The 116,089-nt window shown below is 39.3% G+C and overlaps 2 long non-coding RNA genes across 3 annotated transcripts in view; both read right to left on the bottom strand.

Annotated features, from left to right (window-relative positions):
• Positions 1 to 16,437: 16,437 nt before the first annotated feature.
• Positions 16,438 to 72,819, bottom strand: LOC102033800. The gene is made up of 4 exons (XR_265467.2): positions 72,734 to 72,819; positions 71,816 to 71,941; positions 36,067 to 36,313; positions 16,438 to 16,498 (listed from the first exon to the last, which is right to left on the bottom strand). It is a non-coding gene; the product is annotated as an uncharacterized LOC102033800 (long non-coding RNA).
• Positions 72,820 to 99,981: 27,162 nt separating this feature from the next.
• The window catches only part of LOC115948660, a 64,924-nt gene continuing 48,816 nt past the window's right edge, over positions 99,982 to 116,089 (bottom strand). Inside the window, exons 2-5 of one of the 2 annotated variants that reach the window (XR_004082453.1) lie at positions 108,364 to 108,507; positions 104,821 to 104,973; positions 103,674 to 103,881; positions 99,982 to 103,179 (exon numbers count right to left, since the gene is read on the bottom strand). This is a non-coding gene — a long non-coding RNA (uncharacterized LOC115948660). The remainder of the gene's footprint in view (positions 103,180 to 103,673; positions 103,882 to 104,820; positions 104,974 to 108,363; positions 108,508 to 116,089) is intronic. The other variant, XR_004082454.1, reaches the window with a different exon arrangement.

Raw genomic sequence — 116,089 nt, 5'->3', positions numbered from 1 at the left:
TTCCTGAAGCTTGTTTGAAACAAACAGTGAGCTAAGAAGGGCTGCTTCCCCCACCAGGATAAAACCAAAGGGCTGAAAAGCACAGTCAAATCCAGCAACTGCCCTTTCAATCAGTCCCCTGGTACTCTGTGTAAAATTACATCCTGACCTATTTCTGCAGTTGATGCAATTCTGGTATGTTTGATTAAGGTGGCTACTGACAAGATGTGTAAACATACACAATGTGAGCTAATTTTTATGATATAACATTTTTACAGTTACAGGCAGCAACAAAATTTCTAGTGTGGGGTTTTTTATCAGAACCTTGGGGCTAAAATAGATTTTTATGATGTTAAATTAATCTTTAACAAACATCACTATTTATGCAGCCTCTTGCTGTAGCAATAAAACCCATTCCTTTTTAAAAAGGGGAATAAAAATAGTGATAATTCTGATTCCTGGATGTGCCTATTTTCTTGCAACTGAAAAGTCCTTTGATGTCATCATATTCTGCAATGATTTCTGTGTTTTTCTATAACATTTTTCTCCCTACACATGTGGATTTTATATCCTCTTCATGTTGGTATAGCATGAAGTCTTATGTGGAATTTAGAGGATCTGAACTAAATGTAGCTAAAAGGAACTTTTGGATGAACTGCCTGGGATTTGTTCAGATCTGTTAAAGTAATGGGGGAAAGCACAAAAGGATAAAGAAAGAAAGGCCTTAATCTTTGTTCCATGAGTGATAAAGCAGCATCACATGGGTGAAAATTGGCCTGACCTTCACCCACATGATGCTGCTTCTGCCTCAGCCACTCTTTCTTTGCTCTGATTAAGTGAAGATAGCCTCTTTCTCTGCAAGGAAAAGTCAAAGAACAAAAAGAAAAAAAATTCTGTCTTAACTATAAAAGGTTTATTTTTTTAATCACAGTTGGGCTCATACAAGCCAGTTTCTAATCTTATTTTTTTAAGTCAAAAAAGTGCCTTTTTAGAATTTCTTTGGCTCGGTTTCTTTAGCCCCCCCTTCAAACCTCAGGGCCTAGATCTTAACTTGCTTCCCTTGGATGTGCTTTGTTGCTCATCTCCACTTTTACATGATAGCTGTTTGACTTAAATGGGTTGTGCGCCAAAGGATTGCCCCTTGGGGAATGGAAAAACTGGAGGGAGGGAGAGGAAAAGCAGTACTCAGCTGGTTTAAATGGCACGTACAGTATATCTATTGGCAGGGTATTGCCAATGCTCCAAGGAAACTTTCAGTGCTCAGCTTTTACCACTGAATGCCAGACCCTAAGAGATGATTTTATGTATCAGGTTATCCATGTTCGCACAGACTAAAAAATTTACTGCAACACTGTTGTCAAGCAGCTCCTGTGACTAATATTTTTAACAGCAGGATATTTAAAATTTGACAAGGATATAATAATTCCTTGTCCAGATAGTCAACATGCTTGGAGAGCTGCTAATGTCTTCAAAGGTTTCAAGAGGGCACACTGAAATTAATCTCTTTTGCAATGTGTGCTACATAAATATTTTTGTTACGCTATTGCAACAGGATCAAAATGAATTTTTAATTGGATGTTAATCTATTAAACAACACTTAAATTCATGATCATGTAGGTGTATGTAAGTTTGAATGTATCTGGATGAGATCCAGTGAATTATTGGCTGAGTCCACGGGCTAGATTCAATTTGCACTGGTCATTTTTTCCCTCGGGAGCTAAGAATATATGATGCTGTGCAACATAATGGAATGTCACTGTAATGTGCAATGTCTGTTATTGTATTACATATCTGAGGTAGGGAATGAGGAAAGACCTCCCCAGCTTACCTACAGCAGGCATCAGACTCTGCAAACACTCTCTATATTACTGAGACATGTTATAGTATGAAATAGCAAATTACTTAATAAATTCATAGTAGTTTCTAAAATTGAAATCAGACATGCCAATACAAGCATGCTCTGAGTAAGTCTAATGTGACTACTACTGATTAATTAGTGTTGGAAACAAAAAACAGCAACTCGCTCTGTTTAGAAATTTTGCAGCAGCTACGATTTATGAGTACATTCTTAGAATAATGCTGATTCTAATTTTAATATGTGAATACACTGACTCAAACAACAACTCTTCTTCTTTGGCAGTGGTTTCAGAAGCATCAGCATGAGCCCTTTTCTGGCCTGGACAGACACTGTCTATATGCCCTCACATGCACAGCTGAATCAATTATTTTTTAGTGATATAACTGAAATTCACAAGACCGAGATTTTGAGTGTGTAGTAGTTCTGGTCACACCATCTAAGAATATGTTTCCATTTGTTTTCCCAAGTAAATTGCACCATTGTGCCCACAAAGTGTCACACAAAATGTTGTGGCTGTAAATATGTTCAGCAACAGTTAGTATTTGGATGCTGATTCAAAGCCCATTGAAGTCAATGAAAAGACTCCCATTGATTTCAGTGTGCTTTGGCTCCATCATTTGATTCTTTGTTCAGAACTTCTAATGATTATTTAGTGGAAGAGGCAATACTGTGAGCTTTGGGTGCTGCAGTACTCTCGCTAAAAATAAAATAATAAGGAAAAAATATTTTGGGGGGAAAAATTATAATTTGTATAGCAAATTTAAGTTTGCTATTTAACACATCTAATCATCAACACATACACATTTCTGAACATTTATGGGGATTCATAAATTCTTCCATGGTACATAGAAACACACACACTCCTTCCATATTCATACAAATCATACTAAGAATTCAAGATATAAACCTCTAGGTACTGATACACAGGAGAGTCCAGTGATATCCAGGGTGTCTGCAGCACCCACTGGCAAACTTATCAGAGAGTCTGCAGTGTCCTGTTTTCTTCTGAATTGGCACTAGGAGGCTGGTGACATCCCTAGGTTTGCCAGATGGCATCAGGGTCCTGGTTTGAGGCAACTGAAGGCAACCCTTAGCCCCAGCAGTTAATTACCAACAACAGATTATCAAGGTTCCATGTACTTTCTCCATAATCATTTTACAGAATTGTTTTTAAGCTCAGACAAACCAGCTGGTTTTAATTTTGTGGCTTGAATCATTATTTCATTAACAAGGGGACAGCATTCATGATGACATAGAAAATATTGACGCAATAGGCTAAATTTAAAAAGATGGAACATACTGAAAACCACATTAAAAAACAAGAACGTGTTTTTATTTAAACCACTAAAAATACTTTAAAATATATTTTTGGTTGAATTATCTGGTTCTTTTAGTGTTTTTCAGTGCTAAGAGGCTGCTTTCATACACCCATGAAAGCTCACATTGTGCATATATGGTACCACTCTCATCAGTAAGGAGGCAAAGTAATTTGGTAAATTCACCTGCTAGTTAGTAGCTATTGACAGGACTAATCTGAAGCCTTCCTCACCATCAGAAGATAATGAGGTCCTGTACTTTTTAAATTTAAAATAATCTGAGCCAGCCATTGTATTTTACTGAAAATGCACGTTTCTACATATTAAATTGCTCTACATACAGCTTGTTTTGTATGACTTTTTCAGTTCATGGCAGCTGCCTTAAACAAGTTTGAAAGGCTCCATTATGGTCCTTTGGGTCAAAAATGGCTTTTTTTAAAGTGCCAAAGTACTTAGTTACAGTGAATTGGTAACACAATATCCACACCATAATATGCATATTGTGCATGACAAAAGGCGGATAATTTGTAATCCCCATTTAAAATAAAAGCATAAATACCTACTGTATTCAGCAAATCTGAAATATTCTACCAGCACATATTTAAAAGAAACTCAATGTGTTCATGTGAAAGACAACAATAGTCTGTACTTTTTTTGTGCAGCTTCCTGAAAATTTATAGCTCTTTATAAACTTTTTGGGCTTTTCTCACTTCATTATTAACATGGTTTCACTATTGAAATGTATTTTAGGAAGTCAACAAATTAAAATCTATATGCAAATAACAGCAATGAAGGCAGGAGATATTAAGGGGGATCCCGCAGTGCAACAGAAGTTCAGATCAGAATGGTGTCTCATCCCTCTTGGAGGGCCCATTTCAGGCTCTGCCACTCACACCAGGGCTGTGCCAGTGACTGCTCTAGCTGCACTTTACATCCACAGTCCTCTTGTCCTTCATACAGTCCTTACTTGTCACAGATTTACTCTGCCTGGTGCTTCTCACAGATTTTTATTGATACCATGTATAAACACCATCCTTCCTCCTGTTACATTTGTTTAGTGATCCACATGCAGTATACATAACACAGGGACCTGCATTCATTTGCAAAGCCTGAAGATATTGTTCATTATGTTTTATGTGCCAGAATAGATAAAAATTATTCCCAGAAGAGTGCATATTTAAACTGGGAAAGAAAGATGATTGACATCTACCATAAGTACTTTTGTCAAAGCTTTGGCGTGTTATCAGTTTGCAAAGCTATTCTAATGAACAGTGTCCATACTCACCAGATGTGCTATCAAGGATATGCCAGATACTTGCAAAATTCTGCTGCAGCCTTAATGCCAAATGTGTATGACACAAACAAGTCAGGCTACAAGTTCTGCTAGATAAATTTGATTGGATAAAGAGTTGAGCCTAAAGGGTCAAAGAATGTAAATAATTCTAGACAGGAGCCTACCCTCCTGGCTAATTTCACTAAATGTGGATTATTATCTCTGCTCAAACACTAAATTGCCTTGGATAAATTTGCAACTTTAATACTGATGCAGACAGAAGTAGAAAATGTTTAATTAAAATAAGGCTTTATATCTGTAGCTCAGAAATTAAAAAAACTACAGTATTTAATATTCCTGTTTGTTTATCCTTTTATTCCCAAGTGCCCACTGCTAGCTCACAAACATTATTGTTTACATAGGGTTCAAGAACAAGAACTAAAACAAAGTCTGTGACAAACACATGAGGGAGGATTTAATTCTTTCAGGCTTTCAAGACACCACGAGCTTGGCAGAGGTTTCCAGCAATGCCTTTTAGTCCCAGTTCTGAAACAAGTACATACAGAGAGCTTTCCAAATTCCCAGCACATGGCAGGTCTGTGCTTGGGCTGGATTCACATCTGCTCTGACTACCTGAAGTCTGCACAGCCATAGAAGATATTGGTGAAAGGGATCTTGATTTCTCCTGTGACTCTTTCAAGTATTCCCTAGCCACTCATCATTCAGATATGCATTTATGAATTTCGAACATTTTAAGTAGAAAATACCAAATGAATTATTTTAATTAAGTCATTAATATAAAATATTTTGTTAAAGTTTAATTCTTTTGGGAGCTGTTGGGACTGATAGGAACAGAACATCAGACTTTTGTTTGGCTTTGTTCCAGGAAGAAGGTAACTCATATTTGTGGATTCAGGTAAGAGCTGTTACACAAACTGGGGATATTTTTATTTAATTTCCTTGAGAATCTACTGTAAAATTCTGAAAAATTTCACTAGATTATCATCACTTTCTTATCAACCTACCACAAATCATCCAAACACAGAATTTAGGTAACTACTTGAACAATCTTGAAAATTGGCCCAAGAAAGTATATGTTTATTTACTGATATTTATTTGCAATGATTCCTCCACACTGTCCCTTGCAAGGTGAAGCTAAAAATCATGAGTTTTGTAATGGAGACTGTACATCTGCCAAAATACTAATTAAAAAGTTTCCTTACTCCTTCTCTGAACTTAGGAAAATTCCCACTGCCATGGGATATGAGCTCCCATGCTGTAGATGTCTAAAAGCACTAGTTGTGTTTGTACTAAAATATGCACTTTCAATGGTTTCAGGAGTGCCCAGATGCCCCCAGCTATGGGGAAGAGTTAATATTTGGCCAGCGTCTTCCCACTTGTCCTTGCCATGGGAGGGAGATGCTCCCTCATGGCCTGGAGGCTCAGTGACAGCACTTCCACCAGCTTCCCTCTAGTTCTCTCTCAGAGTTACTGTGCATTCATACCGAATAATACTTTCAGAGTGTAAGTGAATAAAACACCCCAAGTCTATTAGGATGTGTGTCAAAATTACAAACGCAGAGGTTGGTATATATGCATGCTAATCATTTCTAGTTATGCATGAAGTTAATTTACAAAAGAAGATTTACATTATTTTAATGGCATTCTCTACAAATAATATTCAATTATTTCAGTTTGGTTTTGATGTCTTTTTATGTTTTGCTTGTTTGGAGATATGTATTAATTTGCTTTATCAATAATATGAAAAATTAATGGAGCTCTTATTAAGGTTAAAAGCACCTCAGAGAAGTCATCACTTGGCAGCTCTGTTTTATTACTACGATTACAACAAAGTTGTGTTGCTATCACTTGGCAAAATAGCTATTCCCTTTTCCCTGGTGGGTTTCAGGTGCTTTTCTGCTTTTGCTCCTGGAAAGGAGCATTTGGATGCACTTACAGAGCAGCACAGAGGAATGGCATCCATATGTCCCCTGTGCCTAGCATACCTGGGAAATCCCAGCCTCTTCCTCATCCCCTGGGCACACAGGCACTCCAACTCTGCCAGCTCCTGCAGCTCTGCTTCCCCAGCATGACCCTGCCAGGCATCCACCTCCTACATCTCTCCTTCCATGGAGACACCACCAACCCTGGCTCTCCTTGGCCCTATCTCTTCCTGAGCTCAGCTGGGCTCAGCTCTCTGGCCTGAAACAATGGCATAAATCTCACCATTTTTCCTGTACAAGGCCTAACCCTTCCAATTTCTTGAAGGTGATTTTCCTGTTGATATCTGAAGACAAATGGCAGGATAATACCCATTTGAAATATAAGTGGACAGCAGCATCAGATCAGAAGGGTAGTGAGAAGAGAATGAAAGGAAAATGATGACAGGGCACTATTTGTTAAGTGCTGATCCAGTGAAGAGGGTCTTTCTCTGGTTAATGCAATTTAGTGATAATTCTTTGGAAAGGAGAAGGGACTCTTTCACAGCTGTATCAACAATAGTCACTCTTAAAAAAAAAAACCAGCAGCTGACTTGACATGTCAAGCATCACATATTTGGCTATGAAAGCAAAGCATAAGCCATGCTGGCCAATTGCACAGACTTGGAATGATGCCACTGAAAAGCTGGTGTGTAAACTGATGCTACCTTATTTCTTGAATTCTAAGAGGGCTTGCTGAGATTTAACAACAATGCAGAACTACCACATTCCTCATAGATATTTCTTTTCTTGTTACATGAGATCCATGCATGAAGTGAAAAAGAGCAAGTGAACATCAGGTTTACATCACCACTGATATGTGAATGATTGATCACCCATTAAATCATATACAGAGCCAGTAACAGCACACGGGGTAGTGTTAAAGCAAAATGTTTGATATTCTGTACTCTAATTAAACATGGAAATAATATGATGCAGTCTGTATTGTAAATGTTATTGCAGATTATAGACCTAGAGGAGAGGTGTTATGCCACCTTTATAGCCTCCAGTTCCTGAAGACTGTGACTTAGAGGTGCCTCAGGGCTGCCCTAAATTACACCAGTTGGTAATGACTCCCAAAGGGCTGCTATGCATCCAGTGGTTGCTGGAGTGTAAAGTACTTTGGCTATGCCAGCAGCCCATCATTTCACAATGGAGGCTGAGAGCAGCTGGCATAGTGCTTGGAGGAAATCCCCAAGTAGTGGTTTAAGACATTTTTCTAACACTTTTTGTCATGAGAGTGATAAAAAATAAAGGCCAGATTTCACAAACACACAGGGGTTTTTTCATTTTTATTTAAGCATCTGTAGTTGTGGTTTGATAAACTGGGAGACGATGGTTTCTATAGGATTTCAGAACAGGTATCAACCTAATATTGCTTCAACCTGGCAGCATTCCAGATCTCTGTTCTGGCCCCCATTCCCTGCCCGTACAGTGTAGCACCACCAGCTGTCAAAGGCATATTCCTGATTTACATCTGTGTTAGCAAGAGTAGCTGGATTTCCCCTTGTATATGCAAGTTTTTCAGTTCAGGCCCATATTCCAGCCTTTGCTGGAGCTGCCAAAGACAGCAGTTTGCATGTACAGAAGATCCTTTGAGTATGCATCTCTGTAGCTCCTTCAAAAGCTGTGCCAATTCAGGCAGAGAAGTGATGGGCGCAGCTTTTTCTGTACAGTGTGTGGGTTGGGACAACCATTCTTACACAAATATCTCAAAAGGTCAGCTATGAAATTATTACTCAATACTGGCAGTTTGGGGAGTTGAAATTTCATCTTTAGGATGTTAAGTGAACATCCTGAAGACAGTAACTGTCTGCTGGCAGCAGAAACTCATGACTCCCAAACTAAGCTAATGCAGTCCAAAATTCAACTGACAGTGTTTTCAAACCTCTGAGGCAAAAAGCCACCACTTATGATCTTACCAACTGTTCTATGAAACACCAGGGAAAATAAAGTAATTTACAGAGATATACACAGCACAGAAAAGTATCAACCCTCTGGGAAGCTACCCAGGGAGAGGGAATTACCAGTTCTGAACTAAAGATAACTTTAAAAAAGTCCATAAGCCCAAATAACATCAAGGAGAAAAATGATCTTATGAAATGTCCCTGGATGTGAACTCATAAAGGACTGACTTTCAACTTCAGTGGAGAAAGGTGAGTGTGCATGCAAGGACTGTGCTGTAACCTTCCTAAAAGGAAGCAAAACATACCATCCCTTTCTCTTCCACCAAGTCTCTCTTTGAGCTAGTGCTGGCTGGCAGGTCTGTACAGGGTGGCAAAAGGTCAAAAGGAGGATGGATGAAAGAAATTAATACTGCATTTTCTCTGTTCCCTACATGTGCATCCTCTGTGCAAGGAGGACATGGTCTAAAACATCTGTCCTCTTCCTGGAAGGTTCAGAAAGCTGTGAGAAAATTTCTTTAGTGCTCTGTACATATTCACAGATAGACACATGATTTCCCAAAAGAAATTGAGGAAAGTGGATCAGAAAATCATAGAATGAATCATACTATAATGATCAGAAAGGGGGATCATCTAGCCCATCGTTTTGCCTGAAGGCAGGATTGATTTCAGTTAAGTAAATTCTGATAGTCTCCTGTCATTCTATTTGTTTAATTATTAAATGATTTTTAATATAAGTAGTACCTGTTAGTATCCTCTAAGCAAACCATTCAGTGTTTAGCTACTCTTTCTGCAACCTGAATGATATAATCATAATAAAATTAATATAGGCCTAATACCAGGGGTCTGCCACAGTCTATATATGCTTCATTCTTTTACTAGATCTTTTCTGGAGCTTGGAAAGCAGCCTAACTAAACTTAAATGGCTTGTACCCTATATATCAAAGGGTCTTGGCCAAAGTTTCTGTTCACTTTGATAGTATAAACTTGGATTAAACCCTTGTAAGGCCAACATTTTCCTCCACATTTCCAACAAAGCTGGAATACAGCACCTGAGTACAGGAAACTCTTTTGCTGTGATGTAAAACCTACAGATTTTTTTGTCCTGTGTACTTTCAGAATTTGTTCTTGAAGGCAAAAAGGCTGGGATGGACAAATACATAATGAAATGGAGCTAAAGCAGGAACAATAACGAACAAATGCCATTATTTTTACCTTGGTCCTTGGGGTAGCTAAGGTAGAGGCTAAGGTAGAGATACAGAAAGTCAGTTACAGTGATGCACTTCACTTAGCATGGGTTCATGCAGTGCAAAGAGCTTAATGTCTGCAGCTGAGCTGGGCCTAATGGGCAGCAGTTGTTATCTGTGGAAATGGAGTCTGTGAGAGGCAGCCTGGCTACTGTACCTGTCTGTGATGGTCAGTGGGATTTTCAACATGCTCGTGACCTTTTCTTACTTATTTTCCTTAATTTTCATCAAAAAAAAGCCATCATCTGACTGCTCATCCCAACCCCAAATTTTGCAGTCTGAGCCCATTGGTGAAGGTTTAGTGAGGAGAAAAAGGGAGAAATGGGGGAGTCTGCAAAATAAATCTGGGGCTGGGGACAGAGGGGAGCTGCTGCAAGACCCATGTACCTGACCAGCACCTGCATATTTTATAATCTTTTCATGTAGCTTTTATACATCAATGTATGCACATGTACAGGTAGTTCTTTGTACACTTATTTCTCTCCCTAATAACCAGAAACTGTTGTGAATCTTCTAACAGGCTAGCAGAGACCTTTGCATGCTGCCTTACAGCACACAGACTGAAAACCCTTTCCCACTCTCCCTGTGTCACAGCAGCCCCACAGGTACTGAGGAGCTCCTGCAGCCCAATCCAGATGAGAATAACCCCACCAGCGCACCACCAACCACTCTGTGTCCTGCCAGTTTGCAGATTGGTTTGTAGTTGATATCCACCAGTAACTTCATGGCCCTTTTAGGACACCAAGCACCGGAAAGAAGATCTTGTTCTCACCAGAATTAGGGACTCCCAGGCCTCTGTCCTACCTGAGAAGGCTTTAAAGTAGGAAAGAAGGTTCCCTGTATTTTCTTGCCCTATAAAGAAAACAGGAGTATAAACTTACCTCTATGGAGGCAAGGAGTTTTAAGAATTTATCTCTTGAAACAAGCATTCAACTTAGAAAAAAGAACAGTGAAACCCATCATGTTAATCACCATAAACTTGCAATTTCTTAAGGAAAACACTTATTTACCTGATATAAATTGATCCAGTTTAATACGAATCTCATTTATTATTTATGTGCCTTATAAAGATCCTAACACATGAGGAAGCTGAGTAACTAAGTAAGGAAGTTCACACAGCAAAAACTTATTACCTGTTATTGCTATTCCTTGGCTGTTTTGATGTTTGCATGCTGTGTATGTTTACACAAAAAGTCAGACTCTCCAACATGATAATGTGAATTTAACAGAAATGTTGCTGGCTTTATTTTTATTGTACAGCAAAACACTGCTCTGCAAGATTTAAGTATGGATAGTATAGTAAGAATGAGGTCACAAATACCAATACTCCATGGAGTAGAAATACAGAAACAGAACAGAAATACAGTGACCTCGTAGCTCTGTTTTTCTAGATCCTGACAAAGCTTTGATAAAGTGTGAAAAGAAACACAGTTTTATTTCAGACCATGTAGAATCGAGGCATTGTTTACTCGCCCCCCACCCTTTTTTATGTTAATTGTGTGTTTCTTATCAAACAAGATCTGCTTCCATCTTATTTAGGTCACCATTTGACATTCCAATTGCATGGGTATCTTTGCATAAACACAGAGTATTTTTCAGTGAAGCTTAGCTCTATTTAGCAGATGGAAGTGGATTCTAAACGTTGAAGTTCTACCAACAAAACTCAGAAGAACAGCAATTTAATGCAGCCAAGTTCCTACACCGGGCTGAATCCTGGCATAGGACAGCAGGAGCAGAATCCAGGAGGCAAATCTGGAGTCTTGGGGTGACAGAGAACCCTTTGTGAACAGCACAAGCACACAGATTTTAATTGGATTGGTAGTTTCCTCCGGGAAGGAAGATCTGTGCTTGAGATTGCTCATTTGTGGGAGGAGGTGAAGGGAGGTGGAGCAGACACATGACACAGCATTTTGGGGGTATTGTGGGAAAAAGCCTTTGCCAGTCCTAGCAAAGGAAAGATGCTGCTTGTTTTCCCGAGTGTCCTGCAAAAAGGCTACTTGACAAGTACAATGATTTTTGACAAATTGTCAAAATCTTTGGGGTGGCTCGGATCCTGTCAGAGCATTTTTCTCTCACCTCACACAAAGCTTTTCAACTCCTCCTATTTTAACAATCCTAACAACAAAAAATCATCAGATATTCTTTTGCTATTTTAAATGGCTATTGTTTCACTGTATTTAATCATTAAGGAACCAGAAGGGACGCATTTCATTGAAAAATGTTCGTTTGACCCTCTGTAAACAGCAACTTGAAGCATTTTAACAGGCTCTTCAAACTGTTTGGGCAGAAATAAAGAAGCATCTGGTTTGAAGCACAGTTTCATATTGTATTGTTTATGTTGATAGCTTAAGTTCTTTGCTGTGCATTGTTATTTATGACAATTGAATGTAGAACATTTTTGATTCAACAAAGTGCTTTCATTCTACAGCATGGGAGTAAGGCAATCAAAGCTGAGGTGACTTGACTGATTTCATTTAGAAGGTGGATTCCAGCAGGCTATTAGTGTTGGAGAAGGGAGGGGGAAGGAAAGGATGGAGCAGGTAACCAGGGGATACAAATTAAAAAGGGTGAGAAGTCTGGGAAAGAATTCTGCTGACGGTATGGACTATATGAGAAATTTCCACGAGTCACTAAAGCCATGGGAAGAAATTGCAAGAATCTGTCCAAACAAAAAGGCAAGAATTCTATATAGACGTGTCTTTTCTTTTTTTTTTCCCCTTTTTTTTAAACTGGAAAACTTACAAGAAGATATCAACGCTTCAATCCTCTTGTCCCTTAAGCCAATAAAACACACAAAAATACATACCTTTAAAAAAAAATTTCATTGTGTTTTCTGCAATATTTCAGAGTTAAGCAGCAAACAAAATGATGCATATTACAAATGTAAAATGAGTCAAATGCCAAAGTAACAGTGAAAATAAATACCCAAAAATAACATGGAGTTATACCAGTTGTAGCAGAACTGTCCCATGTCAAAGATAGTTCCTAAAAAGGCTTTTCAGGACAGTGTTTTCACCAGACATTACATATATCTTAAATATATGTATATAAATTTAATAATATAGATTTATCAAAAATATGTAAACTCTCAAGTATTAAATATATAAATAAATTAATTCATAAAACCTTAATGTTAATATTCAGTAAATGTAAAAAATGGAACAATTTGCTTTAAGAGCAAATTTTATGATTATTAAAGACATGTTAAAAGCCTCTATTTGCTTAGAAGGGAGTGCAGTAAAAGTACTCAAGCTCTAAGGAAATGTTTTCTAAATATTCCAGGGAGGCTTTAAGGGACAGGAACAGGTTTAGGATCTCTAATAAGCATTGCACATTTCCAAAGCAGCCAAGGAAGGCATTTATGATTCTGACTTTTCTGTTTAATTTATTCTGTCCCATGTTTCTGTTTACTGCACAAAGTGCTGGTTGTGAAGCCAGAGCAGCTCAGTTAATTTGATTTCAGAGCTATTTCCCATAGATCATCCACTAGGACAGAGCTCCTGTAACAGCAAGCAGAAGCCTGACTAGCCCTAGTGCTTCCTCCCAACCTATATATTATTTTCTTAAAGACTTATTAGACTTTCTCTTTTCAGCCGTGTATTCCAGCAGTATTCCAGTCAAAGGAGTATAATGCAATTAACTATTTTTTTTCTGTTGTAATGGTAGCATCCTCAACTTGTGGTTTGACAGAGCTTTTTAGTCAGGGTGAATTAAGCACTGTATGCCTCCTTTGCCTGTTCTCCCCTTAAGACTTTGGCTCTCTGCTATTTAGTTCCCTCTCAGGCTGTTTTCCTTTCATTTGCCTTATTAGTAGGTAGGTCAGTAGCTGATGCCACCTACTGTGGGCATCCAAAGGCTTTTCTTTTGTTTCCTTTTTTTCCCAAAAGCTTGAGAAGTTGCCACTTTCTTTAGTAGTGATTCACAAAAGATATTAAAAAATAATTTAAATCTCTTGTTAGGAAAAAGATACTGCACCTTCCTTTACAGCTATGTACACACCTTTCTTTAAAGCATGTGTAGTCCCAGTGCGTCATCTGAATGCCTTAAGCTGGCAAAGGTAAGTAAAAATCCAAATGGGTTACTGATATATGACATATTAATTAACATTTTTTCCATTTCCAGGGACCTTTTCATCTATAATAGTCTGGTGATTTTTTTTTTCTTACCTTCCTCTACTGAGAAACCCCTGGAAGCTGGGGAAGGTCAGACCTTGGCTGTGTTGTTAAGACAGAGGGACAAATTGGCATCCATATATCAGATCTGCGCTGCCTCCCTTGAGTATTTTTCCAGGAATCTGAACAAATGCAGAAAATAATGTTGTACTCTGGGTCATGCTTAGCTGTAGAGGAGTGTGAGGCAGGGTGTACATGTGCGTGTGTACATATCTGGAACAAATAAACTGTTTAAAGAAAAAGCCATTAGTATAGAGGGGAAAATAAAAAAGAGGTTTGTACAAAACATGTTCTTAAATACTGGAATGATCAGACAGGTCCTGCATGTGTCTTTTTACTCTTCAGTCTAAGGTAACTAAGAATTTTCTGATACTCTACCATTCTTGTCTTTAATGCTCTGCTGTCATTATATCTGTCCCTTTCAGTCAATCATTGGCTTTGAGAGTGGTCCCACTAATGCCCTTTCTCTATATTACATCCTTTTTCCTACTGGCTACTATCTTATAACATCCTCTGAGCTCAAATTTGAAGGCCTCTTCCCCTGGCTTTCTTCTACTCATGGGCACACTATGCAGCTATTACTCTGTACAGGATCACTCTTATCCTGTTTTAAGTTTGGAATTATTGCCCCATAATAATTGCCCTGTGCAATATTCCTTCATCATGCAAGATGTTTCTTTGCTTCTATTGCAGCCCCTGTTTTGTCTATTTCTATATCTAGTTTTTGCCAGCTGCCATTGCTCCAGTGCAATTGATAAAGGCATAGAGTATAATGAATAGCCTGTTGCAGATTTAAGAGCATATTTTGGGACATACCTCACATATTTATATTCTCTCCTAAAAAGAGCTTGCTGACTCCAAAGAGTTAGCAGTACTAAATCTGTACTGATGTCCTAAACTCTGAAGTTCATGGACAAGTTTCTGAGCTTAAATCACTGATGCAAAATGTGAGGTTGGCGGTCTCCAGATGACAATTTCAATAAATTTGTTAGTGAGAATAACTCCTTGAATTGAATTTACTGATACTGGAATGACAAGGAGCGCCACACCTAATTCATTAGGTTGAATTTGTGAATGACTGTGGTGATTTCCAGTCTGTACAATCATGTTCCCTCCTCATTTTGCAAGTCTTCTTGCACTTCAAGCCCTGGAAGACAGCTGCACAATTCAGTATAGATGCCCAGTGGTGTGTGGCCTCTGGAAGGCTTTTACAGTCATAACCATCTGCTCTGTATGTCAAACATACCTAGGCAAGCAGGTCCTCTGCTCCATGACCAAACTACTGTCAGGAATTGTTTATGCAGCAAAACCAGGCCTAAAGCACAAACTACTGCTCAGAAAAAAATAAGTGTGCACACTGAAATCTATATTAGTAGACAAAAACTACAAAAACTATGTTGTGTGCAGAGAAATTGCAAAGGAGCAATGAATAGCCCTGTAGTACAACACAAATCAATTCCTGTAATAGCTTGTTTGCAAAGCTCCATTCACCCTGCTGCATTCTCTCCTTCCCCTTCCAAACTGAAGCTGCATTCAGAATACCCATGCAGAATGACCACAGCTGCTACTACATCAGTGCAAACAAAATTGCCCCAGCCTGCTCACAAACGTGCAAGATCCACTTGGTTATGTGTGTCTGAACATAAGAGTAGCCATAAGCATATATGCAATCAAATCAGTTGAAACGTATTGCAATACATCCCCTGTCCTGACTGGTTTCCTCTCTATAAATATCATATAGGTAGATAGGTAGGTAGGTAGGTAGGTAGGTAGGTAGGTAGGTAGGTAGGTAGGTAGGTAGATAGATAGATAGATAGATAGATAGATAGATAGATAGATAGATAATCTCCCCATTTCATACCTCTCATTTTCTGCATCCTAAAATTTTATTCCACTTCATAATCTCGTTTTATAGCATATACAATGTTCTCATCTTTTTGAACACTTCAGGAGGCTCCTTTTTCTCTAAGCATATCTCGTCTCTCAGTTACTCACAAACATAACAATTCAGATTTCTCTGTTGCTTCCTTACTTGTAACTTTAATGTTTCTGTTTGAAATGAAACCAAGAATAAAAACACTCCTAACAGTGAATTAACTTGGACATGTAGATGTTCTCTCATGATGCTTTCGCTCTGGGGACTGTATTTGTTAAACATTTTCCTCTCACTCCATTTTGTACAAATTTTGCTAAGTTTTAAATTTTCTAAAATTATTACATTTCATTTACTAAGGAACAGAACAGTCATATTTTCAAAAGCATTTATGCAATAAAATTACATCTTCAGCTGATTCTGAATTTTCCATGAGGCACTTCTTTCTGCTTTTGGAAACATTGTAGTGTGGCTTCCAGGAAAAAACTTAAGTATCTAAATTGTTGTTGTTGGTTGGAAGTGAGGATCCAAAATTCTCATTTAGAGATCTTTACTTGCAAATTCTGAGCACCAGCAGCCATTTTATAATTTTCATTGTGGTATTCTTGTAAACGAGGCTAATGGTGCTCATCATGAAGATAGAGCTGGGACCAAACTAAAATGCAGAGAATAGAAAAATTGTACTCCTGATTCACTGTGAAAGTTGAGTTGCTGATAAAGAAATTCAGCTGGCAATGCAGAGTTCTGTTCCAGTTTATTCGCAGGAAAACCAAAGGCTACTATCCTGTTTCTACCAGTACAACAATAATTTGGACAGTAGGTGTTTTTTCATTTCTTGGGTTTGGAATCTTGACAGCTGCTGTTGCCAGATCCTGCCTTCTTGCATCGCCTTTGACACTGGAAAAAAATAACAACCGCAGCATGTTTAATTTTACTGTCTTAGAAGGAGAAAAAGTCACTTAAAATTACTTTTGGATTTTCATTAATAAGCTTAATAATCTCTTAAGAAGTCTTTGGCAAAGCAACCAGTAAAGAATGAAGGGATTACAAACTTTAGGTTTTAATGAGGATTGGTTGTTTGGGGTGTTTCTTGTTCTGCCACAATCTATCTACAGAAGAATGTGTATTAAGATTTCAGTGCCTAGAATCACAAAATCAAAGTATGGTATTTGCATTACTCGTGTAGGATTTGAATTGGACTAGTCAGATGAATGGTTTTAAATGTGCACATTTGATTTTGTTGGCCATTTTTCCCTTTGTTTTTTAGGCAGCACAGATTTTAAGGAAGGAATTCAGTGGCCAGCTGCCCAAATTAAAGAATAGTGAAAAGATCAAAGTAGTGCATATTGCTACTGTGGTAGTTATTAGCATTTGTGATACCTTATTCTCATGACAGAACAGAAAGTGGCATAACATCAATCTTGTTTTGTTACAAAAAATAATAAAAAGGGGAACTGGTACAAGTACAGCTGTTTTCATTATAATCTCAAGAAAGTAATGTCAGAGTCCTCTTCAGAGGCTGTAATGAAAGGACCTTTGAAGAGCTGGGGTATTCTTCTGTTAGTCACAAAGGTACTGTACGCAGTAATTCCTTTTCTTAAGAAATGGCTGTTCCGTTAGACCAACAGGAACTGATCACGAGGGTCCCACTATTGCTGAGATGGGGTCATGTAGAGTGGAAATATGAGCTCTATAACCCTTGACCCCTTTCCCTCTTTATTTCGATTCCTTTAACAATGCATGGTTGGCAGACAAAAACAATGGAAAGTTCCAATCTCTTTTGTTTGGCTTGGGAAAAACTCAAGCCAGCTCAGTTTTGTTTTTACCTAAAAGTATGTCTGGGTTTCAATTAAAAGGAGCTACTTTAAGTTTGCTAGTCTGTGAAACTTGAAAAAAGCCATTGTTGCCCATCCATGATCTAAGCAACAATGAGATACAGATTCTCACAGTGTGTCAAAGTAAAACTACATCTCAGTTCTAACTGCAAAGGCCAAGAAAGGATGGGGTGCTAGCAAGCTGCATTTTTGAACTACACACACATTCATGTCTACTTATTAAATCATTATTTTTAAAACAGGACATAGTATATTAGAAAGTCTATGTCAAGGAAATACTGGCAAAAGGAGGGACCACAAAGAGTACAGTTGCAAGAACTGGTACAACTTGAGAGTTTAGCAGGTGAAGCCCTCAACCAACTGTCCCTTATAGAAATGGCATAGGTTTTATTGCAGAAGGACTGAGAAGTCAAAAGTAGTTGATTCAGGACTAGAAAAACAGACATTGGATTTATATTATAATCTAAGATTAATAACACCTATTTCTAATCTGCTCAGAGTTTTATGAACAAATGCATTCTTTTATAGGTCTAGATTCATGAAGAGGTGGCTCTTTAACTTCATATTTTCTCTTGTTTTTATACGACAACTCCGTGTCTCCTTGATATCATACCTAGGTGCATGAAACAGTGATTTCTTTTACAAACACCTCCTCAGGGTCAGCTGGTAAATTGATCCATCCTAACTCACTGCTAAAGAGCATTTGAAAGAGCCTGGCATGATGAAGCAACATTCAGCTGTAAGAAGTTTCCAGTGAAAATTTATAGTAAATACACACATTGCAAATCACCTGCAGAGAACTGTATTAGCTGACACAAATTTGTCCAGCACAAATTTGTCCAACACAGTGGGTATGATGAAATAAAGGAAGAGCACAATTGAAGTCCTTATCCTATTAAAACATCCATGATTTTTATAAAGTCAGCAGTTTATCTGTGCTCCATTTTGGTATTTACAGTTTACAGCTTTGGGTGAGTTCCCAGGTATATGATCTATGAAAGTAGATCTCTTCCTGGTCTCCCTGCCAGTGGAGGCACTGGGAGACTTTAAAATTTTCTTACATGAAAGTTTACTTTTGCTTTGTATCATTCTTCAACCCTAAAACTAAGAATAATTGCTTGATGAACTTGATGAACTTTTGCAGTTCAGAAGCAGTTCTTAAGATTAAGTTTGCAATATCGTACTGTGTCCTTGGTTCCACTGATAGAAAAGAATTTGTAAGATGCAGCTCTGAGGAAAAAGTCACTAAAAAAGAAAGTTTCAGGGTGAATTACTGTACCCATCCTCAGTACAATTTTGTTATTGGAGTAACAATTATTTAATTTAAATCCAATTATACAGAAATGTTTACATTTGGGATTACTAAATTTGGGATTTCTATGAGTCGTTTCAGTTTCAAGCTCAGCCTGACAAGATAATAATATTATGGCTAGACTTAATCCAGCTAAAAAGAGTTTCCTAGATTCCTTCTGAATAACACAAAACATATAACTTGTTGGTTATTGCCAACCACTTGACCAGGTGCAGGAAAGAAAGAAATGTTGTTTTTAAAAATAGAGCTAAATAAAAAAGAAGATCAAGTGGTCCACCTTCCACCTTGTCATTCCAGTATCAGTGGTGCTGAAAGGAAAACAGTTGTTACTTTATCCACACAAAACTGAGGTACAGAAGCTAAAGGTACCCAATTAGGGAATTTCTTCAGGCACACACATGTTTCTTGTCCAGAAGAGTATCATCTAGGAAGTAAATTCCTATATAATGCACAATTCTAAATATTATCATACTGTTGACACCCAGTAGTTTGATCAAAGCCCACACACTATTACCTTGTTGCTTGAAATAGAAGTTATTTCTTTTTTCTTTCTCTTTCTTTCACTTTTTTCTTTTTTTTTTTTTAATTCAGAATTTATGGAGGCTATGGACCAAATTTTGCTCCTAGATGTGTGCATGGCTTCCACATCTTTTGTGAAATCTCTGGATAGAAATCTGTAGGCAAAATTTAGCCTGGTGCATGGTACTGATTCATCCTGTATTACTCTAATGTTCAAAATCTTAAAGAATATTTGGATATAATATATGAAAGGGAAGACAATATCTGGAAAAGGACGGAGAACAATTATTCTCTGTTTCAAGGGTGAATTGCCTTAAGTGAGCAGAAATCAGTCACAGGAGGCTGCTTCCTTCACTTATTTTTCTAACTGCTCTAGGCAAATAAAGATTAAGCCATTCTTTTATCAGGAAAGCCCTCTCCCCAGCATAAAGACATAATCAATCTAAATTGAAGGAAACTAAGAGATGCACAGAGGGTTTGTTGGGCAAGTTTAGGCCATATAATGACAGAAAAGTGTAGGGTAATTTTGATTTATATTTTGCTCCAATGTATTCATCAGAAATTGAGGTCTAAGATAAACACCTGAAATATTTTATGATAATTTACTGAATAGTTGATAAAGGAGACTTTCATGTCATCTGAATAAATTTTCTATAGAGAGTCGTTTTAAAACATGGGTAGCTAAAGTACAAGCTCAGCTTTGTTTCTCATACAAAGTCAAATCAAGATGGATAAAAATAATTTACCCTACATTGAACCACTGCAACCCTTAATCAAATTTAATCCTGTTTCCTTCTTTTGAAAATCGCAACCAAGTTGTGCTTCAGAGTGAAGCCAAACAGTTCCGGTACCCTGGGTTGTCAGGAAAGATTAAAAAGGCTAAATCTTATTTTCATACAAGTCTATACAAGTTCATGATTTCGATAATAAGCATGCTTTATGCACAACAATATCAGATATTTTCTGCAAAACCAAAACTCAACTTATAAGCTATTTCCAAACCCAACTCAAAATAACATTCATCCCAGTTTTCTCACAATAGAAATGACAAAAATAAAACCTTTTTCTGAACTCAAGAAAAAGTGTGATTTTCCTCAACCTCTGATGATCAGAATAAAAGCGAACAAAGGTTCAAACTACCCATATTCTGAGTTTTAAAAAAGAAAATGTGGCTTTTCTGCCCCTCTCCTGGTACTTTTTTTGGTTAGAAAAGTTTTTGTTGAATCCTAGTTTTGTGTATTTCTGAAACTGGGACATAGAACCAAGAATGCTCCTTGGTGAAAGATTTTATTTCTTCAAAAGTCCTATTAGTTCTGCCAGAACAGTTCATATTTACAGGAAGGAGAGATAGCAACAGGGATGGTGAACAGCACGAAAGCCACTGCAGCAGATAATTCATCAGTTAAGTAGCAATAAATGTAAGTGCCCATGAATTTTACTTTTGTGTAAAGTCACACCTTCATTGTGTTATCTCTTCAATGATGTACCTTTCAGCTTCCCAAAGGAAAGGATAGCATAGATTTTGTAGCACTGATTAACTTCTGAGTTGAATACAGATTTTAATAACAGCTGAGTAAAATAGAGGGACCAAAGAAACACCAAGGAGCATTACTCAGTGCAAATTTCTCTGTTCTACTAACAAAAGGACAGCTTCCACCATAACTTTTTCTTGGAGCCAGGAAAAGCTCTTTGGAGCAGCAGTGTGCTTCCAGGAAAAAGACTGATAGGGCTGGAGAGCCTCCATGGATATTTCCCCAAATACCAAATGCACCAGGGATTAGAGCCCCTGTTCCTGCCTCGCTGCAGAGAAGATGGGGATGGATTTCAGAAGTTGTGCTGGCTACAGAAGTTGCACTGATGGATTTACAGCCCCACCACAGCAGCTGCCTTGTCTGGAGGTGAGGCACACACCACAACTTCTCCTTCTATGTCTTCCCTTTGTAGTCCCAGATTAACTTTTTTTTTTTCATGAAAACATAATATTTTGCAGCAGTCATTGAGCTCAATGCAGAAGACGCAGCCTTTTGAATAAACCACAGAATCTCAAACACTGACAAATTCACCACGTCACCAATATTTAATTGGACTATTCAATTTTTTTGACTCAGCTCTGATGCTGAACTAAATTTCCACAATAAATATTGAATTGTTCCAGTTGTTGGTATCAGTATTAAAATCATAACTGCATTTAATTATTCCTGCATGTACCTTTACTGTGTGCTGTAAGTTTACTTCTAATGCCAATCCAAGATGAAGTCAACTGATCCTGCATTTTTTGCAGTGATGAGAGATTTTAGTGCAGATTTTCTTTTGTGAAAAGTACTGTGAATTTAAGCATTAACAAAATATTCAAACAAGAAGAAATCAGTGAACTGAAACACTGCTAAGGGTAAGCTAATTTTTGAAAAAGACTGTCATTCAGCATATTTATTAGCATGGTGGTGTCTTTTGAAATCAGTTATTGTATTTCATTCCCACAACAGATGAAGATGGTAAATCCGTTCAATTGCAGATGAGAACTCAGAGCCTACAGGAAGCTGATTTGTTTGTCAGCATCCAGGAACTTACAGCATGAAGCACATCTCTCCCCACCATCTTCTGTCATGGGGAAAGGAATACAGGGATGTGTGTGTGTGTCACTTTGCTAGCCTGAAAAATGCCCTTCACTTCTGGGTGTCTTCCACTTTGCTTGTGTCAATTTCAAATTTCAAACATTTAAAGATAATTTGATGATATGCAAAACTGTGACATATCAGAGACAACTCATTCTTGCTCATTGAAGGCAGGAAATTCACTTCTCTCAGGTTTCAAAACTCAGGGAGAAAATCAGCTAGGAAAAGAGGTTGCCACCCTAGGATGAAGGCATATGGCACATTTATTTTTTACCTAATTGTCCACCATGTTGTCCCATAACTGTGGAAGAAGGGGAACTCCTTTTCAAATCATGCTCTTAAGCCCAAAGTAAGCTCCCCCAACACTGTATAAGGAGTACAGGAATGTGCTACTTACACTGTCTTGGTGGATTTCAGGAAAAGATCTGTTGAGGGGAAAATGAAAAGATAGAGGGCATTTGGAAATGAGGGCACTTACACCTTTGTTTCACTCTTAAGAAATGGAAAGGTAGTGGAAGGAACACTAAGTGCTAGTCATCTTTGACACTCTCATTATTAGGAGGTTTTTAAATTTTGTTCTTGTGGCTCATATTCAACCTGACAAGTCATGTAGCGATTAAAAATTGGAATGCTGCAACAACAGTGTTAGAATTAGGATCAGTGACTGGTTTAACTCTCCCTGACAAGGAAAGCCTGGCAAATGACTCGGTTCCAGCCAGTAGGGAATCTTCAGCCTCACTGCGCACTACCAATGCATCCTGACATGTCTTGCCAAGACAGCCAACATGGGCCTAGCAGATGCCCTCGGAAAGTTTTCTCTTCTTGCCTTTCTTGGTCCTATGCTGTTCACCATTGGACTCTGAACTAAATGTTAGGATGTGCTTAATGGGGGCTAGATGCATTTTCTAGAACTTGCAAAAAGCCTGGAGGTAAGGAATTGGGCTTATGGAAGAGCTTTTTCTTCCTCAGCCTTCTGGAAAAATAGAATTCTTGCAATGACTCAACCAGAAGCGTGGGAGGATTCAGAGCCCAGATTCAGAGCCATTGAAGTTTCTAGAAGGAATTACTGTGGAGCAATTACATGATCACAGAGGACTGAAGCTTCCTGGGCTCTGCCATGGGTCCTACAGAATTAGAAAGCCTCAGTGATATATTCAGATAATGATTTTGGCTCCCCTGGTATCTCTCTCTCTCTTTCTCTCTAATAACGTGCTGCCCTTTCTGCTGTATAGTTGCAGGACAGATGTCTTTGACTGATGTGTTTAAGACATGGGTGGCTTAATAGCTATGTTGTAATAATGACTGATTTTTGGTGTCCTGGGAGAACATCTTTCTTGGCACTTCAGATATAAAAAACAAGTGACATTTTGAAATAAACAAGGTCTACAGGTGGTAGAATTAGCACTCAATCTGTCATCCTGCATGCAAGGTAGAGCCACAGCCACCAGAGGACACAAAACAGAAAATATTGAGGTAAGCAGACTAAAATTAGGAGTTTACTATGAAGAAACTAAAATGCAAACCTTACTCTTCTTTTCTTCAAAGTTGTCGCAGTAACTGGGTGTTGTGGGCACATGCATTAAATGGTATTTCCTGGGCAGAAGGGCAAGGATGGGAGCAGAGTTTGAGGAGCCACAGCGGAGATCTTGCATTCCCCAGGCAAAATGAGGCTGGATTCCTTGGCAGTTCTCTTGGGGGCAGTTTATTCACTTCCTTCATTTTCTTCACCTCACACAAAGGTTGCAAGGGTTGGGTCTTGCCTTGAGATTTGTATCCTTTCTGTGTCCCTTGGGAATGGATTTCTTTCCTTCCATGCCAGAAGCTGAGATTGGTGGTGAGACTTTAGCCAAATGTAACACCAGAAATACCCATGACTCTGCTGGCTAGAATATCTAAAAGTAAGTAAATAACCACTTTACTGAGGAAAAATACATGAGTGTTTTGAGGGGTTTTTTTAATCCATGTTTCTGGTTAGCAAAATTTATTTCAAGATGAGAAAATCCAAAATTTTAGTGAAGGACTTCAGTCCATACTCAGTCAAACTCATGAACCATTCCAGTGTAGACTTTATATATGCAATTGCAGGTACAATCTGTCTCTGATAAAATATTTTTGTGTGATGGCAGAAGAGATACTAATCAGCACTTGATTAGTATTCATTGTATACATATATGTATTCAGGAAATTAAAAGGCATTTTCAGACAATAAGAGAGCATACAGCACAAAAGGCATACCCAAATAAACTGAAGCAAGAAGTGGTCAAGGCAATCTATTGAATTCAGAGTTAGCAAAAGACCAGGCACTTCACTTTTTCATTCAGACAAGAGGATTAAGAAAAACTGAGCTGACAGAATCTTGTGATCCTCCCCACTTTGGGTGCATGTTTTCTAATTAATATGGAATTTGATCAATTATCAAAAGGCACTGGCTGATAGAGATGTGCCATTCATCTTCTGTTCAATCCTACATGTGCCTTGGAAGCAAGAGAAGTGTTTTCAGGTTCTGCACTAATTTAGACATTAAAATTGTCATTAGGTTTTTTTTTTATTTTTATTATTATTATTTTCACATTTAAGGCCATCATTATAAGTATTTTAAATGAGCCAAACCAAGCTTGGTTTCGACAGGACTCTCCTGTCCTCCACCAAGATCATGCAAAATAGCACACACATAAACATATGCAGAGAATTACATGTAGGGAGATAGAGATATATGACATTACATAGTTATCTTTAAGTATCCTGGCATTTGCAAAGGCTAATCATTTCATAGACCTATTTGCAGAATCAGCTACTTCTCTGTGAAGTCGCAATAATCATTAAAGTAAATGAAGAAATTTCCACTTCTCTTTCAGCAGGGAACAGAAATCCTGTACCCAACACCAGCTCCCACTGGACCCAGTGGGACTCTCAGGAGGAGCTACCCACCCCCAGGAGGGTGCTGGGCACACCCTGCCCTGCTCCTGCCACACTTCCCACACATGGCAGGCGCTCTTTGTGAACACAGCTGAAATTGGATTGCTGAGTAAGGAGCACAGGGCAAAGAAAACATTTACACCTTGCATGTGTTTACGGTAGTCTACTAGATCAAGGGTCATCTTTTTTTTCAAAAGACGTGAAGAATTGGATGTGGAAAGACACAGGGGAGCGCTGCAAGGATAACTGTAAGAGACAGAGACAAATTAGTGAGCCAAAGTCTGGAAAATGGGTGCTGCTGAGGCGAATTAAGAGGAAAAATGTCAAACCATAAAGATGTAAACGAATGCTGAAGGTTTATAGAGATATTTTTGGCCAAAATTTTAAACAGTAACTGGGGAGACCATAACACTCACTGTCACACTAACATGAGAGAACAAGAGCATGTGAGATGGCTGGTTGAGATGGTGTTCTGTTGTCCTAATCCCTCTCAGGCTGGTTACAGACCCAGTTAAGAAAGTCTGAGCTCATACAAATCAACAGCTCAGATGGCAAAGGCCAGCCCTAATGCAGTAGGAAAGCAGACTGGGAAAAGCCACTGTTAATTTGCTGCCTTCAGTGACAGGAATCTGCTGGTTCCCACCAGCCAGGCCCCAGAAACTCAGCCTGCTGAAAAAGTAGGTGAGCAAAACAACCATCACATTGAAAACTGAGGAGAGACACAGCCAGAAATGAAGCAGATGGATGCTCAGAAAGCTCCACACAAGCTGAATTCAAAATACAACAGCTATCTTCTTCCTGTCATGTCATGTATTGCCTGGAAATGCCCTTCAAGCAAAAATTTGATGAAAGAGAGAAACAATAGAAGGTTTGAGTGAAAATTTTGTCTTTTTTTGTTTATTTGTATTTACTTAATTAAAGACTATAGCTAACAAAAAGTGCTGTTGCAAGAGACAGTATGTGCAAAACCCCAAGTCAAGACCTTAGTGGACAAATAGGTCTGACAAAGGCAACAGGATTCAGATTATCCAGGCTCAGAACAAAACAGAGGAATCTGCCTTGCTGGTTTGCAGTAAGAAGGCTACAGTAAATGACATTTTCCCATATTTAGCCAGAAACCTACTCACTTTGTGTTTCCATATTCAACTTCCACTTAAAAAACTCTCTGAAAATCTTAAAAGTCTAGTCCTGTGCAAAGATCTCAAAGCTGCTAAAAGTGATTGTCCACCCCGGTAGGGTGCTAGGGAGTTTTTCTAGAGCTGTAGCTCAAATTATTCATGTGATTAATAAAGATGGTTCACAGCCATACTGTTCAATATAGGTTCCTACCTAGGACCACCCTGCTGCAGAGGGTCTTTTACAATGTAAGGTGAAAAACAACAAGTAAATGCCAGATTTCTTTTTTTTGGGTGCCAAAGACCATGCTGGGATCATTACAGTGCTGTTTTCCGTTGCCAGTGTACAGTTATTTGGGATTGTTTTTAGTGTTTGTCCCATCTCCATGGGTGAGCAAGGGCAAGCGTAATCTTGTTTGTTTGCAAAATACAGTGAGTTTATACTCAGCTGTTTTCCAGAGTTTATTCTGTGTGGACAGAGTAGGAATGAGAGGAACAGGAGCCATCTCTTTCTGTCCTTTTAATTTAATTTCTTTTGTTAAGAAAATACTTTTGTCATCAATGAATTTCAGTGGGGATTTACCACCAGGCACAGTAGTTGAATTGTGGTGGGTGAAATTCTGACTGTCTTGATATCAAACTAGAATTACAAATAGCATGTAATAGTTTTATCTAAATTGGAAGAAAGGATTATAAAATTCCTTTAGCAATAACTAGGGGCTTACGCTTTTTAAATTTCAAATATCCGTTTGAATCTCCAGAATTAATGGGAGCATGTTGGAAAGAAATCTCAAATTAGATTACATTGTTTATTTTTGGATAACTCAAAAATTATTTTTCTATCTCACATTCACCAATAAAGAAAGAGTTAAATATAACTTTGGAAGGTATTTTAGTCATAACAGTAATCTCTTTCTATATCAGTGGGTCAATAGTTCAGTAAAAGAAGGAACTATAACTTGAATAGACACTAATTAAAAGAATCAATTCTTATCCTACTACATATGTCCAGTCATATTAACACATTTCTAGATTTCTTACTCAGTGGACTAGTCAAGATTAAAGGATTTGCTAATATGGATGAACTGAGTATGCTTCCAAACTGACTGAGCAGATTTGTGAACAAATTAGTTCATTTAAAATTGACAGTGAAAGATTGATTTTGCACAGAATGAGTTACCTAAGGTATTCATCATTTCCTCTGCTTCCATGCACAAGACAGAGATCTGCTTCTTTTTCTTTCTGATTGTAATAGGACTGCTTACTGAGCACCTTTATTTTACAGCCATGATTGCAGCCTGTCATTCTTTTAATTTAGACATATTTTAGCCTCCACAGACCTTCAGAAATAACTTCCTTAAAAGCCTCAGTCTAATGACTCATTACATGAGTTGCTCAATTCATCCACAGTACTTTAAATTATAATGCAAGGGGAAAAATTGCTAATTACACAGAAAAAGATCCAATTACTCCTGAGACCATTTGATTCATTATTCAGATTGTTTTGGGGGTGGGGGCAGGAGGAAGGGTGTCTCTAAACATGGGGTTATGTATCAATGTATTGTGAATGGCTCTTAGATGTCAGATTTGCCATCAGTTATCATCATTCAGAGGTATCCAACATCACTGTATTTTCCCCTCCCAATCAAAATAGACTTTCCAGACAGTGATTCATGCATATGTGCCAGTATGCAGTTCCTCATCTTTGGCCATTAAATGCCATTAGAAGAAAGTTATAACCAATCCTTTCTTAATAGTGCTACATGCCATGTCATTCACAGAGCTGCCAGGGGGACATATGTGACCACAAATTCAACAGGACATGACCCACAAGTCACAAATCTCTGGAGAGAAGAGTTCCTCCACTGATGAAATGCTGGCGCTTGATTTTCTGCCAGTCCAGACAGTCTGTTTGTGATTTGCTCATGGCCAGGTCCCCCCCATGGTTCAGTGTGATGTTTACTGTTGTATAGAAGTTGAAATCAAATGGAATAACAAAGTTATCAGTGTTGTCCTCTTCAGAGCCAAAATTACTGAGACTTAAATTGTTTCAGCTACCACCATAAACCCCTTTGGACTCTACAGAGTTAGATCACATTCAGTCCAAACTTGTGTTTTGCTTATGGGACATTCAGGGCTCCCTTACCAGGACTGCAATCTCCTCAAATCTGGCTCATGTTTAAAGCAGAAGAGAATTGAAATCGGCTAACTACATTCTGCTCCCTGTCTAACAGTCCTAGTTACTAGACAATAAAATATTTTTTATGTATGTGTGCTTTTAGTTTAGTTTGCCCAGATGTGAAATGAGATCAAATTTTGATCCAAAGAAGAACATTTGAATGTCATTGTCAGGTGTTTTCATGCCAAAATTAACAATACAAATGAAAGTTATTGTAATGTAGAAAATTTTATAAAATCCTACTCTTTTATCCCACTGCAGACTATTGTTTGCAGCTGTACTAATGTGAGATGGAACAATTTTAGAGCTCTCAAAAATTACCATTTTTTTCAAAAACTTACAGTCTGTTTAGTCATAGTTCCAGTTTTCTACAGACTTTACTAACTGATTCAGCACTGCTATTGTTCCCTGAAACACGTGTTCTTCCATAACAATTAGTCTTTTGCAGTATATCCATTTTAGTCATCATTAAACCCATCTTGCCTACAATGTGTGAGCCAAGCATTCCCATTTTTTGCAAGGTGTCACTTTCTAGTCCACACTTTCATTTTGTGTCTAACTGTAATCAGCTCATTTTTTTCTCTTCCATGCATGCTTCTTACTTACTTAATTTCCTTTTATTTTACCTAAACACTTCAATACTAATTGCTATTTCTGATTGCAATACAGCTCTCCCTCCATTTTCTAAAATTTTGCAGAACTTCGCCTGACAAGAATGTTATGTTACTTATGATGAATTATGCAAGAGCAATAAAATGCAAAATATGTAAATGGCACACGATTGTTATCTCGCTATTAAAGTGAGACAGTAACAGAATTTGTAATGTCTATTAACAGGTTGTTCACATTTTTAATGCAGCAGAGGATGAGAGAAAAAAAATTCTCTGGACTTTGTTCTGCAGTTGCAGGTGAGAGCAAGACATAATGAAGACACTTTCTCCACCTTCAGTGATTTGTCTTTCACAGTTCAATTCTGCCATTTCACAAGCTTGCTGGCTCTAGGGTTATGTGTCCTGGCAAATTGTTGTCTGTCACCTGTTAATGAATTTCCTCACTTACCTGATTGACAAATTCCCTGCCTTGGCCATTGATTTGTGCAGACACACATGAATGTCTGATGAATTCAATCAAAGGCTCAACACTTTGGAGTAGTTTATCCTGTAGATGTTTATCTTTAGTGCATTTTGAGAAGTAATCCGTAGCTGTTGCCAAATATTGGTACGTGTCAGGGTCAGCAGTGAGAAAACAACTATCCCCATTAATTTGTGCTATCTGTACAGTTCCTGCCCTGATGACCCTGCCATGGTGCTCCACTGGATCTCATTGTCTACCCGCAGCCAATCTGACAGCTAACGGGCAAGTTTTGCAGGAGGGTCTCCTGTTTGCTGGATTTAGCAGGACCAGTGAGAGTCTCCCCAGGCTACACAGTAGTCCACAGTCGCAACAACTGAAGCAGAGGGAGCCCATCCTCGTGTCCATCCCAGCAAGGGAAAGCCATGGGTTTTGACCAGCCAGGGGTTTGTAGCTGCCCCTGAGTGGAGAGGGGCAGCAGTGGTGATGGGCACAAGTACTTCTGTGCCAGTCTGACACGGAGGCAGGTCCCCCTCATCTTGCCTGACAGACTGCTCAGCCAGACTGAGCAGAGCTTAGTATAGGTTTCAGCTCTAAGATGAAAGTCAGTGCTCAGGAGCTGAGTCACAGGATGGGAGAGGATGGGAGAAACAGGAGAATAATTTAGCAATCCTGAGTCTCTCATGTGCCATGCTTATTTTCCAAATTGTATCCAGTTTCTGTGTTAAGAAAGGGATCTTGATTCAAAAGCCAAGCATTTCTGCATCTGCATGAAACTGAATTTTTATATCATCTTTCATTCAGGATGGTAAACATCAGTATGAAGATGTAAATCTGTGGGACTAGCACCAGTTCAAACCAATTTAAATACTAGTCAATGCCGTTCCTGAACTATCAAATATGAAAAAATGTAAGTAAGCCCTTCTAGCTCATTTTGTTGCTTGGGAAGCCAGACTTCACACACAGCAATGGTGATTCCTGCTAAAATAGCATTCCTTTTGGCATGCCATTTACTTTGAATTACTCTGCCTAGACAGTAACTCCTGGATTCCTTTGGGACCCTCATAGTAATCACTTTTTTAGGTGAGCTCAGTCAAGCATTGTTGTAGCCTGGGTCAGGTCTGCCTCTGCACTGAGACAGCAGCTTTAGCAGGTCATGAGCTCAGAACTGGGCAGATTTCATCCAGTCATAGCAAAGTCATATGGTGAGAAGCTTGAGTAACAAAGTTATATCCCAGTAATACAGCACTGGCATTAGCCAGGATTTGCCTTTCTGTAACTATATCAAGCTCAAAATTAGAAACAATGTCACCTCAAAAGAGTCACCATTTTCCTCTTCTCCAGCCCGAATCCTTTCCATTCCCCTTTTTCCAGGTCAGCATCATGAAGAATTTCTGCTCTCTTCAGGAGCAGGGCCTGCAGCTTTCACATTTAAAAAGCTTCTCACTTCCATCGAAGAGATGGAGCAGGTTCTTACCTAAGCCTGCTGCTGACAGATTTACTAGGTCTGAGAGGGAGCAGAAGAGGCTGTTAGAATAAAAAAATCAAGCCAGATTTTCTGATCTGATCAGACAGGAGGAAGAAACCCAGGAACCTTAGCTTATTTGTTTGTTTGTTTTCTATTTAGAGTGATATTTATTTTTTATTCTCATAAAGCTAAAGGATTAATAGTGGGAATATTAACTGAAGCCAAGCATAGTGTGAGAGCAGATGCTTTGCAAGCCTTTCCATACAGCCTTGCCAATCCTTCACAGAGCAGCTCTGGGTTACCACACTTTTCTCCATTTTTGTGCCTCTTCTAAGCAGCCAGTGCTAGCCAGAAGGAATTGAATGATGGCTTTGTGATTTAAGGGAGTAATCAGAAATACTAAAACAAAGATTATTGGGCATATTTTTTTTCATCAACACAGGCAAGAATAAAAATTGTTTATTATGTGTGTGTGTGACTAGGCTATAAAATGCACACAGTAAGAATATGAATAAGGATAATTTCAGGTTTTGATGATTTTTCAGAACTTCAGAATTCTCTTAGGCCTAAAGTGGGAAAAATTTTAAGGAGCGAGGATTTCAGAAGAGTTTATAAGCTAAAGTCTGTGTTTTGAGTTATGCTTACAAACAAACGGGTAGCCAGTGTATTTTAAGACCATTTTTCCTCTTTGCAAAGGACCCCACAAGACAAATGCATGCTGATTAGCACACCCTGAAATAATATGCTGTAGCTGTACTAATTGCTACTAATTCCCATACTGGAATGGGACCGAGTACAGGAATACAAGCCTGTAAATTGGGTCCCACAATATCCAAAGGAGATCAAGGCCTAGAAAAAGGCACCAAAACCGGTGAAGGGACTTGAAGGCAGGTCCTGTAGGGGGTTGCTGAGGCCACTGAGTTGGTCTAGTTTGGGGAAGGCTGAGAGGTGACCTCATTGCTCTCTACAGCTTCCTGAGCAGGGGAAGTCAAGAGGGAGGTTCTTCCTGTGCCCAATGGACACCAATGGGTGTGCCAAAGCACTGAAACCCATGGCACCATCTGCATCTCCTGTTTCTTATGGCTGATTCTCCTGACTCCACATGGTATGGGCAGGGCAAGCTCTGCAGTGACCCTCACCTTCCCTTGGGCTTGCCCCTGCCATCCAGGTGAAAATGCCTGGCAGCCTCAGGCATCTCCAAGTGCTGGTGGTTCTCCTCATTTCCCAGAGCCTCCTGCCCCTCTGGCCTTGGTTCTTGGTGGCCAGGCAGTGGACACAGCTGCTGGGCCCCCCTGTAAATTCATCCCTATGTTCAGGCTGAGCATTTAAGGTCATTTATACTCCAGATATTCATGAAGTTGTGGGGATGCCAAAAGTGCAAGAAAGGGTTTGCTTCTCTTTATGCAAACTTTGCAGAGATGTAGAGAGCAGACAAGATTTCCTCACCATTTCTTGCAGTCACAAACAGCAGATCCTGCCCTTAGGTCTTGTGTTGTCCCATGGATTTCATGTCCATCATGGAAGAGTGAGGCATTAGAGGTATGATCTGGAGAGTGCCAGAAGGGGGAAGTGGCTATACAGATATTTCTGCAGACAATTTTTGCATACTCTCATTTTGTGCTACCCAGAAATTATTAGCCAGTTGATACTTTTCGTTTAATTTTAGGAAAAACATTGTCCCTTTTAAACATAAAAATATACAGTACTATTTTCTTCATACAATGCACTTGACTGACAAAGCACAGGTTGTTCCAGCTGGAGTTTCTGCTTTCATTTTTAAATTTAAGTTACATTAAAGTTTAAAAAAAAAACTGTACAATATAAATCTGCTTGATATTGTTGCTCATAAGTAGCAAATGATGCCAAAACCATGTGAGCTGTACAACAGGAATAAAACCACTGAAATGGATTTACGTAAATCTCAGAGTCAAATTATTGCACTATAAATATGCAATGCACATATTGTTGTGTTCATTTTTTTTCTTCAGTGAGGTTTTTCCATGTCAAGAAATCTCATCTAAAAATTTGGCTCAGTCCTGATCCTTTAAAATTCCAGTAGCTCTTATACATTAGCATTTTCATACTTCCTATTTATCACTATGCTTAGAATTGTTGCAGTATGATAGAAAGAATTATTTTTTGAAGACATAAGTAAGCCTGTTATCCACATGAATAAGGAAGATAATACGGTGAATCTCTCTGAAATGCACAGCCTTAGTGTACAATCAGTGTATTTCTTTCATGTTTATTCCTTTGTCACATATTCATTTGTGAGGGTTCCACAACATGTTCAGTACATGTCATGAAATGGTTTACCACAAGTTTATCCTTTCCGTGCATTTTATTTCACTGGTAGGGCAATCATTGTGCATTGGCAGATTTTTATGCATCTAATAACTTCATTCTCTAATCAAAAATTTATTTAATTGGATTTCAGACTGGTTTCACATAGGATTTGGATAAATGGAAAATAGGTTGCAACCTATGTGTCCCTTAGCAGGAATTCATGTAAGTTACTTCAATTGACATTTAACACACAATTACTGCTGTGCAATTTATCTGTTTGAGTGTTGCTTTTGACAACAGGACCAGTTTAGAGTATTCATGTCCCTGTTACTGGAGTATGCAGACAGTAGGCTATAAAGGCACTGGACTACCTCCCTCAACAAAGCTAAGCAAAACTGAACCTTAATAATCTTATTTAATCATCTGGTGGTCCTTGAATCTTCTAAGTCAAAGATGTTTACCCCTTGGAGTTATGGATGGTCTCTCTCAGGAGATCAATTTAACTCCTGTTTTACCAGAAAATACAAACACCAGAAGCCATCTTCAATGACATTCACAGAATTCTACCATCTCCTGTTAGTGCTTGGGCTGCAGAGTGGCCTTTTTCTGTTTCCCCTTTGCATGTCCCTTCCTCTGCAGCATATCTGTGCAGAGATTTTAAAAACTGCATCTATTTCATTTGGGTTATTTGCTGTTACTTTTTATTTATTTTTTAATGAAGCTTTTATGAAATTCTATATTGTACATTTTTCTGTCTATTGCAATTCCAAGTGCATTTATTATTAAACTTGAATAACATACTAATGAAAAAATACAAGAATTCAGCTGCAGGGTACTTTGTGTTTGGGGTATTCAACTTGCATGGTTATCCTTAGATTCAACAACACATGCTCACACCCACATGCACACTTGTACGCACAGACACAACACCCACTCCACTATACCAGAACATAATTTTTAAATTTGCCATTTTAGCAATACATTTCTAAATTGTTTTAGTATACCTCTCAGCTTCCCCTGGATACTTTATAAGTCAAGATTTAGCCATAAAGGTGATTTGCTAACATTAAAATCCTGTGAAAGTGAAGAGCTTTTCCCACTCTGGTGTTGCTCAAAAGTAACTAAGGACAGAATTTAGCCTCATGTGTCAAAGAAGGATTAGGCCTTCCGTGGTTTTGGTTTTGATTAAAATCATCATTGTTTAGCTGTACAATATATTTATGAAGAAAAAACATGAAAGAAAAGAATATATTTTGAACATTAGGAAATTGAGGCAAATAAAAAGGTTAAAGAAAACTATTTCATAAAATGGCATGTAAACATGTGGAATACGTTACCAAAGACAAGAGAGGTAACTTAGAACATATGTTTATGAATCAGTATGTTCAAAAGAGAACAAGATGAGTTTCTACACAAAGAGAGAATAGAGTGTGAGGAATGCAGGAAATTAGAGATGGGGGGTAGGGGGAGGAAGCAGAAAGGTTGATTTTATGAGGATTAGTAGCTTTTAAGAGAGCAAGGCTGTGAGCAGGTGGAGTTCCCACCCTAGTCTGAATGACAAATGCAAAGCTTGTACTTCAAACTCATATCCTTTTCCAAAGGGGTGAACGGGGCGGGGAGAAGAGTCTTCAGCAGCAGTTGAAAACTAACAGCTAAATATAAAGTTAAAATCTAAATATAAACTCCAGGTTGAGATCTTTAATACTCCTAGAGTTTTACTGTCAGCATTGCTATCCCAGAATATTTTTGCTTCTTTTGAATGGGGTGCTTCTGTCCTTACTGTTTGATAAAATTTAGTCACAATCAAAAAGCAGAACTGACTCAATGGCTTCAGGGACAATAAAGACCTGGTAATCGACGATGTTGGCTTCCTACTATGCCCTTTCTGCAGGAAAGTGAAAAGTAAGGCAGTCACTTTAAGTGTCCTCTTTTCTGCACAATCCTTTCAGTTCCCTGTCCAAAAGAGCTGTTCTATACACCCAGAGGAACACCTGGGTGTACATTTGGGGGCACATCATGTCTTGGGATCATCTTAGAGTTCAGACAGAATATTATGTTAGAAGCCATAAATCCAAAGCTGACCTATATGCAGTCCAGAACACAAAAAAGATGCCTCTGAAAATCTTCTTCTTGCCCTGATCATCTGGTTAAGTTTTGCTTCTCAGAACTCTTTTCTAGAAAGGCCTACACAAGGACGCTGACTGCACCCCTGGCAGGCCAGTCTGCTTCCCAGAAGTTGCAGGTTCTGTGAGAAGGATCTGTTTTTCTTGATGAACATGATATTAGCAACCGCTATAGGTAGGAAGAGTGACCGAGTGTTCCTCTGCATTTGGGATGTGCATCTGCATCCTTTTACCCCCTTCTTTAGAAGTTCTATATGCTTTAATATTTTTCCATAATAAAGCCATTGTTTTTCTCTCTGATTGATTGTCTAGTCAAAATGCAATAAATGGGTATGTTTGTATTGCTGGCAACTTCATATCTATGTGTTTCTTTGCTGGCATACATCCTAGATCAGTTTTGACTTGATTAAAACTTTTACCATTTCCTTTAAAGAGAAAACTTATGTTAAAGTGGGGAGGTTTTAATAAACCAATGTCAGACCTTTTTATTCACTTCACATCTTCTATGAAAAGAAAGGACATTTTTTCCACAGCATTGATGCAAAATAAAGATTTTAAATTTCCTTGTGAAAAAAAAGAAAGTAAAAAAATATGCAGAAAGCAAATTCATGGAGGGTAGGTTCATAATCAGGCAAATCTCTGGGTGAGTGACGTTCGCAGTATGTGTTCACTATCCCCTATTCAGGCAGCAGCCCAATATGGCATGTGAACATGTACATGGACTGACAGAAACACCAAAATACCATGCCGAGGATCACTAGGAAATTCTGCACTGTTGAGGAGTGATGCTGTTGAAAGGCATCGCCCTGTCTGCTCCTACACCAGGCTTAGCCTCTTTCGACATCAATGACAGCAGAGGGGTTTCTCTGCAGATGGGGGAGGCCACACTCCCTCCCTCCCTCCATCCTTCCACCACTGTGGTTGCTGTTTGCTCCCCTTCATCTGCCTGGGCTGTATCAAGCCTCATAATAATGTCCTTGTACCTGTTAGTGACATCTAGGGGAAAAGCTCCCAGGTAGGCTTACTTACACTGTTTACTGTCCTCTCTTCACTGTAAATTGTGTGTGATGAAGTAGCATTGCCTTTATGCCTCCATTTTGTTGCAGGAGGTGGGATGCTCTACGAGTGGATGCTTTTGTTCAGTGGTGGTTTCCTGTGCTGTTAAGTGGCAGCAGATGGTCGCCCCGCAGTGAGATGAGCCCTGGCCATGGTCCTACTGGCAGGGGCAAGAGCACTCAGCTGTCCCTTGCATCCGAACTGGTTTTATCAGGAAAAGCTGGAGAACAAGATAAAGAATCAGATTTCACTAAAGGCTCCCCCATCCCCCCGCAGCATCTGTCAGGGCCTGCTGGCTAAAGCTCCACCACCCTGGGAGGCTTCAGACTCCAAGGGAGAGGGTGTGCTGGGCTGTGCCACACTCACTCCTGCTCCCAACAATATGGTTCTTGCCTTATGTTGCATTACTATGGATGCACAGTTTCCATGAAAGGGTTTTATTTTTTCTTGGCCACCTGTCCTTGCAGGTCTCCCTTCGCTTTCCCTGAAGTGATATTTCAGACCTATCTGTTACAATTTCATTTCTGACTTTCTGCAATTCGCACTTTTCTTTCTCTGACTCTCACGTTAGATTTATTCTATACCAAGGGTTCTCTTACATGAACATTAACAATGGTTGAGTTCAAGTTTGCTCTGTGCTGCTCTTCTGAGTACATACTTTTATTCCCTGGGCTTATGTCCATTCTTTTATAGCATTCAATGTTAAAGGTTTTCTTATCCTTGTCCCACACTTGGTTTCTGACAGCCTTATTCTGGGCACTGTGTTGACACAACAAATTCCTTCCTCTGGCAGTCATATTCCTGATAACATTAGATCTAGAGCTTGCCATCTGACTGTGAGCTCAGCTCTTCCTGCTACACAATGCACTCCAGCAGGACATTGTGCAATACAAAACACAATTTCCATGGCATTCTCCCAAGATGTGCTGCTGGTTTTCTCTTTGGCTTACAATGTAAAGCCCAAGCAAGTTTCCCTACCAGAAATATCACTAAATTGATCACTACTATATCATTATTGCAAAGTGATCAGTCAGAGTGACAGATGGCTAATTGGTAAGTGCAAGTGGTGCCCCCAACTGTTCCCTGGAAGAGTCTTCTTAGTAACCCCCTCCAACATCAAGAAAGATTGGATCCCCAAGGTGGGAGTGAGTGTAAGTTTAGAGGGGTACATAATCTATTAAATCACAGCATTTCATGGCTTTCTTTACTGTGTCTCAGTCACCAATGTTTCCATCAGCATCATTCAGAGCTGAGTGGCCAGTGAAGCTGGCTGGCACCATCCCCTCCTTGTGCCAGGTAAACCCTTGTACCCCCCATTTGTGCACAAACCACTCCCCCAGCCCCAGCATGTGCACTGGGAACACAGGCAAGTAAATACACTCCTGTTGCAAACTGAGACCTGACATTTTTGATGACAGCTTTTAACACAGCTCTTTGAATTTCATTTCCTGAGAAGGTTTCAGCCAGTAGAGCTGAGCTATTCATGCAAAACATATGCAAAAATGAGGCAAGCCCAGCAGATGAAATCACTTCTCAGAACATGAACAAACTTTGGCGGAAAATGTTTGCTATTTTTCCCATGATAATTGAAAATTTGTGCCTGAAAAACCAGTATCTGCTTCTGAGCATGGACAGCCAAAGTGCAGGTCAAAATGATGACTGGAAGAGGCTTTGCCCACCTCTCAAATTGAATTTTTTTTGTGTGTGTGTTCAAAAAAGCAAGTCAAAGCTGTTATGCCTGTTCTTCTGGATGATATGCTCATTTTATTGGGACGTTATTTGCACCCCACTGTTTTCTGCAGCGGAAGTATTGAGATAAACCAAAAAAAATGTTGGTTTTAAATATTTCTGTCCAAGTTCAGTCCATCAAACTTGAAAGTAATGGCATGTTCCTGTGATAGTTCATCATTTTTACTTGATGCTATTATGCAGATTTTCTTTGTTGGAAGAGATGGCTGGTTTTGGTACTGGGCTGTTAAAGGTTTTCTCACAGTTGTATGTTCACTCATTAATTTGTACAGTCTAAAGAAGGATACATTGCTTTAATAGTGTGGAGGGAAATGGCACAGCAAGGTTTTTGTCCAAAATATTCTTTCCTGGGTAAATGCTGTCCTAGAACTATTGCACCTTCCCTAAAAGTAGTTCTAATTTAAAGAGGAAGGAGTGACATAAATCTAGAGAAACTTCTTGGTCTGCACTGCAATTACATTTGCATAAAGTTGCTGAGAACAAAAGTTGGCCCATTCTCTTCACACAGTTTTTCTATCCTGTCACTTCAGTGTTGTCATTTTATTGGTTTCCAAACGTGTATAGAAAACAGCTAAAATCTTCCAGTAAAGTTTCAGCTTTGCAGACATGTCATTCATCACCTGAGAGTGTTTCTCTAATCACAATGATCAACATCTGCTGCCTTTGCACTGCAGATATTTCCATTTTGCCACAAAAATAATTTTCATTTATAGAGAGCAAATTAAATGCATATATAAATAAATATAATAAATAATGCATCTATTATTTCAGTTTCCAATCAATTCTGCTTAATTTTTTTTTCTCAAGAAGTGATTGAACTGAATCACATCATTTTGATATAAGCCTACACTTTAGATGCATCCAGTAACTGTGGTATCAACTACATGGAAAGGTCAGCTCCAAACACCAGAGTCAAGGTCACACCAACCTCCATGACTGAGGTGCCTTAAATTTGGCAGAACTCAGGAGCAATCTGACTTTTAATTTAAGCTCGGGGTAATCTATATTAGACACCCATCCCCAGCTCTGAAGATTAAATATGTAGTTTTAAAATGTTTAAGACTGGATGGGGCAGAGGAATGTGAGTCTTGGAATCAGAAAGATGGAAATTGTATTCCCCATCCCACAATATTTGGTGCAAATATTTTCAGGCACCAAATTTTAGCAGTTCACAATATTTTCTCATAGAAAATTTTCTTAAGGAAAAAGTAAAGGAAGAGAGAACTTTTTTCCCTCAAAGCCTAAATTACTTGTAGAGAGATATGATTTGAAGGAAAACTCAGTAAAGTTTCTCTTATCCTACACCCCTAAAAGAGAGAAGCAGAGTCTACCATAAAACAGAGAAGCAGGAAAATAACTGTCAGACATTCTTTCAAAAGGCTCTTCAAAGGTTTTATAGACAGATGGATGAATAGACCTCTCTATATATCTCTAGCCAGATTCAGATCAGTGCTTGTGGCAGTAGGTAGATGCACCTAACTCAGAAGAACTATTTCGGGTTATTTACTTTGAGCAAAGAATCCCCACCAGTGAACCGTAGATAGTAAATTAGTCATTTCAGCTGCGTTTACTGGCTCATCGGCAGCATACAAACCATAAAATTTGACTTGGGAAAACTAATACTTCTTCATCCCAAGGTGAATACACTGTGCTAATTACAACTCCAGTTTTCCACCAACCATAAGCTTTTTTAGATTAATTGTTTCAGTGCAGTAAAGATTGCTGACTGTGGCCTTTAACAAGGGTGTGGGGACACTCGAATGCCTTGAGCACTATGCAACTTTCTCATCACTCAGATGCTATTGTAATAGCAGAAATCTCCCTGCTGCTGCTCTTTGCAGACAGTTCTTCCACATCCATGTGGGAGAATGTTCTCATCAGCGAAGGAGAAATCCTTCCTTCCCATCTGTTTTTGTCAGTGAGTTGATCAGCAATAACTCATCTTCCCAGCACACTCCTCTCTCCCCTTCTTCCCCAGTGTGCTTCTGGGAAGGTTGTCCCATGTCGTGACATGAAGGAGGCTGTGAAAAATACTAACATTCAACAAGACTGTGGCTTACATGGCTGTGGTCTAGATGAGGTTCTGATAAACTCTCGATGAAATACCCTGCTGTAGCGTCAAATTGTTGTGGTGTGTCCACAGTATTTCTGTTCTAGGACATCTGTATTAAAACCTGCAGCGAGTGCCTGACAATCTTCAGTCTTTCCTTCAGATTGTTCCTGAATTAATTTCAAGTACAGTGATTGTTGTATGGTAGGAAAGCACATCTCTTTAATCAATATAAAGATTGAACTGTTTTACTCAGCAGTCTGTCTTCTGCATTTGGGCAGAAAAATGTGGACATGCTCCTCCTAAACAATACCTACGCATGCCATGCTGGGGTGCTGACAGATGGACATTCTGTATTTACCAACTCCCCCCTGTGGTTTCTTTGCTGTTGGATGTGACATTCTTCAGATGTCTGTTTTATGAATGTCAAAGACCACATGGCTATTTTGCAGAGTGGAATTGTTTAAGCAAAATCTTGGCCTTGGTCCCTTTTTAGTTTTTATTTCCTAAGTTCTGCTACTGAGACCAGAGCAGGTCTTTCCAAAAACGAACATTCCCTGTCAGTGTGACACCTTTTAATTCCAATAATGAATAAACCTTATTGTTTGCTCTGTTCCATACTTAATGTTTTCACCTGATCTAGTTTCTTAGCAGCAGTGCCACAACAGGAGCAGTATAGGATCTTACTTGATTTATCAAACTAATGAGTTAGTTTTATTGTAAGTGATTAAATGTGTTTTACTTTTTAAAGCACAGGAACTGAAAAGAAATGCATTGTTACAATCTGAAAATAACTAGAAAGATAAGTTCATTAACTTGCCTACACTTGTGCATCATAAAAACCTTGTTAAAAATTACTCCCTAGCCTGCTGTATTAGCTTCTTTATGAGGTAATTTCTCCATACAGTAATAAGATTTTTCTTTTACTCTCCAGTGCATATTAAACCCACTAATCTTCTTTTATAAACTATAGTTTCAGCCACTTTCTCAATTTACTCACTTTAAAGATATTCTCCTATTAATATTAAAGGTAGCAAGCACAGATACGAACTTTGCAAAACAGTCTTTCAGATTTATGGCACAATCATACCACTGCATTGCAATGGCACAAAAGGGACAAAGCAGTAACTGTCAAGTATGTCTCATGACAAACCAAACAATGTTTGTCCCCACAGAATTATTTTCCCATCACATTTATTATGCGAATGAACTATGGGCGTGTTTTCCCCTCTGTGAGCATAAATACAAAGTCTGAATATTCAGTTCTCTGAGGTCTGCACAATTTGCATGGATGTGGTGGATTAAAGACCTGCTCCACCGGGGTGTTGCTGCAGTTTTACACCAGTATCCACGCCTCTGATTTAGAATGGATGCAGTCAGAGTCTTGCCAGAAAGGAACAGGTTCTAGGTCACCAGTTCTGTTTCCAATAAAGCAGTGACCAAATTTCCCTTGAGCCACAGTGAAGTTGTTCAATTGGTTTAGTATGGGCTTGAAAATGAAAAATACAAATGGGCTATAAATTAACCTTTGCTTTTTCTCAGCTATAAAATAAGAGAAGACTTAAAATTCCAATAAATTATCTCTGTGCTGAGTACCAGTAATTTATTATTGTCCTGATTATTGTTAGCATTTTTATTATAATTTGAAGTGTGGCCATCTCTTGTTATGGCTTAGGAAACCCTGGGATCAGAAGCTGTGCAATTGTTGAGCAACCAGTCAATCCATACAGTACTTAAGAACCATCTTAAATTCAATCCTGTGTCCTGCCAAGTGTAAGGGTCAGCTTATCCATACTTCTTTTTCTTCTTTTTAACATTATCCAACCTATTTTGGTGTTCTAAGAGAGGCTCCTGAGACACTGGTGCAATTTCAATTATCATCTCAAATATCAGAATTGTTTCAAGATAGAGGGTTAGGTAGAGTACAGGCTATGCTGCGCATCTGACACTCTAGGATAACCTGCAAGCACAGGCTTTTAATACTGGCATAATTCCAGTCATTAAGAGACACCTAACAATTAAACCATATGAAATCATATTAGAAAAAGATGTGACGAAGGTGATGCTCTTTCAGATAAGACCAAGAAACCTGTTCTTCATGAGAGCTGCACCACTCACAAAGCCCCTCAGCACCAGGGAACTCAAGCAAGGAGCCTCCCATTAGTTATAGGGCATATCCATTATGAAATGAGTCAGTGTAAGTGGTAACAAAGTGGGATGGAAATCTATAACCCTGTCTTTTTCTGAGCAGATTGGTGCTGTAGCAGTGCATGCATCTACAAATAGATATGAAGGCTCTTGCTGAGTTCTGTGGAGAAGCTGGTGGAAAACCAAGGGATATACAGGAGTTTTGTGCTCCCATTAGTGGGAAGATACAGATATTTTTGGTCTTACACAAATACGCAAATTTTGATTGCTGTAATTTCTGAGGTTAGAAAATTACATTTGGCTAACCAGATTTATATTTCTTCATAGCGTCATGCTGTAAATTTGAAGTCAAGATATCACAGAAATTCAGAGCTGTAATATGCACCAAATATGCTTTTAATTCATTAACATCAACATCCCACCAAGTTCAGTGTAATCACTGCTTTGAGTCAGAGCTGACTGAAGAGTTATGGTATAATAGCACAAGAGTAAGAATAAAGCCTCTTGTCAGTGTAATGTTTATATAACATCTCTAGTATTTTGGAAGGGAAGAATGTCTCTGTGAAGTCCTGCCCTTTCCCAGAAAAAACTTCCATGGATAATCTTACACATTGAAAAAGTCGCTGGACTAATCCACAACATATTTATTCAAAGTTCTCCTCTGGCAAAATTCACACAAATTACATCATCATAACAAGGCTGCTCTCTCTGAAAACAGAAGTGTATTTACAATTTTAGAGGACAATAGGTCTACTGAACACTACTGGAGAATTTTTTAGTGCAAAGTTTTATTTCTATTCTTTAGATTTTAAAATCCACCCTAGTAATTTGTTCATGCATTCAGTGTTGACTTGTTATAGAAAAACACACATGCAATCAGACTGGTGCAATTTGATACCTTACAGCTAAAAAATTGAAAAAAGTACTTGTTGAAAACCATTGTTTAAAGATGTTCCCATGACAGGAGGGCAGGGAGAGAATGAACACAAGCTTATGAAATGAACATTCAAGTGTTTGCAAAAATGGAGAGCACATGTATTCATTATTTGATACTTTCTGAAAAAATATTGCCTGCATTTAATTTCCAGTAATCTGTCATTTTTGATTACACACAACCAGACATGGGCACCTTCCTTGTTTTGAAGAATTACTCTTTAAGGAAGGGATGTAATTTCAGAAAAATTTACAAACATTTTTCATAACACTCGTTACGTCACACTTCAGTAAAAATTTACAAACTCAAATGCATATTTAGTTCCAAAAGTTATTTGATGTGTTTTTATTATTGATATGTTTGTATATTAATAAAGCCATACCATGTGTCTAGACCTGAGAAATGCATGTGGTCAAAAAAAGGTTTCATTTGATTTTTTCTATCACTTCTCAGAATATAATTTTTCAACATTTCTTGAGTGACATAAGAAGTATTATGCCTTATCAATGGCTGTACCACCTTGCAAATGCCTAGAAGAGAAAAAGAGTCACAATTAAAATTTTATTTTTCAAGAGACTAAATAGATCTAATTTTTGCAATCACTGAAGACACAATAGAAAGAAATTCGATGAATTTGAGTCTCCAAAACTAAAGATAATTGCAAAGAGCTCTCTTAACTAATCTGTCTTTTAGTCATGAAAGAAGATATTTTATGATAGTGGCAGGGAGATAATCCCACAGTGATATGAACAAGAAAAATGTAATTTTCACATGTGTATGGTCAAGACTGGCAATAATATTCCTTAAGGAAAATTTTGCCAAAGTACAAATTTTGCAGGGCTTAGGTTGAATTATTAACCTTAGTTCTTTCTTATTTTGGGGGAGAAATAGCCTTGAATTAGTACCAAATCTAAAACTTGGTGCAGTTTTCACAGAAGCACTATTAAAAAAAGGAAAAGACTCATGCTGCTTCAGAGAGCTTTCTCTTGCACCTTTTCCATTCCACACAAAGACCTGGAGCAGTTCTGATGTAAGTAACATACGGCTAATTTGCTGTATTTATGTCACATTGATATGATACTGACAGTATTCACACAATGGAGCCATTATCTGTTAAGACATATGTCTTCCTGGTGTCTGGGTATGTGCAAGGGTCAGAGGAGAACCTGGGCTTTTACAGACAGTTTGAGAAATCCAGGATCTTAGGAAAGTGGAGAGGTATAATAGGCAGAATTATCTCTGCCCACTCAGAGGTCATGAGCATGATTTTCAGACATTTAGCCTCATTTAGACCCAAAGATAATGTGAGATGCAAGTGCTCAGTTTTATTTCCATGCATGGGTGAATCTATAGTGTTTGCTGATGTAGGCAAGATTGAAGGAGCTCTGCTTTGGCCCCTTCCACTCAAATGGGTATAAATCATGGTTAAATCTCTTTTCCTACCAGTGAAATTGAATCCAAACCTGCAGTCAGGTATAAGACAAAGACCAGGAATTTAGGAACAGAGATGCATAAACTACATGGGGGTCAGCAAAACACCGCACCTGAATGGAGCCCTTGTCAAGAAGAGGTGTATTGCATAGCAGAGTTTAAATTGCTGTCCTTACTTCCTTCATTTCCATATTCAAAGCTGCTCTTCTCTGCTGAGACACAGCACACTCACAAAGTAACCCAGCAGACTAACACTGCGTCTCAGGGACCTGTAAGAAGTTAGCTGAGTTACATTAATGGGTGATAAGCTTTCCTGACCTAAAGCACAGATGTTACTCTCTTTCATACATTTTATATCCTATGTGGACATCTTTTTAAAGGACCAAACAGTTCCCAACAGAATATTTGTACCAAACCTTTTAAGGTTCATTCACATTTATTTTCTTTTTATATTTTTCCACCCTTAAAGGTCATTTCACAAAAGAGATCAAAAGGAACCTTTTCCATTCCTCCTCTGCAGGTGGCCAGCAGCAGATTAACTACTAACAGAGACTTCAATATATAAATCTGAATGACTTGTTTTACATAGCAATGCAATGCTACTGTCATATGTTGTGTTTGCGTACATTAAAGTGTCTCCCCTAATTTCCTTCCTAAAATGATCCCTCACTGTTCTTTCTCCAGAATAATTGCTTGCAAGAAATCATCTGTTTTGATATTTATAAAAAGGTACCTTGAAGCTGAGTAAGTAACTCATTTTACCAAAGAAACAGAATGCCTGCTAATAAGGTCTTGTAAAAGCAAAATGTGCATCAAAAGCCTTTGTCCCAGATAGGAGTTAGTTCCTGTAATCTTGTTTCTCCACAACTCTTCCCAAACCAAAACTGAGCCTGAAATTGTAATAAGGCAGATTCAAATGTGCTTTCCATGAGTTCTTGAAGCAGGAGTGTTCAAAACAAACAAAACCTTATTCATCTGTCAAACAAAAAAGTGCTAAATTCAGTTAGTGGAAAATTCAGAACGTTCCTTTAAAATATCTTTTTATTCTGTTGTATGCTATTAAAAAAAAAATTAAGAGCCTTTTTTTCTAATTGGGCCACAGTTTAAATAACATTAGCAGGTCCTTGCAGGGCTGAATACCATTGAGTACAGTGCCCTTCAGCAGGTAAAATTGTGAATCTTCTTTAGTTGTGTTGCCCTATTTCTTTTAAGGTAAAGACTGGTGAAATAGTGAGGAGTCCTCTTATAAAAAAAAATAAAAGAATGTCTGAGAAGGATTCTGTGAAGAAATCAGCTGCTTATATATCCATTTGGCTTCAAAGCTATAAAAATAGGATGTTCGCTTCCTGACCCAAGTATGTAGGGCAGAGAATAGAAATGGGAGACTTTTTCACACTAAAAAGAACAGTTAAGAAATAGATTGGCAGCCTCAGAAGGCAAAGTGATTATCAAAACTTAGAGATAACTTTCCAAGTTGTTATACTCCTAAAGAGGGTCTATCAAACGATCTGCTCCTACCCTAGACATCTGAAATTGAACTTTCCCATTGCACTACCCTGGTACTGTGAGTGTGCCTTCACTCACAATACATCAATCAGAGCACATATTATCTCCAGACTTCTGAGTATTTAGGTAGTCTGCATTGAAGGCAATTTCTCACTTCCCACCACTGATATTTCAATTAATAAAGCATCCCCCCACTGCAGGGCCTACCAGTGAGCCCCCCTGACTTATTGTGCAGATTTGATACTGTCTTCTAATTTTAAAACACAAAAGAATTCTTTCTTCTATCTGTTTCCTGGTAATGTAAGCCATGCAACACCCCTTCTTGTAGAGCCAGCACACAACAGCCCAAGTTGGGCCAGGGACACAATCACTTCTATTCATTTGGGATGGGCTTCAGTGTCACAGCGTGGCCAACACGACTTCAGCTTGCACAAAAGAAAAAGAAAAGGTTCTCTGAAAAACTGTTGTATGAAATGTGACTTTTAGTGAACTATTCCAGGCTAGATCCACTTTTAAGGGAAGGGCAAGGGAGCAAGAAAAGGTGAAGAATAATTGGCTGCTCTTTCACTTCCTACCACAAAACAGTATTTGTGTAAGATACGTGTGCCTGGACTCAGGAGAAAGCAGTCTCCACCATCCCTCACTGGGAAGAGTGAGGTTGTGTTCTGGTTACACCAAGGCAATGTGCAGGTGGTGCAATCACTACAGGAGGGACAAACTCTTCCTCTACAAAGAGGAAGCTGGGAAGTCCAGGACTGACAGTCAGAAGAAGAGTCCCCAGTTATTTTTACCACCACAGTCCAAACCAAAGAATGTCTCCTGGAGTTAGAAAACATTAGGTGTCGCTTTCTAGCTGGGCAGGAAAGCTCAACTTCTACTTGAGTTCTAGAGACAGTTTGGGCAAGCAATGTAATGAATAAGGAAGGACCCAGCTGGAGAAAGATGGGAGACCTGGTTTTCCTTATAAGTGGTATTCTGGCTTTACCACTGTGTGAGTGATGTTCCAAACCAAGCTGTGTGTGACACAAGGCTAAACTGTAACATGCATTTATGGGCTGGAGATTTTCAACATGCTGAGTCCTACGCACAGCACCCTTTACTCACTGCCAAGGTGACACAGAGCCCATTGTTTTCTGTCACTAGTTGAATCTGTCTCACATCTCTTGTAGCACAGTTGAGCTTGACCTGTTGAAATCAACTGGAATAACTCCACTCTGTAATATTTTCTCTGGCAAGTGCAAAGCAGGATCCCCTAGCACAATTAGAGGTGTCTGTCTACCCCCACTGTGATGTAAGTCTGAGAAAGTGTCTGACTGGCTTTGACCTTCAGTGAAAGTAGGTCGCTAGGAAATCTGGCAGCATTTATCATAAGACACAGAGTGTATTATTTGTGTTTTAAGGTACTTAGGCAAATTCAGAAGTTAGTGGTATTTTGTCATGATAGTTTAGGGCAATCTATAAAGTCCATCAAGACAACATTTTCAGTAGCATGAAAGCTTCCTCATGGGAATATTGCACTCAGGTAACAATGCCCACAGAAACACTGAGAGTTGACTATGATGAAGATCATGGTCAAACCAGGTCCTAAAGCAGTCTGTGTCAGTGAAGGTGCTGAGAAGCCTTGACTCTGTGCTAGTTTTTTCTGATTTTTGTCACACGTACTTTGTGAAGGATCACACCAAATAAATACCTGCACTGCACCTGGGACACTCATCACCTGATACTGAATTCCAGAGCCACGGAATTTCAATAGAAAATACTTGACCTTATCAAAGTGTCAATAGGACTGAATTTTCAGCATTTTCTAGACTTATATGTATTAAATGACATTACTAAAATATCTGCTGCTTCTACTGTAAATAATATTTGGATTAAGCTAACATGAATAGCTGCTAAAAATACCTCACTGAGGCAGTGGGAAAGTGAGACAAATCCCTCTATTGCAGAATGGACAATATTCTTATCCAATTCAGCAGCAGAGGAAGAGATACTCTCTCATAGTGGAAAAGAACTATTTTTAGGAAGCATGGGGCCGCTTGTGAAGAGATAAAGCACAGGTATAAGTGTAAGAGGTTTAAGCTTATTAAGAGAGTGCATTTAAGATGACAAACATGAAATTAATGCTTTTTTATTTTATTACTTGAAGACTAATGCAAATGCATGGAATATCAAATATAAGTTAGATGTGTTCCTGCAAAAATGCACACATGCATTCTTGTAAACCTGCCCACGTTAGCACAAACAGAAGATTGCTCTAGCAGAAATGGTACAGCCTCATCTGGAAGTAGCATGGGATAAACCTCCATTGCAGCCATGCATCTCCCAGATAAGATCCTGAGATGTGGTTCTGCAGCAGCCAGCTACCAGCCTTGCTTTCAGAGAGAGAGAAGAGATGTTCAGCCAATGACTAGATAATCTGTGTTTACCCAATGACACATCTCCCCATTTAAAAATGAATTTAAGAAATAATTGACTGTTTCTGACAAGGTACCATAAAGAAATGTCCTGCAAAACTGATTTCTACATGTTTTAAATTATTGTCTCAGCAAAGATGTGAACCACTCTTCAGGGAAAATATCTCAACTAAAAATTGCAAATATTTTTAGATGTGCAATAGTATCAACATGCATAATGACTTTCAAAGTCTGTCTCCTATCCAGAAAATGTAGTGATGAATTTGTTCAAGACAGAAGTCACTGCTTGAAGGGCGTTCCATACAGAAAAAGACCCCATACTTGCCAATTGTTATTTGTTCCATCGCCTTTTCTAATTAGTAGAGTTCCTTCAATTAGTAGCTGGAATTGGTTTGCATACATCCTCCAAATTGCTGTAATCAAACCTCAAAGTAGGAGCCTGAAAAATAGAGGGTGGCAGAGTGGTAATAGGGGGATTGCTGCTGACTGACTGTACATCCAGCAACAGCCAGACATGAACCTCACAAGTCTATACATATCTTTGGCATCCCAGCCACCTGTATGTGTTTTGTTGTATTTCTCCACTCTTTCACAAGTTGCTAAAATACAGTATTAGGTCTACAGCATGACAGATAATATGGATTAGAATAAGCTGCCTTTTTCCAGGCAGAAATTCCCAAAAGAGGTGCTCAATTCCCTTAAGAAACAGTAGTAGACATAAGTATTTCTAATGATTCACGTTCCTTTGCCCATTTCCAGGGTTCCTAATGAAGGGCTACACTCGGTGCTCAAACACGTAGTTAGAGCAGGGCTGGGAACTTGGTTCTTTTCATTCAAAACTCCCTTTGATAATAATTGAACTGTTAACTAATTAGTATAAACTCTGCTTATATGGAAAAAAATGATCAAAATGATCAAAATGTCAAACCAAAAATCTCAAAAGCAAATACAAACAAAGGCAAAAAAATCTTTCTTTTTTTTTTTTAATAGGAAACAGCAAATTCTCAATGTATGGAACAACCCACTTGACAGGTCTTTTCCATCATGTCAATTCAAATTGGACACACTGCAGCTTTTTGTGAACAGTCCAGCAATATAATATGCTATACTTGTTAGACCATTACATCAATTGGTGTTAATATTCTCTCATAGCCATGTCTCTCCTATTCAACCAGGTCATGAATGACAGCCAGTTACAATTTTGTAGTAGTTTACATCAAACAGTCCAGAATAACTTTCCCTAGTGTTCGGTCAGCCTGTTTTTCAGTCCAGGAATTGACAACCATCAGCACAACCACACTGTCAGGAAGAGCTCAGCTGACATTTAGGGCTGCATGAGCTTGGCAAAAAAGTTCAGGAATTATCAAGTTCCCCCCAAAATTGCAGTGAGTTTCACCCAGACTGCGTCAACCATTACACAAAGAGAAATGTAGGTTTTGTGTAAAAAATAAAGTATTGAGATACACTCCTGCTTGGATGACTAATATTTTATAAATGACAGGAGTATCAGATGAAAAATAAAATAGGGTCAACTTCTGCTGTCAAAAAAACCAGTAATGAACTCTGAAAATAATATTTGCCAATTTTCCTGAGTGTTTGTCCAGTCTACAGCAGACCTGGGAACAGCCATGAAACATGACATACTAAATTGGAAATGCAGCATGGAAATTGTACTGAAATAAGGTTTTATTATTTCACTTTGTTCCTCTCCCTTTGTTCATACACCTTGTCAGGAGAAACTGAATAAGCAGGAAGAACCAAAACAGCAAAGAAAAAATTCAAAATATTTCAAAAATAAATGGACTGTAGATCTTCAGCTGGTTTAAATTGACTTAGCTGCACTGATTCAGTTGTTAAGTATTAAACATAATAATGTTTCTGCAGATTTCATAGCAGGTGACACTCTGCTTGTGCTCTTCAAAAAGGACACTTTCCAAATTTAATTTTTGATTTAGAGCAGTTAGACAGCTCCTGTTCTCCATCCAGGGAGCTTGCTGGGCTGACGAACGAAAACTGCCTGCGTGAGCCTGACTGCCCCCAGTCCCACAAAGCCATCTATGTTCTTCAGTTGCTCTAACTCCACTGAAGTGGATGGAGTTGGAGCAATTTAGCAGCAGCTAATGAAACACGTTCACATATCATAGCCCACAAAAATGTTCATGCTGTATCTGTGCCGATAAACTGTGGACTCCTTGGTAATGCTGACTGCCTGCAAACAGTAATCACTCAGGCACCATAAGGTTCGTCCTTAGAGATTTGCAACAGATTTTGCTCTCCAGTATTGAAATGCCATGAGCCTAAAAGGAGAAAAAGAACAGTAGGACTAAAGTGTGTTGGACATGCCAATAAATTAATGATAAATTATTAAAGCGTGATTGGAAATATTGCCATTTTTCACAGCTGTCAGTTTAAGTATAAAAGCATCAGCACATTAAACTAGTTACTGCTTTTCCATAATTGAGACTTTAGCTTCTAGCTGTGCCCTGCAGCTTTTCATTAATCACTGGGACTGAAGTTCAAGCACAATGACAGCTTAGAAGGCATTAAATGGGCAAAGTATTTTCCAGGTACAGCTAGTAAAGGCCTTTTAGTCCTATAATCCTCAGCTAATTGTTTTTCAAAGTCTCTAAATAAAATCTGCTCATGGCGTCTCCTAGTGACAGAATTAGCAGCAGACTGGTTCTTTTTATCTTCCCACTCTTTCTCTCACCAAAATCTATTGAGTGTCTCTATGTTAGCTGGACATAACAGGTGCAAATGGATTGCGATATGTAAAACTGTAACCGATACGCGGCCAGGGACACATTGATTAGATTGCCTGGGAAACAAAACTTCCTGAATGCTTGCTCAAATCATACCATTTAATTTGTCACAAAAGAAGAAAGATGGCATGGAAGGCTTCTGCTCAGGCTCCCTTTAAACATGGCAGAAGGAAACATGCAGACTTTAAAGTTCAGTAAAATTTGCATACTCAGTGCCCTGGAATAAACAGACATTTCTCCTGCTGTAGCAGAGGCTGTAGGTTCCCCTCTTGGCTTCCTAGTATTCCCCCTTTGCAAAGATTTGTACATCAGGACTTAATAGATGTGCCAAAACATTCTTTCTTTTGTATAACAAATTATCAACTGCACCGAGATTCATTAATTATGTCATCTAATTGGATTGAGGCAGGTGCAAAATACCTCAGATGAAGTGGTCACTGGCAAGAAGGCCTAAGCACAAGTTTTTCTATTAGAAATCAGCATGTCTCCAGACTCCTGGAATTACTTTGTACTTATTGATTAATGGCCATAATTTATTACAGTGCAGAAGATCTTGCATTGAGTTAAATGTGTGATTAATCAATTTTCCATCAAATTATGAACAGCAGAACAGTTGCAAGAAAGAAAATACCAAGTGAATTTTTCCCATGGTATATGAATAGAGGGTATGAGGACTTCTGCTTGAGGAGAGCTAATAACTGTCTAGCACTTGCTTAATATTTCCTGCCATACTGATGAATGCCATCCACATAAATAGGCCACAGGTAGCAGTGATTGAAAGACCACCAAATAGGTTTTATAGCTGCCTCTCTTATATAATGAAATATTCTTTAAGCCCATCTCAAAACAATTTATTAATGCAAAATGCATTTCTGCCTTCAGCCTGAAATATATCATTGTTAAGTCAACAATATTATATTAAACCGATAACTGATATTGCAGAAGGAAAAATCCCTAGGCAATGTAGAGATGAATTTGAGATTTTGTGTACAGAAGCTCATTTTTATTTCCATCAGAAACACAGACATGTGACTAATTGATGTCGCTTCTAATCAGCTAGTAATGCACATTACAAGTATAGCATGAGAACATTTGGGGCCCAATTGGAGGGGGGAAAAATCCCCTGGTATTTCTAGGTCTTTTATTGAGTAGAGTGACAAGCTTCCTTTCCCTGGTGAAACAGCATATGCTGTAGAGTTTTATATTACCCTACCATCTTCCATTGGCTGTTTTGCTTTGCTATGCATTGAAAAGATGCACCTCCCTCACTGCAGGAGGATGACATAAAAGACAAGTTGACAACACTTCCAGGGGGCAAAAGAAATTTAAATAACTTCTTTAAAATATGAAGAGCAATATGAAGCATTTGTAAAACAAAATTGCAAAGGATTTGTTCTTAAATGTCTCTGTGATTGATCAAGTTTTTATTTTCATATCACAGTGCCAGATTACTCACAGTGATTTAAGTTGCAGAAGGTGCCTGGCCACCTTGCAGTTCATTTTCTAAGGTATGTAGGAGTAATTTCTGCTATCTTTGATGTCTTTTCTTAGTAACTGCCCAATTTCCAGGGGGTAGAGCAGAGTCCTCTTGCTAGACACTACAGGAGATAGGCACTTGTGACTTGTTACTGTTTCATATACACAAATTTCCTTTTTGCAGCGCTCAACTTCCCAACTAGGACAGGGACCTTTCTTCTCTGCTTGCTGCCTCTGTTGGCACTACTTCTGAGGTAAGGACTTCTGTTTTTAAAATCATGACCTCCAAAATGTCCTACCAAATCCTGTAGATGGTGCAAGGAGGCCATTCAAAATTATGCTCATATTTTTGGTTGGCCAAATGTCACAGGGCCAACTGTTCAGAAATCAAGTGGAGAACAACTTGAAACTGTGTTCTTTTAAAATGTCTCCAGTAGTCTAAGCTGTCTGTAACATCCAAAAGTGACTATTTTGGGTGGCTTTTCTGGGCTTTATTGGAAATTAACTGAAAGTAATCATGCTTGGCAAACAGATGGCTATATCTCAACATCCCACTGAAATCAATATTCCTTGCCTCTATTTGTATCACCACAGAAAGATAACTTCAATGGATCTAAACTAGATTCGTTGCCAGAAGGAGAGGTTAGAAATTTAAATCTGAGAAAAAAATTGCAAAATATGTTTCCTATTGTATAAATAAATTCTAATGTGGTATTTAATCAACAAATCATTAACTGCAGGAATGTCAGATCTCACTTAATCTGCATGTTGAAGCATTGCCCGTGGATGTGGGAGATCTTGTTTGGAGCTTCTCCTATACCTCAGAAAACAGAACCTTCGGAGGAATTTCCTTTCCCATTCATGTTGTCTTTAATAATGGGAAGTGTGGGATGATTTCACCTGCACTGGGTTTTTCTGTGACCCCCATTAAATGGCTGTTTGCATCCCCTGAGTGGCTAAGGTACTGAACTTAACTCCCCCCTCCAAGGAGAGCTATCATGCAGAAGGGGATGGATGATGAATCCATACATATATACTCTGATACATACTCTATGATTTTTCATGAGTGTGATCATCAAGAAACATATGGAACATGTTACAAAAAGTGAAGACTGGAGGTTACTGCTACCCTGGGAAAGTTCAAAACTGCATTGCTGTCTAGATGAGTGAAAAATTCCTGAAGCATACAGAAGGGCAGTATGTGAGGAGCACAAGTGTTTCACTGTGAAAAGGTGTTTACAGTCACAAAGTGCACAAGCATACCTCTTCTAGGTGAGATGCTTGCATGTGTGTGGCCACACACAGTGCAAGAAGCAAAAGCTGATTACAGGAACAGAATATTTCTTTCAAGTAATCTGAACACTCCCCCAGTCTCCCAGTCCCCATCGATTCAGTTTGAGCCCTGGGGCCAGGTTTCTCATAAGCATCCAGCAAGGTGAGAAGGAATCATCCTCACGTGCAGTGAGACTTTCTGGGAGGACTTGAGGATTTCAGTCCCCCCTCCATGGCTCATCTGGGAGCCCAAACCAAGCACTGCACTGAAGTCCTAGCAGCTCCCTGCTGGCCCTTCATTTTCTCTTCTCCTGGGCAAGAGAAAAAGTGTTTAGGACTCTCTCTCCCCTCTGGGAAACAGGGTGCAGCCTGGCCATGTTCCCAAGCTGCAGCACTCAGAGTAACCCAAGTGGCACCCCAGTAATATTTTGATCAGTGCTGTCTTCTGCTGCTGGTATTTGATACTCTTGCACACTCCAGTGTGTATATTTTTTCTGATTCTTTTTTAAATATTAATTTTGTTACTAATTAGAAGTCTGCTCCAATTAAGTGAAGTCCTACAAGTGAACTCCCTGTGAGAAAAGTCGTTTTGAATAGAGTCATCTGCTGAAGCTTCTAAAATTTGAAGATACAGGCAGTCTAAATGTTACAATATGTACCACAAAAAAAAAAAGGTGCTATTACTTATTTAATAAAACTAAAAGTACTGTATTAGCACTACAAAAAAATTGTTTTGAATCCATTATTAATGACACTGAACAGAAAGTTCATTGTGTCAGCTGTAGGCATTAGTCTGTAGCATGTTCTGAACACGTGTATTTGCCTTTGGTTACTCAAAGGAACAAACAGATGTTTCTCTTGGAGATATTAACTCTAAATGTATTTATTTTGTTATTTCCTCTCACAGTCTTTTATAGTTCTTCCGAAAATCTTTGTTTAAAGGTTTTTTAGGTCCAAAGGCTACAAATTTAAGAAGGTGTTGAAGGCAGGACTGATGCTCAGATGCGCTTCTTGGCTTTCCCTGGACTTAGGAAGAGCTGTGGGAGATGCTTCTACAAGGGACAGGCAAAAGAACCATGGGGTCATGGAAAAGACTGTGGATGGCAGAACCAGGGAGAAAAATGTAGGAAAGGCACTTACAGGTCTAAACTGGGAATGGCTCTGGGAAAGGACAGGCAGCAAAATTGGGGTTTGGGGATTGAGTATGAAAGAGTCTGAGGTAGGTTTGTATTTGGGTGACTAAGGCTATGTCAGTAGGTGGCTGGAAGTCAGATTACTTCAACCACATGAGTCTATGTGCTTTTTTTGGAGCAACAGAACTGCAGAAATTGACACAATGGATACATGACCAGATGGGGGAAGCAAACCCTTTTATATCATAAAAAAAAAATCCACAACTATATTCATCAAGCAGAATGACTCCACCTAAATCTCTTGAAATGAAAACTTCAAATAAATATTCAAAGTAATAAAAAAAGCAATCTGCATGTGGTATCTCAGCAGAGTTATATCAGCACATCTATGGGACTGTCTTGGCTCACATAAACTCAGAGGCTTCTAAATAAAGTCAGTGCGTCACCTGGAGAACATGAAGCTAACGTACGGATATCATCATCCATGTTAAAACCAGAATTAATTAAGTCCCTTAAAAGCCTTCTGCTTCAAAGAGTAAAATGCATTTTACATATAGCTTCCTACAGATACACAGATTTCCAGACCTTAAATAAAGGCTAAAATTCCTTGACGAAACTTATTCTTAAATTAAAGTTATGAATGCTTCTTGCAGCTGTCTCACGAACTGGGAGGCAATATTTTACAGCTAGGATTTCTGAAGAATGACTTCTCTGGCAATTTCACCTGGAACTTGCCCTTATATGATATTTGCCTAGTTGTGTCATTCTGAATGTCCACTGCCATTTCAGATCAAATAATTTAGATTTGGCAACTATATATCAATAAAAATTAGGTATGAAGGTAAACTAAATGTTTGACCCTTAGCTATATCTGTTACAGATAAAGCTGATTCTTTCGATGTTTACACTCCATCTGTATTATTTGTCATAGAGTGTAAAGTCCTTGTCTTTTCTTGAGGACCAAGAACAAAGCTGAAACAAAACAAGGAGAAGCAGCAGTTGTGTACTTTGCAGAAACTGTAGCTCCTGTGTTAGGTCACAGCTTGGTCCTCAAAATACTGAGGAGGAGGAGATGTGGTACCCTTTGGTTTATTGATGGTCACCTCTAAGCATGCTGCAAGTCAGCCCCTCCAGCTCCATCTTTAGCACCTCCCAGCCCGTTGTGCCATGCCACAGCAGCTTCAGACAGCTGTTCACTCCATCCTCTGCTGCTGTTTGGAGAATCAGATTATCTAACTTTTGCTTTAATCCTTAAGAACTTAAGCCTGTGTTTATGACATGTTAGATACCTCGCTGCAGCCAGGCCTCTGGAAACACCGAGTTCATCCGTGAAAGCAGCTGCAGTCCTGATGCCCTCAGCCTCATGCAGGGAGTCCAGTGAAGGGGAAAGGCAGCTCTGCAAAACTCCTCCTGGCTCCCCAGGACTGCTGCCAGTGGACAACAGCCTCTGCCCTGCCCTCTCCCTCCCGCTCCCCTCCTGGCTCCTGCGCTCTTGGCACGGGCTCACCTGGCTCCCAGCCCCTGGCACCGGGCAATGGGCAGGTGGTTTGTGCTGCTGTGACCTTGCTCCAAGCAGACTTCTTATCACCAGGGGTCAGCAACCCAAGGAGTGGAGCCGGTCCTTGAAATGTAACCTCTGACTTTTGGGGGCAGGGTGCCGCTCACCGAGGCCTGACACAGGCTGTCTTCAGGCGTCATGCTCGCCCTCAGACGCACACGAGGTGCATGTGCCGCTGTTAGAGGCCCCAGCTCCAAAAAACCCTCTCAGCCAGCTAAACCAGCATTTCTAAGACAACTGGCACACAGCTAGTGAAGCATCCTGCTAAAACGGGGAGAACAAAATTATCCACGACTCTCAAAGGAGCATGTTTCCCAGAGAGCGTGAATGAAGAGGATAGGCCAAAACTTGGTGCATATAATGGCAGCAAACAACAAGCATGTAAATATGAGAGAGTATCATCTGAAGGAAAATTTTAAGCCTCATTAGTAAATGCTTTTTGCATTGCTCACTATATTTACAGAAGACAATACAGGACAGCTAACTAGGCAGAATATATCCTGCAGTACCAGTACACTGTGCTGTGAGGGGCTGTCACACCAGTATCAGACCAGTTCTGTGTGCTGTCCCCAGTTTCCACAGGCTCCCGCAGGCAGAATGCCCTGGGCTGACTGCTTGGGCAGCATCCAGCACTCAGTGAAGTCATGAAGGATCCTTATCATTGTGTCCTTGCCCCCTGGCACTCAAGGAGAAAACAGCTACTTCAGCTTCCTCAGCCTCAACACCCTGTGGGGTGCCTTGGGGTTTGCTCTGGAGCAAACCTCCAGGGTACAAGGCAAGAAAACGGGAGTTGGAGGTGAGAAGACTTCCCTGAAACTCTCCATTCTCCATCCAGAGATGGGGAGAAAAAGTGTAGTTCTTCTACATGGGATATCTTGTTTTTTGCACTCCCTTTGGCCAACAGTAGCATTAAGGAAAGCTGATTTTTTCCCCCCTGCCATCCATGAGGTGTTCATTATTGCAAACAGTAGGAACACAGTCTCCAAAAATATATTTGGATCTTAAGAAGAATAACATACAGACTTTTAAAGTTTGGACATCCATTTTAAAAGAAAAATATGAGTAGGCTTAACTGTAGTTCTTATGTGAATTTTGTATGTCCCATACATTTTTTCATATGGTTAATATAAGTCAAGCATGGTTGATATCCTAGTAAAGCAGTTTCTTGTTATTTTTATTCAAAATATCCTCCTGAAGGTAAGTTAAATGCTCCGTAGTCCCAAATCTAAAATTAAATTTTAGGAAAATGTCCTTAAAATGGTGCATTGTGTTAAGCCATAGATGCAAAATGTTATTCCTGGCATGACACATCACCACAAGCAACAGAATTAATTTTTCATTTACAGAAATTGCTAATTAAATAAACATAATATAAATCCTTACAACCAAATTTTCCCCACAGTAGCAAAATCTGGACTGGGCTAAAAAGACTGAGAAAAATTGTTATCATAAAAGAATTTTGTTTTCAATTGCTCATTCAAACTTACTTTAGGCCAGACCACCCTTCTTTTGGAGAAAAGCAGGGAGCTGAAATTTAGGGGAGTGTCAAGGAACACATTTTGGCGTGGCGCTTGGCAGGGAAGGGGAAACGAGTTCCTTGTGGCAAGGGAAAGCAGGCTGGCCCAAAGGGCTCCAGGCAGCCCCCACAGAGCCTGTGCTGATCTCAGACTCAGCCCAGGTGCTTTGAGCCCAGCATGGAGCCTTTGCGAGATGAGGCTGAGCCACTGTCCTATGGACAAAGGAAGAGATCTATTCATAAACTGACAACAGACAATATCTGTTCATAAACAGACGTTTCCACACGTGCACCAAGGGAGACTCTTCCACCACGAGCCAAGAGCAATCAGAAGAAAAGTTGGAGTAACCCTGGGATGAAAGGGCACTAGAGCACTGCTAACATGACCTCATAGCTCTCTACCTTGCATTTTTAAGATTGCCATTCAGCCATTTTATGTCCCTTAAACTCTCTACTGCCTGCAAACCATATTTTATCCATCCCTTATCAAACACTTTGTGGTTACACTTCAGGCCAGATCTAAGCAAAGTTATTAATCATCTGTCAAATAAAATTGTCAGTCTGCTCCATCCTTATTCTTTTTCAATAAAGATCAATTGAAACTGTGCAAAAAATGTCAACAAAGTAAAATCTTTTAAAAAGAATGCAAAATGAAAGAACTCTAAGCTGTGGCCCACCACACTTTAAAGTAACTTTAAGCTGTGGTTTTGGATTTGGACATATCTAAGCCAATAGGGGTGGTATTTGTTATTATTTATTGCTTAAATGTGAATCTTTGTTTTCCTTCTAATATGCCTTATGGAAGAAAAAGAGACATCTGTGCTAAAGTAACCAATCCTTATCAGTGGGGAAGAAACCATCTGGGTTAAAGTAACCAGTGTTTCACTAATTCTAAATCAAGAAGCAACAGCTACATGAAAAAAATAATGGTGTCTTCTTTAAATTAAAGCACTGAATTTGAAAAGCAGCATTCTAATCTTTTAGTACAACGGCTTTATTCACAAATGTGTCTCTAACAGAAATCATGTTGTAATGCAAAGCTGATGTGTGGACAAGCTAAATCCCTATTTCTATTTTAAGCTTTGTCACACAAACATTGAATAAGTTTTGGACACATAAAAATCAGCAAGAATGGCTATTGTACTTAAAGTGCTGAAACCACTCAAACTGACTTCCAATTAAAAGTCAACAGGATTTTTATGCTGAAATTTATCAATTATTTTTTGAAAAAAAATGTATTGCAACATTTGCCTTTCAGTTGTTGTTGCCTTGTTGCAAGAATCTCCTTCCCATTTTCTGTGATCTGTGTAATTGTCTTTGTCTCATAGGGTTACCCACTTGGCCTCAAGTCAGGCAATAATTTCCTAATCCCTTTGTCAATGCTCCATTTCCTTCGACCATAAGCAACGTGGCATTGACTGTCCTCTTGCATGTACCAGCAAGGCTGCAACCCTCTCTCCACTTCTCAGGATCTTTCCAGCAAGGTGCCCACAGTGCCTTTTACCCAGGTGGGGGAATGTTCAGGAGCAGAAAAGCTCTTGAGACACTTGACATTTCCCAGCCCAGATGGTGTCTCCTGTACTGCCAACCGCCACAGGGGTCACTTTTGTTTTCCTCCAAATGGCATTTTCTTCTGTGTCCAAGAGCTTTGAGTCATCTCAGCCTGTCTTTCATGGGAATTAAGCCTCTGTCCCATGATGTTGAAGTATCAGTTGCTAGCCACTGTTTCTTACTTCTGTGACATCATTTCTCTGTTCTGTTTCATTATCTTACAAGGTAGGTTGCAGAACAAGGAAGGAACCATTTATCCATGAAAATAAGTGCCTGCTATCTAGAGAGAAGCTACATTTGTGGAGAAAATGATACTTTTGGAGCCGCAGAGCAACAGCAAAGATGAGCCCTGAAAGGGTCTAAACCTGGGCACTGTGTATCTTTCTTTGTGCTGTGAGGAGGGAAGGGTTTAAGACCCAAGTAAATGAACAATTTGGGTGTTTATCCTGGTTCTTTGAAAATCTCTGACTATCATTCCTCAGCTCCAAAGATACTCTTTATGGTGGTGACAAGGGAACAAATTAGCTGCCAGATGATATCAAGCTAGTGATAATTTCTGCCTTTTGACGTCCTAAGCCAGGCCTTGGTTTCTTCTTTCTCCTGTAATTGTAACCTACATATTCTCATACAGGAACATACTTCAGTGAAATTCTGCCTGACCTCTATTACATCAGGCCCTTCTCTGAAAAGCCAAAGCCCAAATGAATATCTGGTATTTATCGCAAAAAATTCTTCAGGGGGAGCACAGCCTTTCCATCAAACTTCTTGAGGCACAAAAATACCATGTAAAATTATTTATTGATATGGCTTGGATCCAAAATGATGCACAAAATAAATATTCATATCATTGTTCTGGCTCGGCTTTGACTGCTGTTCTCAGGAGGCCACAACAACCTAACTATGACTAACCTGACACAGGCCTTTCATTGGCAGAACTGTATGTTTGCTCTGTTTTACACTGTCAGTAATGTATAATCAATTGCTGCTGCTTGATTTGTACTGCCTATGGCAGTAGGGAAAATTAAAATTAGCATAAATTATAACATTTAACCTTTCAGTACTAGCATGAGATGATATATAGGCAAATGGCAGGGTAAAAGAATCATTTCCACAATGTACCTTTGAAAAATGCATGCAAGTGAAATGAAAGAACTTATGACAATGTTAATTAACATTATGGCATCTTAATGGACTCATTTCATTGTAATGTTTAAAAAATGAAAAATAAGATTATTAGTCAGGTGAAATCCAACTGAGAAAAGTGCTGTCTGGATATCTTCTGCCAAGTGGAGGTTTTGCTATGAATCCACTGTCCGTGTGGTGTTGCCCTCCCTGGTGCTACATATCAGGAGGCAGCAGCTTCAAAGGACTGCAGAAATAATGTCCTTTTCTGATGCTCTTTGGTCCTCATATTTAAAGCAAATGTTGATACAGAATTGGCCTTAATTAAAAATAAATGTGTTTCATCGATGCTTCCTGAGGTATGCTGAAAGGTTGGGCTGAAGCAATTGCCCTTTGTTGTCAGGAAAACACCTTGCTGTGGCTGAACACTGCTGCACTTCACATCATTCATGCCATAATTCTCTTTTTTTTCTAAACATAACTTTTTCCATTTAAATAATGCTTTCTTACACTTATGATTATTTCTAAATCTAGAAGGAGAGGAACAATAAAATCTAATTAATCCCTTTAGTTGTTAAAAAGTGAAAATGTGATTGAAAGAAGACTATAAGTAAATATAAAATGTATTCAGTTTTCCACATTGTTTTATTCTTTTCATGAATGTCTACAGCAGTTAAAGTATGAAGCAAGTGATCTAATCCCACTTACTTCTGGAACATATAAAGGATAGCCATAACCTACAGAGAGACAGACAGATATATGGATGCACAGACAGGATAACATTTTCAAGGTTTCTGGTGAGAGAATCCTTGCAACAGATGTATTTTTTAATTTAGGATTTTCAGTACAGGCTTAGATCATTCATAATTATACCCTCAGACAAGGAGGGCGGTATAAATAAACTTTAATGGAAAGGAAACAGTCTGTAGAATAAGCATTTTCTTTGAATCATAACAACTCTTTGAATTTAAAAAAGAGGCTTTCCTTGAGAGATTGGGTGAAAAGCATTTAAAACACGGCAATCCTTCCCACTTTCTTCTTTGTCTGAGCAGATGGTTGGTCAGAAAAGACTGAATTTAAAAAATATTAATTTGTCAGGTTGATTCTGGCCCTCAAACATATAATAAATGACCAGCACAGAAATAATAGCAGAGGGAGGCAGGAAATCAGACTGGTGTCTGAGATCTGGTGTTCCTACTGAAGAGCTGAAAAATTATATAGAAAAAAAGGTGCACTAGAAAAATAGCTCGAAGTAATCATAGGACCTTACTGCTCCAGACTCTGGCCATATACAGGCACTGGGACTTCCTTTGAGCTGGAAGAATAACAGCTTTAAGTCTCAACAGAGGGAAAGAGGGTGCCTGGAATAAGGCTTTTTTGCTAGGGGCTCTGATAATCCAGAGACAGAAGTCGATAGTGAATTCCAGAGCAGCAGCTGTGATGTTTCCATCTGGGGACCAGAAAACATCTGAATGAATGAGAGAAATGATCTAACAATCAATAACTTTTTTCAAGGCATCACAAGAAGCCTTTGAACAATATCAGAAGAAGGAAAAAAAGAGAGAAATGCTGTTCTAATGGAGGGGAAAATGAACCCACAAACAAGACCAAATTGACACACAGTACAGCACTGTGTTCACAGGAGTAAAAGGGAGAAGAGCCTGGGAACTGAGAGTTTCAGTCCAGAAAAATATTATTTAAAATGTTCTTAGCAAGCTTGATTATGGGAAAAAAAAACCACTGATTGTGGTGACAAAGTGTTGCTTTATTTAATAGAAATCAGCAGTTCTTCCAAAGTCAAGCTTCACATTTTACTAGACCAAAATTTTGCTCTATTATGCAGATGACTACAACTTGATCAAAGGAAAAAGGTAAGATGAAAGATCACCTGTCTGTTAGGGTGGCAGGGGTAAAGGGTTAAAAAAAGAAAATATAAGCAACAAACCCAAGATCCTGGTTCTTTCTCCCTGTAGTCCTTACTGGGACAGCAGTGTCCAGGCTACACTGGTGGAGTTTTATAAATTTCCCTTCAAAATGCAGTGTGGGGGAAGTAGAGGATGGCGAGGTCAGAAACCTTTTCTTGTCATCTCATACCATTCTCATAGGGAAGGTGTAAGCTGAAAAAGCAGACAAAGGAAGAAGGAAAAAAAACCCAAAAGCCCGTTTCAGACAAAAGCAGGCTCAACAGTGGAACAACCTGCAATAGAACAGAAATCAACTCAGGTGTTTGAGGTTGAACAGAGTTCTTTTATAACTTACAGATGGCTGAAATCATTCATAGGATTTAAGAATTTGCTGGTCTTGGTTAGTGTCCAGAAAGTCAGGAAACAATAAGAAAAAACAGCTTTTATATGTACTCCTGGTTTAAATAGTTTCCAGGGAGCATTTATATGTTGTCTAGAGATAAAATTCAACCCAGAGTGATGCTGTTGCAAAGTACTCATCTCCCTGCTAAGGTGGGATATTAAATGGAGGTGTTTTCATGGAGTAAATGAGACCTGCTGCTTCGTGAAAACAGCACAAAATAGATGCCCAGACTTCTCATAGATAAACTTTCTGGAAAGATAACTGGCAGAGAAGCCACGGAAAAAAACTCAAACAACAACTAAACAAAACAAAACAAAGCAACCAGCAGATGTCAAAAAATCCCAAGTGCAAAATTATTTGGTCGATCTCAAAATTCCTCAAAAATTCTATTGTAAATTCTCTTGGGCCTTTCTATGTGTTTTGGATTTTTTTTTAAATAACTGTTGCTGGTTTTGTAATAAGAAATGTATTTCATATTTCATACTTAGCAATATCACTCTAACATACCCTACTTTGTTTATAAAAGGAACATATGTAATGTCTAGTCCATATAATTACACAAAAAAAAATTCTGAAAACCAAATGAAATTTCAATAAGGTTTGCAGATAGTCTTAGGGGAACTGATTCCTCATTTAGTTCATTTGGAGTCCAGCAAACTCTGCTCTTTCTTCACTGGAAAATTGCAAGTCTTCAGGACATTGTGGATTTGCTGAAGTCTTGAGTCTCCAGCATTCTGGCCAAGACTTGTCTCATTTAAGTGAGAGATAATTACATTAAAACAGATAAGGGCATCCTCACTATTTTGCAGAATTATGAAAAAAAGGAGATGAACTATTGTTTGAAGAAATAAGAGAGTCAGTTCCCAGCAGCCAGGTGCTGTCAGAAGGCACCAGTCTGTGGAGCAAGGGCAAGCAGGGAGGTTGATTTCTGGGAAGGATCTCAGGAGCTCCTGCTAAAGACCAGAACTGCTCTGCCTAGTAAGCATCCTGAGAAACACTTCCTTGAAACACAGTTGAAAATAATACTCCTCATATTTTATGTCAATGGGTAATTTCAAAGATAAGCCACAGCTCTCTGTGTATTTTTATGAGGGTAGGAAGCAGGGAATGAAATATTTCAGAGCACTAGAAGATTAATATTACTGTGGGATTCAAAAGTTCTGGTGTAGTTGAAACACTGGTCTAATGAAACTTGGTCTCTCTGTGCTGTGAAATACACACAGCCTAATTATTTCATTACATTTCTCACACAAACACAAACACAGAATATTTTATCCCATTAAATAATTTAAAAAGTCATGGACAGATGAAACACCATCACGTATATGAACTTTAAACAATATCTTTTTGAATCACCTGAACTCCATAAGCTTCCAACCTCCCCCTGCTACAAAAGCATAATTTAATGTTATGATTTTTGATTTCTAAATGTAAGGCAATTAAGAAACGCTGAATTCCATGACATGGGATTCTGTAATCTTTCCAGAATGGATCAAGTCTTAGATTTACAAATTATGCCGTATAACAAAAGATATAATTCAGATGTTTAAGGCTCCTGAGATGCTTAATCAATAATGCTCTGAGAAAATGTGTTTTCAGAGTCTGTGAGCCACTACCCATCAAAAGCTGTAGGTTTGTAGCAGGAATGTTGCTGCCTTCATGTGGAAACTCATCAATGCCTATTGACATCTCTCTGTTTAATTGCAATTTAAATCATGGTGTATTTCATTAGATCTCAAAATGGATTACAATGCTCCATTAATTTTGTAGTTATGTATGGGAAACTTCTACTAGTGACTCTATGGGTCATATATAGGCCTTGGTTTGTGAAGGGAGCTCCTATTGACATCAGTATGAGTTCTGCACATGGACTGAAGGCATGACACGGCCCATTATTCTCAATTTTCCATAGTACAGTTCTCTCAGAGAACACATCACAATAGAAATTGCTTATCTGGGCTGCATTAATAAATATATTCCAAGTTTATTATCAGATTGAAAGAATTCAAACATTTTCTGTATCCACATAGTCACACTTTTTCTAAATGACATTGTCTTTCCTTTTTATTCCTTTCAGATATAACATACAAAACCATCCACATGAAAAAAAGAATCTGCTGGTGAAAAAACACATCACTTATATTACCAGAAGAGGAAATCAACAATAGGTCTTAACTTCAACTGGGAGCTCTGTTGTTGATTTCAGATAGAAAGAAATCATTCCATGAAAGTTTTCTGCCATTCTATTCCACAATAGTGAGAAAACTTATTTTAAAAAAATCTTAGGTACACGTTGGCCAAAGATGGACTGGCAAGTAGTAGAATGAACTTGAAGGTTGTATTCATTAAGGAGAGGCAGAGCACAAGGTGGTGCAAAGCAGGATATACTTAGCAATGATGGTGAAAAACTTAGTAAACAAAGATATACACATGTTCATTCATCTCATGAATGGCACCTCATGAATGACACCACTGCCCACATCACCCAGAACCTCATTTCCTCTGATTATAGCAAATCATTATAGTGATATTCATCGCCTTGACAGAAATGAAACCTGCCACTAAAGCTGAAGTGGTCCTGACTCCCCAAAAACTTCAAGACACACAGCTCTTTTTTTCCTAAGTGGAAGATGGACTCAAGAGGGATTGGGAAGGAGTTTGCTTGCGTAAAATGCATATAATTTAAGAATTGCATGGGGGAAAAAAGCAATGGATCATGACAGTCCTGAACTATTTCCTATCTATCCAAATGGTGTTTTTTCAGGATGGATAAGCCATTGTTTACTTATTATATTGAACTTGTTAGTCACTGTGGTATGGATCAAGGAAATTGCCATGGCTCAAAAAGTTGCTGCAAATGTTTTTATGGATACTTTTGATGGACTAGATCTTCCTGTGCTGAAATATCATGGCCACATCTTTGATAATACATGGGAGAGGAAAATAAACCCTATGAGAAATAAACAATCAACATGGAAAATGCAGATGGATTTGAACAGCATTCTGACCCCAGTAAGAATTTTCCCAGTAATGAGTTCCATTGCCACCATTGATTCCAGCTGGAAAATAGAGGTTTTGAACACGGTCAAGAAGAATCCATCAACAGTTGAAAAAGTCACTGCACCTATTTAAATCCACATCATCTTGTGTGATCCATTTTTACAAAGCACATGCTGAGTGCTGTCTATGAACCAACATAGTGGTAAGTAAGACAGGAAGTGCAGAGAAATCTGATACTGGAATAAAGAGAGATCTGAAGCTACCAGTGAGGATAATGCTGAACTTAAATGCTTGCTGTATTTCCTCACTAAGGATTGGGCTTAGCCACATTAGAGCCACCTACTCACCACTGAAACCCTCCCTCTCAGTATTCTCCTCAGCCCTTTTAGTCTTGTGCTGCAGAGGAGGCATGAGGAAGTTTAGAAAGGTGCTTCCTCTTAGTGTCAAGAAGCTTTCTCATCATCACCCATTGTCCCTGCTCCTTCATTGTGCCTGTGCCTGGGAAATTCAGCACTTCTCAGCACTCATGGCTGGCAGAGTTGGATGGGAGGAGCACGGTGCTGAGCTGTGGGATGAGCAGATGAGTGGAGCCTCTGAAGAAGACCTCAGTTCTCTTTCTGCTCTGGTTAGTGACAAATTTCTATAGACTTCATGATTGTCGGAAAGAATGTCCTGTCTTTTGGCAGTGCTAAGATAGCACACTGGCTATCTTTCAGCTGCTGCATTCATTGCTAAGGTAAGGCATCAGCCTTTTTCATTCAGGAGTGTCTTAAAAGTGTGGATTCTGCCCCTACTTTGAATCAGAGAATGCCCTTTTTCTCAGGGCAGGATACACCTGGGACCAGCAAAGTCTGACTCCCACCTAATCAAGGAGCAGAGGAGCTGTGTAGGAAGCCCATGCTCAGTAACTACTAGGCAGAAATGGGCCACTGGAGAGCCTGCTAGGTCTGGGATGGATCCACTGCTCCACACCACCTCAGGCTTCCTCATGCCTTGGCAAAGGGACCAACCCAGAACACTCAGGGGAAGGGCTCTCATTTCAGGGACATTTCACACATTTGAAACAGGAATTGGTGACATACAGAAGTGTCAGTGTCAGAAGGGAGAAGGGAAAAATAACTAAATATTCACATTTAAGGAAGTATTAGCACTTAAATAGCTGTAGCTGTGGTATCTGATATCCTGCATTCTGCTAGGCAGCAGCCACAGAGAAATTAAATCTGTTCTCTTGCAGTCCATGCAATGGCACCTGAGTATGAGTAGTAGTGGATCCAATCAGAAGAGAACACTTTAGGTGGTGCATAGCCAAAGACTAAGTCTGGGTGGTAGAATTTTTACTTTTTCATATATTTTTTAAATTACATGGAAATATTAACAGAGTTTCTTCTTCTGATTTTTTCTTTAATGACTGCTTTCAAAATATAGTAAATAAATTAGCCCTTATTGATCATCAAGCAAAAGAGTAGTTAGTACTTTTGATCCATGTAATTGACATAAAAAGATAATGTGTGAAGTGCATGAAGCATGTGCATCATGAGTGAGTATTGTCATCAGTAGTCTTGCTTTTCAATAAAGAAAAAATTGTTTGGGGAAATTGGTCAAATAGCTACTGCTATTGCACCCACACACTGCTGATTTCTAATATTTTTTTCTAAAGATCAGTAATGATATTCTATTAGGGTGATGAGACCAGAATTAATTTAAATAACTTTGTGCCTGATTCATGAAAAACAAAAAAATGCCTCCACAGCCAGGGGCCATTATTTCTGTAATTTTTCCATGCAAAAGTCATGGTCTGTATTCAACTTCCAGCTCAAAAAGACAAGTTTTCAATTTATACAGATAGGATTTTATCTTCACAATCAGCTCCAGAGGAATGACCTAACTACTAATAGGAAAAACCCCTTCACTGTCTAGCTCAAAAATACATCAATCACACAACAAAACTCCAAAATATTTTCTTCTAAAATCTATTTATTTATATACACCCACTGCAGCTGCAATCAAAGAGTAAAATAAGCAGACAGAAGAGAACTGATACATTGATATATTAATAGACTGTTTGCCTTTTAGACATCAGTACAATTCCCATTATTAAATAAATAGAAATGCCAAAAATTTTCAGAGACATCAGTCTAAATAAAGATAGGAATTAAAGTAAAACTCAGAGACGTGTTGCACTTCTATTTAATTCCAATACTTCTCAAATGTTCGAGCAGTATGTTCTGTTCACAGCTCACATTTGCTTGTTTGCTCACAGCACATCTCAGCAAACTGTGGCAGCCTTGTAAACACCACTTTCATTTTGCTCCTTCGCTTGCAATCTTTTTTTCCATCGTGAGCAAGAGCTGTGTACCTTGGAGAGATATCCCAGCCAGCTGAGAGACAAATGATGTGGGTAGCATAACTTCATGAAAGTGCAGCGGTTAAAGGAGCTGTATGAGAGATTCTGCTCAAACAAAATCAGATGAGTATTTCCTGCTGGTTAGAATATTCCTGTGAAGGCCAAATCATATCATATTTCAAATCTGGCAGAATATTTACAATATTATTTTTACATTTTCCGGTATGATTTTTATTAAAGTGTATACTTGTTCAGTAAAGAACAAACTCAAACCACCTACCACAAAGATATTATCCACACTTGTGCTGGAAAGTAGTTTGCTTTCTAAAGTTACAAAGAATATTTGAAATTAATGGAAGAAAAACAACAGGGGAAAAAAATATCTCCTCAGTTTGTTTATAGTGTGCTTTTGATAGAGCTTTCTGTGTGGCCAGTGTTAGCGTTTCCTTTCGTTTCCCTTCGTTTGTGTGTGCAACTTTCACAGCCACAGAGAGATTATTTGTAAAGATATATATATGTGTAATTGAAAAACCACAAAACCTGGCCAAAAGATGCAGCAGAGGCCAACTCACTGAATTTTAATCCTGTTTTTAAAGGAGTAGATGGCAAATTTTTAGGGGGGACTTAAACTTTTAGTACATAAAAACCTGCAAACTGTGATATTCCTTTTTTTCAGAAAAGTTTTCTTTCCACTTCAAATATTAAATCTCCATGGGCAAAAATTTTTTTCAGGTGTAAAATATTTCCTGAAACAAAACCTACTCCCTGCTTTAATATTCCTACTTCAAGAAAGTAATTTACTGATCCCAGATGACAGTGAGGATACAAACAGTAAAATCTCTTTCACATCATTTGTTTAATGAATTTTAATAATATTTTACTGCTTTTTTTCCACAAAATGCATTTCTTTCTAAATGCTGTTCTTGGCAAGATAGAAAAGTGAAAAAGAAAAAGGTTCTTATTTGAGTATGGATTGCAGGATCAGGCCCATTGATCTTGGCTTACTTTCTGCTTAGCTTGCAATACAGAAAAAAAATATTAAAGACTCCTAAGGCCTTTTTCAGGTACATATACTACAGTTTCCTGCAGCTATTTAATTCCAGTACTTTCCAATTCCTTTTGGGTTAAAGAATTTCATCCTGATTACCAAAAATGTACATCCAAGCCCAAGCCAAATTCTTTCTTACTTTTTTGTTTGTAATTTTTATATTAGCTTTGCTTCTTAAATAATTTCTTCAAGATCTTCAGGCTGTTTTACACATTACTGTTACCTTTTTATGCATTTTCTGTCCTTAGATTTCTATTTAATACTTGTTTATGCATTTCTCAATAATTTTAAAACATAACCTCAAAAATAAAATCATAGCTTTTCTGCTATGAAAACCCTTTGCTTTAATACAAATAGAGTGATTTAAGCACCCTTCTGGGGTTTTTTTAGCTGTTAGTGTTCCTGGTCTCAAATTTTAGCATCATTATTTAAAATGAAGGAAAAAAATCAACTTGCAATTTAGACAGTTACCAAATTACCAAAACTAGTGCAGCAACTCTTAATGAGTGAAACCATTAACAATTTTCTGACTGCAGTCCCTGTTCAAATACCTTGGACACCTTGTTAGCACAGAATGAGGTGTTCAATCAAGACACTGGGAATTGGAAGTACCAGGGCACAGTTTTGAGTGGTGATTACAAGGGCATGAGTGTGAGTGCCAAAGTAACAGTCTTCTACCCTGCAGGAAGCTGAGAAACCTTCAAGTCTACATTTGTAAATCAGCCTGGATGATTACAGCAGTCACAAGCAAAGAACATATGAAACAATTATTTGCACCGTTCTTTTTTAATTTGCTCTTAAAATGAACACAGTGATATTAAGAGCCATTAGTGCTTTGTCTTTGAAAATTTCCTGAGACTTCATATCTTTCCAAGCAGCATCTTAAATTGCTTAAAAGTAGAAATGTAACAAAGAACTATTGTTTTCTAATTGTTAAATCCCTTTCACATCAATAATCTAAGCTTACATTAGCATTCAGATATGTCTTTGAATTTTCTGAGAAAGTATTTGTTTCATATGTCGAAGCAATATGATTTTAGGCTTTCTACTTTTCTCCTTCTAATTGCTGTGACAAAGACAGTTTGCCTTTCTTAAATGAGTAAATTTTAAAAACAAATTTTGTCACATTAATATTTTGTTGCAGATGTAGATCTACTACCATTTTACTTAAGCAAGAGATTACCACTCCTTGGTGTTAACTTTGCTACTTTAATTTTATAAAAAAGTCCTTTATAATAGTTTCCATAAAATTCACCCATTTTTAAACTGTAATCCGTGTAGAAATAACTCTGAACATTTCTAAAACTCATATTTCAGACGCAATACTTGTGATTAGGAGTTTCTTTCATATTAAAGATAAGGAATTACTGACTAAGGAAGGGATGAGAAAAAGCAAAGAATTAAATTATTCCCAGTGAAAAACTGGAAAAAAAACATAAACTATTTTTAAAAAATTCAAAGGATCCTGATACATTCCTATACTTCATGGATATAAATAATAAATGTATATGTAATTCTAATATTTCACTGCCTCTGGTTTGAAGAAATAAATTGTGGTGGAAAGTATCTAAAAACTGCTGCTTTAATTTAAGAGAAATGTAATGTTTCTGCTGGGAGTTTTTTGGACAGCTCATCTAATGCCTTTTATAGAAATAAGCAAAGTATATTATGGGCTTAATTAGCATCTCAGCATCTCAGCTGTACTAATTGCTTATATAAATAGCACATAGAAATTCATTTTTGTTCTTTTTGATCATTAAGAAACATTATGCAAGAACTTTTCACACAGGACCTTTTTCTTACATGTATTATTGTAGGAAAATTAAATACTTATTTCCAATTAATACATTTTTGTAATAATTATTTCCTTGCATAATTCTATTTTGAGCCTTGCAAAAATAGCTAGTTCTTCAATTTTAAATGCATCATTATGGCTAAAAAATCCTGAAATCCTGTCATATTAGTCTCTGGCTTTACTGCTGGTTTCTGGAAACTCCTCAGAACAAATCTTTTAGCACTACAAGAAACAGATAATTCTGATTCTCTTTCTAATATTTGAAGACTCAAAAATTATTAAAACAATACAGCCAGCCTGTACTAAAACAAAACTCCAGACTGTGATGTACTTCACTGTAAATGACACACTGGGGAACTAAATTATGCTGTAGGGAATGCAAAAGTGCAGCACTAGGAATCTAAATTATGCTGTAGGGAACACAAAATGCAACATCTCTGCTGCTATTTTGCGCTTGTTTTTTTTCTATGTAACTTTAAATTATGTATTGCTGTAAATTTTGTACTTGAGGGTGCTGAAGCTTTCAGGTAATATTATAAAGTTACATAGCACTTAAAAACATAGCTGAATATTCTCACCCCTCCCCCGCTGCCCAGCTATACCTACCAGCAGCTGAAAAAAGCAGTAATTGAAATTAAAGGCTCCTCCAGCACGTAGGAACGTCTGGGTTTAATAACCGGAGGGGTTTCAGGTGCAGAGGGCGCTGTTGTTCGTGTATTCTGCAAGCATTTCCTGAGCAGGGAGAAAAACAGGGATCCACCAGTTTAATGTTTGCATTTTTAAGCTTTCCATAAAATGTCAGTGGAATTGCTGACATATAGATGCTACCTTCCACAGTATGTGATGAGTTTCCTGAAATAAATCCTTTTCGTGGCAGTCTAGAAGGGAGATGCCAGCTATCGTCACCAAAGTGAAATGTTTTTCACTGTTTCCACTTTACAGTCCATTTACCAAGATTTCATAACTCAGCCACAAGGTTCCTTCCATCACACATTTTCATATAAGGATATTTCAGTTATTTTCATTTTGAAAGCACACCAGATGTGTTTAAGTGTAACTTGCAATGCAAAGTGTGAAAACAATTTGAAACACATCACTTCAGTGGCATTCTTCAGCATTTCTATCTTTCTGAAATATTCTTTGCAGTTCATACCTAGTTGCTTCAGGTGTTTTGCCCATAACAAATTATTAACTACCTATACCCACAAAAACCAGTAGAATATAACATTTCTATCTTGAAATAATCTTCTGCTCAATAACTTTTCTTTTGAGTTTTACATATGCATTTCTTAGCATCATACCTCCGCACATGTAACGAACAGATTTAAAGACATTATTAGCTCTTTGAAGTAAATTGTTTTCTAAATCCCTGTAAATATACTACATCTTCTCATGCATTCACATTTTCTCTTTTCCCCCCACTGCTGGAAAAAAAACTATCATGCCTAAAAAAAAGAGTGGAAAAAAAAAAAAAGCTAAAAAGCTTAATGACAATTTAGACCCACAGAAAGCCAGGAAACTTACAGTTACCGCTGAAATTTTGGTTTAAACTTGAATAATTCTAGCTAAGGTGTTTGGCTGGACAGGAAAGGATGGTCACGCTGCAGTCCTTTTCTGGAGTCACTGGAAGTTTGATCTCAGTGGGAATTACAGATTCAGGCATCAGACATCCTGGATCAGCTCCTGTGCTGAGTTTCCTGTGTTACCTAAGCCCAACAGGGTGTATTAAAGCCAAAGCAACAGGCTTTGTCCAGTTCCAGGTTGTGACTTTAAATCAAACTAAACTGCTCCAGCAATTTTATTAAGTTCAGCATTTATTTACCCATAAAATCTGACCTTATCTAAAAAGTTATTACTTGAAAGACAGGAATTGAAGAAGATTATGTGATATAGTGTACTTTTCTTCTCTAATAAATTTTATTGACTCCTGTATTGCAGTATAGTCTAATGCATCTGCATTCTAAAGTGTCTGAAAGCAAACACCTGGGAAATCTGATTTTTTAATGAAGCTACTAGTTTAAACAATAAATTTTGGGAGAAATAAATTTCTCATGTGTCACTCCTGCCATGGGGCTCTCCAACATTTGAAAAACAAATTCCACATTTCAAAGAAACAAAAACCCATCAGAATATGTGGCTGACTGAAACTGTTCTTTGCATGAGGTTTGTGCTCCCCATTAACCAAAACATTACCTGGTTAAAACAGTGCCTGCATTCTAATAAAAACCAGCCCTTGATAGTTTTTCTCCTTGAATCGACGCTCATTCAGAAGTTTCCCACCTGATAAAGGCTTTAATATCACTGAGACAAAGTTGCATTTTATGATTGGCAAGTTCTTTGCGCCCCAGCTACCCCCCAGCCCGGTGGAGTGGGGCTCCGAGATGCATTTTGGCCCTGTCTTTATGTCAAATCACTGCCATCAAAACAATGGCACACATTACAGGAAAATCTTGTGCAAATGAGCCATAATGGAAGTGAATGACAATCTTGTAAGACCGTGCAGCAGGATTCTCCTTTGATCTGAAATATTGTTAATCTTTCTCAAACATAACACTAAGTATACTTGGCAAATCCTGGATGAGAAAGTCCCCATAGTGCGGCTCTGTGGACAGCCAGCCAGGAGCCAAGCACACCCCGCCACAAAAAGAGGCACAGCCACAAGAGGAGCACACCACACTCAGCCATGAGCTCTGCAATTGCTACAAATTTGTTTACAATTCAAAGGCCTCTTCACCCATTTCCTTTTCCCGAAAACAAGCTAAACAATATGTTTATTTATTCTTAATAATGGATATTTGCTGCTGGATCACAGCTACATTTAATTAAGAAGATGCAGTATTTAAGATATTAAAATCCATGTTTCGAAAAAGGTTTGCTTTTACAAAACACAGGCCTTATTTATTCACAGCTTAAGAAACAGCCTCACTCTAAATTATAGTTTTAATATGATGTTGCAGGGGGAAAAAAATTCTCGCAACGTAAGGCAAGATTTTTCATTGGTAACAAAAGCATGATATAGGAGTTTATACTTTCCTAATGATGCTTAAAGCAAAGATCTGGAACGGTATGTCTCAGATGAGCTCATGCATCAACTTCAGGAGAGTAAAAACCTCTCTTTAGACTACACTACAGCCCACTCACACCTTTTTGTTGTGCAGCCAAATATGCACGGCGTATGTAGACGAATGCAAACAGAGTAAATCATGTTGATTCAGTGCTAGTAGGAAATATGCCTCTTCAGTTGTGTGCTGCTTTTGAAGTACTGCCTAAAAATCAGTCTTGGGCTTCAAAGAGAGGGGATTATAGCCTTTATCCAGCAATTAATATGGCTGAAACTCAGAATGTCAGCACCTGATGACTATACAGGCTGGACAGTAGCCTAGTGGGGGTCCAGTCCCCCTCAAGAATTGGAATTTACAATAAAAATGAGTGCATAAATAATAGAAATTATAGTATATAAATTGAAATATTTTGGAAAGGGGCACAAAATTTTAACTTCTAATGACCTGTCTATATTTTGACATGTGGGGAAGAGGGGGAGCCGTGGTGTCCCTTGACCTTTAACCTGCCTTATCCACCTAGATCATTTTAATCTCCCACCAACTGTTAAGCAGAAAAGAGTGCTATTAAAGAGAAAGCTATTCCTTTTGCCTTCTTACATAGATCAGATGACAACCTCTCCAAGTCCCTCCTCTCTGTCAGAGTTCAAGGGTTCAAAAATGGTCAGAATATCAAGCAACAGAAAGCCAGCAGGACTGCTGCAAAAAGAGTTTAAGGACTTTATTTTATGCAAAGGGGGTTTAAAAAAAAGGGAGATTCCATTATTTTGAAGTTTTACTCCCTGATTTATTTTTTTTTTCAAAATAGGTACTTTCATTTCAGAAGATCATAGAGTTTCTAATTTGAGGGGGAGGAAAACTCTTACACTATTATTAAATGCTTCCAAACTTGTACCTACCTAATAATCTTTTCCATATTAATTCTTTACATGTAGTTCCTGAGGTTTAGGTCACGTAGACATGTATTCATCAATAGTGTTGTACTGTAAATAAAGTGAACACTTAACAGTCTAGTTCTAGCCAATGCGTCAGGGGAAATAAAGTAAAGTAAGATAAAATGAAATTAAATAAATTGGAGCATGCAGTCTTTTACTTCATAACCATCCTCAGATGGCATTTCCACAATGCTACATATAGCACCCTATTCCTCAGGGAACATCCAAGCTTTCTACTATTTCTCATTCTTAACCATAGACAGTTGTTATAACACGTTTCTTCCCCGAATTTCCACTTGCTTTGAAGAAAATATCCCCTGAGTACCCATGCTTAATGTACTTATGGAAAAGCAACTCTATATCATGACAAGCTAAACAATATGGCTCTTTAATAAAGAATGTGCGATATTAAATGCAGAGTTCTTATTTCAAAATGGTAAAAAATCAGTTTGAGGGAAGGAATATAATTGCTCAACATAATATAAATGGAATGGGTGCAAGCTGAATATAATTTTTAACAGAGCCCCACTTTCTAAATATACATATAATGTGTTTGTGTGCCTGTGTACAGAGACATGATAAACAATAGAATTTAGAAAACTGCGTTAGATTTTGGCTTTTGCATTAGGCCCTTCATATCCTGTGCATCCTAAAATGCTTAACAATGTTTCCATTGTACTTAACTAAATACAGTAATGTTGGTGCAACAACACAATGGCCTGTGCTCTGCCTTGGACGGCCGAGCCTGGTGTGTGACAGCCAGTTTTGGCTGGGAAGGAGGCTTAGCCAGCCTCTTTTCACAAAAGAGCCACGCCAATATTGCCTAGACAGGCAGCAGGGACAGGAGAAAGGGATTTTGGATTAACATCTCATCTCATGAAGGACGGCACCTCAAACAGTTCAACATCTCCCGGGTGCTGCGCTGCCATGTCAGTGTTAAGAATCAGCCCAAGTCCTGGTGGGAGACTTAAACTCGTGACCTTCTAGCCAAGAGGTAAGAGCACTGCTGGCTGAGCCACACTGTCATTATTGGGATGTGCTTGCGTGGGCTGACATCAGTGTTGACTACAGTTTGACCTGAGAGTGGAAAATTGATGCCCCCACAGATTTCAGAAGTAACCCCATCTTGCTGAAAAGCTTAGGGTTTTTTTTCCCTATTGGAATTTACCTCTTCTACCAGAGAGCTGCAGTTTCCAGCAGAAGACTAATCTCTAGATACTGACTTTATAAACACCTGAGAGGAATTGGAATACCTTTCAGATATATCTGGATTCACAGTATTTAAATGAAGATTTTTAGTTTAGCTTATAGTGTTTTCCAGGTAGAATGCCTTTTTATAGCAAAGTACCTGGTGGAGAAGGGAAGATTGCTATAGTATTTCCAATAATTAAGATTAAATATATATTTACATTTTACAAGGTAGTGAAAGACCTTCAAAGCACCTTGCACCTATATAAGCCAGAGTATTTTTCAAGGGCACTTTAATACCAGTAGGTAAGATACAAAAAGGGGTAAGAAAAGTGTTCAACTGATATCATGTGCTATGCACAGCAAAGGAAATCCCCTTGGGGAATGTTTTCATTACATTACAACATACATAAATTTGATAGGGAAGAAATTATCTGTCTTGATTCTGCTTCTGCTGAAGTTGCCATTACCAAATTAGACAGTTGATGATTGCAGACTTGGACCCAGTCACTGAAGGCTCATTCCAATTTGACAGTGATGCTAACCCTATTTAGCAGATGTTAAAATTTAAGCATCTGAAGAGTATTTAGATTTGCAAAGTGATGATGTAAAAAGGAATTTTCTAGGGCTGAGGTACATTGTGGGTGTAGATAAACTTTGGAATAAATCTTTAGCTAGAGTGACAGGTTTAGATTTATAGTTTGATTTTTTTTTAATCAAAACTTATAATTGGTGCTTATCCCAAGCTGCTAGCACCACACCAAATTTAATTTAGAATCACAAATCATAGCAGAAAGTGAAACTCTGCCAGATACTAGCAATAACAGTGCCAGCTAATTCTTACACATAAAAGAATCTCTCTCTCAGCAGATATCTCAGGCAATCATACGTTCCTAAAGATACACTGAAAAGATGAACCAGTGATTTGACCGTGGGTAATATCCAGGAACCTTGTTTAATCAGATTTTAGCCTTCAAATCCTGCAAAGTCAGCTGGTTTCACGAGTTCCTGATTGCTTCAAAATCAGAGAGTGAAACAATGAATTAGAGCTGATCACCTACAGCTCTAATTCAGGACCAAACACTGGCAGTAAATACTCCAGAATGGGGATGTGAATGCAAGCCTCAGCCTCATTTCTCCAGCCTAGATAGGAGGTGTTGAACTGTAACATCTTTTTTTCTATCTGTTCTCCCTTTTTTGTACAATGTCTTTGCTTGTTTATTAAAATGTTCACTGCTGTGATCCTGTTTTTTACCTGGGGAGTTGAGTGGATTTAAGATGACACATAGCTGTATAAATCTTATACTTACTATGCCTTCTGTAAAGATGTGCCTGGCTGACCAAAAATAACTTTTATAAGCCAAGAAAAAGTAGTGGAAAGGCAGGGTGAGGGAGACCAAGGGGGTTATTTGTTGTGTACAATGTGGTAGATTTACAGGCTGTGGTGTGGGAGCTGAGTCTCCCTCAGCAAGGCAGCTCAGTCCTGGAGAACGGTCCTGCAACCCGGGACTCTCACTGCTGGATTCTGTGCTCTTACCCACATGCCATTTCAGCTGCTCAAATGAAGTTATCCCTAATCAGAGAGATTTAAACCAAAATCACACTGAAGACCTTTTATTGAGATTTTTCTTCCCAGTAAAAACTGAAAAAGTCTTTGTGAAAAATTACCTGAATGGATTTTGAGAGGTTTGGTCCCTATCTTTGTAATGATTCCATAAATTCATTTTGGATAGATGTAAATTGTATATATGAAGCTAAAGAGTCCTGACCTGCAGTCCTTAGTCCATTGATATGGTTTTCTCCCTGGAAATGGATTTTTCTTCTCTGGAATTCATAGGCCAATTCTATTATTATTATTATTATTGTTATTATTATTATTATTAATCACTGTACAAGGGCCTTTGATCTTAGAACTAGTTCCCTTTAAGTTTGGCAGAAATAATAAGAGGAAACAACTTCTATATATTTCCCAAAACAAAAGCTCCAAAAATGGACATCAAGCAAAATATTAAAGTAAATATCTTAGATGTTTTATTTATACCAGTGCTTATAACTCAAGGCAATTGAACTCTCCCACCTCTTAGCATAAGTTTTCCTTCTGGGCATTTTCCTTCCACATCTCCAACATGCAGGTCTACAACAACTCAGGCACTGCTTTGAGATATGGAATATCTACATCTTTCTGAGTGCTGCACCTCAGCACCAGGAATCACACCACAGCCCATCATCAAGCGCTAACAACTTGTGTGGAATCCTTCTATGAGCTGACTGGGATCCCTGAAATCCATCTACCCTTGCTGAAAGGCAACAACCTGAGAGGCAGCAGCCTCCAGCAGCATAATCTTCCCCATATTCTGTGCCAGCCCTATTCTGAATTTGTCCTCTACATCAGACTAGCTCCAAAACCTCACCTTTCTCTTCAGCTGTGCTTGCCCTCCCCCAGCACCTCACCAGCCCAAACCTTCCCATCAAACACATACATCTGCCCAAATCCATCTAGGGCATTTCGTCTTCTCTTATTTTGTAGTTCACTTCCACCTGGTACTGTCTCTATCTGTACACCTTTATCTTCCACACTGCTTCTGCCATTACCACTACCTCTGTGCTGGAGATCTTTCATGTCAGAGCCAATTGCTATGGTTACAGGCAATCTGCTGTATGTTTCATCTCCAGGAGCTGTAAATGAGGGAGTTTTAACAGCATTTGAGTAAGCACTGCCTCTTCCTTACATGGAGAACACATCCCCACTCAAATTCATCTATCCACTAGTTGCTGTTGCATCATACATATTACACTAATTCTACCTAGATGTACAGATTGACAATGAGCTCACATCTTGTGAGAAACAATAGCTACAGGACTTTTATTTTATGATCTTTTTCATTTTAATGGCGTACGGTTACCATTTCAGTCACACGCCTCTCTGGCTTGTGTACACCAGCTCTGATTCTGACTGAAGTATGAGGGAGAAAAAGATTTTATCTTATTTGTATCTGTATATAGTTCTGTAAAATGTTAGTGAAATAGAATATACACACTCTGCATCTTGAAAACAAACCCCACAATAAATATTACACAGTGTGTTCATTCTTTGTGCCTTAAGAAAATACTATTGGTAGTCCTGAAGTTTCAGTATCATAGAGATGAAGTTCATAGCAATTGAGAATCAATGAAAATATAATCTTAAACACCAGTCATTCAATTTTATTTGCGCATGTGTTTGTAATAAGGATGGGAGACTGGGAGGCCTTTAAACTCTGAATTTGGGTCTATTACCAGTCTAAAAGATGGACAAAACTGATAATTACTAGTATATTAATGTTTTAACAGGTGAAAATCACACTAGCTAGAAAAACTGTTTTTATAAGTGCAAATGCAAAACATGCCAAGAACTAATAGTTTGATGCTGCTGCAATTTTGCATCAGAATCTGATTTTAAAAGTTTGCCTAATTTTATTTCGCAATAAATCCAGCCACAAACTCCTCCCATGATTCTGTGTAAAAAATATCTGCTGATCTCTCATAAACCTCAGCGGAATCGGGATGATCCCTACACTGATCTTCACACTTTCAGCTCAGTCTAGGTGTCAACAGAGTAAATTCTGGCCCGTCACCACTCAGATAAAATATTTTGTTGCTCCTGCCAGACTAGAGGGGCACAAAGGGCCTGCAGCCCTCAAAGACTGTGAGCAGGAAGCCACCAAAAGTGGTCCTGATTAATGAGCAGCCATGGCCAGGCCAGAGCACATGGCTTCAGTGCACACCACACCTCTGGGAGCTGGTGGAGGCTGCACATCAGCCATTCCCATCCATTAGTGAGGCAAGTTCCTGTTCTACACAGCAGCTGCACTGGATTTTCTCTCCTGGTTTCTTACTCTACAACACCACAATCTCTGCACTGTGGCGAGCTGCAGCTCATGTCTCTGTATCAGAACACAGCCCAGTGCAAAGCCTGCTCCCTGCGCCCCAGCCAGCCTGCAGGTGAGGGGGCTGCTCATGCAAAGCTCATTCCACACTGGATTTGGCCGCCTTCCATTCCTCCCACACGGGCTGTGTGAAGCCCCTCACCAACACTGCTCATCAGGAGGCAGCTCCTCCCTGGAGACAGGCTCCAAAAATGCCCTCTGACACTCCCCCACCCTTGTCCTCTGCTGTCCCCCATCCTCTGCTGCTCCTCACCCAGCTGGTGTTGCAATCTAGTCCAGTGTGAAACTGGAACAATCAACTGGAAAACAATTCTCATTTGTATTAGCTGCACCATATTTAGATTTAGTATAATGCAAAAATAAAACAAAGTTGAGTCTGAATTTGGCTTTCTGTCTGTAACATCTTACAAAGGGATGGTGACAGCTGAATGAAATCAATGTATCCTTTAGGCAAATGACTTTCCCTTCCAAGAATAAATCTCTACAAAAATAAGATTGCGCACAGTCATTTCAGGGCCCCAGAAAGAACGTGATCCACAAACACAATAATTATTTGATTATATATTTTAATAAACTCTCTTCCAGTTGACAATGTGGCCTTTTAAATCCCTCCCTCCTCAGAGTTAAATTGCTCATCATTCACCCCTGACTTTGCTGTGAGTAGCACATGTAGAAAGCTATTATGCACACACCAAATTCCTGGAACTGGCAGTGCAAAGCTGACCTTGGAAGGAGACGAACCTAGAACAGCAGAAATACGTCTGTAATGCACCACAGTGCACAGTGCAGGACATCCATGGGGAGCAGCTGCTGAGTGCTGCACCCTCAGCTCAGCAGCTCGTTCTGGCGCCCTGTGAGTCCCAGAAGGGCCAGGGCAGGACAGACACACCCGGTTTAGGCTGCAGCCTCTGCCCATGAGGCCAGGGTGCTGCTTTGTTTTGTCATGGGCTGTGGGGTAGAACAACTGCAGTGCAAGTCTTGGTGCACCTGACAACAAATAAATGTCCTCATCAGCTCCAAGTCTGTGCTTGTTCGTCGAGTTAAATAAGGTGTGAGAAGGTTTTCAGCATGAATTTACCAATGCGGTTTGGAGATTTTCACCTAAAACTCCTAGGCTTTTTTTTTTTGTTGTTGCTGGTTTGTTGGGGTTTTTTTAGTATCAATTGATTCCTGCTTTTAAATTTATGGACCATTTCACACTGTTTCCTGCTGTGGTCGTCATCAGGTCTTGGCCATCGGATCATGAGGAAGCAAGGCATGAATGGCAGAAAACCCTGTGGCTGTCCTTATCTACAGAATGGCAAACACAAGCTGAGCTCTGTGCAAAGTCTGCTGGGCTGTCAAAGAAAAATTACAAAGGGTTCCCTTCTTTCAGTGAAGTAATATATTTCTGACTTTGCAAAAGTATTTTACTTAGCTACAATTGCATCATATCTGAAATTATTTTATGACCTGAGGCATGCGTAGCAGGCCCATCTGTTCTCTCATAGTGGCTCTGAGAGGACTGCCACCATTTCATTCAGTGTTTAAAAATGCCAAAAATGAAACAACTTCCATATTTGTTCCTGAGATTTACCAGAAAAAGAACACCACCAACAAAAGAGAACACAAATACTCTTGCTCTGTATCTTTCCAAGCCAACATTTTAACTTTTCAAATATAGCCACACAAACCCGTGACAATTGTAACTAGAAAAGCAACTGAAATCCAGCTAGCAATGAAAGGAAAAGTGGCTGAAGGTTAGGAGTTATTTGGTAAACTACAGCTAGCTTTTACACTTGTGATTTTTAAGAACAAACCTTTAATTTTGAAATTCACAGTCTCTCCACCATTACAAGCCCCTTCAGGGCAATGATCTATCAAGTTCTGACTGTTTCAAACTGTTTGTGCTAGATTCAGCATCTATCACTCCTCAGACTTGCTGCACATTTAGCCACAGAGCCAAGAAACAATAATTTTCAATTAAGAAACCTGGAGAAGACTTGGGGACTTGATTTATGGTGCATGACTAATTATCAAATAGCTAGCCTAATGAAAATTAAGCTGCTGGTTACTACAAAGATTTAACTTCATTTTCTTGAGAAGAAGCTGATATGACCCAGAATATAATTTATTGAAGTTTTATTATATATTTTAAAACAGGCAAAACAGCAGAAATTATCTAATTAAATTTTTTAATATGATTTAAAATTTTCTCATTTTTTACATTGTACACTGTAATGAAGATAGCTCATATAAACTTATGTCTAAATTAAAAGCTTTTTATTGCCTGAAGTTAAAGTGTTTCCTTTTGCATGGTGATGAAAGAGATAGGAATATGAAGGGCGATATGACAGAAATTGCTTTTAGGCTCACTGTGTTTACAAGCAAAGGATTCTATTCAGTACAGGGTTGGTGCACAAAAATTAGTTTCAATACCCAGAGAATTTTATATGTAAAATCCTGGTTAGATATTCAGTTTTAGAATTAGTTCTGGCAATCTTTAGAAAATAAGTAGGATAATACTCTATGATTCTTATTTATTTTTAACTCTTTGTGGGCAGGATTCACGGCTTAAAGAAATCAGTGGACTTCTCTCAAGTCTTTTCTTCCTGCTTATGACAGTGTGTTTAGAGCTGCAAAGGTCCAGCCCTGTGGCTGTGAGTAGCATACACTCATCTGAGCAGTCCCACTAGAAACCTCCATGGGGGAAGAGGAAGGTTTACAATTAGGCACTAGGAGTGAAGGTAGAGGCCTCTTAATTACTATTTCTGAAGTGAACTGTTGGATAGAAATTCACAACACTATACTTTTAGGGTCTCCAATCATGTAAATATTACATTATTAAGCAGGAGGAATTAGCAACCTTCTAAGTACCCAATGCAAACAACTCTGTATAAGTCAATAGTCACTACTATTTTTACCCCACACATTCACACTGAATTTCTCTGGTGTCCCTGGATCCATATAGAAAAGGGGAAAGGAAATAATAAATTCTTCAAATAACACTCTTTTGCAGAAGTTAAAAACCAACAGTATTTTTTCCAAGGGAAAAACAAATCCATTCCTATGGAAGAAGCCAGCCTTAGTTTGATGTGTGTCACTGCAAACAATTCTCCCTCTGCTCTGAGCCCTGCATGCAGCACTCATAGGCTTTGTTTTGTGCACTTAGGCAAAACAATGGGGAAAGAAATATCAAGGTGAAATGACATAACCCCCTAGATTAGAGCAGCTGGTAACAAGACTGCTCAGGATCGTCACTAGAGATACTCTTCACTGAAAGGGAGAAAAAAGGGTAGGAGGAAAGGATAACTTGATTTATTCAGGAAATTGCTTGTTTCTTCAGAAGGTCTTTATGGGGACCATCACTTTATGTTAGAAGACAGCTGGTAACCAGAAAGGGAGTGGGAATTAAATTAATTTCCTATCTAACTCTTTAAAGACCTGGGTTCTGTTCAAGTAGATGTACAGATACGTACAGAGAGCAACTGATGCTTTTCCTTCAGATTCCCAGCCCAAACAGCCTAAACCAAGAGTGCATATTTTTAGTATGTTCCATACTGAGGCAGCAGTAAATCCTGATTAGCTCCAGTCTGGCTGGGAAAACTCTACCTACACAAATGTCCTTGATGCCTTCAAGACCCTACGTGCTTACATGTGTGTTTACAGACTTTATAGCTCTGATGGGGAACTTTCTCACAACAGGTTTGGTGCAAGATGAGAGACACAACCCCAGATACTAAAGTCAAGTAACAATGCCTAGCACTAGTCCACAAGGGAGAAATCCCTCCCTTTCTCTCCCAAGGTGTTCTCCACTGTCCCTCTGAATTATTTGGACTGGCGCTGGGAGAGCATGTTGTCTCTGCTCTCCTAAACCCATTGTGTTGAACTGCTGTGTGCTGTTAAACAGCTGCCACAATTCATCCCTGGCCTGGCCATACTTCAATAGTGGGTGAAGTGATTCATGCATCTATGGACTGTAAAGTTTGTAAAGCACTTCAGGATCTTTTGACAAAAAGCTGCTACATCACTGTAATTTATTAGCTGAACGCGTTAAGTCTTAATGACAATACCCTCCGAGGTAATGCAACTCAGACTATTAGGCTGAAATGGTCTTGAAAAGTTTACACACAAAACTAAATGTATACGGTAAAAGCTTCCTCTGTTTGCAGTCTGGGGCCACTGTCTGTCCACAAAAAGACTTCCTTGTCACGGTTGTTTCTGTAGGTTGCACGGCATTTAAGAGCTGGAAATAAACATATATCCAGATCCTTCCTTACACGGTTTTGCAGTGCAATGGAAGTGGTTGCTGCACCCACTATAAGAATATTATCTGATTTAAAATGAGGAGAAGGTCTGTGCACTCATGCATAGTTCAAACAATAACAAAAATGCTAAGCACCTTTGTTCAAAACTTCCTTTTGCGTCCTTATTTATCACTGTCATCAAATTTTCAAATAAGGCCACCATATAAAAAAATACTCTGCTTCAAGTAAACCACTTCCTGTGGGGGAGTAAAAATACAGGAAAACAGGGAATAAGAAAAAACTATTGTAGTCTATTTCAGGTCTAGGATGCAACATTCATGTCTCTATGTTGCCATTGTGGAGCTTCATGTAATCTTACCCACCCGATCAATGGTAGATAAAATAAAACTGTACCCAGAGAGACAATCCTTACACATATACAGTATGAGTTTTCTGTTTCTGTAAGATGTTGGAAACTTATTGGAAGAAGAGAAGGAAGTTGATCTGTACGTTAAAAAATACATGGTCCTTCATCATAGAGACCTCTCAACTAAAATTTGGAAAATGTTTTTTTTCCTTTCCCACAAAAATTTCACAGTTCTGGCCCCTCTCTCTATTCATTGCTGCTAACATGCAATGTCCTCTCATTCCAATAACAGATTCACATTCTAAGTAGAAAGTTAACAGAACCTGAGACAAAGAGAAGAATTGCAGTCATTTAGTTTGACCTACATAGCTCAGGCCATGGCTGAGGTACATGGCACTGAATGTCATGGGGACATGGTTATCTGGGGCTCAGGTCTCTCACTGTCACTGCCTTCCAAGGCACATTTTGCCACCCTGGAAATCTTTGGTCCTAGCTATGAGAACTGGCATCCAGTCACTCTAAAATTCATGCCGTTGAGTTGCCATTTTCTCCAGAACAAGTCAAGGACTGGTATGTACATACATTGCCTGTGTCACCACCTCTGCTCAGACTGGAGGTTTGAATCAAGCGCAGGTTTACATTTCCCAGGTTTACACAGCAGTGTGGTTTTCTCTGCAAACCAGCAGGGTAATTAGTTAGATGCATCATAGAGTATTAGATTTACAAACTACCAGTAGATTTTTAAACTCCTGAAAAAGATCACATGGAGTTTGACTCTTTTGTTATTCTTTTGTCCCATTGACCTTTTCCTATTGGCTGCTGGTGCAGGAATCTAATCCAAGCTCTGTGCCTTTTGGAGTTACTACACCCTAACAAGCAGAGATGCTGGGGCAATGTCTGATGTTTTCTAGGAAATGTCCTGTGTGTTCCTTCCTTAAAGCAGTGGGACCCAACCTCTGCTTCTCACTGGGCACTGAAAGAGCAGCATCTTCCAGTTTTCTCAATTGTTAGTGCAGTGCTTGGTAATAATCAGTGCAGGAATGAGAGGAGATGGAAACAATGGAAGAGAAAATACAAGCAAAACAAGGCTTACTTGAGATTTGAATAAATTAGCTACTGATGGAGGGAGATGGAGCAGATGGTCAGTCAGAGCAACCTAAGCCCAGGCAGTCCTATGAAAAGCAGCACAAAGCCAAGCAGGCAGCTCACAGAGGGCCAGCTCAGGCATCCAGGGCTGGAGAGACTGGCATCATCCAGTGCTGGGATGGGCAGGTATCCCAAAGCCCACCAAAAAGAAAACACTGAGCCTACAGTAAACCCTCAGGCAAACTGCTAAAAAAAACAACTAGAAAGTCAGCTAAGTATCCACAGCTGTTCAGGCAAAACAAACTCTTAACTAAGCACCCACCACAATATTCACCTCAAAAAAAAAAAAAAACCAAGAAATGGAGCATCTTATTTGTCCTTTAATCCCTGTTGGACTGAGAGGCCAGACAAGTTAAGAATCTTTGCTTTGATATGGCTGTGTAGGTTGGAACAGCCAAAAGAAAACCAGTTCAGTGGTCTCAGATCATTTCCCAAAGGGCCTCTCATGCCACTGCTGGCAAGAGCTGCCTTTCTCCTTGGCAGCCACAGCCAAGACAAGGACAGAGTGGGTCTGGAGGTTGCCCACATTTTGCTGGATAATATTTTGTTAGCTCAGAGGACACTGTGGGGATAATGAAGTGGGATTTGTACTTACTGTTGCCCAGCCTCAGTTAAGGCAGGACTACAACATGCAGGCAATTGCTTTAGCAGCCCCTTTTAAAAGCACAAACCCCAAACAGATTTTGTATTTTATTTTATTTTTAAACAGGACATGGCTGCATGAAGCACTAAATATGTTTTGAGGGGAGTTTTTATGCTTCGCATAAAAAATTCAGTGAATGTCAGCTTTACAGAGTTCATATTCAAAGAAATTTCATGAGAAGTGTGAAGGCAGATGCTTTTTTTTAAGGTCACTTACTAAATTTTAGATCAAAATGCAGCAGATAATAAGTATTTCCCACTAAATAAAACAGGTCATGGGATAAGGAAAACAAGTTTAAGTGTGGTTGGGAAAACATAGTGTTTATAGAGAAACTGGTTTAACTTTCTAAAATGCTTACATTTTTAAAAGAAATGTGATTACTCTCAATTTTCTCTAGATACTAGACTATGGACCTGGAGGTATTCCTGATTCCAGGTAATTCAAACTTAATAGCTGCTGCTTCTTGATATGAGCAGCATGTTTTCCCACTCCTCAGACTACTGTACTATACAGAGTTTATGCTTTAGACAGAAAGGCCATAATAAGCTGACCTAGGATAAAATCCAAATGCAACTCCTAACATGGATCAATGGAGAATTCTCAGCAGATTCTGATAGACAAGGTCTTATCAGGGTGTTCCTATAGTGGAGTATCCAACAAAGGAAACCAGCAATTTCAGGACTTTTTCTCCTTGCTTGTTGCTGTTTCCTGTTAGGAGATATATCAGATCTTAGATAAAAGTGTTAGTAAGCCTAAATAACCTTTACAGGAAATGTAAAGTCATCTGGGCCTCCAGCTCTGGACCACATAAGGCAGAAGGGATTTATCTGCTAAACAGCCATTTATACCTACATCCTTGTATATGTGGCTTTTATTCCATATTTGATTTAAAGCACAAGTTAATTCTGGAGAGCCTGTATTTTCTCTGCAGTTAAAGCAAAACTTGCTGAAAACAAAACAATGCAAACAAAGTAGAAAAATATCATAATAGTATAGCTATGGAGAGCTGAATCATCAATAGTGTCCTCATATTTTATTGTGATTTTTCAAAGTGCTAAGTTTGTCTATTAGAAAGACATGGAGATCTAGTTTTACAGCATATTTGAAACACAGAGAAAAATGTTACATGCTGGGCAATGAAATTGAATTTTTTTTATTCTTGAAAGAGACCTATCCATTTCGTTCAGTTCTGCCATATTTTTAAGTAAAAAAACAATAGGAATCTACAAAAATATTTTGGTAAAATTTGTGAATGTCTGCAGGGGTTCTGGAACTAAAAGTGATATTTCTTCCAACCTTCACATGAATAACTCATCTCCTAGCCCCATTCTATTTAGCACAAATGAAATAATAAGGCAGACACACAGAAAACTGTTTCTCTGCTCACAATACTTCTTACTTGTTATAGGTCCATTAATACAAACCAGGCACTTTTGGTGTTAAAGATTGAACTGATGGAGCAGCTATGTGTGCTTGTGGCTAAACATTTTCAAAAGACAGTCTCTGATGAGATTTTACTGTGGCATTAGAAGAAGCTGCACCCTGAAGAGTACATTTGGGCAAGGCAGGTGAGCCTTAGGGAGGTAAAGGCGGGGCTGAGCAAACCAGAGCAGGACAGAGGCTTTGACCCTGGGATGGCTCCCAGGAATGCAGCCAGGTGCCAGGACTACAGCTGGCAAGGTAATTCTCCCAAACCCACAAAGCTCAACAAACAACACTGCTCACCTACTGCAGCTGGGTATTTTCTTAATGAAAAAATGAAGGGCAGTGCTGCTTTTTCACAAGGCAGATATTAAACAGCCTGTATAGAAGCTCCACTAATGATTTCAAGAGAAATGTGGCAGCAAATCAGAGAAGCCCTTAGGCCACCTTTTGCAAACAGTGTGGTTCAGGTCTTGAGAAGATAGAAATTGTGGGTTTTTCTCTTGCATCTTGATTATTCAAAATAAAAGCTGACTTTATCAACATTTCATTAAAACAGGTATCATCCTAACAAAACCCAAAGTCATTCCAAATACATTTGTTAAAGCAATCTTGAATATGTTACATAATTTTAATTTTGAGTATTTGTTTCCCCTTTTCTTCAAATTTCTCCAAATTAGCCTTCTGCCTTATTCTGTCTCCTTCACACAACCCAGGTAAACATCTCTTGAAGAAACCACATGATTGGCATGACATACAATGGATGGGATGAAGCTTTACAGCTATTAAGAAGATAAATTTGGGTAACGACACTAAGAAAATATCACTACACCTAAAGTTGATTAGGAAATAGAAAGCCAAAGGTCAAATATCCTTCAGTATGGTTACAGTAATGATATTATGCTTTTTTCAGTATGTTTTAGGTTGGATTAATGGATGAAAAAATAAAGAGAAATTTACTGTCCCCACCTCAGCTCCATGTACAATGTAGTGCAAATTAAACAATGTAGTATAAATTTTAAAAAATACATTTTTTTCTCTGGTTTCTCAAGCTTCCAGTTTCTAGCAAAAACTAATATTAACATAGCATCATCCATAAAGACTGCACCATGCTGTGCTAGGTTTGTTTTTGTCACATCCCACCTTAAATTGTAAAACCACCTTTGAGGGCAGCCTTGCTAATTCATTTTCAACAGGTCATTTTAGGGCCAAAGCGGGATTTGGCTTTTGCTTCTGAAAATTACATGTGAACATAACGCCATACAAATAATGAAAAATGTAAATATTCACCATTTGCTGGAATATCCTCAGGTCAACCAAACTCTTGCTGCTTTGTGATTAGTGGTCTATTAATGTGCACTGTGGCTATATCATCTTGCTTTCCCATGGTGACATTATAAGCCTATTAAATGACTAAGGATATATATAAACATTGGGGGTGGAGGAGGAAAGCATTAAAACATAAAGAGTAATAAACTTCTTTGCTTTTTTGGTTTTTGCTGCTGTTCTTAGTAAAGATGCTTTTTTAGTTCTCAGTGTAGCTCATGTCCCTCACTCTTCAGCAACTTCTCAGGGCAGTGAGAACAAACATCCATCGCAACAGACCTTGTCTGATGGTCTGACTACACTCTTTGGCCAGAGGACCAAGTTCTGTCATGAACTGGGGAAACAGAGGTCTGCTCTATGCCTCAGAGTGCCCAAGTCTTCTTTCCTTCCCATGTATCATCACACAGATCTCCTGGGCTAGTGGAAAATGTTGGATTCTGGTCAGCGCTTGAGCATTTACCAAGCCTGGTCAGTCTGCAATGCACTACCACCATGATGACATTTCACTGACTCCCTTCTCCCCTGACCCTCCAGCTCTCATCCAGTGTGTTGCCCATTCCACAGAGGATATCCTCTCATCTGACACATTGCTCCTCATCAAGGCAACCCCTGGCCCACTGCTCCTCCTGGAGAGTTTTTATGCAATCATCACATCACTCCACCTGCAAAACCTCCCCTCATGCCACAGCTATTCCAGCAACAGTGAGGTTCTGTGATCTGGTTCCTCCTGTTTGACCAATGCACTCTGGGCACTCAATTTCTTCCTAAAAACGCTCTTCAGGGGTCCACTTATGATTTTTCCATAGGGTTTCACTGTAACTCACTCATTAAGGCCTTGGGACTTTCGGCTGCACAGTGCAGCAGGGAGAGATATCATTGAGACTGTTCTTCTTAGTGCTCCTCCAGGAAAGACACAAGCCAAGTCCAAAGCCCCCATTCCAAGAAAGAACCCTGGCAGGGTGGCAATATCAAAGTATCTGTGCATGTCTTTGCCATTTTGGCTGGTATCTGAGCAGCAGTTTTCCCTGTGTCCCTGGGAGGCATCAAAAACTAAGCGTGCAAATGGAAACCAGAATATGATCACTGCTAATTTATGAAATCTGAGTTATTATAAACAATGCACATTTCCCATTAATCTCATAGAAAATATGTTTTGTGTTAGAAAAGCAGAGTAATTCACAGTTTCCGGGGCAGCAAATTTATGAAATTGAAATATAATTTGAATTCCTGTAGGGTTAACTGATATAATTTTCACAATTCATTTAGCTAAAGTCACATTTTCTTATTTTTACTCTTATTGGATGACTAAATTAACATGTATATTAAGTTAACCTTTAATCACTAAAAGCTGTGTTTGGACACTTTGCTACTCTGCAAATGTTAGCCAGGAGCAAGAGCTTTGTTCTTGTTAGGTGCGTCCTTCCTGTAGGAAGAAGCTTCTTCCATAAAGTATCTTGCCATGCATTTTAGGCAAGCAAGGGTTTGCCCTTATACAGCCTTGGAAATACCTAAATACAGCACTGTGCTATGAATCTGCTTGAAAAGGAAACCTCAAACTCCCAACTTGGAAATCCTGGCTCCCATCTGTCATAGCCTAGTAAAGGCGAGCATCTTTTCAGGCCCTCCCTCCTATAATGTGGAAGGTATTTATTAGATTTTTGCAAATTAATCCAGCCCAGAGCTGGTTTAATAGTGTCATATTCTGCTAATTACACAGTCTTAACATTCAATGTTGCTGGCTGTGAAATGTACCCAGCCTCAACATCTCCATTTGATGGACTTACTTGATGTTTTGGCTGCTGCTGTTCAGACCCATCTGCTTGAATGGCATTATGCCCACTCATCAATTGGTTGGACCTTTTCATTACAATACAGATGCCTATCATTTATGACTTTATGCTGGTTTTCCAGCTAGCATTAGACTGAACAGTGTGTGCTTCATGGAAAGCAAAAGGCACGCATAGACACAAAACCCTGAAATCCGGTTTCATTAACAATGAAGATAATACAGTTGAGGTAGGTGTATATTTACATCATTCATTGGGAACAATTTATCTGCTGCATTTATCCCTTATTCTTTCTGTTTTGAAAGAAAATTTATGCACAGGCAATTTTTGCCCCAGTCTATTCTTCTCTGAGTCAGCGGTAAATCTGTAAACAAGTGCAGAGCTCTCAAAGTTCAACCGCTGGGTATTTGTATCTGTTTCATCAGGGGCTTTTTAAATTCACATTCAGCTGTTTGCACAGACAGACTGCAAGAGGGGAACTTGTAAAAATGAATAAATAATTAATGCCTAATAATGAGTAATTTGTTACGAGGAATGATCTTCAGGCCAGTATGTGAGAATTTGGGCCTTCGGCTAAAGAATATTTGTTCCTGATGTTATACTACCTTCAGGAAAATCCCTCCTGAATAAGAATTCACAGGCAAAAAGAGAGATGACTGTAGACAAACTACATAGCCACTTGGGACTTTAATTCAAGATTATGAACTTCATTAAAAACAATTTACAACATCTGTGGATATTTTCAGTGTTTTTGCAGAATTCATTTTACTTTATTTAAAATTAGACACCATTCTTCTAAATGAAGGATCAAAATTTTCTATCAACATCATGTGTTATGTTAAGTGTTAAAGAAATATAAATCTGAAGATAAAATGGTGATATGGAATAAACTAATAAAAGAAAAGCAACCAGACAGATGTTATTACCAAGATTATTTTAGATACTCTTGCACTATTTTCAGTGGTGATATCATTCAAGAGCCTTCAAACAGCTATCTTCTCCCCTTTCTGTTACCTGACAAAATAGCCACACCAGGAAAGGAATTTCAGACAAGCAGTGTCTGCTTTGTATCACTAACTTAACAAAATCATTTCAAGCACTTTTTAAGATAGACAGTCCCACTAATTTTTTTTTTTATGAAATGTCACTATGTAGATAAGGGAAGACTAAAAGAAAAATCAAAATATGGGGCAGGAAAAATGACTTCTGAATAGTGATCCAGTTCCTTGCAGGTTTGTCAGCCTGGAAGGAATGTATGCTAGCATTTTGTTCCCTCCGTTTTTAGAGCCTGTTAGCACTGACGTTCAGGAGAAATCCAGCTTTAACAGCGTTCATGTCACCAGATAGGTCTGCTCAGTAACCAAGCCTCTACTCTTATCCTCTTCTTGCTCTTTTTTTTTCTCCACACAGACACATGTAACATATTTTAAGCACTGAGCACTTCCTTGGCAGTATTTTTTGTGAAAGGCCCAGTGTCCATGGTGCCAGGGCAGCTCACTGCCAGGGGTGACACCAGGTGCACCCAGCTCGGGACACACACGGAGCTGTGGTGCCCGTCCTCCCGTGGCAAAGTCACCCAGGAGCCAATCGATGTGCTGGGGGGTACTTGTGACTGCAGATGTCAGATACTGTCAGCTGTTATCTCATGATGCCTGGGGAGGAGGAATGCACACGTTCCCTTTGCTCTCTCTGCCCCTGGCGCAGGCATGGGCAGGACAGGGGTTATTGTTTGCTGCTGCTCCCCAGGAGCTGGGGCAGTGTGCCCTGAAACCATTTCATAGGCATTTATAGACTGATATTCAGGCTGGGGGATTCTTCACCAAGGCTAGGTTTTGTGGGCTGCAGCCAGGGAGTTATCCTTACCCCAGTCTGAAAGCCAGTCTTGAGCTGTCGCAGAATTCCAGAAGTGCTGGTTTTGGGGAAGAGTCTGTCTAAAAGTGATGACACTGTCTCCTCTGGAAAGGCCTCTTTGCGCTGAGATACTACTGAAGAAGGAACACTGATTTCTTGCTTACACTTAATCAGACTTGTTGACATTTAGATGGAGAAAAAAAGTGGCTCCCCTGAATACATTAATGGTGTAGAAAAGAAAGATATAGATTACACAGGCCCTCTATAGAAGCAAATCTTGCATGAAATTCTTGTCATTTGATTAATATCTCAAATCAAAAGTCTTACCACATTGCAATCTGGGAATCAAGCCAGCTAAGAAACTAAAACATATATTTTCAGTATAACTGTGTTCATAATGACAGGACCACATGGTCACAGCTTCAAATTAAACAAAATCTGTCTATTGCTGTCCTTTTCCTAGGACACCAGGCAGTACATTTAAAAACAAGGCAAACCACATCTGCTTGCAGAAAGAAAGATACTCTTTTAGAGAGCTGGTGATAGAGACCAGTGCAGCGCTGGAAGTTGGAGTACAGTGGGGTCCCTTTGGGATTTCCACCTGGTTGGCCAGGGAAAGAATGGCTTACAATAATTTTTCTCTTCTTAAAACTTTGAATCACCTTTTTTTAACAACTGATTTTTAAATGAGTGTGTGCTAGACTGTATTACTGGCAAAACCAGGTCTCATCAACTTATCACATACCTGTGCAACTCTGCAATAAACCTGTACAACACCTTCCTAATGAACACCCCACCTCTAAGTATTCAGCTGCTGCTAGGCCTGCAGTCACTATAGCCTTCTTTTGCTGTTGCCCAGAGCGCTCCTATTTTAGTAAACATTTCTTTCTATATCAAGCCTCATGTAGTTTGGCACCACTAATGATGATGTTATTTAAGCACTGCCCCAGGAAAAAAAGAAAGAGAGAAGATGCAAACCTCTGCTCCCTCTCCCTCTGCACTCTCAGTCCAGCAACAGCCCCTGCCCAGCAGCAGCAATTCTGGGCAGCCCAAGATCACATCTTGAGGTTTGTGCTGAGGCTGGGCAAACACAGAGGGATGCTCCTTTCTGCAAAGCAGTCATCCTGCTTATAATCACAGCAAACTTGGAATTTCTTTCATGTTCCCCTAGTGGTGTTTTATTCTAGCAGGAATTAGTTCAGTAACTCAGAGAGCTGCACGGAGAACAACAAGGGGTGCATTTGAGATACCAAAACCTTAGAATTTAAATTATTGTGCAAATCTAGGCCTCCATAGAGAAAAAACACTGCTTTAAGTAAACATTGCAAAAGGAGACAAACCTGGACATTATAGGATTTTTTTGCTTATTTAACTTTCTATAAAGTATGAAAATTAATGTGACATGTGGATAACTTGTTCCCTCCAGAAGGTGCTTTACAAGTCATAGATTCTATATGATGTTGCTGTTGCTATAGTAACTCTTTTTTACAGCATAGCAAATACTCCTACAAAACCTTTTGACTTTTAGCAAGAAAATTTGCATTCTCAAAATGTTTTCAAGTAAACTTTATGACCTAAAAATAATAGATTCATTGTCTTTCCCTTCTCCCATCTCTCTCAGCTAGATATAAGCAATTAAAATTATGCTTCTTGGTCAAAGATTTACTCTGTGATCTAAAAAGTGATTTCATCTCACAGCTGTATTTTATGCAATCCGGTAACTTTGAGTAAATTCTAGTGAGGCTTCATATGTTAACTACTGTAGTAGATTTCCCTCTTTTTTCCCTTTCCCTTTTTTTTTGCTTTTTTGCTTTGTTTAAAGGTGATTAATTACCCAAATGCAGTGTGAACCATTCACTTAATACACAGTGTGTAAGCTCAGTCCTTTTTATCTGCCCTGTTTTGAACACCCAACCGGCCAGTTTTACCCCACTGAACTAATGCAAGACGGGGGAAAAAAAAACCCTCAATGGCACACACTTTGGATAAATACCTCTACACTGTACATTTGCCAAGAGAGCTTCTAAGATCAGCTCTGTAAATGTCATGATCCTTAATGCTATTGTGGTATAACTGAAGAGCGTTCCTTGAGCCCATTTGGCTGGGCTGACTAGCGCACTTTGTTTTCCCAGGAGAAGAAAGCAGAGTAGTAAACCATTTTTGCAGAATGTCATTCTCCCACAACAGTTTATGAAAGAAACATCTGTGACAAGAATCTTTAATGCTTTTCTCAAAGCCAAGCTGACAGTAAAAGAGCATTGCTAAAAGTGGCAAATCAATCCCATTCCACTCCTTCTAGAGCAGGACACCTAATTTGCTATGTATCACATGTATTTCCTTCGCATGTGCTGAGAGGCTGTGACATTGATGTGGTGGCTGTCGTCCAAGCTTCTGTTGAATAAACACTTTGGCCATATAGCAGGCACACTGGTGTGTTTAGCAATGTCTGCTGTCCAGTGCGAGCTTACTTCATCTCAGGGAAAAGTTTGTTTAACTTTTAGATTGCAATTTGGGGATAAAAATGGTATCTTTGAAGGCTGATTGGAAAACCTTGGGGGATTTTTAAACTTGGCTTGCTTAGTGAGGGGTTTTGCACTACCTGGGAACACAAACATATGAGACAGAAGTAACAACAAGTACAGTTCAGCAGCTAAAAATTATTTCATTACTGGGCTTGTGTTGATTGTGGTATAAAATAAGATGGTCCAGCCAAAGCCAGCCTCAAAAAAGGTATCTAGATCTGAAAGAAGAATTTTTATATTTAGTTAGTTAAAACATCTGAAAGCTTTTACTGACATTGGACAATGAATCAAAGATCTGGTGAGTGTGCACTGAGGAAACTGAGAGTTCAGCTGTGAATCAGAAGGATCTCTCTTAAGTTACTGTTGTTTTTTTAAAAGATGTAATGCCACTGAAAATTTTTATTATTCCCAAATTAAAATAAATCCTTAAATAAACTTCTGATGTCTGTTACATTTAAATTATTCTATTTTGAAGTTTTCTGCAAAAGAAAGTAAGGTAGAAAGGGGACCATGACTTTCAGGATGGCTCATATACACTACAGAATTCCTCTTTCATGTGCGGATGTTGAATGTAATGCCTCTCTTGTCACCCTTTCAGCATGAACACGTGGGCCAAGCCATGCAGTTATTCAGCACTATCAGATCTCCCCCTGAATCCCGTGGGAGTTCTGGCTGAGGCTGGAGTTCCCAATGTAATGAGATGGATCTAGATAGTGAATGACAGCTCCAAGAACCTTTCCTGCCAAGAACCTTCCCTGTGGTATCCCCACATCTGAAAGCTGAGTGAGGTTAAAGGCTGGAGTGACAGGGCTGGAGTGAGAACACCCACAGTACATAACAATGGCTGATGGTTTGTCCCCCCCCCCCCAATCATTGCCAGGTGAACAGTGGTAAAACTGCTGGTACACAAACTTAAAACCCAAATTTTGCCTTTAAAATAAGAGAGCCCTACAGAGGGCAGCCATAAAAATATCTTATGGTCGGGGAGTTTTCTGAATTCAGGCTCTGGCATTGGAGCTGTTGTATGTTATGAAGCTGAGAAAGCTCCAAGTTCCAAAATAAAGTCTATTTATTCCATCAGTTGCCATGGATAACACTTGTTTGTATACATCTTTAAAGCCAAACGAGTGGAATTGCATAAATAGAGGGAGTGGAATTTAGAATACATTCCAAAGAGATATAATTGGCATCTCCATAGTTGTTGAATTAGTGGCACTTGATCAGATAACCAAGGCAATCTAAGTTCTCCTGAATGTCCCTGTGAAAGTCAGCTCAGTGACTGGTGGGCAGAGCAAAAAGGTGTGGAAGAAATTCGAACACTAATGATATTTAGAATGATAATTCACAGCATCACAGAGAAACAGAAGACAGACTCACCCTGAGGCCATGTGAATGGAAAGCAAGGGTAGTTTCCAAAGCAAAAGGCAGACCTGAAAGATTTAATCCCAGTGAGAACAAGCCACCTGTTCTGCTAAATGCATTTCCTCCCCATTCTTCATACCACCTGCCTTATGCAGGGGAGAAGGATTTCATGGCTTCAGGAGGCACAGTTCTGCTCTCTTTTTTTTCAGCAAAAAGTGCCTCCACAGTGAGAAATGTCCCTTGCAATTTTCAAGCTCATTTGAACTTGAAAATACTCTCATCTGACTTCAATGGGACAAATCTTCAGTAGGGCACGCTTGGCTGGGCTGGATGCTTGTTGAGAAAACCAGTCTGCAACCACCTGTCGGCTGCTGGGTCCTTTTGTGAGCATTCAGCTCTTTGAGAATAGGACCCTATTTCTGCATCTGTACAGCTCCCAGCACATTCTGTCCTTGTGGAAGTGAGGAGCTTCAGACACTATCCAAAAGAGATGATTTTTTTAAACATTGCAATAGATGCAGTAATACACAGGCAAGTGAACAAATCCCAGCCAGATTAACCCTGAGCCCTGAATTTGCCCAGAGTACAATATAAGCAGGTAGTTTGAACACTACTGGGATTTTTAAAACAAATGCAAATGGCGCAGTAGATAACAAACTGCTTTTTTTTTTAACTTGCTCCTCATTTCCTTTTGTGTGTTCTCCTCCCATATAGTCGATATCCAAAACATCAAAACACAATTCCATTTTATTTTTCAGAGTTCATTTACTTACGCTCAAAGGCTTTTGTTACAAAGAACAAAGCACATGTGTCTAACAGTTTGACCCTTCCTCCATCCTTCCCTAGGGGCTGCAATTAAACTTTCATTTAAGTAGTTATTTGGTGTGTGGGATACTGTGCTAAAATACTTTGAATCAGTGGTTTTTGTAAGGCCCCCAGCTGCTCTGTCTACAGCACCCAGTAACTCTTCTGATCACATTGGAAAGACTTTGCTAATGTTGGGTATGCTTGGGAGGAGTGATTATTTAGATAGAAGAAATGAAAATAGAGAAAGGATTCTTTTTAGGGAAAGGCACTGACTGCAAAGGACAACTGGAGTGTGTATTATGTGTCTGTCCATTTCTTGCCCATCATTTTGTTTCTGCCATGGGAATACATCAAAATATTGGCTTCCTGTGAATAAGGCACTTATTCATGACTTAGGACCTTGTAAATTCCTTATGTGATTGTGTTAAAATGTCCTTAATTTCCCATGCTCATACTAGAGTTTTATGTGTGCTGGCACATTCTCCCTGCCCCTCCTCCAGTGCCACTTTAGATGCACAAAAATGGGAAATTTGTTTTCCTAAAAAAATTGCATTCTGAAAAAAAATGGTTGGTTGATTTACAGCAAAAGAAGGAAGAAGTCTCTTTTTTCCACCTATACTACTTCTTGTCTTTGTCATTATTTTCCACATTTTGTAAGAAACAATAGTCGTATTTATTGCTGATTATTTTGGAGCTGTTCCCCTTCCCTCACTGTACCCTGCCCCAGTTTGGTTTTCTTTTTCTTTTTCATCTTATTAATTTCCTTGAAAGCATTCACACCAGAGCAGCTTCATCCACTAGTCTGTGGTTCCAAACCAGATTCCTTTGGAGGAAACTAAGCCTAAAGCCATATGCCAGCACCAAAGTGGTACTGGAGTCACAACCAGGAGGGCTGCACCACCAGCCAGTCTTCCAGTGCACGGCTAATACATTCCTTACAGAAAATTTTATGTCACATGTGCAGTGGAGGCATTCAAGTCAGAGGTCCAAACTCTATTTAATTAAAAATAAGTCCTGTGAGCCACATGAAATGGAGTTGTAAGGAGCCTAAGCACGTATCAATCCAGTTTACAAGATCTGTTTCTATTGCAGTAAATTGCAGGCTAATTTAATGTCTATAGTACATGCAATGTCTGCCAAGTCTGCAGCCTCCCTTTCAGTGGGATCACTAAGAATCTCTGCGCCCTTTAAGATTATTTTCACAAAGATTGGGACTTCATCTCTACAGGTTCGCAGTTTCTGGAGGATGAAATACCAATATTTTCATACAAGCTGCATTCCTTCAGAAATCTAGCTAGAACTCGTGCCACTCATGTTGAGATATAAAATCCCTGTCTGCACAGCAATACCAATAACAGTTCTTCCCAGTTATGCCAAAATGTTTTTGCATTGACATTGTAGTTGTCAGCTCATATGTTTCCACCAAATGTGCACTCTAGGACTAAACTGAAACTGAATTTAGAATATTCTAAACTTTTGGGGGCGGGGCAGCCATTTGAATCTTGTATGTGCATTTTATGAAGGGCTTAATCAAAACTCAATGAATTCCCACCTCACCAAGTTTAGAAAGGGATTAAAATCCAGTACCAGATTTGGATCTGAATTTTGTGCCTGGAGGCTCATTTCTGTTATCAATTAGCTGTTGCTCTTGTGATGTATCAAAAGGCAGTAGCATATAGGCTGTTGTTTAGAGATGTACATAATGTAGCTTTAAATTTCATTGGGAAACTAAACAAAACCTCTGGCCTTAGGGCTGCATGTTCAAATGCTACAGTCCCATAGTGCATTACACCAGTCAACACTTCTTTTCAAATACCACCCGCATAACAATTAACCTCACTTCAACCTTGAGGTCTCTGATTAGTGATGGCCTATTGTTTAAGTTCCATTAACATAGCCCCTGTGTTGCCCTATTCTCACTCAAATGGACTAATCAAATCAGTCACCAAGGACTTAAGCTCAGGGTCCAACTTCTTTAGTAAGCAGCAATTTTCAATTTAAGTAGAATGGTGGATGTCATCAACACAGTCACAATTAGTATAGCTCTGACATGGAAAACATTCTTAATGATCCCAAATTTGTGAAATATCAAGGCCCCCAGCAACTTGCAATATGAGAATTTCTATGTATAATAGAAAAATTACAATATCAATAGGGTAGTCAATGCATTACCTTGTACCAGACAAGGCTCAGAAAGGACAAAACTCAATCAGATTCCATTTAATTTCAAGAAGCAAATGCTGTTTTGAACCAGTAGAAATAAAAACACGTTACAGCATTCATAAAATGTTATTTTTTGCTATCCACACCATATTTATTATGCAAAGAAAGGAAAGAATTGTTTGTTTTTCCAAATCCAGTTACAAAGTTGTTATTCTTGACGTTCTTCTTACTTGGAATACACAACTATGTTTTCATTCACATTAGCTGATACTTGCTCTTTCAATCATTTGGAATTAAAAGTGGTCTCATATTATTTCTTTGGATTATTTTTAACACTTTCTTCTATTTCTGTCAAGGTATTGGATGATTGGAGCACAAACCTCTAAGAAGATACAGTGGAAAAGTCATGGAAAATACTTCACCAGTAGAATTCAGGGCCAAGTCTTCAAATATGCATGTAATGAGAGTTACTGCCTCCTTATCAGCACAGATACCCATGGTGCATAGGCAAGGAATTCTTTTATTTTCATGCACATGCAGTTACTGCATGAGCAGCACATATATTTTCCAACCATTCAGACCTTGCCTTTCTTTGAATAAGCAGCAAGAAGGCAAAGTGGGAAGCCTCTGGCCATTGAGCAGGACACTGAGGACATCAAGGACTTTCAAAATGGAGCCTTTGCGGCAGATACGGTTTTGCTGTGATTATAACTGGTAATTCCTACCTAATCGAAAAGAATCTATTTTTTTTCTTTTTCTCTTGCCATCTTGTTTTCCTGCCAAATTGTTTCCACTTTCTCAGTCTAATACTTTTTCAGGCCATGGTAGAATCATACTCTCTCATCTCCTCAGAATATGATGAAGTTGCCAGATAATGTTCACACGTAGCTTTTCTTTTATGATCAGCTAAAACCCTGTGCACAGAATAAACATTGCCAGACACATTAAGTGTTTTATTTTTCTGCTTCAGAGAACGAAATTTGGCAGAAATATTCCCTAATTTAAATCCAGCTTTTGTCTGCCTCATTGCTTTACACACCATGTAGTGAAAGAACTGGCTTCACACTGCTCCCACACCACCAGTCCATCTGACTGACAATGGATCCAATCTGCATTACATGGGAGGCCATGTGAGTGGTCTATTCTGCTCCTCCATCTCCACCGACAGCTGGAACTGGACTTGGAGCAAATACCAGGAGAATTTGCATGATAGTCCATTTGCAGCACATATGCTATAAATTCACCATTGCTGCAAAATGGCAATCCATAGGCCTCGTCCACACAGAAGTTACATGAATTGAAATTAAAACCAGTTTAGTCTAAACCAGTATGAACTTCTGCATGAACACTCATAACAGTTTAAAATCATCTCGTTTCAGTTTATCCAGCGCCGCTGGCTTTCCCCAACAGGCAATTAACCAAGTGCAAGAGAAGCACAGACACTGCCGAGCAGTCTCTATCTTTAATTGAAGTCACTTTAAACCCCACCTTTAGCCCCATTGCTGGTAGGGGCTCTGCCTTATTGGCTGGGGCTGTTCAATCACACTGTCATTCAGAACTGGGGGATTCCCTCACAATTCTTCAATTCCTGCTTGCGTTACCCACAGTCAGTCATTGCCTCCTCTTTGGAGGACTCCAGAAGTGGCACCACACTTGCCCAGCATCGGATCAGGTTTGATCCTTGCAGTCCCTCAGCGAAGGCACTGGGGCAGCAGCTTCTGGAGTGGCAAAAGCTACACACATTCTCCAGCCATTGTTTTGGTCACGTTACCCCTGGGCACTGACCCCCTGCCTGCACTGCCTCCTGTTGCTCTTTTGTTCAAGAGAAAACTTGTCATTTAGAGGCTGATTATTAGTTTTCTTTTCTCTTCCCTACCCGGAGTCCCCCTTTAACTGGATCATCACCAGTTTTAGAAGAGTTGCCCCTTTCTAAAGAAAACAAAACAGAATAAACAACCCCTTTCCAGTCCCTGCCAGAGCTCTCTTCTTTTCACCAACATCCATTTTCTCCCAAGCAGAATGAAAGGACAGGGAGAAAAAAGACAGCTTCTTCCCTCCCTCCACAATGAAACAACAAAGAGCACAAACAAAATTAAAATTAGGCATTTAAGCTGATTTTCGCCACTTAACTTTTGACATGTTTTTGCAAATTTCATTCAAGTCCCCTCTGAAGATTCAGCCAGTGAAACCCACTGTATCAAGTGGTGTTTCCAAGCCTTTTTTCATAACTTCCATGAGACAGCCCACGTGTTGTTTGGACTGGCAAGGGCACCTTTCTGCTAACATGAAAATCGGAGTCTATGACACGACAAAGTATCTGTCCCTTTGGGGAAAAACAAAGGTTTAAATGCCTAATTTTTCAGCTTTATATACCTCTGAAAATATTTGGGGTCTGATACATCCAAGCTCACTCTGCAAAAGTATCTCCAGGTGGGTGATTTATTAGAAGCTAAAGCCATTGCCCAAAAGTTCTGTTCTATTTTATGCCCACGTAGCGTCGGTTCAGCTTCATTGTCTTGCTTTGAGAAGTAATTGTTTTTCTCTTCAGAAATATATTTTTCTTCCAGTAAGCCTGCATCATATTCATCATCTGGAATGTATTGGGAGCGCTGCACTGGGCTCAGCTTGCAGCTGCTCCCAATCATCTCCGATGCGCTCAGAGCCGACCTGCGAGAGCCTCAGCAGGCGAGGGTGGGACTGCCGGCCCTGCCACCGCTCCTCCTTCCCATCCCTGCACCCGTGCTCCGGGGACTTGGCTGCTCCCTGCTTCATTTCCAGGTGTAATTCAAAATGCCTTCTTTGATCCACAGAGCCATTCACGCTTTGAGAGCTTGTGTTTCTTTGAGACGGTTTCTCTGTTTCAACATCGCGTTTCACCTGGCAGGCAAGATTGGCTGCAGTCGCATGAGATGAATAGCAATGTTGACTCTGTAAAATACATGAGAGTTTGCAGAATGACAGGCCATTCTCAGTGGATGTACAACACAGGAGCAATAGAAACATGGGGAGTGTCTTGTTTCACAGAGGAGAAAAGAAAGGATTTATTTCCATTGGAAAAAAATTAATATTCTTCATATTTTTGTAAGAATGTCATGAAGTGCAACCACTCCCCTGAAAATATTCTGCAGTAGAATTGCTAAGAACTGTGCTCATATTTGGATTGTGGGTTACACCAGCAGTAGTATCTTTTCCTCAGAAGATGTTAGGTTTTTTATTGATCTCACTTGGATCTGAAAAATCCTGAAGGAAAAAAAATCACATATACATGAAACTCATGAGATGTTACCATCATAGGAAGTCATGCAAATAGAATATTGACTACTGGAAACAGAAAATTAGAATTTAATTTACTAAAGGAATTAATTTAATGCAACAGGAAAAAAAAATACAATCTGTGCTGGTAAGGGGCTGCCCATTTCTTCACTAAGACCTGTTCCCTAGGTCCAGAAGAACCTTTCTGCACTGGTCCATGCAGACGCCATAAGGACATTCCTCCATGGCTTTGCAATCATCCAGCTTTTCTTGGGATTTATCTCTGGTTCACAGCCTACCTGACTGAGGCAAGGCACAGATGTTGCTGTGGTACACCCAAGAGATTCCTCCTTCTGCACAGCCCCAGTGCCTTCTACCTCCATCCCCTTTGCCTTTCCAAGGAGCACCCAGGTCTCTCCGCATGCCTGTGTCCCCTTCTCCCCCATTCCCACCTTCCCACTGCTCACCTTGAGGTCTCTCACCTTTTTTGTTTATGTGGCAGCCAGCTAAGGATCCTACTTAACTAAGAGAAATGTACTTTTCTCTGGCTTAAGCAAACTAAATGTGTTGAGATTAAATTTACCAGCTAAGTTACGTAATATTGTCAATGGTTGTGATTTTACAGCAGGTCAAGAAATTTTCTGTTGTTTCCCTATAGATGGAAGATCTTCATTATTCTGTCTTCTTGACCTAGAAGAAAAACTCGTGGCTAGAAGTAAAAGATTGAAGGACTTAAGAGCATTTCAGAAACAGAGGACAAATGGAAAACTATAAGCTTTCTCTAATTCTTTTTTTTTTTTAACAAAACCCTTTTAAAATAAAATGTTATACTTTTTATGATGGCAACAAGCTGTCACATCCACTTGGAGTCATGTTTGGAACTGACCGAGTTGCTCATAGCCCTGTGTAGGATACTGTTCAGGCCCCTGAGTTGTATAATAAGCTGTGCTCATTGCAACAGTTCCAGCAGCATTGTCAGCTCAGTAAAGATAACTGAACACAGGAAAACACCATTTTTTCCTCACTTAGACAAGACTTGAGTGTATAGGGATAGTGATCCCTTAGCACTACATACAGCAAGTGGATAGGAAACCATCTGCTCCACTGCTGCTGGCTTTCCTGAGCCTGGGGATCTGAGAGATGCCCCAGGCTCCTCAGCAGCAGTTGCTAAGGAAACATTTTAGGGAACCTTTTTCATAAATTCATAGTAATCTCCATTTCTCAAATGTCAAGGCTAATGACTCACCCTTTGATTGCAAATGGGATTTACTACCATAGAATTGCTGGCAGCCTTCAAAGCTAAATTGTATTTGTCAGCATTTGAAGACTTTTAGTACATTGGTTACCACTGCTCCCCTTGCGTGAGTAGAAAATGTAGATACATGAATATCTGGCAGAATTCCCTCAGATATATTTCAACCCTTTCCTAAGTTTCCACATAGGAAAGAAGACAGATATTGGTGTCTGAAGGGCTCCCACAGCAGGGAATCCCCACAGCAAAGCCTGTGCCTTTGGGCTTTTTCTTGCCTGAGGTGCAACCAGCCTTCTCCTGGGAAGCACAGACCCCAACAGAGGGGAGCTGGGACCACCTTAAAGCTGTCTCTAGGGATGACCAGTAGAGACACGCACCCTGCCTTTCCCCCCAGGGGTTACTTCTGCTTGAAGGCAGCTGGGTACATCCATGGATTTTCTGCAAGTCACACATGAATCTGTGTCCTTGGCTTCCACTGATTAATCGCTCTGGCAGTCTGGGTTTTAGACCTTGTGCATTTTGGATATCACCTGAAAGAGACCAAGAACATGACACTGCAATATTTTGTGCCTTCACGATTCCTCTTCTGCCAAGTGCCAAGTTTGCAAATGCACCCCAAGACTTCTTTCTTCAAAGTATTTGAGAAGTTATCAATAAACCAAACTAAGGATGATATCTATTGTTTTGAAGACAATACATATTTAGAACAAGATTTTCCTCAATTGATATAGATTTCACTCCAGATGGATCCACTTCCAAGTTAGTCTTATAGCCCAGAATTCAATTTCAAAAGTGGAAATTTTAACTCCTAGTACTTTAAAGACACATAAAAGAACCTCAAATAAATGCAGACCCAAGCTTAAAGTTTCTGTTAATTAATTTTTGGGAACAATTCACATTTATATAAATGCATATTATAAATCCACTTGAACAATTGGTTCATACTGCATTTAACACATTTCCACTTAACATAAAAACTACAGAAATAATGTACTTTGAATGGATTCATATTATAAACCACTGCTACTCAAGGAAATTCCTTCTCCCTGGAATTGTCAGTGACTGTTGTGTGGAAGATACTGATGAGACCTGTTGTCAGTAGCACCACATTGTTAGGAGACACATTCCTTGATATAAAATCAGTATCCACCCCTTTAGGAACTTAATACACTTAAAACTTACAGAAATTCCTCCAGAGGAACACTTGTATGTTATTTTGAAGTGCTTCCTAGTCACCTTGAACACCACTGTCCAAAACAGGCAGATGGAGTAAACACTCATCCAAATTTGGCTTTCCCTGTCTAGGGAAAAGATATCCCTCAACTGCATTTTGTACCAATCTGCCTAGAGACAGACAAATTTGCTTTCCTGTTGCATCTGGCTACAGGCTTTTAGAGTGTAGATTTTCTCATTTTTCAGCTTACTTATTTAGCCAAATTGCCAGAATACACATCCTATCCCAGGCCAGGTGCTGGGAGAAGGCTCCACTCTAGAACTCTTTATGCCTAGAATACAAAAAGGGGAATTCCTGCCTCTGAGATGCTGACACTGGTGTTTCTAAGGCCATTTTTTCCCTCCATTGATTGGCTTTTAATTCTATACTCTGATAGAATTTTGCTTTTACTCATACAATAAAATTAACTACTGTGAGTATAGAAATGGTCTTAGGCAGGTCCCCTCAGTTTCCAGCTGGCTCTGTCTAAAATAATAATCTAAAGAATACAGTTAGAAGAAAACAGATAACTCAGAAAATGTCTCCAAATCTTGACTGAAAACATGTGGCCCCAAAATGTAGATGAAAAATGAACAAACATCTGCATTATCATACTGTTTACCAAATGCTGAAATCAAAGTGCAGTCTATGCACTGTTTCCTTTTTCTGTAGCCAAAAAGTCTGCTTAGTTATTAAACAATATAGCAAGAACCTGACAGCATATTATTTTAGTAACACTGAGTGTTCTCAGTCAGCTAACCATTATTTACATCATTTCTGACCAGAAAAACAATCCTAAGCTGACTAGGAGGATACGTCTTTTAGTTTCAGATTCATCAATATCTGCAACTTCTGCACTTGTGTGCCTCTTTTTCATGTGAAGTAAAAACTGCCATGATGCTGCACCATGTACCACAGAGGCTCTGAAACACTCTGCCTGATCCTTTACTTGTAAAAGCCAAGATAGTACCTGCACACTTAGAAACAATCACATAGTTGCATGGAGCCACAATATATGTGATTGTGGTTTAACCTTTTAAAATAATTGTTTTCTTGGTTCTATTAAAAAACAAAGATAGAGACTCTGTGAGGTTATGACCAATTTTATTCTCACACAGTAAATGTGAAATCCTGAGGACTCTGAAGCATTCTGTTATTCAAACAAAGTTTTATTATCTCCTGAAATGCAGCAACCATCAGAACATCATCTAGGTAGATTAACATGTTGTTGTCCTGCTTCTTAGAGCACTAACAGCCTGATCTACCAGCACAATACACATTCCTAATGCTCCCTGTTCAGCTGAAGTAGGGAATTTCCTCTAATTTTGGCAAATGATATGCTGAGAGAAATGTTACTTAACTCACCACACAGCCATAAATCTCCTTTGTAAATCTTACTTTTTGGAAGGCTTACTGCTAAAACTTTTGCTTCAGAAGCACATTTAAGGGGTTTAGATTTAATAAGGTTAAAAACCATCTGAGCATTTTGAGACTACAAAGAAATAATATATCTGTAGTGTCCCCTGCGATAGATTAGAGGCAGGACTTGGTTGCAGTAATGAATATAAATGGAAATCTTTATTAAGGCCACTGGACAGAAGCAGGACTGTAGCTCTGCTCTCCAGCTCCCTGGCTAACTGCACACAACCTATGCTTTCTAATAGCTCCATGCAAGTCAAGCCTAAATCCTGGCCTAGATTCAGCACTTTTGGAAGGGATTGCCAAACCCTATGAAATCTAGCTCCTTAAATTGTTCAGCAGTGGATGCAACTTCCAGAGCATGCCCTGCCGAGGCTTGCATAATCCCTACATTTGCATGCACGTGAATTAAACAATGAAAAGGCTGGAGATTCTGCAAATGAGAATAGAAATCTCCTCCATTCAATTCTTTTTCCCTGCACGTTTAAGTATAAAAATGGGTCTGTGATTTGAAAGCCTAGATATTTCATTTCTTTCATGCCATTTTAATTACAAAAACTAACTTGAACAATAAATGTATATGTACAGTGGAGAGACAGCAACCTCTCTGTATGCCATAGCCAACATTATAGGCTCACTCCAGGTGCTGGGAATCTTTTCATGGAGGCTGGACAGGGAAGTTAATGAACGTTTATGGTCTTTGTACTGAATCCAGAGCATGCTCAAGGCATAGACAAAGTAGGTAATGGTTACAATCTGCTCTGCTTTGGGCAGAGGACAGTGGAACTGGATCCTTGACCCTGACAAGCCCATCCTGTGGATGCAGCCCTGTGCTCTTCCTGTTCCTGCCAGGCCAAGGGAAGCTTGCAGCCACTGACTGGCAGACAGAGCAGAAATGTCCCCTCCATCCCACAGCCTGGCTGCCCTCATCCTCCCAGCCCAATGTGCACAGAGCACGTGCAGTGCTGCAGTGCGCAGCTGGGACGGCCCCACAATGGAGGGAATGGAGGGAGGGAGGCTGTAAGGTCTCTTTTCCCTCCTCAAGCCTCACTGTCTCCTCTGATCTCCCTGTTCCCACTCTGCAGTCCCAAATCTGCCTTCACTCTGCCTGTTGCCCCTGCTGCCCTCCTGCCCCAGCCCAGGGCCACCCTCATGCTCTCGCAGTGGGTGACAGACACAGCCCAGGACCCCTTCCCTGCAGGGGCTGGGCTGCTGTGGGTACATCAAACCCACACGTGTGAATCTCCTTTGAAGAAGGTCCATCATGCTATTTTCAGACCACACTCACCATTAGGGATGCTTTTATCCTAGGAGCAGCAAATACAGTGTCTTTTCCCAATATTTTGAGGAGTGAAGGAGAGTGTTTTCTCTGTGCTCAGACAAGCTGTCTGGATTCCAGCCTGAGGAATATCTGCCAGAAATTCCAAGATCCCTGCATGGAAAATAGACTGCTAGAGTCAAACACTAGCACACAAACACATCATTCAGTTCAGCTTCAGAAACTTCTTCAAAAAAGGCTATGGCAGACATTCAGGTTGTGGCAAAACTTCTGTCAAAGGGGTTGTGGCCTCCCCTGTGCCTGCACAGCCACACACCTTCCTGGGACAAACCTCCAGAGCATTCCCTAAGCGTGGGTGGAGAGGCTGTAGGAATGCTTGAGGGGTTTAATATCACAAAATAGGGACATGACTTTTTATTTAACTGACAAGGAGAGAAAGGCAATGGGCTTTGGAGGAAGGTACATGGTGGAAGACATTCAAAGGCCTTTTACTTGTTGGTAGTAGGGTTATCCTACAAAAAGAAAAAACTAAAACAAAAACAAAACTCAAGACTCCAAAATTAGAGAATACACATAAAAGTGTTGCTGTGGGGCTTCTAATATATTTCCATCACCCCCAGCCTCTTTCTCCTTTCCAGTACCAGTGCTCTAGTGCTACACTGAGCAGGGGATCAGAATAGGCAGGAGTAGTGTAGGTGTGGGATCTCAGGATATCCAGAGGTGAAAGGGTGACACTACCTTCTGATTTGAAGAGCTAACTTGAAGAAAGCCTATGATCACATCAGTGGGCCACATGTACCAAGTGAGTGCTGCACATGTCAGTATATTAAACATATGTGGTTCTTATTTCCTATGTTAAAGGAATACAGTTTGCAAGCACTGGGGGGGGGGAGGGGTTATTTCAAATAAAAGGTAAATGTGGATTAAAGGTATTTCAAGATTCCCATGGTCTGATGACAATGAATACCTGCAAAATCCAACTTTGATTTTAAAGTTTTCCCAACATTTAAGATGTCCGCCTCACAAATTGGTGTGGGACCTGGTTTCATTTTAAAGGCTCATGGAAACAACCAGAGCAGCAGGAACAATAACAGCACCCTTTTAGAAAAATACAGGAAATCTTTTCAGCCAGATGCACTGCAGCACTGGGGCCACCATGAAAGTCTTGCAGTTAAAGAAACCTCACAACATCTTCTAGGCAAAAAGGGGATCATCACGTCTCCTAACACTTCATCTTGCATTAGAAATAATTCTTGCTCGAGGAAGCAAAAAAGAGCCAATAAAATGTTCCAACTTCATTTTTTTTATTGACTTTTTGTTGCCTTATGTTATTAATAAGAATTTACAACCTAATTTGCAGTGTAAGGTTTTAGCATGGACTATGCTTGTAGGTAATTTGAATTCTTAAAAACTTTGGGGCATCACAAATTTGACAAAATCTTTTAGGAATTAATAGAGTTTTGTCTGGGGCCAGATTTTGTAAAAAGGTCTCTAAACTCAACCTTTATATTTCTGTGTGAGAGGAAGTAGGATCTCCTGGGCATCTTATGACTGGGGGTTTGGGATATGAAAATGAGGGATTTGCATGTTGCAAACATGGCTCATGGCAGGGTGCAGGTAAAGAGCAAGGGGCCAGCCACTTTGAAACAGAATTTCTGATTTGCAGGCCCCATGAATGTACTTTTAAATGCCAATTTGATAGGTGGGAAGGCTGTAGGGACGCTTGGGGGGATGAATATCAGAGAACAGTAACATTATCACTTTTTTACTTATTTGACGGGAAAATGGAGACAATGATCTTTGAAGCAGTGAATGTGGTGTGAGACATTCAGAAGCCTTTTTTACTTGTACACTGTTGACTATTGGTAGGGTTATTCTGGGGGGAAAAAATCAAAAAAATCCAACCCAGCAGCCAAAACCTGAGGCTCCTAAATTAGAGAATGCACATTAAAATGTTGGCCAGAGGCTTCTGATTTGTATATTCCTATCTCCCTCTCCCTCACTCTTTCCTCTCCAGTACTAGTGCTGTATTGAGTTGGAAACATATAAATGTTACATGTAAGATGCAGCCTTACTGTTGCATCTTTATTCAACATCAACTTCCAGATGGGAACTATTTTTCATGGTTCATAAAGCCAAATCCAGCTGCTACATTTGGACCTACATAAGGAATCCACATTTTATTGCCTTAGCAGTGCATATAAAACAATTGCTGTTGTTTCTTTAGTACTGGTGCACCTCACATTTCTCAACACATTTTAAATATTTAAATTTTTAAAACTGTATTTTGTAGTTCCTCACTTAGCTGTGCACCGTAACAAGATCCCGCTTTTACGACATTTTCTGGATACCTAAGATAACTGACAGAAAAAAGGACCGTGGACAAACGGCATTCAGTATAGCAGCCATATATTCAGTTACTTACTAAGAGTGTTCAGACAATTTCCTATGTAAACCACAATGATATTAAATACTTCTGGAATCTCAGCTTTATTAAGAGACAGGAAGTGCAAACTCAGGAGTCTTTCCCCTCCCCCTCGGCTAATCTGACTCTTTGATAGTCATGTGTTAGGAATAACCATCGAGTTGCTCCTAACGAAAAATATTCCCACAGCTAGGAGAGAATTAACCCTTGAGAAACCTCAAAAGAGAGAGCGGAGTCCATGTGTTCACACAGAGAAAGAAAATAATCCCCATCAGGAGGAAGTTTATGCCAGCAGCAGGTCTGCACAGCCCTCGCCGCCAGCTCTTCCACGCAGGCATAATTCATTTGCATTTTAGATGGTATTGTCAGAGCAACTAGAGCACATGCATTGCGGAGGAGAACCATGCAGCCTGGCAAAATTAGCCATCTTTGTGCCTCCCTCCTTCCCTCCCTCCTTCCCTCTTCCCCGCCCGTGCGCGGGCAGAGCGCTCCGAGCCCGAGCGCCGCTGCCTCCCCGGGCAAACGAACCCCACAGAAAGCGCCGAGGTGGGACAGAGAGAGTTAATGCACGGCTATGACAGAGAAGCAAGTTTGCTGTGAATTGGGAAGCACAAACTATAGTAATCCCCACCCTGCTGAGTGGCTTCCCCAGAGGTCTGATACAGTGCCAAAGCCTCTTACGCATACTGAGACAAAGCTTATTTCAAGCCGAATTCAGCTCCTGAAGCCACCATACTGCTTCCTGACAGCCTCCAATTGCACTGCCTCTGTATTTGTGTTTCCTGCTGTTTATATTTACTTGTTCCCAGAGCCACAACAGCTACAAAAACAAATAGTTGCTGTTTGCAGGGCTCTGTATCAACACAGGTAAAGTGCTTCGCTTCCCTTTTAGTTTTACAAAGATTGTGCAAATAGGCTTTTAATACCTCAGAGAGATTAATTTGGTAATTATAAACCAGTTTAGGAACACATGCCAAACAATTGGTCATATAATCAGCATCCTTGTTTCACAGTATTAGCGCGGCTGAGGCAAAAGGTTTTTAAACCATAAGGGCTACACAAACACTCCCTTGATTATATTGCTATTATTTCCCCATTCCACTGAGACACAAGCTTGAAATATCACTTTTTTGTTTGTCAAGTCCCTGTGGATGCTCTCTGGATCTGCGCTCCTGTCCCTTTGGCCCCTGTACTGCTATTGTGACGGAGTCTGATTTGGGGAGACTTGGAGATCTTGTTTGATATATTTATTTAAAGAATCAGCTTAAGGAAGCCTGAGAGCCATCAATTCTCTTAATTAACTGCAGAGAAATGATTAATGCTATAAATATGGAATTGATCAGGAAAAAAATTATAGTACATAGGATTTAATACGAGTTGTTCCACCAATATTTAAGACATTAAATATGATAAATCTGGTTCTGGGTAAAGTGTTCATAACTACCCAAGTTATTTATGCACCTCAGAAAATTCCCACCACAAACCACCAGCGCTGTTAGGCTTCGAACTGGAAGGGGGCAATGCTTTTCAGGTAGAAAAAGCTGCTTTTTCAAAATAAAAAACTCCTGGAAGAATAGGTCCATTTCAGACCTACTGCACTCCCTAAACCAAACCAAGCAGAAAGGTTTCAAAGCATTTTATTCTGACTTTATCTAAAAACAACATTTTAATTTCAAAACAGTTCAATTTAAAATTAATTTTTTTCATGCACATTGATGTCACCTTTAGTAATGCAGAAGTTTCATTTATCCAGAAATTTTTAAAAATACCAACTATTTTGTTGGAGGTCAGAAGATGGGCCTCCAAGCCTTTCCTTTCAGAAGCACCCACACCAAATGTTTCTCCTGGTGAATAAGAAGCAAATAAATGCAAATAAAAATATCAAGCAGGGGGGCAGTTCAATCTGTTGCCATCCCACCATTGTTCCTCTCTTGAAAACTGAACTGCAGTCCAGAAAAGCCCCTGAACCTTAGGTCTGCTGCCACTACTTCCTTTGCACCTCCGAAAATATGTTTGCTTTTTGTTTCTTCTGTCAATCAAAACCCAGCAGAGGGGTGAGCAGAGAGAATCCATCCTGCACATGCAGCTTCTGTGCTTCCCTCCTGTCACCCGGAGCTGCATCTGAGAGCTCTGTGGTGTGGCAGCCCTCCCTGGCCCTGCAGCCACCCTGGCACTGTGCAAGCCCCTGTGCTGTGCCCGTGCTGGCTGGCGGGGCGCAGGGGCTGACAGGGAGGGAGGGGTGAGCCAGGCCTGAGGACTGCTGGTGGCAGTTGTTGGAGTTGTCCCCTCTCCCTTCAGTGTCTTTCTCACCACGAAAAGAATTAAAAGCTGAGCCAACAAATTCAGTGACTTTTATAGAGATTAAAAGACAGTACATTTAGAGCTCAAGCATGCAGCATCAGAGAAAATCTTTTGGGTTTGTTTTTTTTCTTTTTGTAATAGCTACTCTCACAATTCTTCCTGTCCCCACTTCCCCCAGTCCCTGGAGAATGACAGTTATGGAAATAACAACTCCTGAGACCATTTCCCAAGAACTCTGTGCCTTGGTGCACAAGAAATGCAATGCCAGATCCACCCACATCCGACAAGCAAGACATCCTGGAGCAGTTTTAGGAGGAGACATTAGAGAGATAGAAATGTCACTGCATTCATGTACAGAGCATGGATCCACACATGGAAGGCTAAGCTCCCTCCCCAGGGAAGCTGTGTGAACTCTGCCCAGTCTTTTCCCTGCCCTTGCTTTCCCCACAGGATTAGTCACCACCCAACACAGGGTGGAAGGGTCTGTCAGAGGTCATTCTCCCTCTGGACAGCAGTGGGGAGTTCTGTGGCTCTCAGAGCCTGGCCATGACCCACTCACCCACCCAAACTCAGCAGGGACAGAGAGGCCACCAGGAAAGACTTGGCTGCCTCAGGGATGGATGCACAAAAGGCTGAGTCTCTGACCAGGGCTGCTACCCACCTACAGCACAGGTAGAAGGGATCAGTGGTGACCAAAAGTTTCAGGGACACTGGCAGCCCCCTTAAATGGCATGAAGAAAAGAAAATCTGAGAAATTTTTCAGACTCATATAGATCTCATGACAGATCCCCTGAGAGCCTGGGGAGGCAAATGTGTTGTCTGGTGGTGTGAGAGACACAGGTGGGGTGGAAGGAGAAGACTCAAAAAGGGAAATGACTGAGCACACAAGGGAAACCAGCAGCTCACCTGAGCTCCCAGCTGGGGCCCTGGATGATGGTGAATGCATGGTGACTTACAGTGTGCCACAAGCTGAGTATTGTGGAGAGGACAGTTGTACAGTTAAACTCAAAATCATCTAAACTGCACATTTAAATAGTCTGAATACAGGCACTTAAGAGAGAAAGCCTGTCTTCAGAAAAATGCAGAGCTAAGGCTCCCAGGGCTCCCTGACATCTCAGCAGCTAACCCACCCCAAGCAGAAAGCCATCTGTTAGGGACTGCTCTCCATCCCTGCTTCCCTGCCTCTGTGACCCACACTGTGGGCGAGGGGACATCAGAGAGGACAAGCAACAGCAGTGGGGTGCCACAGAAACAGTGGCACAACTCCTTCCAGTGGCCCCTGAAATCGAAGTGCTCAAGATTTCATTCTTCCATTGGATCCTCAGGCTTTTTATAATTTCAGAGATGAGACCAATTTAATTTTTATAGAGATGTGTAATCCGCCATTTCAACACGCTAATTGAAATAGGCTGACATGCAGCTATGTGCCCTAGGAGCCTTCCAAAGCACATATCTTGGCACTTCCCACCAGAGGCTGAATGACATGGCTAGAAACCATACCAGATCCTCTGTGTTTACAGGCCTCTGCTTCTACATTATTATTTTGATTGCTGGCTTTACCAACAAACATCCAAGAGGCAGAATCCACTTGGAGAAAATAATAGAAAGCGGAGCAGAAACAGATTTTAAGAGGTCAAAAATCAACTGTACCTATGCTCTTTTTGACAGCTGTTTATTTAACCACTTTGTAAAGTCCTTCAGCAGTGGAAATGCACATATTTTCCCAATGCCATCTGACCTGTTCTTTAATTATGACTTTTATAACACCTAGCCTAAATTGTTCTTTGAGTAATCTAAGTTTATATTTTCATATCAGTTCAGGGGGGAAAAAAACATCCTCTCTTCAGCACCTTTTTTCGGTTTTGGTTTTTTTGGTGTTTTTTTTTTGTTTTTTGTTTTTTTTTTTTGAAGGTTTTTGGGGGTTTTTTGGTTTTTTTTTTTTTTTTAAGGTTTTTAAGCTCCCTTCTGTATGCTGTAAACAGCCCCTCTTTTTTCCTTCATGTCCTTTTAGGAAAGTAAAGCCCAAAGCTTGCCTGTGCTGAGGAAGGCAGAAGGACCTATACACCTGTTACAGGTGTATGAAGGAATGTAACATTTTTTTAAAATGAATGTCGCCTTCCAGGTTACATTCATTTAAAAAAAATTCTCAGTAGTACATTTTTCTTTTTCACAACATTGTATCATTGAAGACTTAAATGCAGGTTGAACCCCTCATAACTTCTGTATTGTTTTCTTTAGAATCAACTACTTTACCCTCCATTCTGCAGCGAACTTTTCCTCTGTATATACAGTAAGTACCTTTTATTTTCTCTCCACGATGAATAACATTTTTCTAATCACTTCTCCAATCTGATTTCCAGTTCCACTATCCAACATACCTGCAGTTTTCCCAGGCTGCTGTTCCTTGTGGTTGTAGTGATTACAATTGGTTCTTGCACCCAGGGCACTATTGACACCAATCAGTGAGCACAGATCACAGCACAGGATCCTGCTTGGTACAGATTTCCATTTGAACAGTGTCTCGTTGATAACTGATCTCCAAATATATTTTTCCAACTGGGAAAATACACATCTTTGGGAAGGTTTCATCAAAACTGTGTTTTCTTAGATTTTTTTATGAATTTGTTAAGAGTTGTCAAGAGAGGGAGGGGTTAAACAGGGTTTGAGGTATTTGCAATTTTTCCTATGAGACATTTAATAATTCTTGATGAGGCCTGTGTGCATAGTGGAACAGTTTCAAAAGTCTTGCTTAAAGCCAAATTCCCCCATCATGTCACTGGACCAATAGAGCTGGTAAGGATGTCCCCATGACTCCAAGTGGCATGAAAGTGTCATTAACTCATGAAAACTGACTTGTACTCTGAACTTGCATGGTTCCATCCCATCTTTTGTTTCACTGTTACTCTTCAAACTCAAACTTTACTCTTAGAGATATGATCTTGTTAAGAACTTTCAATATGTTTTACAGACACTTGATTAGAGCTTCACAACACAACTGCTAAAAGCATG

The sequence above is a fragment of the Geospiza fortis genome, unplaced genomic scaffold, assembly GCF_000277835.1.
Source record: "Geospiza fortis unplaced genomic scaffold, GeoFor_1.0 scaffold19, whole genome shotgun sequence".
Classification (NCBI taxonomy): Eukaryota; Metazoa; Chordata; class Aves; order Passeriformes; family Thraupidae; genus Geospiza; species Geospiza fortis.
Note: the sequence above shows the minus strand (reverse complement) of the source record. Positions and strands in the feature narration are given on the sequence as shown.